This window comes from Saccopteryx leptura, chromosome 2 (genome assembly GCF_036850995.1).
Source record: "Saccopteryx leptura isolate mSacLep1 chromosome 2, mSacLep1_pri_phased_curated, whole genome shotgun sequence".
Lineage (NCBI taxonomy): Eukaryota > Metazoa > Chordata > Mammalia > Chiroptera > Emballonuridae > Saccopteryx > Saccopteryx leptura.
This window is the reverse complement of record NC_089504.1, coordinates 278002695-278141788: the sequence shown is the minus strand read 5'-3', so window position 1 is coordinate 278141788 and position 139094 is coordinate 278002695. Positions and strand designations below refer to the sequence as shown.

The 139094-nt window shown below is 48.5% G+C and overlaps 3 protein-coding genes, 1 long non-coding RNA gene, 1 other non-coding gene and 1 pseudogene across 8 annotated transcripts; 2 read left to right on the top strand and 4 right to left on the bottom strand.

Annotated features, from left to right (window-relative positions):
• Positions 1 to 21296: 21296 nt before the first annotated feature.
• Positions 21297 to 23643, bottom strand: LOC136390870 (uncharacterized). The gene is made up of 3 exons (XR_010748779.1): positions 23287 to 23643; positions 22853 to 23011; positions 21297 to 21492 (listed from the first exon to the last, which is right to left on the bottom strand). It is a non-coding gene; the product is annotated as an uncharacterized lncRNA (long non-coding RNA).
• On the top strand, positions 22713 to 54476 carry MFSD4A (major facilitator superfamily domain containing 4A). Its single transcript, XM_066361931.1, has 10 exons — positions 22713 to 23023; positions 34425 to 34623; positions 35245 to 35505; positions 38776 to 38944; positions 39584 to 39699; positions 40751 to 40924; positions 45549 to 45696; positions 50437 to 50507; positions 51674 to 51794; positions 53201 to 54476. Exons 1-10 carry the CDS (start codon positions 22794 to 22796, stop codon positions 53254 to 53256), a joined length of 1545 nt encoding a protein of 514 aa, XP_066218028.1. The 5' UTR covers positions 22713 to 22793; the 3' UTR covers positions 53257 to 54476.
• Positions 54477 to 60486: 6010 nt separating this feature from the next.
• On the bottom strand, positions 60487 to 83659 carry ELK4 (ETS transcription factor ELK4). 2 transcript variants are annotated; one of them, XR_010748778.1, is made up of 6 exons: positions 83341 to 83659; positions 75158 to 75373; positions 72429 to 73292; positions 70485 to 70601; positions 68591 to 68750; positions 60487 to 61575 (listed from the first exon to the last, which is right to left on the bottom strand). XR_010748778.1 is itself a non-coding variant. In XM_066361927.1 (5 exons), the coding sequence occupies exons 2-5, from the start codon at positions 75362 to 75364 to the stop codon at positions 68652 to 68654; spliced, it is 1287 nt and encodes a 428-aa protein (XP_066218024.1). In that variant the 5' UTR covers positions 75365 to 75373; positions 83341 to 83659; the 3' UTR covers positions 60487 to 68651. The 2 variants fall into 2 exon arrangements, 1 of the variants encoding a protein (XP_066218024.1); XM_066361927.1 differs by having other exon boundaries at positions 60487 to 68750.
• Positions 83660 to 97529: 13870 nt separating this feature from the next.
• Positions 97530 to 97656, top strand: LOC136396142 (small nucleolar RNA SNORA27). Its single transcript, XR_010749557.1, has one exon. It is a non-coding gene; the product is annotated as a small nucleolar RNA SNORA27 (small nucleolar RNA).
• Positions 97657 to 101318: 3662 nt separating this feature from the next.
• On the bottom strand, positions 101319 to 123396 carry SLC45A3 (solute carrier family 45 member 3). 3 transcript variants are annotated; one of them, XM_066361929.1, is made up of 5 exons: positions 123251 to 123396; positions 108687 to 109080; positions 106711 to 107496; positions 105729 to 105994; positions 101319 to 103658 (listed from the first exon to the last, which is right to left on the bottom strand). In XM_066361929.1, the coding sequence occupies exons 2-5, from the start codon at positions 108856 to 108858 to the stop codon at positions 103221 to 103223; spliced, it is 1662 nt and encodes a 553-aa protein (XP_066218026.1). In that variant the 5' UTR covers positions 108859 to 109080; positions 123251 to 123396; the 3' UTR covers positions 101319 to 103220. The 3 variants fall into 3 exon arrangements, with proteins under 3 accessions (XP_066218026.1, XP_066218025.1, XP_066218027.1); XM_066361928.1 differs by lacking the exon at positions 123251 to 123396 and adding an exon at positions 122799 to 123212; XM_066361930.1 differs by lacking the exon at positions 123251 to 123396 and adding an exon at positions 122320 to 122687.
• A 7994-nt stretch (positions 123397 to 131390) lies between these two features.
• LOC136396249 (U1 spliceosomal RNA) lies at positions 131391 to 131542 on the bottom strand (annotated as a pseudogene).
• Positions 131543 to 139094: the final 7552 nt, after the last annotated feature.

The following is a 139094-nucleotide window of genomic DNA, read 5'->3' as shown; positions in this document are numbered from 1 at the left end:
TTAAAAACTCCCAGAATCTACTGACCACAAAGAAAGCACCACATAAGCTCTGGCTGTTATGTCATCTGTCCCTTGGGGGTGAAGCAAGCATCACTCACGAGAGGGGGAAAGGCTGTACACGAGCACAGAGGTGAATAAACCCCTGCTATCTGTGGGGAGCCACCCCTCCTCCCAAAGTGCCACCAGAGTTTCAGAATTCTCCTGTCCCTTATCCTAACAGATATATGTGTGTAGACAAAAGACTGTGAACTTAACATATTTAAATTTAGGAAAACAATTTAATTTAACAGGTTTGTTTTTTTTTAATCTCCTTGGCCCAAACCACTCTGTGAAAGACTAAAGACTCAGAAATAAGTAAATAGTGTTTCTCCTCAAGGAACTAACAGTCTGCTCAAGGGTAGATAGTCAGTTGCAGAAATAATAGTAATGGCTTCAATATGGGCTCTGTTATGGGCATCTCCCAGATGCCCAGCGGTGATCACAGAGGGTGTGAGCCACCCCTGGGGTGTATTTCTTTTTTTTTCTTTTCTTTTTTTTTTTTTTCATTTTTCTGAAGCTGGAAACGGGGGGAGACAGTCAGACAGACTCCCGCATGCACCCGACCGGGATCCACCCGGCACGCCCACCAGGGGCTACGCTCTGCCCACCAGGGGGCGATGCTCTGCCCATCCTGGGCGTCGCCATGCTGCGACCAGAGCCACTCTAGCGCCTGAGGCAGAGGCCACAGAGCCATCCCCAGCGCCCAGGCCATCTTTGCTCCAATGGAGCCCTGGCTGAGGGAGGGGAAGAGAGAGACAGAGAGGAAAGTGCGGCGGAGGGGTGGAGAAGCAAATGGGCGCTTCTCCTGTGTGCCCTGGCCGGGAATCGAACCCGGGTCCTCCGCACGCTAGGCCGACGCTCTACCGCTGAGCCAACCGGCCAGGGCGGGGTATATTCCTTTATGCCTACCTCCCCTCCCCTTCCTCAGTCCTGCGGTACCATCAATTTTGCAAGCCTCAGAAAGTGAGTTTGACCTCCACCCTCTAGGCTCAGTTCATAGTTGTGAATGAAAGGAATTAGAAATATGAAACATCTGATACATTAAGAACCTGCTAGAAGCCTCCTTCCCCAGTCCCTCCCTCCTGTTCCCTTCCACCTTGCCCTCAGACCTCTTTACATATGAGTGCCCATTTATAGTCACATGGTCTTATTTCTAGGTGTTTCCAAACTCTACCCCTACCCCGTCCCTCTTTCCTTCACCAGAATGTTCAAAAGAATGTGGCCCCAAGCTGTAAGGGGCTTCAAGACATCTCATGAACTGTGCCACTGTCATCTCTAAGCGGCATGCCCTCCCTAGCAAGGTGCTCATGGACTTTGTGTCTAGCCCTGGCTCCCTCTCCCTCCAGCTGGGTGTCTGACCACCCACTGCACACTCTATGCTCTTCCAAGAGGACCAAGGACCCGCCTTTCTCTGAAGGCACCCCTCCCTCAAGCCTTTGCACCTCCCTCTGTTCATGCTCCCTCTGCCTGGACTTCAGTCTGTGGCTCCTGCGCAGTCAGACTCACTGGGCCTTGGGCAGGCCCCTCCCCCTTCCTGGGACTCAATGCTGCTGTCTTTACAGCCAGGGGGACCACAAATGACCTCAGTATCCTCCCTGCTCCCAGTATTACATCAACCTGGCTGCTCCCACTTTAGTGTTTTTTAATGAAATTATTGATCTCAGAGAGAGGGGAAGGGAGAGTGAGATAGAAAGACAGAAACATTGATCTGTGCCTGGAGATCAAACTTGCAACCTTTGCGTATCAGGACAATGCTCTAACCAACAGAGCTATCCCACTCGGATTCTGGATAGGGTCCCACTTTAATGCTTTGTAGGAGACATTTCCCTCTCTCCTTTCAAGAGTGCTTCAAACTCTCCTCCAAAAAGCCTTCCTTGATCAACTGCATGCACACTCTTTATGGGCCCAGTTCTAGTGGATGAGTTAGGCCTACACCAGTACTCTTTATGGGCCCAGTTCTAGTGGATGAGTTAGGCCTACACCAGTACTCTTTATGGGCCCAGTTCTAGTGGATGAGTTAGGCCTACACCAGTACTCTTTATGGGCCCAGTTCTAGTGGATGAGTTAGGCCTACACCAGTACTCTTTATGGGCCCAGTTCTAGTGGATGAGTTAGGCCTACACCAGTGCTGATAGAAGGGGTTCTGGGCATCTTAGACCCTCGCAACCTCCATCGCCAGAAAGGCCACCCAAATATATACAACGTAAGTGGAGACAGAGGGTTTAGTGTGGAAATCTGAGTTCTAAGCACGACCTCTAACATCCTTTCACCCCTAGCCCTACTCCTAAGCCCAACAGTCTGGAAATCCTAACAGTCTGAAGTCTGTTCTCAAGTTTTGCAATGTCTGTTAGGTCTCTGTCTTGGGTTTGGGTTGTAAGCTGCCTGGGTTGAAGAGTAGCAAGCCCTCTTGAGTGTGATCTCTCCCAGGTGGGCCAACCCCCATTTGTTTTGTTAGTAATGACACCAGTTGGAGACCAAGTGACTCCTTTATAGTTTCTAGAGGCACTTTCAAGCACAGTAGCCCATTGTGCTCTGAAAACCTCCCGTGAAATTGACTGGGCTTGGACACACACACTATTCATGGGTATGGAAACTGAGGGCCTAAGAGATTGAACACCTTGCACTTGGTCAGTTAAGTGACAAAGCCAGGCATCCCACCAGATCCGCCTACCTGCCTCACTGCCTTCTGAAAGACTTTGTTTGCCAGCTCACGTTTTAATTTGTTCCAGTGTCAGGGCTGTTGAGCAGTGGCCCGGGGCTGGCAGGGAAGCTACAATAGCAGATCTGACTTCTAATCTGACTCACCCAGCTGGTTCAGAATGCAGCCAAGCTGAGGAAATATGGTCGGCTCCCTCTCCTCCCCTTCCCCTCGTCCACAGCTGCTCCTCCCTCCCCCCTTCTCCAGCTCTGGGAGCCTCGAGGTGGGGTCCCAGGAGGATGTGAGCCTATGGATGGGTGTGATGTTTTTCCTCCTCAGCATTGTTCTGCCTGCTGCACATTGTGTGGGCTGAGAGCAGGACATCACCCAGTCGCCTGGCAGGCTTTCAGCAGAGCTGAGGAACATTTCCGGAGGGAACTGACCCGTTATGAATGGCTGAAGCTTTTCAAAAGCTTTGGCATTTCCTTGAATCGGCCAGACTGGGGGAACAGAATGGGGGGAGTAGCTTGGAGACTCCCCACTCCTGGCAGTAGCTACAAGGATGAGGGGGGTCCCAGGGACCTTGGCAGACCTGTGGCTTGCCAAGAGGGCCTTGCCCTTCAGCATGAGGGGTTCGGGAATGTAAAGTGGAGGGGAGGGGAAGTGAGGCGTGGAAGTGGGAAAGGGCTGGTGGATGAAGGGCTTGGCTAGGGGGCATTGAGCCAAAACTGAATGGTATTTTGTTTACAACATCGGACCCCAACTTGAAATGGCTCACACCTGAGGATGGGAACAGACCTAGTCATCTTGAAAAGCTTCATTGAGCTCTCCCCGGAGACAATGCAGAGTCAAAATTGCTTTAAAGTCACTCAGTGTTTGCCACTGGGATGAGTAATGTTCCCTGTTGGCAACCTGCAGCTCTCCCCTCCCGGGAAGGCGTTTATTCATGCACCCCTCTCTCTGCCCCCAGCTGGGTGTGCCTGTGGAGTGGCTCCCAGGTGCCTGTACATCACTTGTCTCCTGGTTTGATTTAATCTTCACCACAAGACTGACGGGCAGGCCCCATTTCTTATCGATGAGGAAAAGAGTCTCCGGACCATGTAGCTAATGTCGTGACAGATCTGGCATTTGAACCCAGGTCTGTGACACTCCAAAGTCCATGTTGTACGGCAGCATTTCTCAGATGTTCACATGTAGAATGTAGATTTCTGGGCCCTGTTCTCTCCCCCGTTCTAATTCAATAAATCAAGGTTGGGGGCAAATAACACAGGTGCTTCCGAAATGGTGGGCCACAGGTTGAGAAACGTTGCCTGGAGGCCGGGCTTTGTTCTATGACTTAAGCCAAAAAACAGCATCCTGGTCTGAAAACATAGGGGGCGCCCCAGGCCCTGTCCCCTCACTCATTCCCAGGCTGTGGAGTGGAACTCAGGAGAAGCAGCCTAAAGCCTCTGAAGGCAAAGAACTGATCCACAGTCTAGAAAAGTCTCCCACCACCCTGTTAACATTTAAAAATGGAATCAGGGCCTGACCAGGCGGTGGCGCAGTGGATAGAGTGTCGGACTGGGATGTGGAGGACCCAGGTTCGAGACCCCGAGGTCGCCAGCTTGAGCGCGGGCTCATCTGGCTTGAGCAAAGCTCACCAGCTTGAACCCAAGGTCACTGGCTCGAGCAAGGGGTAACTCGGTCTGCTGAAGGCCCATGGTCAAGGCACATATGAGAAAGCAATCAATGAACAACTAAGGTGTCACAACGAAAAACTGATGATTGATGCTTCTCATCTCTCTCCGTCCCTATCTGACTTTCTCTGTCCCTGTAAAAAAAAAAAAAAAATGGAATCAGGGATAAAGGAGCCCTCGTTTCATCCTGCAGGTATTTATGGACCCCGCGGTGGGGAAGGACTCAGGACAGATACCTCTGAGATCCCGAGACCCTGCATAGGGCAGGTTTCTCAGAGCTGGGTGTGTCAGGAGCCTCTCGCTTCGGACTTATTTTGGGGTTGCTAAGAAAGCAGAGTCCGGGCCCCGCCCCCATGGGTCAGAATCTCCAGGGGGAACTCTGGCCATCTGTATTAAAAACACTCCCTAGGCAGTTTTGAAGCAGGTAGAGGTTTCTGTGTCTGGAAGGTAAGGGTTGTCCCAGGCCACTCCATGAAGTCCCTAGCAGAGTGAAGTGGGTCTGTGGCCGCTGCTCAAGGGCCGAAGCTGCCAAGCTGGCAGGAGTCCCTGGGGCGCAGCTGCGGACCAGTGCAGGGTGTGCCCCTTTGGGGTGTGGAATTCTGGGTTTAAATCCTGGCTTGGCCACTCTGTGATCCTGGGCACATAACCACCTCCCTGAACTCAATTCCACACAGGCCCATTGAGGATGATCTGGTTCATGTCACCACCGGCTGGGAAGACCTGGTGAGCACACAGTAGGTGCTCAGTGGCCAGCACCAGGTGTGTGGCAAGAGAAGCTTATTCAGTGTTTTGAGGCAATGCCAACTTGAGACTCCCAGCAGCCTCCAGCGGCCACAGACCCACTTCACTCTGCTGGGGGACTTCATGGAGTGGCCTGGGACAACCCTCAGAGGTCAGGGATCAGTCTGAGGCCCGAAGGTCAGGTCTGGAGGGCTGGTCTGCCACTCCGCTCCCCTGCCCATCCACACCCAGTGGATGTGGTCACACCAAAAGCATGGGCTCTGAGGCATCGGCTCAAGGACGCTTCTCCATCCTACCCTCACAGTTGCCCAGAGTTGTCTCTACTGAGCTGGGGGCTGTAACTATTCCTCCTCTCCTCCCCCACCCCCGGTGGCTCTGAGGACCTCTATCCTTCCTTGATCCTCATGCTCTTTTTTTTCCCTCCACATCTTAAGAAGCCCAGGGGCCACCCTCAGGCCAGCCGCCATCTCTTCCCTGGGATAAACCCATTCATACCCGGTAGACCAGGCACATAGGACTCTCCCCAGCAGTGTGTGCACTTTACAAGAAGATGCCAGAAAGAGGTGCCATGGGAGAAGGCCTCGCCCCTGGCAGTGTAGCCTCAAGGTTAAAAGCACAGACTCTGGAGCCAGATGATTCAAATCTTGGCTAGGCCATTCCCTAGGTAAGCAACCTTGAGCCTCCTATGTCAGTTCTCTGTGCCATTTCCTTATGTGTAAAACAAAGATAATGAATATATCCACTTCCTTAATACAGGGAAAGCACTCAGAAATGTTTGGCACATAGTAAATACTCAGTAACTATTAGCCGTATTGCTCACTGATGGAAGGATTTTGAACATGGGGAGATTTTTTTAGAGTCTGGACCTTTTTGGCCTGCCTATGTCCGTCCAAGGCCGAGTGCCCACCACATCCAAAGTTAGCTCTGGCAGCCCTCACTCAGAGGTGATGCTGTAAATGGAGCTAAGTGTCTAGGTTCTCAGGCTGGGACTTATCCTCTTGATAAATCTCCTTAAGAATAAGGATAAGGGCGAGCGCCTCAGCGGCCGGATTAGGGGAGAGAATGAGAATCTGTAAGCCAGGACCTAGATGGAAAAGAAAGTGACATCTGCTTCTCTCTGCCATTTCCTCTAAGTGCAGCTTCCACATGAAGTGGGGGCAGGGTTTGGTGAGAGACGCGGGTGGGGCAGCTGGTGAACCACTGGGTCTCGGCACTCTGAGACACTAGGAAGACGTGGGATTCTCTGATAGCTCCGTTCTTCTGCAGGAATCCGCAGGAAGGGGAGGGGCAGACTCAGTCTTCCAGGAAAGGGGGATGCGTGATGGGGTTGCTTCAGTCACTCCTCCTGCCTCTATCTCCTCCCCTTCTGGCTGATTTCCCTCTGGATAAGGGTAGGCGGGAAGGCTGGACAGCTCTGGGAGAAGATTGTGGGGGATATGGAAGTCTTTGGGGCAAATGTCGCCTCATCTCCCAGCTCCACTTGTTCTGACATGAGGAAGGCCCTCCTTTCCCTCCCTTCTCCCTGGGGCAGACCAGCCATCCTGGGAGAGCCCCTTCCTCTCAGGCTGGACCACTGGGGCTGGTCCACGACCCGGGGCATAGAATTGGTTTGGAAGATGCAGTTGTCTGAAGATACTGCCAGGTACAGGGCCCTGCAAAGGGGGAACAGGCGACAGCCAGGTCAGGCATGACACCAAGATCACACCCCAGAAACTCTAACAAACAGAAAGGAGACACCTACGTGAAGTGAGGACTGCAGCCAGCAGTAACTCTGTTAGTGCCTCCAACTCCCTGAAGCGGAGGGAAGCCTCAGGGAACCGCTGGGCCCACACATCTCTGGCATTCATCTTAGGGCCTGGGCTACACCTGGAAACTCAGTGACTCATAAGACAAGGGCCACACACATGAGGAATCCAATCCAGAGGAGACGGTCGTCACCTGGGCACAGGAGGGAGCCACTGATTCTATCTGGGAGAGGACATTTGAGCTGGACAGTGAAGGCTGGGTCCCGTTTCTGCAGGTCAGGGAAGAACTGCCAAGAGGCCTTGTTCTGGGGTCACAGACCCTCCCCTGGGGGTAGTGGGGGCTGACAGAAGAGGATGGAACTGCAGACAGGGCCCTTGACAGGCACATTGGAGGGCTTTTACCTCGTGGACAGTGGGAGGAGGCAGCATACATGATTTTTTCCTGATTGTTAGATGTGATATATCCTTATCATAAAAATTTGGGGGAGAAGCAGAAAAATAAATAAAAAAGAAACTTAAAATCATTCATGTTAACATTTTAATGTTTTCTTTCATATCCTTTTTAATAAAGACTTTTAAAAAGAGAATATGTATGATAAATACATGTAATATATAGGCATATTAATATAGAAAAATGCATCTCTCATATTAAAGGATTATATATATTAGAACATATGAACTCAGAAAATATATAGATTAACATACAAGTTATTTACAAGGGTAGGCAAAAGTAGGTTTACAGTTATGAGTGCATAAGTTTATTCTTGTATTACTCTTTATTAATTATTGTATTATTTATTTGTATTACAACTGTAGACCTACTTTTGCCCACACCTGTATAATAACATTATATGTGTACTTTTCTTAAAAAGCTAAATTGAGGTGATACAAAGGAGAGTTTTAACTTTTATTCATTTATTTTTAATAGACAATATATTTGTGTATTCCATAATTCAAAGAATACAAGAGTGTATTTAGTAAAAATATCTTCCACCATCTAGTGTTCCTCCTTGAACTCAATGAAGAGTGCTGTTACCTTCCAGGAATTTCATGCATAGACAAGAAGATAAACATTTTTTCTCCCCCTTGGCACAAATGCTACACAAGTATTAGCGACTTATTATGCATCCTTCAGGTTGTACTTACTATGTCTCAAATACCATTTCCTATCAATATATAGAATTTTCTCATTTTTATGGCTACATAATATTTCATTATGTGGATGTATTATAACTTTTTAATATTCAAAAGTGTATTTATACAGTTGCAGAGGTGGAAGAAGTGAACCATAGAACAAATGGGCTCAGGAAACGAGTTATGAAGCAAAAGAATAGCCCTTGGAGCGCAGCAGAGGGTGGCAAGGAAAACGTGCCTGCTGCGGAAGGGGGGAGGGGCGGAAGCACTGTAATTTATTTAGCAAGTCTCTACTAGTAGTCAGTAGGGTTCTCTATACTCTTTTGCTTTTATAAAAGTGCTGCAATAAAAAACTTTGTACATATATAATTTTGGACAAGTACAACTTTATATACAGGATAACTTCCTGGAAGTGCAACTGCAGGGCAAAGGGCAGATGCAGTTACAATTTTAATGGATAGTGCCAAACAGCGCTATGTAGAGGCAATATTAATTGCTTTAAATTGTTCCTCTCTTGCCCTGGCCGGATGGCTTGGTTGGTTAGAGTATCATCCTGAAGTACAGAGGTTGCTGGTTTGGTCTCTGGTCAGGGCACATATAGGAACAGATCGGTGTTCCTGCCTCTCTCTCTCTCCTTTTCACTAAAATCAATAAAATAAACAATAATTTTTTTTAATTGTTCCTCTCTTGATGTAAATGAGTGATGCGTTCAGGTCTGAAGTTAGAGTGTAAGGAGACTGGATGAGAGTTGGGCAGGCCGGGAGTTAGGAGGCTGCTGCAAGCATACGGGAGAAACCCACTCAGAACTAAACAATGGATCGGAACCATGAGACAGAGGAAGTGCAGTGGTGGGATTCAAATAATTTAACAACTGGTTCTCTTCCCTAATGATCGTTTTAAGTAAAAAAAAAAAAAAAAAAAAAAAAAGATATACCAAAAGGTAGTTCATTATTTCATGTATTTAATATTTAAATAAGAACAATAAAAAAGGTAAACAAAACTAGATTATGTTATAACAAAGAGTTAAAAATATTAATGAAAAAATATTAATTCCTAGCTAAAAACAATAAAACAGTTAAGATATTTTCACATTGCTTCTTGATTGGTGTCCTCACTTGCAATTTTTTTCACCTATGAATGGAATGAACATTACTACGAATACTTAGAATACACTGTTGCACAGATGAACATTAATAAAGTGTAAGGGCCCTGGCGCCAGTTGGCTCAGTGGTAGAGTGTCAGCCCCAGGTTTGATTCCCAGCCGGGGCACACAGGAGAAGCAGCCATCTGCTTTTCCACTCCTCCCGTCTCACTTCTCTCTCTTTCTCTCTCTCTCTCTCTCTTCCCCTCCCCTCCTGCAGCCATGACTCGATTGGAGCAAGTTGGCCCCGGGTACTGAGGTTGTCTCCATGGCCTCTACCTCAAACACTAAATAATGGCTCCAGTTGCAAGGAGCAAGGGCCCCAGATGGGCAGAGCAACGCCCCAGGGTGGTCTTGCCAGGTGGATCCTGGTCTGTCACATGCGGGAATCTGTCACTGCCTCCCCCCCCCCCACCTAAAAAAAGAGTAAGGAATGTAAATTTGTGATTTCCACATTGGGCAGCTGCCCAGGTGCCCACTTTAGAGACAGCCCTGGTTACAAGTGCCATTTTAACATCCGGTTCACCGAACTCAACAAAGAATTAGGTATCGGTTCTGCCAAACCAGTACAAACTGGCTGAATCCCACCACTGAGAAAGTGGATGGAGCTGGAGCCATAAATTCAGCAAATTGCTGAACACAGAATCAACAGGACAGACACAAATTGACAAATTGGCATTTGAATGTGAGAGTCCAAAGGTCTTCGACAGGGTGCCTGGGTAGACGAGGGAGCTGTGTCTGAAGTGAAGAGGAAGCAGCCAGAGGAGGAAGGAGTCCCTGGGACTCCATTTCCCAAGTGCAGAGATTCATTATAAGGATGAAACTCTTAATTCAGCTCATTCTCCTACATAGAGGAGAATGGCCTTCTTTCTGAAAATGGTTCAACAGTCACGTGAAGAGGGAACTGAACATTTCCCTTTAGAAACAGACTATCCCACCTGTGTTTGTCATTTCTCCTCTGTGACCCCACTGAGATGATGATAAAGCAATAATGAAAAGTATATTCTCCTAGTGATAAGGAGAACAGGAAGGAGGCCACTGCGGATAAATAGTTTTTGTAAATACATAGGAACTGGGAAGTAGAGAAAAGAGTATCACCGTTGAAGGGGGTGGAGGGCAGTGGACTGGGGGGCGGGTGCAGCTGAGAAAGTGGCACATTATCCCAGCAGAACCACAGGGGCTCAGGCCTCCGAGAGCCCAGGGCTTGGACAGTATAGAGCAGGCAGGAGACATAGCCATGGCTGAAAAGAGGAATGGCCAACAGTACACAGAACAGTCCATTCCTAAGCCACACACAGGGCAGCCAGGGAGCCATCCCAACTGGAAGGTCCAATGGCCCCAAGGAAGGGGCTTCCATCTCTAGTATTGTATTTCCCCATATATAAGATGCACATTTCCCCCAAAAATGTGGGGTCTAAAAACTGGGTGTGTCTTATACAGTGGTTGTAAATTTTTTTACTTGTATTTCCCGCTTTTTCGTGCTTGTTTTGGCGCTCATTGTTGAAGACAGTGATTCGTCATCAGACACAGATGAGGACAAGCTAATGGATGGGAGTTTTGACAGTGATGAGGAGTGGTTTGAGTTTTATGATGAATAAAACTTGAGTTCAATAACTTTATGTAATATTTTTTTTTTTCAAATTTCGGGCCCCAAAATTAAGGTTCCTCTTATACATGGGAGCGTCTTATACACGGGAAAATGCGGTACTTAGAGTCCCTGCCCAAATGTTATGAAATGGAATGAAATCTGCCATCTGACCAGTCCAGCCTCACTCTTAAATATGAAAAGACAAAGACCATCAGACATTTGAAAAATACCTCTAGCATGAAAGAGACAATGATAAATAAACGGAGGGCGGTGTTTCAGAAGAAAAAGAAATAATTTAGGAAACAAGACAAAAGAAAATGTTAAATAACTAATAGATACCCACAGGGAGAGTTAAGGTTTCACACCCCTAAACAAGGACGGGACGCTAGGAAAAGGAGCAGCCAGAAAATACATGTGAGATACCGGAAATTAAAGGTAGAATTTGGAATTAAAAGGTCAATAAAAGGTGTTAGAAGGTAAGAGAATTAGAGAATTGATTTGATATGAATAATAGTGAATCTTGGGGGGGAAAGTACAAAGAAAATAGAAAAGAAGATATTCTCAAATAAAATAAAATAATTTTTCCAAAGCTAAAGGGCAGAATTTTCAGATGAAAAAGGGACATCAAGAATCCAATACAAGAAGTCCAAAAATAAATAAATAAATAAATGTTTTAAAAAAATCCAATACAAGAAGTAAGTAAGAGAGCCACATAAAAGCATCATCATGGTATCCTGGCCGGATGGTTAGAGTATCATTCTAATATACAAAGATAGTGGATTTGATCCCCGGTCAGGGCATATATGGGTGCAGATTGATGTTTCTCTCTCTCTCTCTCTCTCTAAAATTAATCAATAAATATTTAAAAAATTTAAAAGCACCATTATGCTGAAACTTTACAATAACGAAGATAAAGATTCCAGAAGGGAAGAAATGTTTACCTCTAAAAATATAATAATCCGAGGGTTTAGAGAAGGGACAGCAGGCACCATGTCCAGCTGCGGAAGTGACAGGCAAGAGCCCTGAAGCAGCCCAAAAAGCAGGCCAAGGAGATGGACAAGGAAGATAAGACTCTTAAACAAAAAAAGAGAAGCAAAAAGAGGAGCAGAAGAAACTTGAGGAGCTAAGAGCGAAGTCCATGGGAAATTAAGAAATCTGGCAAAAAAAAAATGGGCTGTTCCATGTGCCTGAGGCAATGGCGACCCTTAATCCCATTCCTGTTTTAATATTTTGATTTCCTGTCGTGACATCTCTTGCTACCTATAGGTGGACTGAAGTGTTGTCTAGAAGCCTGTCATACATTTAAGATGTCTTGAAGCCTGTCATACATTTTGTAAAAAGAATAACAATCAGGCAGTGACTTGCCTCTTTAGTTCTTACTTTGCCATTTCAGCATTAGCTGTGAGGTCAGCGTAAAACCAGCCCAGAATCTTGTTAAAGTGTGTTCTTTGGTGTTTGTTCCATCCTGAACTCTGTATCGCCTGGAATTAAACCAACTCATTTGAAGTAAGTAAATAAATAATCAGACTGGCCTCAGGATTCTCACAATGCCTTCAACATTTTGTGAAAAATGACATTTTCAACCAGGAAGTCTATATGCATCAGAATTACCATTCAACATTGAGGGTGGAGCTATGACACTTTCAGAAAGGAGAAACTCAGAAAATCTACACTCCTTCTTAAGAAATTACTTGAAGATATGATCAGCAAAATAATAATGTAAACAAGAAAGAAAAAGAGAGGGAGGGAGGAGAAAACAGTGGGACCAGCTCAGGGCATCAGGGACAGGAAGTCCCAGGCTGACAGCAGTATGACAGAAAAGCAAGGCCCAAATTTGAGCAAAAGGGAGAGTGCCCCGTGGGAGACACCCCTGGGAGAAAAGGGGGACCTCATACATAGAATACTCTATGCTGAAAAGTTGGAAACAAACTTGGGAAAATGATCATGGCAAGTAAAAAGAAGAGAAAAAGGAAGGAGGAGGAGGAGGAGGAGGAGAAAGCATTGTGAAACTCTATGAAAACTGAAACAAATAAAAGAGAGAAATGTCACTATAGGACATCGTTGACTCTGCAATAAACAACGTTTACACTGTCACAGTGTACACATTATTTATTGGATTTAAACTTTTAGAACCAACCTGTAGGTAAAACACAGGAGACTTAACTATGGTTAGGTATTCACACTGAGCATTTAAAGTCAGTGTTCAGAAGACAGACGCTGGGAAGGGAAGCCAGATGGAAAGGTGGGAGTGATGACATCCTTATCCTTCAAAATAGCGAGTCAAACTACCATCAATAGCCCGTGGGGTGAGAAACAAAGACACGAAGACACACATATGTTACTTAAGGCAACAAAGTCAGCAGATTTGTTTTATTTAGAGGAAACTAAATGAAAACAGTTATATAACCACGTTGGGAGTAGGGTGGGAGAGGGCTGTTTGGGTGATACATGTGAATTAAATCTTCATCTTTCACAGTTATAAGTCAACAGAGGATGTTTAAAATGGAGAAATCCAGAAACAGCAGCATAGTCATATTATTTAGAGATGAAAATCCCTCCCAGAATAAGATGCGAAGAGTTAGAGGCATTTGCACCCTAGGAGTAGGACTGGAGGGGGAAGGGTGAGGCAGGCAGCTCACTGAAGGTGCTTCTGTTCTGCTTTATTTTTAATCATGTGCACAAGTTACTTGGATATAAAAATTTAAGTACATCACCTGATAGAGGAGAAGGTAGATGGTGAGAGTTTACGTGACTGCCGATGAGTTCTGAGGGTCAGATTCAGATGAATTAGACACCAGAGTCATGAAATACCTTGCAGGTAGGATGAAAAACAAGCCAGATAAATGTTGAGGACACTGGAGATGAGAACATGTTCTGATTTTCACAAAGAAACAGAAGGTATTTCTGGAAACTATACACCAAGCAGCTCAATATAGAATCTTGGCAAAATTCAAGTGCAGATTATTAAACAGATGGCTTGGGAATGCTTTGTGATTTATACCTCGTCTCATTCCAAAAGAAGGATTTACAGTGGCTTACAGAGATATATGCAATACAGTGAGATATTTAAAAATTTTAGTGAGAAAAGAATATCAAAAAGTTAAATAGAGTTATTATATGACCCAGCAAATCCACCCATTTGGTACAATACTCAAGAGAACTGAACCATGTTTACATAAAAACTTGTACATGAATGTTCATAGCGGCATTATTCATGATTGCCAAAAAGTGGAAACCCAAAAATCCATAACTGATAAATGGATAAATAAAATGTAGTTCATCAATACAATGAAATATTATTCAGCCATAAAAAGGAAGGAAGTACTGATACATGCTACAACATAGATGAACCTTGAAAACATTATACTGTCCCTGGCCAGTTAGCTCTGCCCCTCTCCCTCTCACTTCTCTCTCTCTCTTTCTCTCTTTCTCTCTCCCTCTCTCTCCCTCTCCCCCCTCCCGCAGCCATGGCTTGATTGGAGGGAGTTGACCCAGGGTGCTGAGGATGGCTCCATGGCCTCCGCCTCAGGTGCTAAGAAAAGCTCTGTTGCTGAGCAACAGAGCAACACCCCAGATGGGCAGTGCATTGTTCTCTAGTCACCTTGCCAGGTGGACCCCAGTTGGAGTACATATGGGAGTCTGTTTCTCTGCCTCCTCTCCTCTCACTGAATAATAAAAGGAAGGAAGGGAGGGAGGGAAGGAGGAATGAGAAAGAAAGAAAAGAAAAGAAAAGAAAAGAAAAGAAAGGTAGGGAAAAATTATAGTAAGTGAATGAAGCCAGACAGACAAGGTCACACATTATATGAAATATCCAGAACAGATTCAGGAAATAGATCATTGGTTGCCAAAGGCTGAAGGGATAGGAGAATGGGGAGTGACTGCTAACGGATATAGAGTTTCTTGGGGGGATGAAGATGTTCTGGAATTAGGAAGTGGTGATGGTCACACAACCTTGTGACTCTGCTAAAATGCATTGAATCATACTCTTGAAGAGAGTGAACTTTATGGTACATCAATTATATCTCAATTAGAAAACATTATTAAGGGGGGGGAGGGACAAGGGAAGGAGAATGAGGAGAAAAGGACAGAAAATAAAGAGGAACCAAATCGGTACACAACACATATACCATAAAACACTACATAGGTAATAAAGGTGGACCGTGAGCTTTCCAGCAGCTACTATGAGCTTGGAAAATAGTGTTATTACATGATTCCCAGCACCCTTAAGATAAACATGGACTAGATGCTCAGGAAAATCACAGCTTTTCCTGACGCTGATGCCCAATAGAAATCTTTCTTGTGTGTATTGTGAAGGGACCCAGTGGCCACAACGTCTCCACCATAACTCCATTAACATATCCTAGGGTCATGCAGCTAGGCACAAAGCCCAAGCATAATTCAATAAAGGCACTTTAAACAGGGGCCTAAACCCTGCCAGATGTATAAGTAAGTCTCTGATGGTAAAATATAGGTTCTCAGCAACAGTGGTTTCCAAGCTTGGCTGCACATTAGACAGCCCTGGGGAGCTTTTGCAAAATACCCACACAGGACTCCATCAACCAGAGAGTCTGACTTTTTTTCAAACTTTAAGATGATTCTAATGTGTAGCCAAGTCTGAGAACCACTAATGAAGTAGATAAATTATATATTCCTCATGAAATCCTCCATGAATATAATTTCTGCCTCAGAGGTTTTTATAAATTCAAGGTTATAGTGATTAAACGCACGTTTGGGTGGCTAATATTTTCTGAACGCCTTATTATATGTGCTAGGCAGGTGCTGCACCGTGACCCTGGGATCCAAGGATTAATGTATGACCCAACCTCCATCCTCAAGGAGCTGACAGTTGATCTGTGTTACGGACACCCCAGCTGGTGGCACAGGAAGGGTGGTAAGTGAGGAGATAGATGGAACACAAGGCAGGCACCTGGGGCAGCCCTGGTGGGTAGGGAGCTCCCAGCAGAATAAATAGCTCGCCTGAGCCCGGAAGGAAAGGTTGAGCAGGAAACAGAAGGTAAAGAACACTGCACTGTGTTCAGTATTTTTCTCAATGGTTTGGGTGACTATTAGTAGCTGTACATTATAACTGTGAGGTGCCATCCTTATTCTGGACCAGCTGAAGGAATAGCCCTTTTGCTGCCTGGCTTATGTGAGACCCTCAGGAGGACTGGCAGGGAAGAGGAAGGTCAACCAAAATCAAATGAGACTCAGGAGCGGGGTAAGGTGGCTTAAATGATTCCCTCGTGATCCATGAGGGAAGGATCTAGACTCTGGAGTCAGGAGGCCTGGGCTCTAAATTCAGCTTCAATACGTACTAGCTGTGTGACTTTGGGCAAGTTACTCTCCCTTCCTGAGCCTCAGCTTCCTTATCCATAAAATGGAGCTAATGATGCTTATCTCAAAAGCTCATTGTAAAGATGAAAGATGATGTTGGTACAGACAATAGCAGGTATTTACAATAAGTGTAACTGGAAAAGGGCACATATCCAGAATATATCAAGAATTCCTAAATAAAATTTTAAAAGAGAGACAACTTAATTTTAAAAGTAGGTAGAAGACCTGAAGGGTATTTCACAAAAGAGTATATGCAAGTAGCCAATAAGAATATGATGAGATACTGAACAGTAATTGTTATGAGAGAAATGCAAATTAAAATCGCCAAGATACTAATGTGTGCCAACACAGTGATTAAAATTAATGTAAGTGACTGGCAATGTCAAATATTGACAAAGATATAGAGCAACTGGAACTCTAGTAGGAGTGTATGCTGCTACAATCACTTTGGATAACTATTTGGCAGCATCTACTAAAGCTGAACCGATCCTATGACCTAGCAATTTCACCTCTGGGAGTATACTCAATAGAATGAGAGGCTGTGTCCACCAAAAGACAAGTAGATGAATGTTCACAGCAGCTTTATTTATAACTCCAAGCTGGAAATGATCTGAATGTTCATCAATAATGGACGGGATAAATAAATTGTGGTGCATGCATGTCATGGAATACTACATAGCAATGAAAAATAACGAACTACTGCTCCCATAGGCATAATACTGAGCAAGCACACTACTGTGTCTGAGGTGGGTGCTGGAAATATCCCTCTTGATCTGGGTGTGTATACATGTAGAAATTCAATTTGTTTACTTAACACTTGTGCACTTTAATATATGTAAGTTGACCTCAATAAAACAAGTAAACAAGCCCTGGCCAGATAGCTCAGTTGGTGGGAGCATCGTCCCCATCTGCAGGCATTGTGGGTTCGATCCCTGGTGAGAGCACATTCAGAAACAGATGATGTTTCTGTCTCTCTCTCCCTTCTTCTCTCTCTAAAATTAATAAAGAAATTTTAAAAATTAAAAATGTCATTGTATATCATGTAGTTGACAGAGAGTGGACACTCCGTTAATAACTGTCGGTGTTTCTAGGACAGAGGAAGCAGCAAACCTGTGGCACTGTGTGCTGCTTAGACTGCTCGAGAGCCTCGGTGTAGCACCAGGAGCTCCCTTTTTAAGAGGGTCACTGACGATAAGAGCATGACATGATGGCAAAATAAGACTGGCAAAGGGTCAGGGAGACATAGTACATGAGGAGTGACTGAGAGAAGTGGAGAGGATGCTGGTGGGAACAATAAAACTTAGGAAGAATATGAAGAATATTTTCAGATAGTTAATGGCTGATTCTCCGTGGCATGGGAATTAGACATTTTCGTTTGTGGCTCTAGAGCACTGATTCTCAAACTATAACTGCCTCTGGGTCCCCTGGTGAGTTTATGAAAACAGGCTACTGAGCTGTACCCTCAGAATTTCTAATTCAGCAAGTCTGGGGCAAAACCGGGAACCTGCATTTCTTTTTTTCTTTTTTTTTTTGGTATTTTTGGTATTTTTGTATTTTTCTGAAGCTGGAAACGGGGAGAGACAGTCAGACTCCCGCATGCGCCTGACCGGGATCCACCCGGCACGCCCACCAGGAGGCGACGCTCTGCCCACCAGGGGGCGATGCTCTGCCCCTCCGGGGCGTCGCTCTGTTGTGACCAGAGCCACTCCAGCGCCTGAGGCAGAGGCCACAGAGCCATCCCCAGCGCCCAGGCCATCTTTGTTCCAATGGAGCCTCGGCTGCGGGAGGGGAAGAGAGAGACAGAGAGGAAGGAGAGGGGGAGGGGTGGAGAAGCAGATGGGCGCTTCTCCTGTGTGCCCTGGCCGGGAATCGAACCCGGGACTCCTGCACTCCAGGCCGACACTCTACCACTGAGCCAACCAGCCAGGGCCGAACCTGCATTTCTAACAAGTCCCCAGGACATGCTGATGTTGCTGGCCCGGGACCACACTTTGCTTGCCTCTGTTCTGGTGTACAAAACCATGAAGGCAGTTTGTGCTGTTGTAGAAGAGGAGGAAGAGGAAAAGAATCATTTATTGAGAACCTGGTGTATCAGCTCCTGCCTTACACTCTTGTCCTACATTTTCTCAATCACTCTCCCCATGTTAGAGAGGAGGAAACAAACACTGTTTTCCACAGACCTCACTGATCTGACTCCAAGCCTGGGCACACACAAGGTGAGAATGAGTGTCAACCTACAGGGATGCTGTAAATGGGATACCGTTTCTGAGTGGGAGATTGTACCAGATCGTTTCAGAGTGTCCTTCCAATTCTCAAAGTTAGACTAGCTTCAAATAGCACTTCTTAGAAATTTATTTATTGATTTAAGAGAGAGGGAAAGAGATTGATCAGTTCCTGTACGTGCCCTGACTGGGGATCAAACCCACAACCTTTGCTTGTCAGGATGATGCTCTAACCAACTGAGCCATCCAGCCAGAGCTCAACTAACACTTTTGAGCACTAACACATATTCAGCACCAACTAAATGCCGGGTATTATGCAACATTCCCTCCAGGATGTGTGTAAGCCACCGGTCTCACTCTAAAGGGGCCACCGGTCTAACTCTAACGAAGCTGCTGTGCCATCTCACCCGCTCCTGACCTTCCTATCTTTCTTGGCATCTGCAGTGACCACCCTCTGTACTCTGTGGGAAGGCCGAAACTTAATTCATTCAGGTATTTGGAAAGGAGGCTCTTCGTGCACACACCCAGCTCTGCTGTTTGCGTTCATACAGTATAGAGTGGCTATTGCATCCGGGTTCACTCCTTAGCACCAAGCTACCTGCCACCGCCCCTCTCCACACCCTGGCCAGCGAGGCAATGAAGTGAGGGCTGAAAAGACAAAATCCAGGAGTGGGGGAGGGGCTGCCTCATGCCTCAGAACGGCCAGGGGAACTGCAGAATGTGCTTAATGACCTTGAACTGGAGACGTCGCTCTACTGCTCCTGCCAGGCCTCCTGAGAGTCTGGCACACAGAGACTAGAGGGCCCTTGGGATCAAGGGCAGCCCCATGGTCACTTAGAGGATCCTGCAAAGCATGAAGTCAGGCCCAAGTTCCAGTGACTTCCCTCTAGTCTAGATTGTGATTATCAGTCTTTTTCTCTTTGTACATTGTTTTTTTACATTTAGGGTTTTGAACTCTAACAGAAAAATATAATGTACATGATGGGCTTATACACTAAGGAATTTGGGCAGCTGTGATGCATGTGAAAGGACCAGGGTGAGGGTACCCACCTCTTCTTTCACTCTGCTTTGTATTATCTTTTTTTCTTTCTCCTTGAGTATTTCCAGGATGTAGATCCCCTATCAATGGCCCAATAAGTACCACTGACTTACTATCCATTTCCAGATGTAGGTGGGAGTCAGTGTAGAGCAAACACCTCTCTCCAAGGAACTCCTGCACCCAATGAAGATGAATACCGAACCCTGTGGCTGTGGCAGCAAACAGATCATTGGCAATGATTAGGCTGGCCCTGAGCAGGGACCCTGGGAAGGTCGAAGAAAGTTTACCAGAGGAGGTGACCTTTGAGGCAAATGAATAGATTTCAGTTGGCAAGAGTTTAGAACACTTCTCTCTTATATTATAGCTCCTTTCTGCCGATGTAGTCACTTTTCCCATACTTGAGGGTCTCAAACTGCTTTCTAGAGCTTGAGCGAAAGGGATCATTCCCTCCCAATTGACAAGGAGGGAAGTCAGAGTGTGGCTAAGGGACCACCCAAGGTTTTGTCTTCAAATTTAATTATGACCACTGGGTGCCAAGCCAGGGCTAGAGATTTGAATACAAAGCAAAAAGAAAATATAGGACAGCCTCTGCCCTTGGGGAACTTGCTGTTATTGGCAGATAAGATAGGCAAATAAAAAACCAAAAGTAATTGTAAAAGTAATGTGCAACTAATTTATGCCCCCAGCTATTTATCCAGTACTCTACCTGTAGGCATTCTAAAAGTAAGACAGAGGGGGGAGGGGGGACAGAGTGAGAAATACAGACAAATATAGAACTCCCAGTGTAACTGGTTGCAGGGGAGGGCAGGAAGAGGCAGCTAACAGTCCCTGGAATGCTGGGTGTGTGTGTGTGGGGGGGGGCAAAAATAGGTTTACAGCTGTGAATCCACAAAACACAGTTTATTCTTGCATTATCATTTATTAATTATTGTATTATTTTCCATACGAACAACTGTAAGGCTACTCTGCCCCACCCTGCAAAACACCTGACACTGGGAAGACAGTGAGTGGGGCAACGAGTAGATCTGGGAATTGTTGAAATTCGGGGTTTGGATAGAATTTATCTGGGAAAGATTCTTGGAGGAGGTGAACAATGTTACAATGTCAGAAAATAGCGACATAGAGAAAAAGAAGGAAAGGGAATAAGCAAACCCTTTTCACACTTTTCCTTCCAGACCCCCAGTTATCACCTTTCCCACAAACCCTTCCCAGGCAAAATGAGATCCTCCTTCTCCAGGCTCTCAAAGTGCCCCAAGTCTAGAATGTATCTCATTGCCATACTTGTTTTGTTACTGTTTATCTCAAGACAAGAGCCCTGCACAAGAGAAAAAAAAGAAAGAAAAGGAGGAATGCCTTTGACTGCAGTGAGGCTGGTTATTGCATCCACTATAGTCTTTTTACTTCTTAATTGAAATAAAATTCACATACAGTAGAAGGCACAAGTTAAAAGCATATATCCCAATGCACACTAAATATGTTTAAATATGTGGAACCACCACCCAGATCAAGTTATAGAATGCTTGTAGCACCCCAGGCTCTACAGGCTGCCGCACTGTAACAGGGTCCCTGCCTCTGTGGCCAGAGGAGCTGAACCAGTACACTGATGCAGCTCTAGTACACCATCGAAGGAAATTGTCAAAGGATTTCAGGTGTGCGGGCTGGAGAAGCCAAGTGCTTGGATGAGGTCATTGTTTGTGAGTGCAAGAACAATTAGACCTGTGGGTGGCAGTGGGGAGCCACAGTGAGGAGCATTTCAGTTCAGCACAACACCCTTCCTACAACCCGAGCTGAACCACGTGAGAAGCAGCCCCCCAGGAAATGATAAATAAGGTTTCCATTAAAAAAAAATGTAGCCGTTAGGAATAGGACTAACAAACATTTGTCAGTAATGCTGGGTGGGGACAGGGGACTCAACTGGAGACGGTTCCTTCCAACTCTGAGCTTCTGATTCTGGAATGCTGTGACACTGGTACAGAGTACTCAATCAAATGCCTGTTGGTTATGAATTGTTTGTTTTTCCAGAGGAAGTTTTTAATCACAAGTACTGTGCAGGCTCACCATTATCACGGCTGAATAAGCAATTGTCATCAACTACAAACCCACTGAGCCAGAGAGACCTTGGGGCTCCCCTCCCCGCCCAGAGTCCAGAAGAGCGGAGTAGATGCTGGGGTGGTACTGTGACATGGGAACAGCACCTGCAAGAGAAGTTGGTTGTCCCCATCTTGTGCCAGTTGTCAAGGGGACACCCACCCACCTCCTCACTCCTTCTAGCTCTGATTCCCCTGGGAGACAAGTGAGCACGAATAATTGCTCCCACCACTGTAGAACAACTGGGCAGAGGTTATGCTGTATGGCCTTAGTGCTCAGCCTCTTAGGAACAATGCAGGACCAGTGTCCTGGCTCAGGAGCAGGACCACACAAGGACCCGCCAGCCCAGTGACCAACTGGAAAGAGGGTCAGTCTATGTCAGCTGCAGGCTGCTCCAAGGACTCCCAGACTGAAGGTTAGCATCCTCCAACTCTACCTCCTTCCTGCTCTTTCCAAGAAAAGAGGAATTTTCCCCAGAACTCTTTTCTCTCCTAGAAGGTTAGTTCCACATTTCTCCTGGGATTCCTCCAGGTCACTACCTTCCCAGTTCTACCCCCTCCCGCTCCCCCACACAGGAAGGAGAGGGACTCAGAGTCTGGACCAAGCATCCCCATCTTCCTCCTTCCAGGCGGAGGTGAGATATAGGAGGTGAAGATTGGCTCTAGGCCCTTCCACAGAGCTTACAGGGAGGATGATAGTTTCTAGGGTCTTCTGTCTAAAGGGCAACGAACATTTTGAGGTTCTAATGAAAACCATGACTACCCTCCCAAGGAAAAAAAAATGTATGTGGGAGATTTTGTCTTCTATTTCCGGAGGAGGGGGTGATGGAGGGCGCTGGCAGACCTTAGAAGTCTGTCTGTGAAGCCTCTAGGTTTGAGAGGGAAGGCTGAGGGTCTCCTTTACCACCAAAGCCCGGGCCAGGCTGCTGTCTGGGAAGGGCTAGGAGCTCTCCTGAGCCCAGGCGAAGCGCTGGAAGAGCCGCTCTCCAGCCTCTCCGCATACACAGGACAGCTGGGGGTCTCAGTTGGCCCGGCTCTAAAATGGGCACTCAAGCCCCTTCGACCCTAGGGGACTATGTAAGGAGGCTGGTGGGACCCAGAGCTGAGGGCAGGGGTGGAGAGCGGCTACTGGCTAGTCTCCCAATCCCAACGCCGGGGGAGGGAGAGCTGGTGTGTGCCCGAGAAGGAGTGGGAGGCACACGCGGGCTCTCTGCGGGCGGGCCGCAGGCCGCCCCCACCACCCCCGCGCCCGGGGGCGGGGCCCCTCGCGGGGCAGCCCCTCCCGGCCCCTCCCCCCCCACGCCCGGCGCCGGCCTCGGGGGCCGGGCTGGCCCTCCCACGGGCGGGCGGCACTCGGGCACCCGCACGCTGTGGGCTAGCAGCGGCCAGCCCGTCCGCCAGCCAGGGCCATGGGCTGCGACGGCCGCTTGTCCGGGCTGCTCCGCCGCAACCTGCAGCCCACGCTCACCTACTGGAGCGTCTTCTTCAGCTTCGGCCTGTGCATCGCCTTCCTGGGGCCCACACTGCTGGACCTGCGCTGCCAGACGCACAGCTCGCTGTCCCAGATCTCCTGGGTCTTCTTCTCGCAGCAGCTCTGCCTTCTGCTGGGCAGCGTCCTCGGGGGCATCTTTAAGAGGACGTGAGTGCCCGGCCCTTGCGGCGCGGCCCCTGCCCCCCCTGCCCTCCCCTCCCGCCGCCCTCTTCACTGTCCCCGCGGTGCCGGGGCTGCGACCACCCTTCCCAGCTCTGCCAGCTCGAAAGCCTGCCTCCCACCCTCACCCCAGCTCTCCCCGGAAAACTCTCCCCCGGGACTGAAAGTGGTTTCTGGATTGGTTCTTGGCTTTCACCCCCCGCTGTGGGGGGTAAACCCAGCTCCCACCCGTTTGCCGCACCCACACCCACCAGAGAGGGGTGATGGAGTTTGCAGAGGTGGGAGGGACCTCTCCTGCGCAGCGGGTCCAAGGTTTGTCCATTCGTAGTCCCTGCTGCCCGGGGCGAAATCGGAAGCGAGGTGGAAAGAGAATGGGAGTGTCACCTCAGGAGCCCTTCGAAGTGCCCGAGCCGGCTGAGGCTTGACAAAGCACCCTGGGCAGGCTCCACTCACACCATCAGTTCAGATCAGCTGACACTGGCTGTCTGTCCCCGTCCCTCCCCCCCCCCCCCAGGTGGCCACAGGCTTTTGGGTCCTGTGTCGTCCTGCTCCTGAGGTGCCAGGGTCCCTGGAGGCAGAGCCCTTTTCGCCTGTGAGACACACAGGACCTCCCCACTAGGGCCTTGTAGGGAAGGTGCGGGGTGTCTTACTTATAGCTCGGTAAGGTGACCCTCTGTCCCTGTAATAGGGTCCCCCTCCCCTCCCTCACCCCATGTTACTCCTTCCTGGCCTCTGCCCAGGGCCGGGCTCTGGAGTGCCTGGCATGGGTCCCAGAGATTTCATTGCAGAGCCTCATTCTCCCGCTCAAATTGGACAGGGCCACCTCCAAGCAGCCCTTTGGAAAGGTAGCAGAACCACTCTTCTTGAGCCGCTGGGAGAACAGACCCAAAGCAGCAGATAGATGACTTGCAAGCCAAAAGCTGCTGGGAGATCTTCCTAGTCCCAGCTCCGAGCTGGGTCCCTTCCTGGATTGCATGGGCTCAAGCAGGCAGACAGCCTGCGAACAAAACCACAGTTGGGGTATCCCAGAGAAACCTCTGTGGAGCCATTCTGGGCCAAAGTCTACCCTCTTTGGCTCACTCCTAGAGGTATCCATAGGGTGGATTTTCCTGCCTATCTTGCTCCCAGAGCTGATGGAAGAGGAGCGCAGGTGTCATACAGAAGGGCCCCACTTTAAGCCACCCAAATGACAAAACATTATCAATTAGGGAGCAATTATCTCCACTACCAAATCCTCTTGTAAACCGAAAAATTCTCGTCTTAAGAAGAATGTCTCTTTGTGTATACTAATGTTTCTGTGGGTTTTGTACAGGATTGGATGTATGTGAGATTAAGAAAATCTTTAAAAGTTCAAAATCTGTTCTGATCCTGCCTAGAGGTGTTTTTTTTTTAATTTATGTTTTCAATTATGTTTGACACACAATATTATATTAGTTTGAGATGTACAACATAATGATTAGGCATTAGTATACCTTGCAAAGTGATAACCCTAATAAGTCTAGTACTCACCTGGCACCATACACAGTTACTGCAATATTCTTGACTATATTCTGTATGCTGTATTTTACATCCTGGGACTATTTTTATAACTGGCAATTCATACATCTTAATCCTTTCACCCTTTTTACTCATCCTCCCCAGCCTCCCTCCCATCTGGCGACCATCAGTTTGTTCTCTGTACCTATGAATTTATTTCTGTTTTGTTTATTTGTTTTAGAGTCCACAAATAAGTGAACTCACATGGTATTTATCTTTCTCTGTCTGACTTATTTCACTTAGCATTGTACCCTCTAGGTCCATCCGTATTGTCACAAAAGGCAAGATTTTATTTTTTTATGGCCAAGTAATATTCCATTGTATATATGCACTACTACATTTTTATTTACATGTCTATTGATGGGCACTTGGGTTGCTTCCATATCTTGGTTATTGTAGATACTGTTGCATTTAACATAGAGATGCATATGTCTTTTCAGATTAGTGTTTTAGATTTCTTCAGATAAATATGCAGGAGTGGAATTGCTGGGTCATATGGTAGTTCTATTTTCAATTTTTCAAGAAACCTCCATACTGTCTTTCATAGTGGCTGTACCAATTTGCAAGCCAGCACGAGGGTTCCCTTTTCTCCACATCCTGGCCAACACTTGTTGTTTGTTGATTTATTGATGATAGCCATTCTGACAGGTGTGAGGTGATCCTCCTAGAGGTTTAATTAGAAATCTAGGAAGTTGTTTTCTATTTTTGTTCTTGTTTTTTATTTACAAAATCTCCCTTACGTGGAACATTTTAAGAACATGTATAGTGCAAAGAACAGGAAGGAGAATGAGTATCATTCTAAACGTCAGGTCGTTGTGCCAGGCTCAGTGAAGAGAGTGGAGATACACACATCAACTGGGCCATCTCTTCCTCACTGACTTTGTACCTGCCTCAGGGTTCCTTACTCAAGAGGGGGCACTGAACAGGCAGTGGGAAGGGTCTTACAGCAGGAAACCTACTCACAGAAAAGAAGAATGATAATGGTAACAATAATAACTAACTTTATTGAGCACTTACCCAATGCTAGGCACTGTTTTTAGCACCTCATTTGTACCAGCTCATTTAATCTTCACAACAATCCTGAAGACTAGTACTTTTATTTCCATTTTTTACAGAAGAAAGCTGAGGCTCAGAGAGATTAAGAGACTTGCCCCAGATCCCACAGCTATTAAGAGGCCTAGTCAAGATTTGAACCCAGGCATTTGTGTCTAGAACCAGATACTTTGAAATGTCTCTCGCTCTGTGAGTATTCAGTTTCAACTCTGCAGGCTATAAGTTATACCCTATACTGGGCACAGGCATGAGCTGACTCCCTGAGCTGACAACTCCTGGGAAGGAAACTATGGGCCTCTCGGGCTTCCTGATGGGATCATAGGGGTGGGGTAGGGCAGAGTGTGTGTGGTGGTGGTGGGGGGGGGGTAGGTCCTGTCAGTGTTTCAGGTTTAAATTTTGAGCCTCAGTCCTCCCACTCCCGAGATAAAATGTAGCAAAGAACCCTTTCCTTTGGTTAAGAGCAAAGCAGACTTCAGTGGAAATGGAGGGATATCACAAGGGTGGCTTGTATATAAATGGGCTGAATAGCTCATCAAGATTACCCCCCCCCTAAACAGAACCTCCATCAGCCCTGAAACTAGCTTGATTCCTTGGGGCCTCCCCACATCTCAGTTAAAATGCTAATACCCCTGCAAGTGCTTTTCAGCTTAAGTGATTACTGGCTTGTGCACCAGGCTGGTGCTTGTCAGTGGGGGATTGGCTGAGCATTGCCGAAGGCCAGCTGTTGCGGGGGCGTGGGGGAGAGATGAGAGCCTGGGTAGCTCTTCGTTCTCTGGGATTCCTGCTCAGTTCTGCCTACTGCTTGCCCCAGACCAAGAGCCAGGGCTGAATAGTTTCTGGGTGCCTCCAGAAAGACATGCATTGGAGGGACTGAGTGTGGAAAGCCTTGAATGTTAGTGTGGGTGCGGAGGAGGACAGAAGCCCTGTGCTCAGGGCAGGACCAGCATGTGCTCGTTGTCTCTCTCTGTCTCTCTCTCTCTCTCCCCACCAGCGTAGAAACATGTTAAAGGAGGCCACCACATGCAGGCCAAGAGGGAGAAGGGTGCAATTAGGGCCAGAAGATTCAGGACTAGACAGACCTTCCTTAGGAGAGCAGGAAATAGTTCAAATAAAACATAAAGCCATCTGGCTGGCAGGGTATATAGATATGTGCTTTGTCAGACAGGAAAAAAGAAGGGGTATTTAGACAAAAGTTCAGTTTCTTTGCTGGTTTCTTGAAGACCTGTCTAACCACCCGGGGCAGTTTGGGAGACCCCTTTATCTCAAAGGCATCAGGGTAGAGAAATGGCTTTTAGAGTTCCCCAGACTTCTCCCAGCCTCATTCAGCCTCTCCCCTGTGTATACCCTCATAGCCGAGGCCTTGTTGAGGTCTTCCCCTCTTTGCTCTATTCACTATCTCCTTCTCTTTCTTTTTTTCTCAAATTCCTGCAACTCCTGCCCTGACCTGCCCTAGACCCAGCTCCAACTCCCCCCTGCCCCTTGCTTGAAACCCAGTCTTCTGTACAGGGATCCACCGGCCACTCTCAGACCTGTTTCCCTGAGATGCTGGCCCTGCAGGAACACTGTACAAAAGCCAGTTCCCTCCTCTGATCTGGGCCCTTGGTTGGTTGGTCTCCCATCTAGAAAGCCTGTGCCTTCTTTTTTTTTTTTTTGTATTTTTTCTGAAGTTAGAAGTGGGAGGCAGACAGACTCCCACATGCGCCCAACTGGGATCCACCTGCATGCCCACTAGGGGGGTGATGCTCTGCCCATCTCGGGCATTGCTCCCTTGCAGCCAGAGCCATTCTAGCGCCTGAGGCAGAGGCCATGGAGCCATCCTCAGCACCCAGGCCAACCTTGCTCCAATGGAGCCTTGGCTGCGGGAGGGGAAGAAAGAGACAGAGAGGAAGGAGAAGGGGAGGGGTGGAGAAGCAGATGGGTGCTTCTCCTGTGTGCCCTGACTGGGAATCGAACCCGGGACTCCTGCACGCCAGGCCGATGCTCTACCACTGAGCCAACCAGCCAGGGCTAGAAAGCCTGTGCCTCTTTCGCCAGCACCTTGTTCACCTTTCAGCATGCAACAAACCTGGGCCAAAAACCTACCGGGGGTCTGCCACCAGTCATGCTTCTTGCTTTAAAAATCCGTCTTAACATGGAATGACCATATGACCCAGTAATTCCACTTTTAGGTATATGTGCCTTAAAGATCTGAAAATACGTGTCCACACAAAAACTTGTACATACATACCATAACAGGCGTCCCCAAACTACAGCCCGCGGGCTGCATGCGGCCCCCTGAGGCCATTATCCGCCCCCCCCCCCACTGCACTTCCGGAAGGGGCACCTCTTTCATTGGTGGTCAGTGAGAGGAGCACTGTATGTGGTGGCCCTCCAACGGTCTGAGGGACAGTGAACTGGCCCCCTGTGTAAAAAGTTTGGGGACCCCTGCCATAACAGCATATTCACAACAGCCAAAAAAGTGGAAACAAACCAAACGTCCATCAACAAAATGTGGCCCATCTATACAATGAACTATTATTAGGCTGTAAACAGGGGTGGAGCACTGACACGGCTATAGCGTGGAGGAACCTGGAAAACACTATGCCGAGTGACAGAAGCCAGACCCCAATGTGACATACTAGCTGATCTCATTTATGTGAAAGTCCAGTATAGGAAAATCTGTAGATACAGAAAGTGGATTAGTTACTGCCTAGGGCTGGGGGTGGGGTGTGGAGAGGAACACGAGTGACTGCAAATGGGTATGGGTTTCCTTTCGGAGTGACAGAAATGCTCTAAATTTAAATTGTCCTGGGTCTACAACTCTGGACATACCAAAAACCATTGAATTATACACTTTGAATAGACTAATTTTATGGTATGTAAATTATATAGCAATTCTTTTCATTTAAAAAAAATCTCAAAACTCACCCCCCCCACACACATTAATTTACTCATTCAACAAATAACTCTTGAGCCAGACCCTGTTTTGGGAGTGAACACGACAGACAAGGTTCCTGCTCTCCTGGAGGTTACATTCTGGAGCTCCGTTTTAGTGCAGTGAAGGAACAAAGTAGAGTAAGGGTAGAGAGTAGCAGAATTGGGGCAGGGTAACAGAGGTGGTCAGGGAAGGCCTCTCTGAGGAGGTGACATTTGAGCCGGTACCTGAATGACAGGAGAGAACCATGCATGCAAAAAGAACTGGGTGGGAGGCGTTATAGGCCGACAGAGCTAAAGTCCAGCCAGCGTGTAAGGAGCACCCCCTGCGAGTCCAGCACCCCACTGGGCCACGCACCTCATCAGGCTCATGGTGCCGCCCGGAACGGAGTTCACAGGCAGTCCTGCCAGCCTCGGGTTGGCATCTCCCCGAGACAGGCTTAGCTGTTCCTCCCTCTTGGTCACAGAGCCCTGAACAAGCTGGGGTGTCAGTGTTTGCTTGGCCAAGCTGGGGAGGGGCTCTTCTCCCCTGACCCCTTCCGAGGAAGGGTCTGAAGTCGCCCTTTCCCTATTGCTCTGGCTTGGGCTGCAGCCTCCAGCCTACCCTAGCTCCCAGGGGGCACCCTGTCTCTTGGTTTCTTGTCCCAGGCCCCCACTCCTCTCACGGAGCTGCCTGCCCTTTGGGGGTGGATAGGTGCTGAGGATGCCTGCCCCCTTCCCCTCTGTTCTGTGCTCTGCCCCTCTCCCCTGGTCCTTCAAAGCAGGAGCTCGTCCAGGTAGACAGTGTACTGTAGACAGTGAATCTCCTGAGGGGAAAATGGGAGGAGGACGCCAGCGCCCCTCCTGGGGTCACTCATTCCAACCTGGGGTCACTCAGGCCACAATGACAAGTGGCTGGGCCTCAGCAGCAACTTTCCCCACCCCTGGGGAGTAGAGGGCAGGACAGGCTGGCTGACACCTTACAGCTTGAGCCCTTCCTGTTTTGAAGCCAAGCAGCCCCTTGTCTCACGGACAAGAGCAGTTGCCCACAGCCAAGCTGGGTCAAGGTGATCATGTGTGTCCTCTGGGTAAGACAGGGTCAGCAGTGTGCTCAAGGTCACGCAGCAAACTGGTGGGGCTGGCACCTTTGGCAGGGCCAAAACCAGGCAGGGGGAGGACCTGGGTCCCTGCCTTCCCTCCCTGTTTGCACCTTCTGTGTGGAGCTGTTAATGAGTAACTGGGACATTTCTCAGGCTTCCTAAGGAAGGGGTCCCTGGACTGGCTAGGCTGTTCCTGGGAGGGGCGCTCTTCCTATAATCGGCCTGAATTAACCTCTGAACCTGGGACCAGGGGAGGGCAGATCAATGACAATACGCTAGCCTTTGCCTGGATTGGGAGTCAAGAAACTGGATCCCAGCTCAGCATTACTCTGCCTCCTTCCCTGTCTGGGCCCGGTTCCTGATCTGTAATATGAGGGGTAGGATTCTTAGGTCCTTGTCACTCTAGCTGTTCCTGGACCAGCCTCCTGAGTCGTCCCAGAGGGCACTGCAGCAGGAGCAGTGGCAAGGTCTGGGGGGAGAATCCCACAGCTGGCTCGAGCCTCTGCAGCCCCCCCCCTATAAGGCGTGCTTCTCCGGGCCTGGCAGCGCTCTCTGGGGGAGCCAGCAGGGAGGGTGAGCATCAGGGCATGGGGCTGCAGGTGGCCAGGGCAAGACCCCAGGGAGTGAGCAAAGGCAGACCGGCTGCAATATCACACTGACCCTTCACGGGGCAGAGCCTACTGTCCCCTTTTTACAGTGGAGGCACTGAGGCTCAGAGCTCTGTGTAAGTGGCCTGCCCCAGGCCACCTGCTGGGAAGTGGCAAAGGTGGGCCAGGCCAGTCTTCTAATTGCAAATTCCACTGCGTCCACACTGGCATAGCTGTTTTGACATTATTATTTCATAATTTTCAATTATCCACATTCCTGGAAGGGGCAGTTGACAAACCATTAAAGTGGCCAAGCCAGTTAGTATATCTCACTCTGGTTCTAGGATGTATCTGAGACTCCTTTTTTCCTGGCAACAGCACACCATTCTAAACAAAGGTGTTCAGGCAGTTTTGGAATACTCAGAAACAGTTTGCAGAAGCAACTGGTTTCCTGAGGTGCAGTTGTCCCCACTTACTGGGAACAAGCCTCAGTCTCCCTAATGCCCAGGAACCATCGGGGCAATATGGGCTTGACCTTCCTCAACCCAGCGGGTGGCAGGAGATGCGGGGAGGGCACTTCCTGGGCAGATTCTCCCAGCCTCTCCTTTCTGCCTGTTCTGTCGGTATGCCTTCTTCCTGCTTGTCACTGGGCCTGGGAACAAGAAAGCCCACATGAGAACGAAAGAAGATGAAGGGAGTAGTTTGGTGATAGAAAGAGGGACGGGGTGGCGGCTGGCGAGGTGGGCAAAGGCAGGAAAGAGACTTTGTCTGAGGTGATGGGCACACAATGCAGTGTGCAGATGATGTTTTGTTGAGTTGTACATTTAAAACCTGTATGGGCCCTGGCCGGTTGGCTCAGCGGTAGAGCGTTGGCCTAGCGTGCGGAGGACCCGGGTTCGATTCCCGGCCAGGGCACACAGGAGAAGCGCCCATTTGCTTCTCCACCCTCCGCCGCGCTTTCCTCTCTGTCTCTCTCTTCCCTCCCGCAGCCAAGGCTCATTGAGCAAAGATGGCCCGGGCGCTGGGGATGGCTCTGTGGCCTCTGCCCCAGGCGCTAGAGTGGCTCTGGTCGCAACTATGGCGAGCCCAGGATGGGCAGAGCATCGCCCCCTGGTGGGCAGAGCGCCGCCCCCTGGTGGGCGTGCCGGGTGGATCCCGGTCGGGCGCATGCGGGAGTCTGTCTGACTGTCTCTCCCTGTTTCCAGCTTCAGAAAAAGGAAAAAAAAAAAAAAAAAAAAAACCTGTATGGTTTTGCCTGACCAGGTGGTGGTGCAGTGGATAGAGTGTCGGACTGGGATGAGGAGGACCCAGGTTCGAGACCTCGAGGTCGCCAGCTTGAGCGCAGGCTCATCTGATTTGAGCAATGCGCACCAGCTTGGACCCAAGGTCGCTGGCTCGAGCAAGGGGTTCTTCAGTCTGCTGTAGCCCCACGGTCAAGGCACATATGAGAAAGCAATCAATGAACAACTAAGGTGTCACAACGAAAAACTAATGATTGATGTTTCTCATCTCTCTCCATTCCTGTTTATCTATCCCTATCTGTCCCTCTCTCTGACTCTCTGTCTCTGTAAAAAACAACAAACAAACCTGTATGGTTTTGTGAACCAGTGTCATCCCAATAAATTCCATTTTAAAAAGCCCCCTGTCAGTATCAGTGTCCTTCTCCAGAATGCCAAGGTGAGAGGGTACAGATGGGAGAGAGGAGAGGCCTGGACAGGCAGCCCACTGGCCACCAGCCCTTGCCCAACCCCTTTTCCACTTCCTGAACCTCCTGCCGTTCTACTCACACCTTCCAGGTATCTCTCTGTGTCTCCCGTACAGCCCTGCACCAGCCTCCTAACAGTCTCCCATCTGTTCCTCTAGGCCACTCTGTGTGCGTAAGACACACCTTTCCTCAAGCACTAGTCCCACTTCACTAGCAACATCCAGACCTTCTCAGGGCCGAGCACAGAGCCAGGCGTGCGGCCCTGCAGTGAGCAGGCTGCAGCAGGTGCCCCGGGAGGCCTGCGATGAAGCCAGCAGCTGTAATATAAAGCATTTGGATCTTCCGTAACACCGGCAGAGGGACCACTGAGGGCCCATGTTCTAGTGACCATAGCTGTTCACTATTGCTTCCTGAGATCAGGCTCTGCACAATCTGGCCTCATGCTCCCTGCTGGCCACCCACCACCAGCCTGGCTGGGACTGTGGCCCAGCACCAGCCTTTGCACACGTACACCACACACACACTCCTCCGTGGAAAAGCCGCATGGCCTAGAGGACCTGGGTCTAAGCCCAGGCTCTGTCAGATACTTTCTTGGCCTTACCCAGCCTCAGTTTACTTGTGTGTCAACATTGCAAAGTCTGCCTTACAGCACTGTCATGTTTGGACACTGAAAACAAATGTTAGTTGTTATGTAAACTAACTTGCTTTCCCCACACCTCCCCACAGCTCCTTCCCAACAGAGGGACTGATTCCCAGGTCCCGTTCCCTTAGGACTTGGCGACAAGACTGATCACTAACCACTTCATTCAGGTTTTAGGGCGTATGATAATGTGTTAATTCTTCAAGAGAGTATTTGTACATGGGGCATCTGTGCTTTACCACAAAGTGGTGAGTGAGGTGGTGTAAATGTCACCCTCTGTGTGGGTCAATGCAGTGAGCATCTGAGGGGGACAGAGGGGACTCCCTTGGTAGCCCTGAAGTCAGGCCACCCAGGAGGGTGCCTAGTCTTATCTGTGTGGGGAGAGGAAGAGCTATCATGAAAGGCCTGCCGTTTTCAGCGCCCCGTGGAGGCGTGGGCCTCACCTCTGTTGGCACCATGAAGGCACGTGAGGCGCAGCCAGCGGGGTGCCAGGCCTGGGGCCCCACAGAGCTGGCTGCCTGGGGTGAGCGGGCATCAGGGCCGCCCCATGACCTCCCTGTTGTCCTCGCAGTGGCTGGGGGAGTGAGCCCCCCTCTCCTCTCACACATCTCTGAGTTGGGAACAGGCCGGGGTCATGATCAGTAATCTCCCGGCAGATCGGCCTGGAGACAAGAAGAGAGAAAATAACGGGCTGCTGCTATCAGCAGAGCGCTTGGATAAAGGGTTTCGTCAGAGATGGGCAAGATGAGAAACCGAGGGCCAAGGGGCCAGAGGCAACAGACAGACAGAACAGACAGCTGGCAGGGTCTTTGGGGGCATTTCTTTTGCCTTCAATGTGCATAAATTCAGGCGCGTCTTCACGCCGCACACTCTGCTCCCCTCCGGGTTCAGCAGCCTCAGAGGCTGACTGGGGCTCCCCCACTTCTCGTAATTTGAGAAAGTTTCATCACAACTTCTACCTTCCAGAACCTTCTTGCTGCTCAATCTCCCCCCCCCCCACCTGACATTAGCCTTTTAGATTGGCCCCAGAAAATACAAGGCTTCCTTTCTCTGCGAGTAGGTGTAGGGCAGAGCGTACCAAAGCGACCCTGACGGAGCCTTAGACACTCCCTTCATTCACTCCTGGGACACAGGCCCTCAGCGTGTGCCTTCGGGGAGCTCCTCTGGGGACCTGTCAGTGAGGATGGCCACAGCGCGTCCCATCCAGACACTCGCCAGGGGCTGTGCCCGCGCTCCTCTGGGGACCTGTCAGTGGGGATGGCCACAGCGCGTCCCATCCAGACACTCGCCAGGGGCTCTGCCCGTAGAACATCCACCACATTACCCGGCCAGCTTGCTGAGGGCTTTGGTTTAGGAGCTGAGGAGCTTAGGCTGGTGCCTAAACGGGGCCTGGCGGTTTCCATTCCTGCACGGAGAGGGCGTGTTGCCGCCCAGCTCAGGGATCTGGGGTTCGGGTCTCATTTCCCATCGCACCTCCAGCTTCACGCATGTGGCAGTTCCCTTGAAATACTGACAGCAGATGCCCTCTGATCTTTTATAGGTAAAAGATTTGTACAAAAGGAGTACAAAACTCCTTATAAGTAAACTAATAGCAGTTACGCTTGTGAAGGCCCATGTCTCCCTGTCACATACACTCTAGGGTCATCACAACCAGCCCGAGAGGGGTACTGTTCTCTGAGACGTAGGCTCATTGAACATCTTCCCCGCAACCCCTAGTAAATAAGTAACAGAACTTGTTCCTCAGCTGCCTTTCCCCTTCCACCAAAGGGTGGGGAACTGTCCCCGGGGCCACCCAGCACATGGAGGACAAGGAGGGGGCACTGTGTTTGAAGGGTTCCGGGCCCCCTCCGCTGACCTCGCCCCTCCGTGACTGCAGCCTGGCCCAGTCGCTGTGGGCGCTCTTCACCTCTTCTCTGACCATCTCCCTGGTGTTCGCTGTCATCCCCTTCTGCTGTGACGTGAAGGTGCTGGCCGCTGTCATGGCACTGGCGGGCCTGGCCATGGGCTGCATCGACACCGTGGCCAACATGCAGCTGGTGAGGATCTACCAGAAGGACTCGGCCATCTTCCTCCAGGTGAGCCCACAGTGGTCATGGGCGAGGTGGTGGGGACAGCCCTGTCCCATCTATCCATCTCTCCCCAGGCCCCAGTGTCCTTGCCCCTAGGCCAGGGTGGTGATGCAGAAAGATGTAAGGTCTTATAGTCCAGTGTGACCAGCGAGGCCGGTACGTCTGGACTTGGCAATGGCCCCTGCCTGCAGGGTGGTCACAGGAATCGAAGTGCTAACCAGAAAGTTTTCTGTCAACTGGAAAGTTCTGTGACAGGAGAGTTTGCTGTGTTTCTCTCATCTTTCCTCTTCTTCCTTCCTCGTCCTCCCGTTACCCCAGACTTAGGTCCAGCCCTTCCCTCTGTTATGCCCCCTTCCCGTTGTTGGATGCTGACATGGTACCAATGCCGCCCACCCCATCCCCGTGGGGTGAAGATCTGGGAGGGAGGGAGCGTGAGGGAGGTGCTTGGTCACTGTCGTCAGGTTGTCCCAGGACAAGCGGATGGCTGGAGTTCCGTCCTGCCCTTTCCTGCCTCCCACTCCCTTGCTCCCACTTGAGCCAGGCCCGGGCTCCCCAGAAGGGACACAAAAGGGGGAGGGGTTATGGAGCTGAGCTGTCACCCCCATCCTACCTCTCTTCCCTTCCCAGGTTCTCCACTTCTTTGTGGGCTTTGGGGCTCTGCTGAGCCCCCTTATCGCTGACCCCTTCTTGTCGGAGGACAACTGCATGCCTGCCAATAGCACAGCCAACGCCACTTCCGGCCATCGCCTCTTCCATGCCTCCAGGGTCCTGGGCCAGCACCACTCCGAGGCCCGACCTTGGTCCAACCAGACGCTCCCTGGGCTGTCCCGGCCAGACGGAGCAGGAACCCGCGTGTCCTATGCCTTCTGGATCATGGCCCTGATCAACGTGAGTGCCCCTGGGGCAGGGCTGGGTGGGGACTGGTAGACAGCTGCACGCACCAGCCCATGCCAGCTCCTAGTGGAGATCCTTCTGATCCAGAGAAACGAGCTGGGGCCAAGTGTGCCCCAAGAAGGCAAGAGGATGGGAGAGCTGACCCCTCAGGATTTATCTGAATACAAAGGGGGTTGCAAGACATCGCCTCTAAGGTCCTTCAGTGTGACGTCCTGTGATTACGATTCTCAAGGGCAGTAAACAGGTTTAGCACTGTAAAATCAGGGTCAATTTTCAAGTCATCTGAGGCTCTGTGGGAAACCCGCCCCTTTCCTCCAAGGTCATGTGAAGCTGCCCCTGGTCAGGAGCACTGCAGGGCAGGGCAGGCTCTTCTCCAGGGTCCTAAGTGGCTGGTGGGATTCTCAGTGGCCTGCTGTGTGGGGGTGGGGTGGGTGAGGGGACTCCTGTGGATGCTGGGATAGACCAGATAAGCTCCCAGGGCCCCTGCCTGTCAAAGCTGCCTTCATAGGAGTGCAGCAAGGAGCCTACCTCACAGTGACCAGGTCAGACGCTGTGGCCTCTCTGGACCTCCCCGGTCAGCACTGACTCTGGTCCCTGGCTGGAGAGCTGTGGTGCTCTGCAACTCCCATGTTAGCCCAGGCTGGGGCCAGAGGGAGAGGTGGGGAGACTCTCCCACCCCAACCCTGACCCCCATTTGGGGAGAACTGTCAGAAACATCAGGAGCAGCCCTGGCCTCCTCTTGGGCCCAGCATGGGTGGGGTGGGGAGTGTTTCAGGTGGTCATTGGCCTGCTGGCTGTGGGATGGAGTCACTGTGTGGCTTGTCACTCTGACTTAGGGCTTCCCTGCACTAAGCAGGCTGGTCACCCCTCCAGAGGCAGGCCAGCTGGCTTCAGGCAAGTCAGCAGTCCCCCCAGCTGCTGCTGGGACTCAGAGTGATGCTGTGCGTGTGGCACTGAAAGGGGCTCTTGAGACCACCCAGTCCCACTGAGCAGCAGGGTGTCATGCCGTCCCTGGCTCAAAGCCCTGATGGGGCCAGCAAGAGGCCGGGTCAGGCTGGAACCCCGGCCCCTAGCACAAACCTCCTACCTGCCGCCCTGCAGCCCCTGCTCATTTTCCTTTCTTCTCCTTTGTAACTTCCCTTTCCCTCTCACAGACTGTTCCCTGGGGGCTCAGGAATACCCCCTCTCCCTCTGCTCCTTCCCTTCCCACCCTGCCCATCATTGTTTGGGAACAATGCAGCTTTGGGCCTGTGCTCTCCACGGGGGACCTGCAAAGGGGGAGCACTCACTGTCAGTACAGTGTCTACAGTGTCAGGGCTGGGACTCTGGGGCCAGGGAGCTAGAAGGTCCAGCATGACCCCGAGGTCGTTTTGCCCCACAAGGTGCAAACTAGAGGCACTTTGTTTGCTGCAGGATTTCTGTACTTTTTCCATTGGTTTGTGTCTGAAGATAAACAGCCCGCCACAGAAGAGAATGAGGCCATCCAAGCACGTGGGCACGTGCGCTTGCGCACACACAGGCACACACAGGCGCAGCCCCCCTGGCACTCTGGCTTAGAAGGTGGAGTCTGCCTTCCCTGAATGGGCTTCTTCTAAAGATGGATTGTGTTCCCGTGGCAATGCCAGGTGTGAGTTTTTCCCATCACCCACCTCCCTGGAAAGCCCCACCTGAGCCATCTGGCCCTTTTACAGCTGTTTCCCCTTGGCCTCCACTCAGGCATTCTGCCACCACAGGCCTCTGCGTGTGGCTTTCCTGTTTCCCCCACCAGACTAGAGGGTCAGCTTCATCTCCCCCTTCAGACCCAGGACTCTTGAAAGCAGGAACTGTGTCTCCTTCCATTCAGGCCCAATTTGTGGCTCGAATTCTGCTAGGCAGAATCTGACTTTGACTTATTTTTGAGTGCAGAGGGAGGCTCCCAAGGTACCCATAGGGAGGTGTCAGCACAAAGCTGGTGTTCAGGTGACTTGAAAAATGCTCATGTGAACCAGCCCCAGGCAGACTTCCACCTCTGCTCTCCTTTGAGCCTAGTGGAGCCCGTTGGACTGGCCCCTGGGAAACTTCCAAAGCCCCTCGAGTTCCATCTCTATCCTAAGCTGGAAGCACTGATGGCGTTGCAGCAGCAAAGGCAGAGGCTAGACTGGATGAGGGTCTTCCCGGCAGCGAGGGTGGTTAGACACAGACAGGGCAGCTGAGGGAGGGGGCAGAGGCTTCTCCAGACCTCAGAAGCAGGAGACTCTTCTCATTGCTCTGGGGCAGTGATTTCCAGCCGATGTGTGCTGCAAGAATTTTTAAAGCGCACCGTACCTGACTGTGTTTAGTCAGGGACACTGACCTCTTTTCCCTGCCAAATAAAAAAATAACAGCCAACACAACAGTAACCATCTGGTGTGAATGAATCAAAATTATGCCTTCTTTTTTTTTCAGATTGGCAAAAAATATATTTTTTTGGTGTGCTGCAGAATTTTAGTCATTGGTTTATGTGTGTCATGAGATGAAAAAGGTTGAAAATTGTTGCTCTGGGGAGTTTGCAAAACCTAAGCGGCTTAACATAAATAGCAGTGAATGTAAAGCGGGCTTGTGTGTTGCTTGTAGCATGCATTTTTTAATCAAAAGGAGTCCACGTCTGTTTTCCCGTTTAGACACGAAGCCCCTGAGGACAGCCTCCACCCTCCTAGGGTGTAACGTCACCCCGACAGCCCCTGAGGTGGAGGTGGCACTGGACAGAATCGGGATGCCCGGTGCCAGTCCTGCTCTCCCCAAGTCAACTGTGTGACCAGCACTAATGCTCGCTGGGTCTCTGGTCTAATGCGCTCTGGTCTCTTCCAGCATATCAGGTTCTAAGTGATAACTTTGAGCTTCATTTGCCCCATCTGGAAGATGGGGATAATAATTCCCCCAGCACGCTTTCTAGAGCTGTGATGAACGAAAGCAAAACTTCTTTGGAAACAAGTTTATCTCTGGTACCTCTCCTGTGCCAGCAGCATTCCGATATGATTCTAAGCTTTGCATGTGACAAGTACCTGTCTTCTCAGGAAAACAGATGTGGTTAAGGTCGGGCAGCAAGTACACCAGTCCTACACTGGGTCAAGGCTGCATTAGCTGGGGACACCTATTAGGTGGGCACCCTTGAAAAAAAGCTGTCCTCTCCCAGGACTGTGCAGACATGTGCCCTATGACAGTGGAGGTTGTATGCAGTGGGCCAGGCATGGGTAGGGGGCAGCCTGATGGGACCAGGGTGCTCCTGACCCTCTGCCCCACCCCCAGCTCCCAGTGCCCATGGCTGTGCTGTATCTGCTGTCCAAAGAGCGGCTGCTGACCTGCTGCCCGCAGAGGAGGCCACTGCTCCTGACTGCAGATGAGCTCGCCTTGGAGACACAGCCTTCTGAGAAGGACGACCCTTCCTCGCTGTCCCCAAAGACTCAGGCACACCCAGGTGGGGATGCTAATGAACTTTCACTCTCACAGCCCCACACGGAGGCTTCACTGGTAACCCCTCCCCCAGAGGGTAACCACAGATCACAGATGAGAATGATAAGAAAAGAACCCTGGTCTGACCTGTGGAGGCGCAGTGGATAAAGTGTCGACCTGGAAATGCTGAGGTCGCCGGTTCGAAACCCTGAGCTTGCCTGGTCAAGGCACATATGGGAGTTGATGCTTCCAGCTCCTCCCCCCTTCTCTCTCTCTGTCTCTGTCTCTCTCTCCTCTCTAAAATGAATAAATAAAATAAAATAAAATAATTAAAAAAAAAAAAAGAACCCTGGCACCAGTGGTCTCGTGATGCAGGAGCTGGAGCAACCTGGCCAAGGGAATGAGGAAGGCAGACTTCTGGCTCCAGCCTCTATTCTGCTTAACTCTCCTTGTGTGACCTTGGGCAAGTTACTTGACCTCTCTGAGCCTTGCTTGCACCAGGACTATAAGATGGACAGGGTCTGTTTCTAACAGGTGGTTGGTTGAAACTAGAAGGGGTGGGAGGCAGTAAGTGGTCCTCTCTGCCGCCAGCCACTCCCCTGGGCACGCAGAGGGCGGGAGCAGAAGCTGTGACTCAGCCCTGGTCTTCTGGTGTCTCGTCCAGCACACGACGACCTGTTCAGCTGCTGCCAGAGGAGGAGCTTCAGAGGAGCCCCTTATTCCTTCTTTGCTATCCACATCACAGCTGCCCTGGTCCTGTTCATGACCGACGGGATGACGGTGAGCCTGCCCTCAGGGTGCCCCTCCACCCCAAGACTCAAATCTGGGGATGGCAAGAGAAACAGAGGGGCATCAAGGTTTCCTAGAGACCTCACCTGAAGTTCAGGTGATCCAAACATTTAAACAAAAAGTCTAGGGGGAGACTGTTTCCAGAATCATCCATAGCCCCTTGGTACTATGGTCTTCTGTCCCGGCCAATTGTTTACGTTTTCATTACCTCCGTGGATAGGAGCCTATAGGTTTGTTACTGTGCAGGCTATCCACATGTTTTAAAGCAGCAGAGCCCTGTCCTGCCGAGTAGAGGTCATGCCAAATAAACTCTACAGTACCCTGCTTCCTGGAATACATTCCACACCTGGGCTTCTCAAGCCATGTAGTACAAACAAGCTACAGGCAGGCTCTGGGCCCAGGTATTCAGTCTGCTAGTGACCTCTGTTACGCTATTTAATGCCTTCCCAGAAATCTCTAAGGATTAGATTAGGACAGTTCTGAATGGCTAACTAATGGCCATAGGAGGGACTCTCTAAAGAGAGGACCCTGCAAACTTAGATGACCTAGTGGGAAGTACTCGTGACAATACTGGTTGACTTCCAACTCTCAGTGTGACCTTGGGCGAGTCACTTCTCTCTGCCCTCTCGCCTGTAAAATGAGATGCCTGTACACACTTTTTTTTTCTGCAGCAAAAAACTTTTTTTTTTCTTTAACAGAAAACTTTCAGTGGAATCCTGATAAATGAGGCATGTAGTGGACCCCTGCTCTGGTGAAGGGGACCACAGTGCTTTTTTGCCCAGGCCCCTTGGGCTTCCCATGGGGAGATGCCTCCTTGGCACCCAGAGGCCTCCACAGGTGCAGTCCAGGAGCTGTGGCCCCCCAAGTTCTGTTCTCAGCTCCGGCCTCTGTGTGCTCTATAGTCCTGGCTCCAAGCCCCCCTCTGTTGAGCCTCTAGGTGCAGGAGCCGTCCTCCTCACGCCTGCCCAGCCAGGGCTTCCTTTCCCCGGGGGATGATCTGGCTGCTCCTTGGATTTGCTCAGCGGGGCCTGTCTCTCCACAGGGGGCATATTCCACCTTTGTGTACAGCTACGCCGTGGAGAAGCCGCTGTCCGTGGGACACAAGGTGGCTGGCTACCTCCCCAGCCTCTTCTGGGGCTTCATCACCCTGGGTCAGCTCGTCTCCATTCCCATCTCCTCCAGAGTGAAGCCAGCCACCATGGTCCTCATCAACGTGGTGAGTGGCCTCCTTTCACTTCTCGGAGATTCAGGAGAACCATACGCTCCTGGCCGTACCACTGCCCAGGACTTCTGTGCAGGACTGAACTCAGCCAATGTGGTGGGACTGTTGAGGAGGGCGAGGGGAGGGAGGGGCGGGATGCTGTTGAAGAAGGGATGGAGCCCTGGCCGGTTGGCTCAGCGGTAGAGCGTCGGCCTAGCGTGCGGAGGACCCGGGTTCGATTCCGGCCAGGGCACACAGGAGAAGCGCCCATTTGCTTCTCCACCCCTCCGCCACGCTTTCCTCTCTGTCTCTCTCTTCCCCTCCCGCAGCCAAGGCTCCATTGGAGCAAAGATGGCCCGGGCGCTGGGGATGGCTCTGTGGCCTCTGCCTCAGGCGCTAGAGTGGCTCTGGTCGCAACATGGCGACGCCCAGGATGGGCAGAGCATCGCCCCCTGGTGGGCAGAGCGTTGCCCCATGGTGGGCGTGCCGGGTGGATCCCGGTCGGGCGCATGCGGGAGTCTGTCTGACTGTCTCTCCCCGTTTCCAGCTTCAGAAAAATGAAAAAAAAAAAAAAAAAAAAAAAAGAAGGGATGGAAATCCAGGGGGTGGAGCCTTCCCTTGTGGTCTTGGGACAGCCCCTTCTCCTCTCTGGGCCCCTGAGTCTGTACTCATAAAAGGGCTGCAGGAGGCAGTTCCTGCCTTGTAGGGTCAGATCCCTGTGGACAACCTGCCAGGAGTACAAGGGAAGCAGGCTCTGGCCTTGGCCCTCCCGTGTTTACCTCAGTGCCCAGAGCCGTGTGGCCAGTGGAGACCAGGGATGCTGGGGCCTTCAGAATCACCCTCTCTGGGCTGGAGCCTGAGGATTTACATTTTGAAACTCTCTCAGGTGATTCTCAAGGAGCCAGACTGGCATGTGGGCTGCCTTTAAGGAACTGGTCCGCCCAGGAAGCAGGAGGTCTGGGCCTGCGTGATGGGCCTTAATTTTCACCCTGATATGTATGATATCTCTGTCACCGTCTGTGACAAAGGGGTCCAGATTGCAGATTCCTGGAAGGTCATCTAGCCCAACCTCCCAGCAGGACTTGAATCACCTCTGTGACATTCCTTTATAGAGGAGAGTTACACGGCCTGTTTAAACACCTCCAGGGACTGGGAACTCGGGAGAAGCCAGGCTTGGCTGAGAATGAGAAGGAGATGGGAAGCGGAGAAATATTGCAGATATTTCCAACCTGAAGAGAGTTTTGTCCGACGGGGGTCAGGGTGGCGTGAGCCTGTTGTAGGCAGAGGACAAAGGGGGACGCCTGTGCGGAGGGGTGGTCTGTGAAGCTATCACTGTCGCAGAGGGACTGAGGGACAACAACCAGGGAGAGGCGGGGAATGAGAGCAGGGGGAAGGAAGTGGGAAGTTCAGGGAGGAGGGAGTCCTGGTCCCTGGAACTGGGGCGACCTTCCGGGTGAAGAGTGAGGGTACAGGCACTGCGGTGGCCAACCTCTGAGGACACGGGGCCGCTGCTTAGGCAGAGAGGGTGAGGCGGGACTCTGGGTTCAGGAGAAGAAAGAAAGTCAGAAGCATCCTGGGCACTAACCATCAAAACTCACCCGGGGTGAAGGTTTTTAAAAAAGGAAAATCATGGCCTGACCTGTGGTGGCGCAGTGGATAAAGCGTCGACCTGGAAATGCTGAGGTCGCCGGTTCGAAACCCTAGGCTTGCCTGGTCAGGGCACATATGGGAGTTGATGCTTCCAGCTCCTCCCCCCCTTCTCTCTCTCTGTCTCTCCTCTCTCTCTCTGTCTCTTCCTCTCCTCTCTAAAATGAATAAATAAATAAATAAAAGTTAAAAAAAAAAAAAAAAAAAGGAAAATCAGGTTCCGGGGCCCCACCCCAGCCAGACTTCCTGAGTCAAAGAGGCCAGCCACGCAGGGAGACTGAGATGCCACCATTGCGTCCAGGCATGAGGGGTGGCCGCTGGACCAGGGGATCAGGGTGGATTCGGAGAGATACAAAGGCTCTAAACTGTTTTTTGAGGTAGAGCCGACAGGACTTGCTGTTGGCCGGAATGTAGGAGGTGAGGACAGGAGGGATCAGGGAAGGCCTTAGATGCCAGGTGAGCCCTGGAGCGGGCGGGGTGCTGTTCACTGATGTGACCAAGAGGAGATTTGGGGAGGAAAGGACAAGTTCTGTTCGGGCCACATTGTTAGTCACCTAGTGACATATCAAAGGGACAGTTTTATATGAAAGTCTGACATCTGGACACACAGCTCATGGCTGGAGGGACAGAGTTAAGAGTCCAGGCATTGGGGCCTTGGCCGGTTGGCTCAGCGGTAGAGCGTCGGCCTGGCGTGCGGGGGACCTGGGTTCGATTCCCGGCCAGGGCACATAGGAGAAGCGCCCATTTGCTTCTCCACCCCCCCCCCTTCCTCTCTGTCTCTCTCTTCCCCTCCCACAGCCAAGGCTCCATTGGAGCAAAGATGGCCTGGGCGCTGGGGATGGCTCCTTGGCCTCTGCCCCAGGCGCTAGAGTAGCTCTGGTCACGGCAGAGCGACGCCCCAGAGGGGCAGGCAGAGCATCGCCCCCTGGTGGGCAGAGCGTCGCCCCCTGGTGGGCGTGCTGGGTGGATCCCGGTTGGGTGCACGCGGGAGTCTGTCTGACTGTCTCTCCCCGTTTCCAGCTTCAGAAAAATACCAAAAAAAAAAAAAGAGTCCAGGCATTGGGATATTTGAAACTGTGGAGCTGGCTAATGGGAAATGCAGACAAAGAATAGCCACAATGGAGTCCTGGCCACACCAACATTTAGAAACTAGCTGAGAAGAAAGAGCGGATGGATCTGGGGGACCTCTTTCTCCGCCAAAGAAATACATTTCTCTTGGAACTGTAGATGGGTTCGTTACTTTGGTGTTTTCACTGCGTGAATGAAGTCTTTCATGTTGTGAAGATAATGCGTTTTCTTACGCCACCATTGGTGGCGAATCTCTAGGCAGCAGGTCGTTCACAGTAAGGACCCTGGGCTTCCATCGGCAGTCTGGTGTCTCCGAGATCCCGCAGCAGACCACGGGCCAGAGGTCGGGGAAGGAGGCCCATGGGCTGCAGTCTCTGGCTTTGTTAATAGTTGGAGCACATCCCTCAGGGTCTGCCTGCGCGTGTGCAAGTCCTTTACCTCCTCACACTTCCTCTGTAAAGCAGGCGGCCCTGGGTTAGCTGTGATTTCTTCCATACCTTCTAGTTCTCCACTCTGACTTTATCTTATTTTTTCTAGAAACAGATATACTCACCCAGGAGATTTTTACCTCAGCGCTGTGGATTTTTGTAGAAGATCCTTATCTCTGGAGATAGAAAGAAAGCTCACGTGCAACTACTAGGACTGATGCTGATCTACAGCTTCACACTTGAGGAACCCCTTCATTGCTGTGGTCTCTCGGCTAACCCTCAGTGTAGCTTTTGGAGCCCATTTTGCAGAGTAGGGAGCTAGGAATCAGGGAGATCCACCACTCCCAGGACCCAGAACTGAGGCGACTCACACCTGGGTCTTCTGGCCCCAAATCAGTGCTGCCTGGGTTTCTCCCAGGTGCATTTTGCGTAGGAATTAGGCAATATTGACATAAACATATTTTTTTTGCAAGAGACAGACAGATAGGGACAGATAGGAAGGGAGAGAGATGAGAAGCATCAATTCTTTGTTATGTCACCCTAGGTGTTTATTGATTGCTTTCTCATACATGCCTTGACTGAGGGGCTACAGCAGAGCCAGTGACCCCTTGCTCAAGCTGGCAACCTTGGGCTCAAGCCAATGACCTTTGGGCTCAAGCCAGTGACAATGGAGTCATGTCTATGATCCCACGCTCAAGCCAGTGACCCTGTGCTCAAGCTGGTGAGCCTGTGCTGAAGCTGGCGACCTTGGGGTTTCGAACCTGGGTCCTCTGTGTCCTAGGCTGATGCTCTGACAGAAACACATTTTAAACAAAAATTTAAAGGGTTATTTTACCAAAAATATTTCCATGGGACAGAAACCCTGACTGAACTAGAAAGATTTCTGGACTCTTAGGCCATTACAGGGGTCTCTAAACGTGGGTTGCAATCTGCCCGTGGAATCTGAGCCGAATCTGTTGAGGGGATGGGGAGCCCAGCTGGCCCACCACAGCCGCTGAATTTCTCCGGGAGTTCTCTCTGGATGCCTAGACTCTGGGGACCCTGCAGCCACCACCCCACCTCCTGCTACCCCAGGGCGTCCTCCATGAACTCACTGCTTTTAAGGAAGAAGCAGCTCTTTAGGAGGATTGGAGGACTCTTGCCTCTCAGCCAGCAGGGCTGCAAGCTAATGACTTGGATGGAGTTCCCATGCTAACAGATAAGACCTCGGGGACAATCAGTATTCCCTTACCAAGCACTTCTTAAGCTTGTGATGTAGGCCATTTGTTGGGTGTCTGGGTAGGCTCACCTCTTCCCTCATATTCTCAGGGCTGAGTTGGCAGACACTAGACTGCGGAGGGTGCAGTCCCTGCATATTCCACAGGGTGGCACACTGGTCACAGCGCTGTTCCTCAGGCCTAACTGTCCAAGTTAGGAGAGGCACTCCTCCAGGTTTTTCCTTTCTCAATGGACCTGGCTTTCCCCAATTTCTAATCACTCCATCACTTCTGTGACAGGTTGGCGTGGTGGTGACATACCTGGTGCTTCTTGCGTTCTCCTACAACATCATCTTCCTGTTTGTGGGAACAGCCAGTCTGGGCCTGTTCCTCAGCAGCACCTTCCCCAGCATGCTAGCCTACACAGAGGACATTCTGCAGTACAAAGGTGAGTGCAGGGGTGTGGGGGGGTGAGTGCAGGGGTGTGTGGGGGAGTGAGTGCAGAAGTGTGGGGGTGAGTGCAGGGGTGTGGGGTGAGTGCAGGGGTGTGGGGGTGAGTGCAGGAGTGTGTGGGGGGTGAGTGCAGGGGTGTGGGGGGGTGAGTGCAGAAGTGTGGGGGGTGAGTGCAGGGGTGTGGGGGAGTGAGTGCAGAAGTGTGGGTGGGGGGTGAGTGCAGGGGTGTGGGGTGAGTGCAGGGGTGTGGGGGGTGAGTGCAGGAGTGTGTGGGGGGTGAGTGCAGGGGTGTGGGGGGGTGAGTGCAGGGGTGTGTGGGGGAGTGAGTGCAGAAGTGTGGGGGGTGAGTGCAGAAGTGTGGGGGGTGAGTGCAGGGGTGTGGGGGGGTGAGTGCAGGGGTGTGGGGGGGTGAGTGCAGGGGTGTGGGGGGTGAGTGCAGGGGTGTGGGGGTGAGTGCAGGGGTGTGGGGGTGAGTGCAGGGGTGTGGGGGTTGAGTGCAGGGGTGTGGGGGGGTGAGTGCAGGAGTGTGGGGGGTGAGTGCAGGGGTGTGTGGGGGAGTGAGTGCAGAAGTGTGGGGGGTGAGTGCAGGGGTGTGGGGGGTGAGTGCAGGGGTGTGGGGGGTGAGTGCAGGGGTGTGGGGGTGAGTGCAGGGGTGTGTGGGGGTGAGTGCAGGAGTGTGTGGGGGAGAGTGCAGAAGTGTGGGGGTGAGTGCAGGGGTGGGGGGTGAGTGCAGGGGTGTGTGGGGTGAGTGCAGGGTTGTGTGGGGGGGTGAGTGCAGGAGTGTGGGGGGTAAGTGCAGGGGTGTGGGGGGGTGAGTGCAGGGGTGTGGGGGGGTGAGTGCAGGAGTGTGGGGGTAAGTGCAGGAGTATGTGGGGGAGTAAGTGCAGGGGTGTGGGGGGTGAGTGCAGGGGTGTGGGGGGGTGAGTGCAGGAGTGTGGGGGGTGAGTGCAGGGGTGTGGGGGGTGAGTGCAGGAGTGTGGGGGGTGAGTGCAGGGGTGTGTGGGGGGTGAGTGCAGGGGTGGGGGGGGTGAGTGCAGGGGTGTGGGGGGTGAGTGCAGGGGTGTGGGGGGGTGAGTGCAGGAGTGTGGGGGGTGAGTGCAGGGGTGTGTGGGGGGTGAGTGCAGGGGTGTGGGGGGGTGAGTGCAGGAGTGTGTGGGGGGTGAGTGCAGGGGTGTGGGGGGGGTGAGTGCAGGGGTGTGGGGGTGAGTGCAGGGGTGTGTGGGGTGAGTGCAGGGGTGTGGGGGTGAGTGCAGGGGTGTGGGGGTGAGTGCAGGAGTGTGTGGGGGGCTGAGTGCAGGGGGGGTGAGTGCAGGTGCCATCTCCTCCCCTCTTCCCCACTTTCTGTGATGTTCCCGCTGGAAAATCAGTGTCCTACCTCCTCACTGGTGGGAACTGATTCATGAATAGGGTGGTTCCGCTCCTCCTCCAACATTATACCTATAGATGTGATTTCAGGCCACAGGGAAGCAGTAAGTTTCTTTCTCCCTTGTTCTTTTTCCCCATAGTAATCTCTACTGACCACAGCTGGCATTTGTGTAACATGCGTAGGAGTTCAAAGAAAAGCGAAGTTGCATGGGAGCATTGACAGCTTAGGAGAGGGACTTTGCAACTTATCAGTAATGACAGGTCCTTGCTCTGTTCTTGTGGATGCTGTTCAAAGCCTAGAGGCGTAGAACAAGGATTGCACACCTGAATTGGGTGGTTACACAGCTTCTTTGATGTCAGAAACCTCTAATTCACTCCTTCTCTTTCTGTAGCCTCCTAAATGCATATAGCAAAAATCTTTTGTAAAATGAGTTAAAAAGTAATTGTTTTGAACAGTTAACATTATCCTTAGAAGTAACCAGAGATAGCCCTGGCCGGTTGGCTCAGTGGTAGAGCGTCGGCCTGGCATGCAGAAGTCCCGGGTTCGATTCCCGGCTAGGGCACACAGGAGAAGCGCCCATCTGCTTCTCCACCCCTCCCCCTCTCCTTCCTCTCTGTCTCTCTCTTCCCCTCCCGTAGAGAGGCTCCATTGGAGCAAAGATGGCCCGGGCGCTGGGGATGGCTCTTTGGCCTCTGCCCCAGGCACTAGAGTGGCTCCGCTCGCAGCAGAGCGACGCCCCCTGGTGGGCGTGCCGGGTGGATCCCGGTCGGGTGCATGCGGGAGTCTGTCTGTCTTTCCCTGTTTCCAGCTTCAGAAAAATGCAAAAAAAAAAAAAAAAAAGAAGTAACCAGAGACGCCCTAGAGTTCTGGAAAACCAGCATTAGAGACAAGTAATTTCTTTAGAGGAGGAGAGGGGGAAATTGGTGTATGAGGCAGGGGGAGATCAGGGCAATTAGAGCTACACCCACCCAAGTTCTCTGTAGTAGAGACAGGAGATCAGGATCCTTGAAATCTAAGAGTAATCACCAAACATCAAGTGAGTAAACAAAGTCAAGAAATAATGTCGATATCTTATGTCATGTGCTATATCCCACAGAGTTTTAAGTGATCAAGACATGTTAGAATTTAATAGTAAGAATAGGAAGTTATATTGGTTGATTCTGCCTGCAAATGATCACTCAAATCCATCCTCTTTACATTTCTCCCATCCTTGCCTTAGTTCAAGCCTTTATCATCACTTACCTGCTTGGACTATTTAACAATACCCAGCTTTTCCCAATGTCTAATCACTTCCGTCGCTGCCTTGGTGGGTCTTAGCTCCTCCTCTCGCCGTCACATTTGCCTGCATCAGAGGTTCTCCGTGCTGAGTCCACATTAGTCACCTGGAGCACTTGTAACAAAACCCAGTGCCCGGGCTTCATCTCCGCAAAGTCTGATGTAACTGGTCGGGAGCTGCTGGGTGATGCTAACGTGGAGCCAGGGTAAGGACCACTTACTGTGCTGTTCTCGGAGCTGCTGCAGAGAGCAGCGGCTTGCTTCGACAAGGAGCTGACCCTGGCCTCCATGTCCTCCTGGGCAGCTCTTTTCCTTTCTCCAGCCTTCTCCTGTCCCGCTTTCCCTCAGAGTGGCAGTCTAGCCAGCTAGTCCCTGATGGCACAAAAACTGTCCTGACCCTCCACACTTTGGCATATGATGAACCCTCTGCACGGAATGCCCTCTGCTCTGTCCCTCCTCCTCTGTCCCTCCGGGAAGCTTCTCTGATCCCCATGGGAAAGGTACCCCCTCCTTCGTACTTGCTTCTCATCTTTGATCCCCTCAAAACCGTTGTACCTCTCTGTGATATCATACTCTCTGTGGGCACTGGCAAGGGACAAGGGCAGGAGGGCGTTGAGGCCATCAGCAGATATGCATGTCAGTCCTGCCTTCATACTCTGGCTGTGTGATTCAACTTCTTCCCGCTCTCTGAGCCTCAGTTTTCTCATCCGCAAAATGGGGAGACAAATACCTTTGAGGATTGTTTTGTGCGTTAGAGAAAATGTAAAGCTCTTGATTTAGCAGCTTAAGTGGCTCAGGTGCTGAATATATATGTTAACTCTAATTTTTCATCTGAGCGCCATCAGTGTTTAGCGTAGTACTTGATGCACAGAAGGAACGGGAAGTTGTGTGAATGAACGAGTGGAACAGTGGTGCCACTGTAATTCACGGAAGCGAGTGACCAGTGTTGAGTCCAGAGGTGGCTTCATGAAAGAGATGGGGTGTGAACTGGCGCAGAATTTGGAAAGGAGGAAGGAAAAAGGAAAGACATTCCGGGGAAGGATGAGGCAGTGGCCAGTGTGAGAACAAAGGTGTAGACAGCTATAAACAAACGTGAGACAATAAAGAGGAACTTGAAGCCAGAGTAGATAAGCTTTGTTATTCGACACACGCTCGGTGTCTACCATCCGCTGGCCGCTGTGCTGATAATAAGCAGTGATACATGCCACCGAACTGAGACCCAAGGCACCGGCCTCTCTGAGGCTCACAGCCTGGTGGGCAAGGCTGCCCAGTAAACAGACACTGGGGTGCATGAGAGGAGGGTCAGGGGGCGGAGGGAGGAGCCGCTGATCCAGGTTCAGGGGTGGGGTGAGGGGAGAGGGTGACAGAAGGAACTCTAAGCCAGGACTGAAAAACGAGCGGGAGTTTGCCGGACAAAGAGGAGGAGGAGCGAATGCTTGTGTCAGGCCTGGTGGAAAGAGGGAATGTGCAGTTGGGAGACTGCGCTTGGCTCTCCTGGCTGGAGGGGAGCTTGAGCAGGTAGTGTGGGACAAGGGTCCACTCTCAACGCGGACAGCGATAAAGTATAAAGGGCCCTGAGACCACAGAAGGCATTTGGACTTCGTCCTGAATGCGGCAGAGAGCTGGCCTGGTTTCGAGGGTTTGCCCCGTGCCAGGACTGTGCCAAGCACTTTGATGGGGAGCAGAGCACGAGAGCGATCCACGTGGCAGCGCGGTGCAAGGTGTGCCTTGCTGCCCACTGTACACAAGGAAACCAAGACCTACAGAAAGTCGAGAACTTGCCTGAGGTCACATAGCTAGTGGGTGACACAGCTGGGGCCTTGAATGCCAGACTAAACAACTTGGAATTTACCAGGAAATAGTCATGAGCAATTGGAGGTCTCAGAACAAGGAAGGGACTTAATGGCAGCAAGACCTAAGCATTCCCAGAGCAAAGATAAGAGCTACAGTCTGAGAATTCTTGGGAATCCCACGGAGTCCTCTTAGGCAGCCATGCTGCTTTCCAGAGACCTCCCAGAAATAACCTGGATTATGCCAGCTGACTTCTGTCTCCTATCTTGTTCTTAATAAACCAAATCCTTCTCTTTTGGGTAGGCTGTGCAACCACAGTGCTGGTGACAGGGGCAGGAGTTGGCGAGATGTCCCTCCAGATGCTGGTTGGATGGGTATGTGGGAGACTCTGGGGGGCGGGGAGAGCATGGGGGGAGCCCTCCTCCGAGCAGGTGGGAAGGTACGGCCAGCCATCTTCTGAGCCTGCGCAGGCGGGGCCCTCCTCTGTCTGTGTTTCCATTTCTGAGCCGGCCTTGAAAGCTGATCCTCCAAATGGGGGACCTGGAGCTGGGAAGGGATGCCGTTGTCCAAAGCAAACACAAGTCATGTCTGGGAGCAAGGCCAGAGGGCCCCGCGGGAATGTTGTTTAGCTCCCGGGCCTGGGATGGGACTGAGCTGCAGAGTTCTTTGTCCATTCCCTCTCAGCCTGCCAGCCCTCACCCCCCTCCTGTAGCCTTTGGCCACCCTGCGAAGGGCCCCGCTTTCCTGCCCACACCTGCCCAGATCCCCGGCCGACTCTCCCAGTTCTTGTCACACATACCCACGTACATGTGCCCACCGTGGGGAAAAATAAGTCTATATACTTCTTACTGAAGTCTATAATGTAGATAGCGTCATCCCCCCTTTTACAGAGGAGGGGACTGAAACTCTGATAAATTAAGCAGCTTGCCCTCAGTCATCACACCTCTAATAACTGTCAGGGATGATACCCGAACCCAGGCCTTTCAGCCTCTAAACCGCCCTCTGCACTGCTCTCCTTTCCTCTGCTCCTGCCCACAGGGGGAACAGCCAGCCTTCAGCGCCCTCCGCGGGAAACGCCCCGAGGCTGGGTGTGCTCAGTGTGATCTTGTGGAGAGCACAGAGGGAATGGGTGCGAACTGCTAAAGCCGGTGATGGGTCCACGGGCACTCCGTATACCACGTTGGCATATATTTAAACTTTTCTGTGATAGTTCTGGTCAGGCCTGTGGGTAGAGAAACACCTAGTGATCGGAATTTTAAGGAATAGGGAGATTTTTCAGAAGGTCCCACACACATCGCTGAAAGGGACCGCAGCGGTCACCAGATCCAGCCCCTGCCGTAGAGCTGGATTTCTGTCTCCTCCAGAAACATAACATTGAAATAAGGCCCACATGTTCCTGCTACCCATGTTTCTCTCTGTTGGTGTGACAGTCCTCAACTTGACTAGAAAATCTGCCAAGCGCCCGAGAAGGCCGCTTCCTCCGACACCTCTTCATGAGAGGTTTTGATGGCCTGCGTCTCTGTGTTTTCCCCTTTGGCAGATATTCCAGGCTCGGGGCAGCTACAGTTTCCTGGTCTGTGGCGTGATCTTTGGTTGCTTGGCTTTTACCTTCTACATCTTGCTCCTGTTTTTCCACAGGATGCACCCTGGACTCTCATCAGGTAAGGAAAGAATCTGTTTCTACACAAGAGGAGGAAAACAGAGCAGGGGGAGGATGTGGGGGATGCAGTGGACCTTAGCACGCCACCAGTGCTGTTCTGTTCCAAGTAAAATGCAAGGAAATGTTTATTTTTCTACAGCTTCCTTTCCCCTCTTCCTGCTTTGCTCTGTGATTGTCTGCACTGTGCTGTAGGGCGGGAGCGACCGGGATAGGCTGACCCCTGGTTTCTCCACTGGGACAGGGGCATGGATGTGAACTTGGCTTCCTGCATCCCACCGCCCCACAGGACCGCAGGCCAAGGCTCTCTGTCCAGCCTGGGCAGGGCCCTGGAAGGCATAGCCGCCTCCTTAGCTGGAACTCAGCCCAGGAGCCCAATTGGCCATCTCTTTGCAGTTTAGGATTTTGACTCTCCTCCAAATCTTTTTTCCAAAATGAAGTCCTTCAGGCCAAGTGGCAAAGAAAAGTTCCTTCAGCGTGGAGACACTACCTAAGAATAGTCCCACTCCTGGAGACCCCAGGCAGGGGGAGTCCCAAAGCAATTTTCATCACCCTGAGCCCTCCCCCGACCATTCTGCCCAGAGCTCTCCGGGTCCCCGCAGCTGTTTCTGCGGTGCACTTAGCCAGTTCCTAAGAGAAGGTGCCCAGGCAGAGGCCCCGTTCTCGCCATAGAAAGTGAAGACTGAAGGAGCAGGCAACCACAGTCCTCTCTCAGCAGGTGGACATATGCACCCTTTAAACAATCAGTTTAGGCCCTGGCCAGGTAGTTCAGTTGGTTAGAGCGCTGTCCTGAAATACCAAGGCTGCAGGTTCAATCCTCAGTCAGGGCACATACAAAAATCCACCAGTGAGTGCATAAATAAGTGGAACAACAAACTGATGTTACTCTCTTGCACTCTCAAACAATCAATTAATAATTTTTAAAGTATCAATCAGTTTATAAGCCCAGAAAAAAATTGGGCCCTCCCAATCAGCTCTAACCACAGCCTTGCTTCCGAGGTGGCAGGCACCGACTGCTGCCCAACCCAGCCCACGGCAGAGCCTTCACTTAGACCAGCGGTTCTCAACCTATAGGTCGTGACCCCCCGCTGGGGTCGCGACCCACAGGTTGAGAACCCCTGACTTAGACACATTCAAGAAGTCTTTATTGGATGTCGGAGGAGCAACACTTAACTCCCTAATCAAGGAAGACAAAAAGAAACACATATTCCCCTAACCCTAGACACTAGTCTCAACAAACTGCTTCCACCAACAACTTGCTGGCACCATGGAGGTCTGATTTGCACTTGGCTCCCTGAGGAGCCACCACAGGGCAGAGAAACAAAAGGCCTGGGTAGGCTCTCAGAATGAGTAATGGCCGCCACTTCATCAGAGCTGCCGAAACATGCTGCCCGTCTTTTTCTGTTGTAGTTCCTTCCCAGGACAAATCCCTCGGAGTGGAAAGCGCAGAGCGCTACCAGAGGTAGAAGTGCGTGGAGGAGGCAGGCGAAGACGTCCAGCATCTTGCACGGCAGCCGAGACCAGCGTGGGGAAGAAGGCTGGGGGGCCGTGGAGGCCGTCTCCCGATGCCTGGGTTCAGGTCTTCTCCACTGAATACTCGAGTAGAGGAAATTAAATTGGGTCCTCCCTGGGCAAATCATTAGACGTTTACCTGGCTATATTTCAGTTCCTTTCCTCTTCCCTGGTTCCAACTTTGGGTAAGAGCTGTCCAGGACACCCCCCTGGGGAAGGAGGAAGACAGTCATCTGCTTCACTCCACAGACCACCTCCTGCATGGACCAAACCCTGGGTTTGATGATCACTCTTAGCTGAATTTGAAAATATAGGTTGAAATTATAAAGCTTGATGATCATTGCTATATGTAGATATCTTTTAAGTTAATCAAAACAAACGCCAGGTGATTCCATGGCACGCTCATAGGATTCATGTGTTTTTTACTTATTCATACTCCAAAGTCCCCCTTAATTCCCACTGCTGATATCAGTTGTTCGTTCATAAGCTAAAACAGTAAAAGGAAAAGTTGAATCTTGCTATCTTTGGACCACTAATTCAGGTGGTATGCTGGGTTAGCTCCTCCCAGTTTATAAAAGCTGATGATTAAAATTTCATTTTGAGTGCTATTTGTTAAATGCCCAGACATTATTAAAAATTAAATTACAGAAAATTATAATTAAGTTACATTACAAACAAAGGTAATAGCTACTCAAAACTGATCACTTCCTAATTTTTCTATACATTAGGCTCTTGAAGTAATTTATGACTATTGTATCCATATGGTGGAAATATTATACAAAGGAGGGCTTCTCTTTCCCACTCCACTTACAGGTAAGGTGGAGTAAGGTGTTGGTGGCTTGAGATCAGCCGTGGTGATCAGTATTTACACCACAGAAACTGGCAAAAGCTACAAATCATGGCTTTCTCCCCTGGAGAGCCAGGTGTTAAACATTTGCCACCACACCACCTGCTAAAAGCTAATTGGTCCAGAAGTTGCCTGGGAGAATGAGATGGATGTTCTATTTTTTTTACTGACATTGACAAGCTTGTAAAAGGCATAGAAACAGCACTAAGAATTTCTCAAAAGTATCTAATTTAAACTATACATCTTCTATAGAGAAAACAACTCTTTACAGGCATACCTCAGGGATGTTGCAGGTTTGGTTCCAGACCATCGCAATAAAGCGAGTATTGCAATAAAGTGAGTTGTAATCTTTTTGCTGGTGGAGGCTCTTGCCTTCAATTTGTAAAAAAAAAAAAAAAAAAAAAAAAAGCAACATCTGTGAAACGCAATAAAGCGAGTCACAATGAAACGAGATATGCCTGTGTACCATGTCAAGTTCTTTAACAAAAATGAGACTTGATTCAAGTCCCATACTGAACAGTTCAAGCTGTGCAGTATACTGAAAGGAGTGCCTGTCAAGGGGTAATAGCTCTTGTCCAGAGCAAATCCTCTAGTAATACGAAGAAAGAAGGCAAACTCAGCCACTTGAAAAGGGCTAAGCATAGAGACTTTTGTCAGTCGTAAATGGCTATTACAGACGGTATATTAGTTCACTTGCACTTTCTCTGTGTGTACACAAGTGTACATGTATAAAAAGTAAGTGGATCACGATTCTCAGTAACCTGTCCAAGTAATGTGGCTCACATGCCCGATATTAAAAGGTTTATCCTGGAACTGTAGGCATTGATTGTCATGTAAGCCAGCGCCACCTGCCAGCAGCATGGTGGGAAGGGTAATCTGGCTGCTGAGAGACCTGGGTCAAGCACCAGCCTCAGCTTCCATCTCTGTGGCTCTGGGCAGATAGGTCCCTGAGGCTCTTCCAGCTTTGCCTTTTTCAATCTGTAAGATGACATTTCTAAAAGAATCCTACCCTACCTCAAAGGGATTCTGAAAGAATTAAGGGAATTTGTGTTAAGCAATTACTATATGCCTGCCGTAGAAATTACTTAATAAATTTAGCAATTTTTATTTTTAAAACCTCCTCACAAGCAGCTTAGAAATTGTTCATACGTTTATTACATATTTATTATAAGTCAGAAAGATCCAAATACGTGTGACTGGTGGTGGTGCAGTGGATAGAGAGTCATCCTGGGATGCTGAGGTCCCAGGTTTGAAACGCTGAGGTCATCGGCTTGAGTGTGGGATCATGGAGATGATCCCATGGTTGCTGGCTTGAGCCCAAAGGTGACAAGCTTGAAGCCCAAGGTCGCTGGCTTGAGCAAGGGGTCATTGGCTTGGCTGGGGCCCCCTGTCAATGCATGTATGAGAAGCAATCAATGAACAACTAAAGTGCCGCAACTATGAGTTGATGCTTCTCATCTCTCACTTAAAAAGAAAAAAAAAAATCTAAATTCCTTTGAAAGCTGGTGGTCTAGGGGATAGTTTAACTATGTCTATAAATACTTGAAAGTATTAGATGCCAGCCAAATTTAAATATGCAGCCGTTTAACTGTAGTGAGTGACCTGGGCAAAAAGAAAACAGCTGTATTTTTCTTGTGGTTTTTCAAGAAAACATCCTTTTTACACAGATTTAGAAAGAAGAGCCAGTGCCTGTTTCTAAGGTGATCAGGATAAATTTGTGAATATATAAAACAAGATTGAAACAAATTTGAGTGCCTTTCCTAAAATAAAATACTTTAAATTGAATAAGTGTGCTATCTATTATCAAGGACAATTGATCCTTTTACATGTAAGCCCAGAAACAACCAAATGTTCCCCGAAGACAGGTCTCTCTTATACTCTGGGTTCACGTGGCTATTTTATAAGAAACAGAACTCACAAGCAGGACTGAGAACCACCATTCCCTCTTGCATATAATCAGAAGAAGAAAAGGCAGAAAGGTTTTTACACCACACTGCCTACTCAGTTACAAAGCAAGTAGGCCTTGTCTTCTGGCTTTCCTTTGCCGAGCTCTGACACTGCAGAGTGCTACGGAGTTGCCCTGTGTCCAGGTTTCCCTCTGCTATTTAGACATGGGACTCTAACCCATCATCAGTACAGCAGCTTCACTAAAAGAAGGCATGGTGACAGAGGTGTTAGAATTCATATATTCATTTAAAATGATTTATTGAGCACTGGCTATGCTTAAGGCATTGATCTATGTGCAGAGATAAAGCAGAAAATGAGACGGAAGTCCCTGCCTCACAGAGATGACACTGCAGGTGAAGACATATAGACAGCATACAGAGGTAACATGCCACAGGATGAGGGATAACAGGTGCCATAAAGAAAAATAAAGGACCCTGGCTGGTTGGCTCAGTGGGAGAGCGTTGGCCTGGCGTGTGGAAGTCTTGGGTTCGATTCCTGGCCAGGGCACACAGGAGAAGCGCCCATCTGCTTCTCCACCCCTCCCCCCCTATCTCTGTCTTCCCCTCCTGCAGCCAAGGCTCCATTGGAGCAAAAAGTTGGCCTGGGCACTGAGGATGGCTCCATGGCCTCTGCCTCAGGCACTAGAATGGCTCTGGCCTCCGCCTCAGGCACTAGAATGGCTACAGCTGCAAGGGAGCAATGCCCCATATACATATGGGCAGAGCATCGCCTCCTAGTGGGCATCCTGGTGGGCATGCCGGGTGGATCCTGGTCGGGTGCATGCAGGAGTCTATCTGACTGCCTCCATTTATAACTTTGGAAAAATACAAATAAATAAATAAGGGCAGGAAAGAGGGTAGAAGGGGGAATGTCAAGAGATGCTGCTGTTGAAGCCTTTTCTAAGGAGGTGCCACTTATGCAGAAACCTAAATGATACACAGGAGCCAGCCATCCAAGTACCCAGGAAGAATTGTATAAGCAGGGGACACGGCAGGTGCAAGGGCTTTCAACAGAATACACTTGCAGTATTTGAGGACCAGCGAGCAGGCCAGTATGCGTAAGTGCAATGAAGGAGGGGAAGAGTGACAGGAAATAGGTTAGAGGAGAAGCTAGGGGCCAGATCATACAAGCCAAGTTAGGAATGTGTTTGTTGTTGGTGTCTTTTTGTTTTGTTCATTTTTGTTTTTTATGTGAGATTACTAGGAGAGCTGTGAGCAGGCAAGGGAGCAAGAATGAAATTGTGGGCACAGGCAAGGTAACAATTGCAATAAACTATGTAGGAGATGGTGGCTTGGACAATGTTGGCTTCAAGCTGTATTTTGAAAGTCAAACTGACAATTTGCTGATGAGTTGGGTGTGGGGTGTGAGAGAAAGATGGGAATCAGGCTGTACCTAAGGCATCTGACTTGAGTGAGTATATGATGAAGCCATTTAACATTAGAAGACAATGGAGGCACTCCCATTGTTTTGGAAATGTGTATTTCAGGATGCTATCTTGGGTATCAAAAGCTGCTGGCACTTAAAAGAAAAGTCAAGCCTGGAGACAAACACTGTTTAAGGCTGTGGGACTGAATGAGACCACAGTGAATGTAGAGATTGGAAGATTGAGACCTGGGGTTCTTCAACCCCTAGAGGCTTGAAAACAGAATAGGATCCAGCAGAGCAAATGGAAGAAGCCAGAGGAGTACAAGAAGTTCAGGAGAGAACGGGGTTTCCTGGAAGGCATGTGAAGAGCTTCTAAGAGGAGGTCATTGGTGCTGCCACAAGGCTCACTGAGGGCTGAACTTCAACCACTGGATTTGGCAACCTGGAAGGTGACCTTGACTAGAGAGCGGTTTTTGTCACCGATGATGTGTTCAAAATATGAGAATCAGCCTGACCAGATGATTCACAGTGGATAGAGCACTGTCCTGGGATACAGAGGAACCAGGTCGCTGGCTTGAGCGTGGGATCATAAACATGACCCCTCTTGAGCCCAAAGGTCGCTGGCTTGAGCAAGGGGTCACTGGCTCAGCTGGACCCCCCTGGTCAAGGCACATATAGAAAGCAATCAATGAACAACTAAGGTGTTGCAACAAAGAATTGATGCTTCTCATCTCTCTCTATTCCTGTCTGTCTGTATCTCTCTCGCGTATGCGTGCTAAAAACAAAAAACAAAACAAAATAAAATACAGGGGAATCATAAAATTAACTGATGTTACAGCAACCTCCTGACACCAGTGCTTCCTGCCTATGAGAAATTCTCTTACCTGTTCCACTATTCTTTTTTTTTTTTAAAGTCCATTTTTTAAAAATTTTCTTTATTCATTTTTAGAGAGAGGGGGGGGAGAGAGAGAGAGAAGGAAAGAGGGGGGAGAAACAGGAAGCGTCAACTTGTAGTAGTTGCTCCCTGTATGTGCCTTGATCGAGCAAACCCAGGGATTTGAACCAGTGACCTCGGTGTTCCAGGTCGACGCTGTATCCACTGCACCACTACAGGTCAGACTGCTCTACTTTTCATTATACACTAAAATTGGTTAATTTCCCAGGGTTGGCATTATCAGGTAGGAGATCTCATTAATAGTTATATGATTTCACATTGATTATCACTACAAAGCACTGCACTTACTAGAATATGCCTGTTAATGGAAAGAAGTCAGTATCGAGGTATTGTCACTAGATGCATCTATAAAACACAAAGTGATTGCAAAATAGACATTGTGCCTCTTAAAAAAGTATGTGTCAACAGTTAGAAAGGTTAGAAAACGGTACATAAACAGGTTTTTTAACTGAAGTACTTAGAGCTTTTAATATCCTAATATAGTATGCATTTTGAATCTCCAAACGGTGATGACTCCAATTCCTCATTTGACCTCACGCAACTACTGTTTTAGGTAATATATCTTGAGAACAGTGGTTTAGCAGAATCCAGCAGTCCTCAAAAGTGGTTATCACCCAACTGCATTGCTTAGTGACCTACCATCTGAAGTGATATTTCCTCAGGGAAAGTAAACTTGTCCCCAAAACACAATCTGTTACTCTAGCCTGTTATTTTTACCTAGAGATAGAAAACTGACCTCTCTGATGTGATTTTCCTACCTATTAACCCCACTTTCCTCCCTGAACCCAGTACTGAAAAGCTTTTATTTCGTTTGCTAAATGAACTAAAGTCTTCAGTTTATAATCTCAAAAACAATATAAAGAAAAACGGCCTAGAGTGGATATAAGCAAAAGTTGTTTTTTACAAGGGAAAAAACAAAGCATTTAATTAAAATTTTTTGAACTTTAAAAATGTAAATAAAGCCTGGCCAGGTGGTAACACGGTGGATAGTGTCCGCCTGGGACGCTGGGGACCCAGGTTCGAAAACCCGAGGTCCTCGGCTTAAATGCGGGCTCACCAGCTTGAGTGCGGGGTCACAGGCTTGAGTGTGGGATCATAGATCTGATCCCTAGTCACTGGCTTGAGCTCAAAGGTCACTGGCTTGAAGCCCAAGGTCACTGACTTGAGCAAGGGGTCACTGACTCAGCTGGAGCCCTCCCCCCCCAAGGCACATATGAGAAAGCAATCAATGAACAATTAAGGTGTTGCAACTATGAGTTGATGCTTCTTCTCTCTCTCCCTCCCTGTCTGTCCCTGTCTGTCCCCAACCACACTAAAAAATAATGTAAATAAAATTTCAAAATAAAATAAAGAGATTTCACATGGTGAATAACTTTTACAGCCAATCAATTCTCTTTTAATTCCTTCTATATCAATAATCATTTAAAAAAATTTTTTAAAAGATTTTATTTATTCATTTTAGAGAGGAGAGAAGAGGAGAGAGGGAGAGAGAGAGAAAGGGAGGAGGACCAGGAAGCATCAACTCCCATATGTGCCTTGACCAGGCAAGCCCAGGGTTTTGAACCGGCGACCTCAGTGTTCCAGATTGACGCTTTATCCCACTGCGCCACCACGGGCCAGGCCAATCATTTAAAATTTTTTAACTTTTATTTTGAAATTAAATTTAATGAGTTGACATTGATGGATAAGAGTAGGTTTCAGGTGAACATCTCTACAGCATTTGAACTGTTGACTGCGCTGTGTGCCCGTCACGCAAAGTCAAATCATTTTCCGTTAGCACATATTTGTCCCTCTTTACTCCCGTCCCCGGGTCCTTCACTTTTATCTATGTCCATGAGTCTCAGTTGAACATTCATTTTCCAGTCTCCTCTTTCACCACCTATCCCAGCTCTGGTTCTAAATATTTTAATGCAGATACACATCAAATAGATAAGGGCCAGGTTTTATAATGATAACCACTGGGGAACCGGAACTCTTTCCTTGCCCGCATTAGCAGGGATGAAACGCAATACCGGGGACTGCCTCGAGAGATGTTGGAGGAGGGAAATGAACAGTCGATTCTGAAAGTCATGTTGTTAAAAATATTTATTTAAAAAAATACAATTGTCCATATCTAGTTGCACATATATCTATCGACATATCTATATAATTTTGGACTTTAGTAAATTTGCTATAGTGCTTAAAACCAGCTTGCCATTTTACAAACCAAATTCCTGTCAGTTCTCATATAAAAGTTTTTTTTTAAATGTATCATCCTTCTAATAAGGATGGCATATCACCATTACAGAATAAAATTTTTGCATAAAACCTGAAGCGGTAGAAAAAATAATCACCTGATTAGTTATTCAGAGCAACCCTTACCATGTCTGAAGATGCACTGAGTTATCAACTACACCTTTTTTCTTTGAAAAGCAGCGTATATTATAAAGACCTCAAGATGCGCGCACATCCTCACTCTCACCTACCTAAACCTGGCATCAAGTTTCTTCGTTGCAAATAAATAGAACACAAGACTCTAGCTACAATCGTCCTAATCAACCTTGAAACAACATCCTTTTATATCCCAAAAGGTAGTTAAGTCAGACTGCTTAGCTAGAAGAGATGGCAGTTTCTCTCAATTACATCAAGATTAATGTAATTTTAATAAATGTTAGCAGTTACCATCATTTTAATTGCTTTTTTAAAGGAAAAACAAAGTGATTTTAATACTTGGAAAGTCTTCCTAATGTAAATTACACTGAAGTTAAGACAAGTTACTAATGACACTTTAACAGTTATTCTTTCCTTTGGGTAGGTATGCACTTGCATTTTATATTTTAAGTATCCTATTTATACAAAAGCGGTGGATGCTGGATATTATGAGAGACAGATTTCAATGAAGTAAACAAGAGGGCGGGAATAAAAAATGAAGTAACAGTCTTCCCAGATGAGTTGATCTAGGTCTAAGAAAAGTCCCCTGACAAGTTCCTATTACCAGTATCCTAAAACTCAGACACTGACATGAAAAAAAATCTGTGTCAACACCACAGCAGACTTTTCTTCTGAAAAATAGATTGAATGGATAAAAACAAAAGGTTGATTCTTTAACATCATTTAATTTTCAAATGATGTCCACACTTGAAGACCTGAGAGCGCTCATTAAAAAAAAAATCGTTTGTTCTGCAAAATACAAAGAGATACACACTTTTTATTTTTAACTTACTTGATTATTTGGTGAATAAAGAGCATAATTGTAAAAAACTACTTTTAGCCAAAAATTGTATTGCCTCAAACCAAAGCTAACCAGTAGCACAATGACTAGGCTGAGTTTCATATATAATTTTCCCTACCCACAAACATAAATGAAACTGCTAAATGGTGAACGTGAAGAAACAGATCTGGCACTCAGAGAAGACCGAGTGGCCAAGCTGAGTAAATAGTCCTCAAGTAATCAGAAGTTAATTGTATTGATTTCTACAGACACTCAGCAGGGATATTCATTAAATATGCTACTTTATCACATAGGCAATGAATAAAATGTACATACAAAGGCCATTGGTATGACTGCCCTCAAAAAAAAAAAAATGAAACATCTTAAAAGGAACTGTGTCCCCTTAACAGACAACAATGATTACACAGAAGAGAAACTTAAAATGGGATAGTTTACAACATTGAGTATAATCCATCAACTGCAAATCATTAAAAGTCACACATTTCTATGAAGCAGAATATTAAAAGCTTGTAAATTATTTTTTAAAAATTCTAGGCAAAAAAGCACACTGTACAGAGCCCGGAACGGCTCATTAGGTAATCCATTTACCCCTTCTCCAAATGGTCTTAAGTTCCAGAAAACATAAATGAGAAATAAACCTTACTTCCCTGACCCTCAATATCCATAAACTAAAATTAAACAAAATAATCATTAAGTGCTTCCAGTTATTAAAAACAAAACAGTGCTAATGATGGTGCCCCCAAAAAAGTGTCAAGTGATTTAATACCAATATGTGGCATTCCCATCCCTGAACTCCAGGGATACTTGAATGACTTCACCGGCTAGAACTCTGGCCCAGCCACAGGACACCCCCATCCCACACCCCCATCCAGGAGATCCCAGGCCTGTCATAGCATGGCTCAGAATCCTTAGAAGGGACAAGAACCAGAATGGGCCTTTATGAGATGGAAAACAAGGCAAAGTTGAGAACATTCAGCCCAAGATATCTGAGGTTTCTGCTAATACTTATTATGTACAGTCTCAGAGGACAAAGTAAGCTACAATGCCAGAATTCCTCCACTATTCTACCAGTCCATGGTCAGATCAGTACTTCAGAAATACTACTTCTAGTGTAACCCTCCCCACTGAGTAACTTAGAACCCAGAGCAATAAGGGGTTTACACAAAAGCAAAAGTAAATCTAGAAATTTTAAGGACGAACATCCTTATCTGTTCAGTAATACATGAACCTGAAAACAGTTGAAGACAACTTTGTTTAGCATGTGTCACATATAGCACTGTAGTTCTAACATGTTGGCAAGCAATTAGTCTTTAAAGCCTATGATTCTATGCATTTTAAAAAACTGAAATGTGCAAGGTATTAATTTTTTAAAAGTGGCAATTGCAAAGTGCACCCAATTTTTTAAGTTTTAGTATAAAATACCCTAGGAGCCATCCTAGAGGATGAATAATATATATTCCCTCTGAAAAAACATATTTATTTACACACACACACACACACACACACACGTTCGTATGCACACACTCAGCCAATAAATCAGGATACTTGGGAAAAATGCTCTAGTCTCTTAATTATTTAAAAATAGTATTTTAAACCTCATAAAATTTCCTGATGTATATTATAATGAAAAGACTAGAGCTCAAGAGATTTACTGTGTTTGATTGTACCCCTCATGAATTTTCTTAAGGGTTTCATTTTAAACGATGTTAACAACAGCTTGAACTTCCTGGTTTCTATAGAAAGTTTAAAACCAACATTTCCCCTCTTCCTTGAACTGCTCTGCACTCCCATCTTTCACAATGGCTAAGCATGAATGGCAGTGCCCTCGAAATTGCTATATTCTGGCAGGCTGTCAAACAATTGCTGGGTTTTTTTCTTCAGAAAAGAAGCTTGAAGGAACCGCCAGCTTCAAATGGAACATTTATACTACAGCAACAACTCACCTTTCAGATCTCTCTGTTTACAGGTCAAAACATGACTTTTATACTAACAGGTTCCACCAAGTATGAGAAATGAAATCAAACCGCCTCCTTTTCTTGCTCAACACACTACCACCCACAAGATTTCTAAATTCTAAGATTAAAACACTGACTTCAGTAAGCAGAATTCTGATGACCTAAGAGGAATAACAGAGCACCTTGTCTCAGGCTACGCCAGCGGCATTAAAAACAATAACAAAACATTTACTTGCTGGACCAAAACCAAGAAGGTAACTAACAAAATACTTTCCATAGAACCCATTCTCTGGTCAGAGTGTCTGCTAAAGAAATACAACTATGGTTTACCCCCACTTCACTGCCGTAGCTTAGACAATTAACTTCTCGATTCCTTTTTAGAAATAATATATTCAGTCACAGCCTCAGATAGCAGACTGCACACGTCATGAGTCTTCCTACCTTTCCTGTTGGTTTGGTCATTCTTCAGAGCCCCAGGTTTGCGCACAGAGACCTGCACTTGTCTCCATACTTGTTTACTAAACAGCCATGAACGGGCCCTCAGAACGGTTCTAAGTTTCTGGCATGGATAGATAAAATATCTATGGTAAATGAAGTGATACACAGAACAGACCCATCAAGAAAAGTATTTCTTCAGATGCTGAAATGTTACAAATAAAGAGAGAAAAAAAACCCACACGAATGCAGCAATAAAATGGAGGTTATGTATTTTAACATAAAACAACTTGAAATAATTCTGGATTTCTTGGTAAAATATAATACTAATAAGGCCAAAAAAAGTTGTAAGCAGACTAGTAAAATAAAAGTACACTATCGAGCATTATTGAGTCATACCTAATACAAAGCGGAGACAACAGGCTGTCCAAAATAGCATGCAGGAAGCTCTGGAAAACGTGGCAATGGGTTACTGGGTAACTTATGAAAAGAATATAAAATTTCAGAAAGCTGATGACAAGCTATCCTGAAATACAAAATCTCTACTAGAGATGTGACATGAAAATCAAACCAAATATGTAAAGGATGTTTCCATACATCACACAAAAGCATCCACATTGTTTTTTCAAGATCAGACTGAGAAGCAATATCCTGAGTCAGTGGTCTTTAGCGTGCATATACTGCCAGACAACCCACTGGGTGCAGGAAGGGATATTAGAACTTCTACTGAAGATTTACTGTTCAAACTGTCCTATTTCTAGTTTTGTGTATATCTTATAATGACATATTACTTTAGTATAGTGGTGTATAACAGCACATATACATATAAATTTGCAAAAGGAGATTTTTGTGTTCAAAAACTCTTACCAATCAAAGTGTGTATTGAAAAGGATTGGAAACTGTTTTTTTTTCATTGACAGAGAGAGAGTCAGAGAGAGGGATAGATAGAGACGGACAGATAGGAACGGAGAGAAATGAGAAGCATCAATCATCAGTTTTTTGTTGTGGCACTTTAGTTGTTCAATGATTGCTTTCTCATATGTGCCTTGACTGTGTGGCTACAGCAGACCGATTTACCCCTTGCTCAAGCCAGCGACCTTGGGTCCAAGCTGGTGAGCTTTGCTCAAAGCAGATGAGCCCGCGCTCAAGCTGGTGACCTCAAGGTCTCGAACCTGGGTCCTCCGCATCCCAGTCCGATGCTCTATCCACTGCGCCACCACCTGGTCAGGCTGGAGACTGCTTTTTGAAATGCCAATCAGTATCTCTAATGTGCTTAAATTCACCAGAAACATACAAAACTGCCTTTTAGAACTTAGCATCATAACACAAACTCTGAGATCTGGATGAAATGATGTCATTAGACTGCACATCACGCACCACCGGGTGTGAATGGAACTGAAGTGACACTGTCAAGAGCTCCAGACTCCACGCCTCTGATGGCTTTCCCCCTTTAAGCCTCATTGACACACAGTATGGAGAACACTAGAAGTCATGCTGGTTAATAGATTCAACAGTCAGTCCTGCCTTTTTGATCTCTAATATAGTATGTAAATCTTCAAGAAATTCTTCCAGTTAAAAAAAATATGCAGTACTCTTTTACTATAGGCTTATGGGCTTACTTTCTCCATCAAAATTTGAAGAAAAAAAATAACACCTATTTTTTAACCATAAAAAGTGGAAAATTTAAACCTATATTTTAACTCTAAGAAGCTATGGTTGACCTTTTAAGGGTTTCTGGATTATTCCATCATGTACACATTTTTAAAAATCAATGGACATTTTTCACCTTTGTTTGAACACACGAAATATCCCATGAGGAATCTAACATCACAAAAGCACTGTGACAAACTATGGAAAAAAAAGATTACTAAAGTCAGAAATATTGTCTTAATTTTGTATTTGTAAAAATCAACACATGAACAAAAATATGTTTTAGAAATTATGTGAAAACCCATTCCAGGATGGAAAAATGCAGGGGGTCGCTGGCTAAGGGTACGGCTGTGATGTGGCTTAAAGTCAGCCACACGGGGAGTAACTCACATCGTGGAAATCAGCAGAGGCTACCATATAAGAGCTCTTTTCCCCTTCAGAGAGCCTGCTAGTGAAACATTTTCCAGCATACAGTCGAATAGATACAGACCGGAGCAGATGGAAAGTTAAGATAATCACAGTAGATGTCTCAAAAACTCATTCAACCTGCTCCCCAATGTTAAGTTAGGCTACTTTTGCCCACCAGCATTCATCCTGGCAAAGTGACTAGTGATGGATACCAGCTACAGCTACCAAATACAAGTGTCTCCAGTGAAGACTGACCTGAAGTGGCATGCCACCTTTGGATGCTAAGAATTCTGTGAACGTTCAAAAGAAATATGAAGCTGAGACTTTTCCAGGAAGGAGGTAGTTTACAAATAGAACGGTCTGCCTCATACACTTGAGCAAAGGTTGTAAACTTTCATTTAAAAAAGGACACACACACACACACAAATGCACACACACACAGGCTTCCCCAGATTAATTGATCTCAAAGACAAAGCCAGATCATCATCAGCCTCCTAAGGCCCACACCTCTCAGAGGCTTTCCAGACAGGTTTATAGACAGAGGACCCACTAAAACTCATTCCTAGGAAGTTGCTTTGACTCTGTTTTAATGGTGTCCTTGCTTCCCAGGCTCCCCTGTACTGAGACAGTTAATTATTAATTATCTGGGAAAAAAAAACAATGGCTTTTCTCCTTTTATTCCAAAAGATAAAATAATTTTTGTGCTTTCAAAATTTTAAATATCTAGTTAAGTCAATCCATCAATATTTACTTATTTAATGTATAAAATGTTAACCTAATAAAACTATTCCAAAGTGCAGCTGAAAGGTCTAATTTCAAATAGGCATGCAAACTAAATGATTCAATATGGGGGAAAGTCCAGTAAGTCTGTTCCACGTGACTACTGAGCACGGTCACCTTTCAGCACTGCTATTGCACATCTTGGGAACAGATCTTTCCGCGGAGAGCCACCGATGAAGCAGTGACGAGTCTCCAATACTACACACTCAAAGGCAGCTCCCTGAATATTGCCCCTCCACTGCCACTGAACTAGCATAGAAGTCCTCCATGAGAGTTTCTCCACACTGTATATAAACCCATTTAAAGTATTATACATCTGGAAGATGCTGGGTTTTTGAATCAGTGTCATTTGAGCCCTGAAGTCTTTACTCCCTCATCCCATTTAGTTCTTGCAACCGAATTTACAGAAACTATTTCTACGGTTAAAAGACTAGTTAAGTGGACCCAGTGGTGGTGAGGGGAGTGGCCACCTAATATCTAATCATGGACTTTAAAGCCAAAATTTTCAAAAGATTCCACTGAGATGCTGCTATCAATGCATTTTGGGGGATCAACAAAGCTGCCTGCACCTGGCATTGATCACCATAAGGTAATACATACAAAGGCCAAAGCATTTCACTATGAATATGAACAGTCCAGTCCCTATGCACAAACATTTCCAAATAAACTCTGTGCCTAATTTAAAAAGAAAAATTCAAAGAAATGCGTACATCTTCACCTCACTACAGATTTGGTGGTTCCACTTTACTTTTTACCTTCCTAGTTACATCTTTAAAATTATCATGGCCTCTTACAGACAAATATAAAAGCAGATAAACATACAGTAGAAAACGAGGTAAAAATGAACAGAAACGAGAAAGGGTCTTTCATGCTGGGTATCCTCTAACTGGGAAAAGCCCCACCTGTTTCAAGTTATTCAACTGGAATCTCTTACTCTTGAAATGCCTCCAAATTTCAAAACCTCAGTTCATCTCCTGCAAGCCACCATGTACCATGCCGTCTTCCAAGGGTGTGTGACCGTAACACCCGGAGAGCAGCTGACATTTCTGTGCTAGACATGGGGTCCCATATTCTCACTGGCTGTTCCAAACACTGTCTTAAACCCCAGGCTTAAAAATATCCCCATGCTGAAACAGACTAGCTCCGTGCTCTGTGGACAGGTTCAGACAAGATGACACATGTGGCTGAGATCCACCCTGAATAAATGTAAATAAGATGCCTTTTTGCGGAGGTGCTTCAGATATGTTAGAGTACACAGCAAAACAGAACCAACAGCACTGCTCCAGTCTTTGTGTGAACAGACATGATTCCTTTTCCTCCACTGCATATGCGCAGCTCACTCTTAGTTACCAGTATTCAACAGAGTGTACTTAGTCTCAGAGATACGGCCAATTTCATTTAACTAATATTTCTTTAAATAATATACTCAAAGTGTGATTTTTCCTTTTGGTTCAAAGGGTCTCAATAAGGCAGAAGTAGTAACTTTGTTCCTATTTGCTCTTGCAAAGCACAGCTAGTCACTAAACCTCACCAAAAATTTCTTTAATAAAAGCTCAAAATATTTTTCAGAAAAAGAAAGAAAAAGAGGGAGGTGGAGTTTTGACTCCAATTAAGGCATTTTTAAACACAGTCTGATTGAGTATTATGGAAAGGGAATCCTAAAAGGGAATTTCAATGAGAATGGCAAAAATCACAACAGTCTATTATCAGCATGGTGGAACCAGCCATTGCTCACTTCAAATGTAATCATGTTGAGTCTGTTTCTCCTTGGTTCTCCCATTCTGCAGGTGCATAGGTTATGTTTTCTGTAGATCTGGGGAAAATGGGCCAGGGGTGGAAGGTCCATCCAGGCCAGACAGAGTGAACGGCCCATGACTGTTCAGAACAGAAGGAAACTGTGAAAGAAGATAAAATACATTATCATCCTTTTACTCAACCCCAACATTCACTTTCTCTCCCTTCTACGTTTCCTGAGGCAGAACATGACAGTGACCAGCAGTGGCTCAGAGGTGGTAACTTTTACCATGATGTCATAACAAAAACTTTAATGAAGAGAATGTTAGATATTAATACTCTCCAGCCTTCCTTGATGAATGTGAAGCACAAACCTACACCTTCCCTCAGACCCTAGATACAAATACTCAGGATTGTAGTGAACTTCAGATGAAGGTTTTAGAAAGTCCAGTAAATGACAACATGCACTACAGAGTATATTCAATATAAAGCAGATCACAGGCTGTCAAAGAGGTCTAGCAACAGACAGCCAATATTAACTCTATTTATAACTGGTACAAAGAGTTACAGGGCGCTCATCCTAGAAAAGGCTTCCCCATCACTTATTCTGAGACCAATGCCATAGGGAGAGTCCAGGCTGAAGCTCCCTGAGCACCACGACCTCGCTAAGGTCTCAGGTCACTCTACAGCTCAGGCTCTGGCTTGCGAGAGGCAAAGAAAAATGGAACAAGGAAAATTCTTAACACTTCCTATTCAGTAATTTAGAACTTTTTGTCAAAAAATGCATTTGTTCCAAAAGAACAAATGAAAATTACAAAACTCTAAGAAAACTTTTCAGGGAGTCACCCCTGAATAAGTGAATGAATCAACCATAAAAAAACCTACAAGTTAAAAAGATCTAGATGTTGGCCCTGGCCGGTTGGCTCAGCGGTAGAGCGTCGGCCTGGCATGCGGGGGACCTGGGTTCGATTCCTGGCCAGGGCACATAGGAGAAGCGCCCATTTGCTTCTCCACCCCCCCTCCTTCCTCTCTGTCTCTCTCTTCCCCTCCCGCAGCCAAGACTCCATTGGAGCAAAGATGGCCCGGGCGCTGGGGATGGCTCCTTGGCCTCTGCCCCAGGCGCTAGAGTGGCTCTGGTCACGGCAGAGCGACGCCCCGGAGGGGCAGAGCATCGCCCCCTGGTGGGCAGAGCGTCGCCCCTGGTGGGCGTGCCGGGTGGATCCGGTCGGGCGCATGCGGGAGTCTGTCTGACTGTCTCTTCCCGTTTCCAGCTTCAGAAAAATACAAAAAAAGAAAAGAAAAAAAAAAAAAAAAAAAAAGATCTAGATGTTTTTGGAAAAATAATAGTTAAAAGCTGTAAGACTTTGGTTGAAAGATAATACAAAATTCATTTTTCAAAATATATATTTAAATGTTGATAAATATAAATCCTGAAGGAGGAATGGGAATATCTGATATACTACTTTCAAGAGTTTCTCTATTTTTTTAATCCTCAGTTAAACCTATGTGCAGAAATCCCCCCAAAACATATATGTATATATGTGTTTTAATATATGTATGTATATTATACGTACATTTTTTCCTAATAAAAGAGGATCTTTACAGTTTAAAATGACAAAATAAATGGGTGGGTTTAAAATCTACTACAGTATTGAACAGTTCTTGGTCTAACTCAAATGTATGTAGTGGTCAACAATGAAAAGGAAACTTTGCTGTCACTATTTATCTGAGCTATTTGCTGGCTAGCAAATTAACACTTAGAAATTCAAAAACAAACTAAACAGTATTCTTAAAAGAAGTTTTATAATGCTTACACTGAAGAGTGGGATACGGCTTGCCTGACTTTCCTCATTTACCATGTCCCCGTGCAAGAGACAGGCCGCCACGTCATTTACCTGGAAAAGGGTGTTAGCACCTGGCAGTCTGGCTGGACTGAGGGGAGCGACAGGGCTGAGGGTGCTCCAGAAGTGGATGCTGGACAGCAAGGGGCTCGGAGTCAGCAGTATGGGCGTCTGCAATACACACAGCAAAAACAGTCACTGAGTGACACGTCAGCATTATGTTTTACCTTTGTATAAAATAATAATACAAAAGTAGCCCTGAACCCAAATACCGTCCCACTCTCCACTCAAACTCTCTCCAAGTCTGAAATTTTATCATGAGGAAAAAACTCAGAAACTAGTTACAACTTAAGAAAGATTAAGGGCAGTGCCTGACCAGCGGTGGCTCAGTGGATCAAGCCTCGACCTGGAACGCTGAGGTCACCAGTTCGAAACCCTGGGCTTGCCTGGTCAAGGCACATATGGGAGTTGATGCTTCCTGCTCCTCTCCCCTTCTGTCTCTCCTCTTTAAAATGAATAAAGTCTTAAAATAAAATATAAATAAATAAATAAATATATCAAGGTAAAAATATTTTCTAACCTGACCTTTGTAGGGTCATTCCCAAATAGAAAAACAAGTCTGAATTCAGTACTGGAAAAAGAATGGATAACTGAGTCACAAACATATTTTTTTCCTCAATAATGAGAAGGTCTATGAGTAATCCATCCATTTAAATGTTATATTTAAGCAAGTTAAGAGATATCTGAGGTAACTAGAAACTGCTATTCAACATCAACCATTTCTTTTTCTTAAAGTTCTCAGGATCAATTGTTTCTTTTTTTTTTTTTTTTGGACAGAGACAGAGAGAGGGACAGACAGGCAGGAAGGGAGATGAGAAGCATTAATTTTTTTCGTTGTGGCACTTTCGTTGTTCACTGATTGCTTTCTCGTATGTGCCTTGACCGTGGGGCTACAGCAGACAGAGTGACCCCTTGCTTAAGCCAAGGCAGCGACCTTGGGCCCAAGTTGGTGAGCTTTGCTCAAACCCAATGAACCTGCGCTCAAGCTGGCAACCTCGAGGTCTCGAACCTGGGTCCTCTGCATCCCAGTCCAACGCTCTATCCACTGTGCCACCGCCTGGTCAGGCAATTGTTTCCTTTTTTAAAAAAGTTTTCATTAAGGCCCTGGCTGGCTCAGTGGATAGTGTCAGCCCTGCGTGCAGACATCCCAGGTTTGATCTCTGGTCAGGGCACACATGAGGAGTGATCATCTGCTTCTCTTCCCCTCTCTCTCCCTCTTCTCTCTCTCTTTCCCTCTCACAGCCAGTGGCTCAACTGGTTCAAGCGTCGGGTCTGGGTGCTGAGGATAGCTCAGCTGATTCAAGCATCGGCCCCAGACTGGGGATGCTCCCAGACCAGGTGGATCCCTGTTGGCGTGCATGCAGGAGTCTCTCTATCTCCCTCCTCTCACTTTAAAAAAATATACATATACTTTTCATTATTTGACAGAGACGGAGAGGAAGGAGCGGGGAGGGAGAGAGAGAGAAGCATTGACTTGGTGTTTCACTTAGTTGTGCACTCAGTTGCTTCTCAGATGTGCCCTAAGGATCGAACCTGTGACTCTGGTGCACCGGGATAGTGCTCTATCCACTGAATCACCTGGCCAAGGCTGGATCAATTGTTTTTCTAACTTGAGATTACCCCTGTTTAATTTTTTAAGTAAGATAGCAACCAGTTTTATAAAACAGAGAGAAAAAAATACTTATTTTCTTTAGAATAAAGTGGAAAACCAAAATAATTATTTATAAAACAATGAATTTTTTTAACACAGTGCTCCAAACTTTCTATTTTTGCCATCCTAATTGAGGTGAGGAATTGGGTTACTTTCAGAGGGTCATACACAAATCTTTCTAAGACAACCCTAAACAGCAGAACAAAAACTTGAGGTTATAAATCTGGATTTGTTTAAAAAGGCGAGTGAAGGCAAACAACAGTGGCACTAAGGAGACAGCGAGGTACCTGCGAGAACAGAGCTGGCGTGAGAGAGGCCGTGGGGAGGGACGGGCTCAGCATCCCCAGCGGGCTCGGGTCGCTGCCCGTGATCACCAGGATGGGCGCCAGCTCCAAGCCTTTGGGTTTCTTGGATCTTGATGAATTGTTTGTTTTGTCCTTTTCTGGCAAAACCAAGTCCTGGTCTTTAGGCTCCAGCGACAAGTTCTCTGGCAGCTCCATGGGCTGAGAAGCCACAGAATCGATGTCTGTGTCGATGTCTGGGTTGGAACTCGGCGGTGGGGAGGGCGTCCCTGGAGGCTCCTGAAAGGAAGGGGACACGGACGGAGCAGGTGGGCTGGGAAAAGCGGGAGCCATGCCGGAGGCAGAGGTGGGGGCCTCCACAGAAGGCAGTCTGGGGGAGGCCAAAGTCTCCAGCGCTTGGATAGTTTCTTCCGAAGATGGAGAAATACTTGAGCTGGTTGAAATGGTGGCAGCAATGGGTTCAACTGGTGGCTTTTTGGAAGGTGTTGTTACAAATTTAATGACCGATGGTGTTGGCTCCTGAGATTTTTTCTCTGTCAATTTCTCAGCCGGATTCTCAATCTTTATTGATTTGAGAAGCTTCCTCTTGGAGTTCAGAGAGTTGAGAGTAAAGGAAGAATATAAGCCGGAGTGTATGTAGTCATTGCGGCTCGAGGTCTTGGTGCCCGGCTGAGGGGGCTTCTCCTTCCCTCCGCTCTCCGCCTCTCTGCTGCCGCCGGCCTCACTGAAGCTCCAGGCTTCCCAGTCTCCTTCGACCCTGCCCACCTTCATGGGATCCATGTTCAGTATCTCTGGGTAAGAGACAAACTTGTACACAAACTTCTGCCCATTCACTTTTTTAATGATATTCTGTAAATAAAATAAACATTTTTAAAAAAATAAACTTATATTTTCTTATAATAAAATTCTTATATTTTCTTATAATCTTACCTCCCATAGCTCATGAAGAAGCTGACCTAATGACATTCTCTACTTGACAAGCAGTGTACTTAAAAGCTTCAAAATCATCTAAAAGCATCTAAATTATTTAGCCATCCTCAACACAGATCCTGCTATTGTGGAACATAAGTTAAGAACACTTAAATGTCTTAACAACTAGAATATCTTACATAAAAGCTGAAAGATTTTAATTGCTTAACACTCTCAACCAAATATCTGTATTAAGTCAGAAATTGCTGACCTGAAAACTAAAATCATTCCAACGGTACAAGCCATACACACGCTAGGTAAGCAAAGAGGAATTTAACACATTACTTCTACTAAGGTTCCTACTTCCTTCAAAACTTCCAGCTGTTGCTTACCTCCCACCTCCATACATCAAAGCTGAGAAGATCAACCACTTACAGGCGAAAGAAATTAAGACCTCAGCTTCTCCCTCCAGTGCTAGCCATTCAAGCCATTTATTTTATGTCGGTGCCCAAAGTATATTCAAAATTATGAGAAATTTAAAAATTTTGTATTTTTCTGAAGTGAGAAGCAGGGAGGCAGAGAGACAACTCCCGCATGCGCCCGACCGGGATCCACCCAGCATGCCCACCAGGGGGCGATAATCTGTCCATCAAGGGCGTTGCTCTGTTGCAACCAGAGCCATTGTAGCACCTGAGGCAGAGGACATGGAGCCACCCTCAGTGCCCAGGCCAACTTTGCTCCAATAGAGCCTTGGCTGCGGAAAGGGAAGAGAAAGAGAGAGAGAGGAAGGAGAGGGGGAAGGGTGGAGAAACAAATGGATGCTTCTCTTGTGTGCCCTGGCTGAAAATAAAACCTGGGACTTCCATATGCTGGGCCAATGCTCTACCCCTGAGCCAACAGGCCAGTTTAAAAATTTTAAATTTTTAACTTAAGAAATCAATTCCATGTATTAACAGCTAAGCCTTAGGGTATTAATTTGTATTCTCTGGAATAAACAAAAAAGTAAAAATTAAGTAAAGCTAAAAAAACAAGTATATATGACAATTTTTCTTTTTGGTGACAGAGACAAAGTCAGAGAGAGAGAGAGATAGGGACAGACAGACAGGAACGGAGAGAGATGAGAAGCATCAATTCTTTGTTGCGGCACCTTAGTTGTTCATTGATTGCTTTCCCATACGTGCTTTGACTGGGGGGGGGGCGGCTACAGCAGACCAAGTAACCCCTTGCTCGAGCCAGCGACCTTGGGTCCAAGCTGGTGAGCTTTGCTCAAACCAGATAAGCCCGCGCTCAAGCTGGCGACCTCGGGGTCTCGAACTTGGGTCCTCTGCGTCCCAGTCCGACGCTCTATCCACTGCACCACCACCTGGTCAGGCTATATGACAATTTTTAAAGTAAATCATGAAATATACAAGAATATTTATTCTCAAGAATCTCAAATTTCCTTTTCCTTATTCCAACCCTATACTTACTTTTTCTTTAAAGACAACTGCAATTTGGAATAAAATACGTGTAATGGGAGTAGGGTACTGAATAAGAGTTTGCAGAAATACAACTGGAACAATTCCATCTTTCATTCTAATTCCAAACTGCTAAAGTTATAAAATATATTGGATTAAAATAAACCAAGACAGTGATCACAATGAAAACAAATACTGAATGATAATATCATACACCTGAAACTGTTATATTTCAATTATACCACAATTAAATAAATAAATAAATAAATAAATAAACCAGGATATTAGTACCTATAAACTCAACAGAAGAGAAGGAACACCTCTTGTTCTGAAGTGGATGTATATTACCTTTACATAATAGTATCGGAGGGCCCGGCTGAGTTTGTCGTAATTCATATTAGGCTTGTTCTTTCGAATCCCCCAGAGCCGAGCCACCTCTTCTGCCTGCAAAAGCTTGAACTCCCCATTGTCAGAGGTCCAGCAGATCATGTGCTTGTTCTGAGGCTCCTGTAGGAGCTGAAGGAGGAACTGCCACAGGGTGATAGCACTGTCCATAGCAATGAGCTGAAAGAGGCGCAGAGATAACAGACACAATATTAACAGCCGACAGTTCCAGAACACTCTATGTCAGGCACCGTGTGAAGTGCTCTAAATGTGCAACTTCTTTTCATCCCAACAGATACTATTGCAGCCTCATTTTATATATGAAAAAACTAATTCACAAAAGAGTTAAATAAGGCCACACAAGTAAATAGTGGAGCTGAGATTTAAACACAGGCAACCAAATCCAGAGTCCAAACTCTCAAGCATGCCATATTGCTAAAAGAAAAGTCTTGCTGGCATCCTGGCCAGGTAGCTCAGTTGGTTAGAGCATCCTCCCAACATTCCAAGGTTATGGGTTTGATCCTGAGTCTGGGTACATACAAGAATCAACCAATGAATGCAAAAATAGGTAAAACAACAAATCAATGTTTCTGTTTCTCTCTCTCTCCTTTCCTCATCTCTAAAATCAATGAATATAAAAAATTTAAAAATTTTTAGAAAGTGCCTGGCCCAAGGTGGCACAGTGTATAAAGCACTGACCTGGAATACTGAGGTTGCCAGTTCAAAACCCTAGGCTTGCCAGATCAAGGCACATACGACAGGCAATCAGTGAATGACTTAGGTGAAGCAACTATAAGTTGGTATTTCTGGCTCCCCCTCTCTGTAAAATCAATAAATAAAATCTTTAAAAATTTTTTTAAATATTTTTAATTTTTAATTAAAAATGTCTTGCTGGGAAATAAAGCTTGTTCCATAAACCTCAGGAGTAGTCTGATGATTGCTATATTCTCTGAGGAGACCATTTCAGCATCTATTTAATCAACCCAGTTGATTTATTTGCCAGATGTATATGTGTGTGTCTCAGTGTGGCCTGGGGTTATACAAAATAATCTACTTTTGCTCCACTGGTGTTTCTCCTTCAAATAGTTTCCATTATCATTTATATAATTTGCATATAAGTTGGCAGCACTGATTTTGGCAAAATGTTCCCTGATTTAATTTCAAGTTCTGTTACCATTCTGTCCACAGGGATTCCATCTGCATAGATCCACCTTTTATTTGATTAGCAATCTACATTTGATAATCAAGACATGAGCTGAAAAATCCTTCCATATCCCAAGTTTTAGGCTCTTCCTATTTACCAGAGTTTCCCAGTTATTGATAATTTGGGCCAGATAATCCTTTGTTCCTGGAAGCTGTCCTGTGCATTGTACAACAGCATCCCTGTCCTCTATCCACTAGATGCCTGTCGCACTTCCTGCCCAGTCAAAAATCTCTACCGACTCCACCAAATGTTCTCCCATGAGCAAACTCATCCCAGTTGATAACCATTGGTTTAGGCAATGGAGCAACAGGGAAATGGCCCCACAAACTTATTTTCCTCATAAAATTTCAAGACACTTGTTTTAACAGGAAGATTTCTTTAGGGCCGAAACTCTGGCCAAATATTATATATAAGCACGTATCCTATGAAGCCTATAACTGAACTATACTCACATAAAAACAAAAAACCTTCTCTTTTTAAAATCTAGATATGAGATCTCAATGGATCAGGATAGGACTTGAAAACAAATCAATCCATTAAAATACTATAAACACAGGTAAATTGGACTACCTCAAATTTAAAACTTCTGTGCTGCAAACATTACCATCAAGTAAGAAACAATCTGTAGACTGGGAAAACATATTTTCAAATCATAGGGACTTGTAGCCAAAAAATTATAAAGAACTCTTACAATTAATAAAACCAAACGAACAGAAAATAGGCAAATGATTTGAAAAGACATTTCTCCAAAGATATACAAATGACCAATCAGCACATGAAAAGATGCTCAACATCATTAGTTATTAGGGAAATGAAAATGAAAACCATCCCAAATACCACTTCACATCTGCTAGAATGGCTATAATTCAAAAAGCAGACAGGCCCTGGCCAGGTAGTTCAGTTGGTTGGAGCATCACCCTGACATGCTGAGGTACCGGGTTTGACCCCTGGTCAAGGAACATACAAAAAACCAATGACGGCCTGACCAGGCGGTGGCGCACTGGATAGAGCCTGGGACTGGGATGCACAGAGTATCCAGGTTCGAGACCCCGAGGTCGCCAGCTTGAGCGCGGGCTCATCTGGTTTGAGCAAAGCTCACCAGCTTGGACCCAAGGTCGCTGGCTCGAGCAAGGGGTTACTCAGTCTGCTGAAGGCCCACAGCCAAGGCACATATGAGAAAGCAATCAATGAACAACCAAGGTGTTGCAACAAAAAACTGATGATTGATGCTTCTCATCTCTCTCTATTCCTGTCTGTCTGTCCCTATCTATCCCTCTCTCTGACTCTCTCTCTGTCTCTGTTAAAAACAAACAAACAAAAAAACAATGACGGCATGAATGAGTGAAACAACAAAGTCAATATTTCTCTTTCTCTCTCTCCCTTCTTCTCTCTCTAAAAATCAATAAATAAAAAAATAAAATAAAAAGAGACACTAACAAGTGTTACCGAGGAAGTAAAGAGAAACCTTCACACATAGCAGGTACGAATGCAAAATGGTGCAGCCACTTGGAAAACAAGTCTGACGGTTTTTCAAAATGCTAAACACAGAGCTACCACATGACCCCATAATTCCACTCCTCGTTCCATACTGAAGAGAAATGAAAATATATGTCTACAGAGACACTTGTATAGGAATGTTCACAGCAGCATTACTCATAATAACCTAAAAGCAGAAACAACCCAAATGTTCACCAACTGATAATTGGACAAGCAAAATGTAGTACAATCAGGCCCTGGCCGGTTGGCTCAGTGGTAGAGCGTCAGCCTGGCGTGCAGGAGTCCGGAGTTCAATTCCTGGCCAGGGCACACAGGAGAAGCGCCCATCTGCTTCTCCACTCCCACCTCCTTCCTCTCTCTCTCTCTCTCTTCCCCTCCCACAGCCAAGGCTCCATTGGAGCAAAGTTGGCCCAGGCGCTGAGGATGGCTCCATGGCCTCTGCCTCAGGCGCTAGAATGGCCCTGGTGGCAACAGAGCAACGCCCAGATGGGCAGAGCATCGCCCCCTGGTGGGCATGCCGGGTGGATCCTGGTCGGGCGCATGCGGGAGTCTGTCTGCCTCCCCGTTTCCAATTTCAGAAAAATACAAAAAAAAAAAAGTAGTACAATCATACAGTAGAATATCATCCAGCCAAAAAAAGGAATGAATACTCACACATGCTACAACCTGGATGATCCCTGAGCACATCCTGAGTGAGAAAGGCCAGATACAAAAGAACAAATATTGTATAATTCCACTTATATAAAATGTCCAGAATAGGCAAATCTATTGACACAGAAAGTAGATCACTGGCTGCTGAGGGATGGAGGATGGGTGGGAAGAGTGGGGAGCCCCTCCAATATGGTGACTTAAACATTCTAAACTTTGATTCTGGTGGTGGTTACACAACTCTGTGACTATACTAAAACCATTTAATTTTATATTTTAAGTAGGTGAATTATACCTCAGTAAAGATGTTAAAAACGAACTAACACTACATACATGACAAAAGTTAGGCCTGAGGAGCTCAACTCTCACAAGACAGAACTCACAGAGAACAGGTTCCATAGGAGTCACCTACGTATGCTTCCAAAAGGGACAGAGATGAGGAACTGAGGTGGAAAATATTTGGTTTCTATAACTTTTCTGAGACACTCAAAATGTCCTCCAATAATTCTCAGAGTTGTCACTTTGAAGCTGCTTATACAGAGGTACTGTCGTCCAAAAGCAGAGATGGTAAAATAATAAAGAACAGAAGGGGGTAGATGCCTCCCACAGTTATAGAATTCATGGAGAAGTTGAGGCCATGAACCCAACTCTCTCATCACAGGTCACATACTCTGTTCATTAGGGAAACCACTTCCCTTGATGGACAGAAGCATTCACACTGCCATTCACGTCCCCAGATGGTCATTTGTAAAGAAGTATTGTATGTCAGATACTAAGAGATAATAACCTCAAACTATGAGGTGCTATTTTAATGCTAAATAATCAAGCCCACTATAGAAATCATTGTTTGCCAAAACCTCACTTAAACTGGGTTAAGCTTGACCTGTGGTGGTGCAGTGGATAAAGCGTTGACCTGAATGCTGAGGTCGCAGGTTTGAAGTGCTGGACTTGCTTAGTCAAATCACATGAGAAGCAACTGCTAATGAGTAGATGCTTCCCGCTCCTCCCCCCCTTTCTCTCTCTCTCTCTCTCTGTCTCCTCTAAAATAAATAAATAAACTGGGTTAAAACAGTGGTTTATATTATATCCATCAAGCATTGCAGGGCAGGGGGCTGCCTGTCATTTCTCTGAGTTTACCAGAGAGGCCTTTCTTCTTCTAATGCCTGTCATGGGAAGTTACTTTTTAACTACATGTGTTTCCCATTTAAACAATTGTTAGTCTAAAACTGTTAAAACTACTCCCTAGTAAATTCTAGCTTAGCCAAAGAACTCAGTATCCACAATTCCAGATACCACCTTCATATAAAAAATCCTTTATGCCTGACCAGGTGGTGGCGCGTGGAGGACCCAGGTTCGAGACCCCGAGGTCGCCATCTTGAGCACGGGCTCATCTGGGTTGAGCAAGGCTCACCAGCTTGAGCCCAAGGTTGCTGGCTTGAGCAAGGAGTCACTCAGTCTGCTGTAGCCCACGGTCAAGGTACATATGGGAAAGCAATCAATGAACAACTAAGGAGACTAAGGAGCCGCAACAAAGAATTGATACTTCCCATCTCTCTCCCTTCCTGTCTGTCCCTATCTGACTCTCTCTGTCTCTGCTGCAAAAAAAAAAAAAGAATCCTTAACAGAAGTTGGGGCATGAATGTATGAATTTGATGATGATGGTGATGATGATAATGACGATGGAAGGAGGAAAAGGAAGAAGGGAAGAGGAAGGAGGAAAGAAAAAAGTAAAGACTATTACAAATTTGGTGTTTATAATTCCGTTTGTTTTTGCAAAAATTCCCAAAACCAAATCCTAGTTTTTTTCTTTTGTGACAGAGACAGAGAGAGACAGAGAGGAGAGACAAAAAGGGAGAAAGATGAGAAGCGTCAATTCTTCGTTGCAGCACCTTAGTTATTCATTGATTGCTTTCTTATACATGCCTTGACTGGGGCAACTACCGCAGAGCGAGTGACTCGTTGCTCAAGCCAGTGACCTTGGGCTTCAAACCAGCAACCTTTGAGCTCAAGCCAGCAACCATGGGGTTATGTCTATGATCCTATGCTCAGGCCAGCAACCCCATGCTCAAGCTGGTGGGCCTGCACTCAAGCCGGTGACCTCAGGGTTTTGAACCCAGTCTGACGCTCTATCCACTGCGCCACAGCCTGGTCAGGCTCCTAGCATCACATAGAAAATGCATGAGCCCGCCTGACTAGGTAGTGGTGCAGTGGATAGAGCGTCAGACTGGGATGTGGAGGACCCAGGTTCAAGATCCCGAGGTCACCAGCTTGAGCACGGGCTCATCTGGTTTGAGCAAAGCCCACCAGCTTGGGTCCAAGGTCACTGGCTCGAGCAAGGGGTCACTTGGTCTGCTGTGCTCCCCCTCCCAAGGCACATATGAGAAATCAATCGAACAACTAAGGAGCCACAATGAAGAATTGATGTTTCTCATCTCTCCCTTCCTGTCTGCTGTCTGTCCCTATCTGTCCCTCTCTCTGACTCTGTCTTTGCCACACACACACAAAAAAAGAAAATGCTTGAGCCCTACAAGTTGATAACAGCTAAGCTATACATGCAAAAAAAACAATAACATCAACAGCTCCACAGAGCACACAAGTGTCATCCTAAACAAATGGGCAGTTTCCAAAAATATGGGTGTTTCCACGGTGCTTTGGGTTTATTATACAAAAAGGTGCACCGTTGGTATTAGGGGAGCCATGTATTGAGCTGTTTGATATCTTGAGGCAGAACCTAACTACTGTGGAAAACGATGCTTCCTTAGTGCCTTACAATGTGTCTGGGACAGAAGGTTGTTGAGTAAAGAGCATTGTGGTTTTGGACTGAAGCATTGGGAGAAATTTTTCTTTTGCAAAAAACTAACAGACATAAAATGGACATCTTCACAGGGTACTTTAAAGAAACATATTATTTATTCAATTTTGATATCAGGTTATTCTTTGGCTGAAAAGTTAGGGGACCTCTGAGTATAATGTTAAGTGGAACCTCTTCATTTTAGTTCCTAACAGTGTGCTATTAATGTGAAATTCAATTATTTCCTCAGCCATAAAAGAGAATTAAAGGGGAAATATTCCAGAAGACAGTTATTACAAAGGTGAAATGAAGAGTCAAAAAATATACTTTTTGCTCTGGCCCGATAGCTTGGTTGGTTACAGAATCATACAGCAACACAAAGGCTGCAGGTTCAATCCCCACTCAGGGCACATACAGGAACAGATAGATGTTTCTCTTTCTCTCTCTCTCCCCTCCTTTCCTCTCTCTAAAATGAATAAATTAAAAATTTTAAATATATACTTTTATCCTTGCTACTTATCATTAAAAAAGAACCTTTATTTTCCTTCTCATGAAAATCTTGTTTCCTGCAATTACATTTTTAAAAGGTTTTTTTCAGTAGAAGTATGAGGGAAATACCTGATCTAAATGAAGGAATCTGATTTTTGAGGGGTTAAATGGTGAAAACTTAATTGATTCTACCTACCACTTCAAAGATAGTCGACTAATTCCTGTGCTAAATTGAAAAAGGGAGCATGTTGAAATAACTTACTAAGGAAAGGAAGTCTCGATTAAATGAAAACTTTTCCGCCCTAAACATGTTTATAATACACATAGTCTAGTTGCTGTGGTGACCCATATTCCAACTGCTTTTCAAAAACAGTAACTAAGACCCAAAAAACTCTCAAAATTCAGCATGCTGCTTAAAAGAAACCAAATTATAAGAAGTATCAAGTCTAATCTTGAATTAAAATCATCCTTGTTGTCAAAAATAATCAGTAGCATATATTAAGAGAATATTAAAATATACTGCTACTTTACAATTGGAAGACAATCTTTCCCAAAGAATGTAATCAGTTCCACTTACTTATGCAATTTTAATGTTTAAATAAAATCAAAGAGGAGAGGGTTGGGGCGGGGTGGGGTGAATCATAATATATTTTTAAAAAATTATCACTGGCAGCCCTAAAGATCGAAGTACCAAGTTTTGCACGCAGTGGGGTGCTGGGTGGAAGACCACAAGGGAGTGGATAGATCTGACCCAGCCACCTAAGAGATGGGCGAACTGTTCTGATGAATAAAACTCAAGAGTTTTCATTTAAATGCACTAAACTTCAAATGGCAATAGGCTGGGAAATCGCCAACTGTTTGTCAATCTTTTGACTACTTTCCTCAACAATACCCCTTTTTTCCTACAAAGGCCACTTAATATTCCGCCCCCAAAAGATGATTCCAATTGATCTTCGTAGGAATAAAGCTACCGGTCCAGGTACACGTGAAGCAGAAAGCCAAGGGGGAGGAGATTTGCTGGCGAGAAGTAGAAAATGAAATGAAACTTGACACCGGATGAATAGCGAGCTTGGGGAGAGGAAGAAACACGGGTGACCGTGTGCCACAGAGAAAGATCAAAGTTCGGAGGAAGCGCCGCAGTCTCACGGGCCTTGGTAAGCACTGAATTACTGTACTTTCATTTTCCAACTTCCTGTCGCTACTGAGTCAAAATTGCTCCCTCTTCACCCCCCTTCCCCAGCAAAAACAAACAAAAATACCGCCACCTTTCGCCCGAGGGACACGCTGGACCAAATAAGGGGCGAAAGGAGCGGGGCGGCTGCTCCCGGGTCCACCTGCGCGCAGCCTGGGAACGCGGGCCAGGGCGGGACACGCGGGAGAGCCCAGGGGCGGGTCCCAAGGGAGCGTCCGCAGCCCCTCGCCCAGCCCCCGCCGCGTCCAGTCGGGCCGCTAGCCCCCCGGCCGGCTCCCCGCTCTGGGGGCGACGGCTGCGAGACCCCGACGGGGCGCGCCGCTCACCGACGCCGCGCGTGGGGCTCCCTCCAGGTCTCCGCCTCGAACACCACGCTGGTCTCCGCCCGCCGCCTCCTCACACCGGGACCTCGGGGACGGCGCGGCAGCCACGGCGACCACCGCGGCGGAGCCGGAGAAGGCGGCGGCGGCCGAGCCCAGCCCACTGGGTGTCCGCAGCCACCCGCATCTCCCGCCGCCGCCGCCGCCGCCGCTCCTCGGGCCCCGCCCTGCCGCCCCCGCACGCGGTAGTCTGGCCGCTACCCGTGGGCGCGCGCTCGGCGTTCTTAGCCGCGGCCGCTGCCCCTCTCGAACCTACCCCCCACCCCGCGCCTCGGGGCCCCTCCCGGACGCCGTAGCCGCCGCGTCACTTCTGGGGGCGGGAAAGGAGGAGCCGCTCCCTGCAGAACTGAGAGCCGCGGCTCCCCCCAGCCCCGGGTTCGCGGGTCCCGGGTTGCGGGCATGGGCGCGGGCGCCCCCTTGATACCCACCACTAGTCACTCTCCGCCCAGCTACTAATCAGTCACCGTCTGTGCGGCGCGCGACCCGACCCTCTGCACCTACGCTGCCGGGGATGCGGGACCTCGGCGGCCAGAGGTCGTTATCTCCGGCCCACGGAGGCGGTGGTGCGCTCCAGGGCCTCCCCGGGAACCACGTTCTGGCTGCTGAGCCGACGTGTGAGGGCTTCTCCCTTCTGTGCTGCGGTGCAGCGTTCTGCCCTGCGGCGTGGACGGAGAAGTTGAGGCCACCGCAGCTTTCTCATCGAAGTGCTAGATCCCAGGACACTACAGACACTTGATAAATATTAAATCAGCACTGTGGCTTTCTAGCTTGGGGACTGACAAATGGAAACAGTGGTGTCGCGGGGAAGCGCCTTCTGGCGTTGGAGTCCGACCTGGAATCCAGTCGCGGCTCTACCCCTCACTTAACTCCGTGATCTTTGTAACTTTATTAACCTCCCAAAACAGTTCATCTATGAAATGGAGAGAATTCAGTCTCTTAGAAGTGTATTGATGAAAGGAGATAGGGTCCATAAGTCACCTACCAGAGTTTCTAGTCCATAGTTTCTCACTAAATATAATTCTTAAGGAACCAGGTCACACTTGGTACAAGAGGCTACTTGAATAATTTAGCAGCAGAAGGGATGCACAGTCACTAATTAGCTGAACTGCTGAACAAAACCTCCAAGAAATAGATGGTGTGTTCTATTTAACAGGAAACCAAAGACAAACTAGTGTCTGAATTACTTCTTGTGCCTCCGCATATACTAGCTGTGGGACCTGAAGCCGTGAGTTGCTTAACCTCTCTAAACTCAGTCCCTCAGGTTGAATGAAGATGATAATGAGCGGAGAGTGATGCTGAGCAGATTAAATGAAATAAAGGTTATAATGTGCCTGGCACATAGACACCCAGTAAATGGTGATGTCATTCATCCCCCACCTCCACAATTTAATTTAAGGTAAAAGTAATTGATTTAATTGAGTGAAATATGATCCTATCATTCCTTTATAGGCTTTTGGGAGAGAATCATCACTTCCTTTGATTTCCAACCTTTTCCACCGTAACACAGAGTAATTATAATACATAGAGGTATTCCTGTAACAGCAAAGCTACCAGAAGATGTTAGCTTTTCTAATATGATTTTACCAAAAGATGTCAGAAATACATGTTTTTAAAGGAACATGAAATATATGAAATGCTCTAGCACTCTTGACACCTAATATAATTTTTTCCATTTTAGAAACCAAGAGGAAAAATAAGAATTATTCAGGTAGGCTGATTAAGGTAAATCCATTGGAAACATTTGTTTATAGCAAGGTTTCATTTTTAAAGCCCCATACCAAAAACAGTTAAAGGTTGTGGAGCTGCTCTACCCAGCTCTGCCCTAATGAGCAATAAACATCTGCTTCAGCCTTAGGGTCCATAGTTGTAACTGAGATGACAGTATTGTTAATTGCCATGTATTTTTGGAAGAGATCCTGCTTTGGGAGTTCTTAAATTACTCATAGCAAGTCTGTCTGCTTTTTGTTGTTGTTTTTTTAAGGAGGAGAGAGAGAGAAAGAGAGAAGCACCAACTCGTTCCATTTAGTTGTGCACCCATTGATTGCTTCTCATGTGTGCCCTGACCAGAGTTCAAACCAGTACCCTTGGGGTTGAACTGGTGACCTCAGGGTCTAGCTGGCACCCTTGTAATGGAACCTGTGATCTCAGCACTCCAGAAGGACTCCAGAAGGACACTATATCCATTGTGCCACCGGCCAGGGCTAGTCTGTCTGCATTTAAATTGACTTAAAAAAAAAACAAAAAACCCACAACCGCCTGACCAGGTGGTGGCGCAGTGGTTAGAGCGTCGGACTGGGATGCAGAGGATCCAGGTTTGAGACCCCGAGGTCGCCAGCTTGAGCGCGGGCTCATCTGTTTGAGCGAAGCTCACTAGCATGGACTCAAAGTCACTGGCTTAAGCAAGGGGTTACTCAGTCTGCTGTAGCCCCATGGTCAAGGCACATATGAGAAAGCAATCAATGAACAACTAAGGTGTTGCAATGAAAAACTGATGATTGATGCTTCTCATCTCTCTCTGTTCCTGTCTGTCCCTATCTATCCCTCTCTCTGACTCTCTCTCTGTCTCTGTAAAAACAAAACAAAAAACCACAATACATGTTGACAGAGAAACTGAAAGAAAAGTACATTTCAGATTAGTGAACTGGGGGGGGGGGGTATTCATGTGCCTGGTTTTCTTTTCTTTATTTTTTAAATTGATTTTTAGAGAGAGAGAGGGAGAGAGACAGAGAGAAACACTGACATGTTGCTCCACTCATATATGCCATCATTGGTTGATTCTTGCATGTGCCCTGACCAGGGATCGAACCTGCAACCTTAGCATATTAGGATGAGGCTCTAACCAACAAAGCTACCCAGCCAGGGCCCATGTGCCTGGTTTTTCCACTCAGGATTCTATAAAGATAGAATCTCTCTCCATGGTTCCTCACACAACAGATGGTTCTGTTTTTGCAAATTCCATAGTGGTTAGGTTGGTCAACCAAAATGATTGTGCTTTTTTTAAAATCTTTTTTGGTCATTTTTCCTCCAGATAGATGGATTCCTAATCTTAGCCTTAGCTACTGAGTACTATCTCAAATCAAATTTGCTTTGAGCTCTGGTTAAATGACCCTATAATTATTATTATTATATTATAGGAACCTATAATTATTATCATGTGGGGACTGTACGTGTATGTTGTATATGTGTATATTGTTTATGCAGAGGAGAAGCTATCTTGAAAATAAAATGCAAGTACCTGTACAGGGGGTCCTCAGGTTACGACAGTCTCAACATACGATATTTTGAGTTTACGATTCTTACTCCCATAAAAACTTTAAAACATTGAGACATGAGTGTTTTGGCTTACGCTGTTAGCATCGTACTTATGGACTATGTGGGTGAACTAGTTTGGTTGTGCATGGTGGAAAAATACGCAGTAGAGTTCACAGTACAGTATATTTATTTCCTTTTCCTTTTTCTGTGGCTTTGTTATGTTTTTATGTTCTAGATTGTGATTTTACAACTGTGTTAGGATAGGTAAGTGACTTAGGCTAGGGTGTGTTTCACTTACACCAAAATTTGGGTTATGTCACTGTGTAGGAACAGAACTCTGTCCTAACCCGAGGACCCCTTGTTTATTGAACTTGCAGTATTTACTAACCCCAGTATCTGTCGAGGCCCTAAAATTCACCAAAGATGACCAACGAATTGATGCTTAGAAATATTGCCTGACCAGGCGGTGGCTCAGTGGCTAGAGCATCAGACTGGGACACGGAGGACCCAGGTTTGACACCCCAAGGTCACCAGCTTGAGTGCAGGCTCATCTAGTTTGAGCAAGGCTCACCAGCTTGAGCCTGAGGTCACTGGCTAGAGCAAGGAGTCACTTGCTCTGCTGTAGCCTCCCGGCCAAGGCACATAGGAGAAAGCAATCAATGAACAACTAAGGTGCCGCAACAAAGAATTGATGCTTCTCATCTCTCTCCCTTCCTGTCTGTCTGTCTCTATCTGTCCCTCTCTCTGTCTCTGTCACAAAAGAAACAATCTTTACCAAGGCTATTTATTGTGGGCAAAGAAATTTCATGCCCAATAATAAAACTTATAATCAGAAGATATTTGAGGTCCAGAGAAAAATCCATGAGAAGATCCTTGAACAAGGTACTTAAAGCCTCTAGATTATGAAGAAAACTCATGGCAACATCTTTCAGCCCTAGCTGTGATCTTCATACAACACATTGTTTCCCCAGAGAGAACATGACGCTACATGAGTTACTGCAATTATGTGCCTGGGGCATAGCAACTGTGAAATCCATTTAATGATCTGTCGCAAACACACCTCAGGAATAACTTCATAAAATTTTAATATTTGGGGTCTATATTCAGTCTACTACTTTCCTCCTCCACTAATATTTTTAACCTGAAATTATTTTATTGATCTTTCATGAATGTACTTTTCCTAGGCTTATGAAATTGATATGGAGAATGTACTAGAGAAAAGAGGGAACTGATCACTTTATTTCTAACTGCCCTTGGAAAAGATGTAAACTGACAAAGACTCATGAAGCCCATTCATGTGTAGCTGTCTAGGACTGGGTGGTTTGACCAACTTCTTGTAGGATACATATTGTTTGAATTTTAAACCAGAAGTTTTGTTCCCTCTTGTATAGTTATGATAACCAGCTGGAAAAATTTTTTTCAATTATAATTCATTCAGGAACCACCAGTGTTTACACTATTCTGTTTACTACATACTATGTTGTATATACTATGCTGTTTACTATAGAATAAACTCCAGAAGGTTTTGTTCTTTTTTTCCAGGAATTTTCCATCTTGGACCAGGGAACTTCAGAAACCATTCTTACTACCCACAACTTCTGTCAATTTTAGAGTTCTCTCCGATTATTTCTTTTGATCCTATTGACAAAGACAAAGAGTTGAGCTAAGGATACAGAGATAAGAGGAGGGCAAAATCCAGCCGACAGATGAAGGGAGAGGTGCAGCTCTAAACAGGGTTTGTGCGGTGAGGAGGGATTGGAGAGGGAGCGGTAATCACCTCCCACTGCATAAGGAACATTTCCTGAAAGGGGTGGAGTTTGAGAGACTTGGTGCTAATTCAAAATTGTGTAATGCCAGCTTTTTCCTCCCTTACTTTATTTATCCAGCTGCAAAAGAAAATTAGTTTTGCTCTGCTCAAGAACTTAGCTTGTAAGCTGTAGACAATTCAGAAGTGTATCACAGCCAGCAGCCTCCCTCCCTCGACTGTCAGGAAGGGAAATGTGAATTCTGTCTTGGCTCGCCCTGTAAAGTGGGAAAAGTGTTAGGGCTTTTTCTCCCTCCATTCTCTCAGTTTCTCCCCCTTCTCAGAAAATGTAGTTGAGTGTGTCTAGAAATCAGATCGCAATAAGAGAGCCTGAAAGTCTAGGGAGGAGGGGAGTTCTCCTATGATGAAGAGGAAACCAAAGCCAAGGCTTCATGGAGCAGAGAGAGTTCTGGTGAGCTCTGAACCCATGTTTCCAATTTCCTATAGGATTTCTGCACATGTCCATCTTCATGACCCCTCCATCTCAGAACAGACCACTTGCACTCATTACCTAACCAAATCCTCCTAATTTCAGTTGAAAGCATTACCCAAACATCTCAAGTCATTCCTAGCAATTTGTCTTCCTCACCCTCTGCAGGCAATTGCTTAACATGGTCTGTTGTATCCAACCTCTATAATATCTCACATTTGTCCCCTCTTCATACCTGTTCCAATGCTATCATTTCTTACTAGGACTATTGCAGTAGCCTTCTAACTTCTCTTTCAGTATCCAGGCATTCCAGCCTATCTTCCACAGTACCACAAGGAAACTTTGAGAAACACACATTTGATTTTGTCACTCATCTGTTTTAGAGTGTCCAAAGGATTGATTTCTCTACTGCTTCCAGAATAAAGTCCAAACTCTAGCCTGACAGGCCTGTGAAGGGCAAGGTTGAAAGGCTGAATCACCTTTCAGGGGCCCCTGTTTTGATTAGTGACCTCTTACAGTCTACCCCTTTTCAGCCCAATCTCCAGCCTCACACACTGCAGCCCCTCAGACATCAAGCACATCCAGGACTCCTGCCTTTTGTTTGTTTAGCTCCATCAGCCTGAACTGTTTTCTCCCTTCCATGGAACTTAAAAGCACCAGGCACTGTGCTAAGAGAGAGGGCTGTAAGGAACATAGGGTACCCTGACCAGAGGCACAGTGGCAGCTTAAAGCCCCAGTCAAGGCACATACGAGAAGCAATCAATGAACAACTAAAGTGACACAACTATTAAGTTGATGCTTCTCATCTCTCTCCCTTCCTGTCTGTCTGTCTGTCTCTCTCAAAGAAAAGAAAAGGAACGTTAAGATAATAGACTGACAAGTAAATGATTAGAAGACAAAGATGAGTGCTGTGGGAGGAAGCCCCTGCCATACATCTTTCCTGTAGCGAAATGAACATGAAAAGCCAAATCATGACCATCAAGGTAATTGAACATGATATCTGGGCACAGGGAGTGTGTTGGATAAGTCAGTTATTCCATGATGTCATAATTTGTTTGATCAACCGTGATAAAGTACCACAGAAGTACCTTATAACCAACAGAAATTTATTTCTCACAGTTTTGAAGGCTAGGAAGCCTGTGCTCAAGACACCAGCACTGTCACATTCTGGTGAAAGCCTGCCTTCTGGTTCATAGCCAAGCCTTCTGTCTGTGTGTCCTCATGAAGTGGTAGGGAAAAGGGAGCTCTGTGGGATCTCTTATAAGAGCACTAATTGCCAAACCAGGCAGTGGTGCAGTGGATAGAGCATTGGACTGGGATGCAGAGGACCCAGGTTCAATACCCCGAGGTTGCTGGCTTGAGCACGGGCTCATCTGGCTTGAGGATTGGCTCACCAGCTTGAGTGCAGGATCGCTGGCTTGAGCATGGGATCATAGACATGATCCTATGGTTGCTGGCTTGAGCAAGGGGTCACTAACTCTGCTTTAGCCCCCTGGTTAAGGCGCATATGAGAAAACAATGAACAACTAAGGAGTCGTGACAAAGAATTGATGCTTCTCATCTCTCTCTCTTCCTGTCTGTCTGTCCCTCTCTGTCTGTCTCTCTCTCTCTGTCACACACCCAAAAAAAGAACATTAATCTCATCCACTTTCATGACCTAAACACCTCCCATCACTTAATACCAGTATCTTGGAGCATTAGGATTTCAACATACAAACTTTCGGAGAATACCAACATTCTTCCCCTAGCATGTGATAACTAGATGTGCCAGCTACACAACAGGACTACAGGCAAGAGAGCCCCCTCCCCCTGAACAACGTGGGGCCAATCTTCCCAGCCCCTTCCTCGCCTAATCTCTTTCTGTTTCCTGCTGACCATCTCTTTAATTGTCTTAACACAATCTCCTAGGTTCTAGCCAACCTCTACCACATTGTACTAAAAAAACAAGGTGTAGATAACAGAAAAAGAAGAAAAATGGCCCTGGCTGGTTGGTTCAGTGGTAGAGATTTGGCTGGCATGTGGATGTCCCGGGTTCAATTCCTGATCAGGGCACAAAGGAGAAGCAACCATCTGCTTCTCCACACCTTCCTCTCTCCCTTCTCTCATTCTATCTCTCTCTTTTCCTACCACAGCCATGGCTCCTTTGGAGCTAGTTGGCCCCAGGCACTGAGGTTGGCTCCATGGCCTCACTTTAGGTGCTAAAATAGCTCAGTTGCTGAGCAACAGAGCAATGGCCCCCAGTGGGCAGAGCATTACCCCATAGGGAGCTTGCTAGGTGGATCCTGGTGGGGGCACATGCAAGAGTCTCTCTGCCTACCTGCTTCTCACTTAAGAAAAATAAATAATAATTTTTAAAAAGAAGAAAACTACATATGTCTCTATAGCCTGTTTCCCCATGTATAAGGTGCACCATTTTTTGAAAAATGTGGGGTCTAAAAACTGGGTGCATCTTATACAGTGGTTGTAGTTTTTTTACTTGCATTTCCCACATTTTCATGCTTGTTTTTGCGCTCATTGTTGAAGACAGTGATTCATCATCAGACCCAGATGAGGACAAACTAATGGATGGGAGTTTTGACAGTGATGAGGAGTTGTATGAATTTTATGAATAAAACTTGAGTTCAATAACTTCATGTAATACTTTTTTTTTAAAATTCCGGGCCTCAAAATTAAGGTGCATCTTATACATGGGGAAACACAATATATAACCTTCTCTTTTGTATTATAGCCATTTCTGTCCTTGGGTTGGGGACTTTAGATTCTCTTGCCAAATAGTTCACCAGAGACCAACACATTTGGTTTGATGAATGGTCATATTTCAGCCTCTTCACATGTCTTTACTTGTGCCAACCGACTATTGTCTACAGCTTTATATCAGAGAATCTAAGGGTTAGAAAGTGCTTAAAAATAACATAGACCATCCATCTCTTAATGCTCGAATCTGCTCCAAGACCCTGCACCAAGCACTTGTTCAGCCCATGCTCCAAGAGAACTCCCTACTTCCTTTCCCTTTGATCATTAAGATCTGTATTCCGTGCCTTCCTCCAGCCCCCTGCTCTCTGGAGAACACAGAACAATGCATTCTTCCTTCACAGAACAGCCCTTTATATAGCTGAGGACTCTTCTCCAGGCTCCAGAAGATGCCACACTAACAAATATACCTCCATTCCCTTCACTTTTCCTCATGTGATGGGACTCCAAGTGTCTTCACCACTTTGCCCATTGCCCTTGCTCTAAACAGGATGGACAATTATGATCCTGACCAGACTGGGCAGAACGTGGCTTTCTCTTTCAAGCTATTGACCCAAAGAGAAAACTCAGTCATAAGCTTCATACAAGCAAAAAACAAAAAAAGTTACACATAGGTTTGAAAATAGGCTACTGGTTGCCTCACAGCTCCAAACACTGTGCCGCCCACACAACCCACAACACTTCCCAATGTAACCAGGAAAGCAGACAGCAGGCTCTAAAAATGTCATGTTTAAAAACACTCAAGCGGTGGCTAGAAGTCTGTATTTGCAGAAATTTTCTGGGAGCTACTGAAATTAAGGATTGGGCCAGCTTCAGCCATTCACCCCCTGCCCCAGATCTGTGTGGTCTCAGCTTCCCAGCATAGCACATATGACAGTAGTCAGGGCCAGCTCTCAACAGAGTCCTAAGAAAGTGAGGTCGCCAGTCCTGTACCCCCTCCCATTGTTCTCAATGCCTCCTTTCACTTTCTTTTTTTGTTTGTTTGTTTATTTATTTATTTTACAGAGAGAGAGAGTCAGAGAGAGGGATAGATAGGGACAGACAGGCAGGAACAGAGAGATGAGAAGCATCAATTATTAGTTTTTTCGTTGTGACACCTTAGTTGTTCATTGATTGCTTTCTCATATGTGCCTTGACCGTGGGCCTTCAGCAGACCGAGCAACCCACTGCTTGAGCCAGCGACCTTGGGTCCAAGCTGGTGAGCTTTGCTCAAACCAGATGAGCCCACGCTCAAGCTGGAGACCTCAGGGTCTTGAACCTGGTTCCTTCCACATTCCAGTCCGATGCTCTACCCACTGCGCCACCGCCTGGTCAGGCTCCTTTCACTTTCAAGAACGGTGTGGAGTTCACTTCTGTACATCTCGCAAATTCTCGTTGAGCAAGGACCCCCCGTAACCCTGCCTTCCCCAATCAAAAATTGCTTTTTAAAACAGCATTTTATCAAGTCTCATATGTGCTTATGAATTCCTGTCAGTCCAGTATTTTCCCAGAGATATTTGCATTTTATGTCTTATTATTATTTATGGTCTCCAGCTAAGCGAACATGGTCGGTGTGTGCTGTGGAAAGAACCTTCTTTCTTGGGCTTCAGTTTCATCATCTGTAAGCGGAGGGGGTGTCTGAGCTCCAGCTCTGGCATGTATGAGTCAATGATTTATCTGGTGTTAATAAAACCTCATTGTATTAGTCATGACTAATTAGGCATTAGTCAATAGGATGGTTTCCTATTGGTTTCTCTAGATGAAGAGAACTAATTGTTGTAAGGAATTTGCTCGCACAATTATGGATACAGCAAGTCCCCAGACTGTAGGGTGAGTTGTCAAGATGGAGAACCAGGTGAACCAGCAGACTTGAACTTAGTTCCAGTCCCAGTCAGAAAGCCTGGAAACCAGTGTAGCTTCAGTCTAACGGCCAGCCGGCTTACGGCCCAGGAAGAGCTGACGTTTCAGTTCGAGTCTGAAAGCGGGAAGAAGCTGATGTCCCAATTCAAAGGCAATCCGGAAGGAGGAATTCTATCTTACTCAGAAGACCAGCTTTTTCGTTCTACTCATGACTGAACAAGGCCCACTTACCTTTGCTTTACTCAGTCTACCATTAAATGTTAATCTCATCCAAAACACCCTCACAGAATAATGTTTGACCAAATACCTGTTCACTTGTGGCCCAGTCAAGCCGACACATAAAATTAACCATCACACTGATAGCAGTAGATGGCGGTCACTCCAAAGGCCTGACCCTGGCTGTGAGTAAAAGAGTCATCATCTGGGAAAGCTCTCTGCGTGCCTGGACGTAAAGGCGGGACCATCTGCCTCTCCCTCTTCTCCCTGCCTCCTGTCTGTCGCCCCCACAACTTCTTTCCACTCCCACTTCACAGCTTTAGACTTTTTTCTTTTTCTACATTGAGAAGAATTTAAAAGCATTCTAAGGAAAATATTACCCATAAAATTCATAGTCATTAATAAATTTAATGAGCCTGACCAGGCGGTGGCGCAGTGGATAGAGTATCGAACTGGGATGCGGAGGACCCAGGCTCGAGACCCGAGGTTGCCAGCTTGAGGGCGGGCTCATCTGGTTTGAGGACAGCTCACCAGCTTGAGCCCAAGGTCGCTGGCTCGAGCAAGGGGTCACTCGGTCTGCTGTAGCCTCCTGGTCAAGGCACATATGAGAAATCAATCAATGAACAACTAAGGAGCCTCAATGAAGAATTGATGTTTCTCATCTCTCTCCCTTCCTGTCTGTCTGTCCCTCTCTGTCTCTCTCTCTGACTCTCTCTGTCTCTGCCACAAAAATTAAATAAATAAGTAAATAAAAATTTTCTTTTTATAGCATACTGAAACAAAAACCACAAACATTCAAAAAATGTGAGGCCCTGGCCGGTTGGCTCAGCGGTAGAGCGTCGGCCTGGCGTGTGGGGGACCCGGGTTCGATTCCCGGCCAGGGCACACAGGAGAAGCGCCCATTTGCTTCTCCACCCCTCCCCCTCTCCTTCCTCTCTGTCTCTCTTCCCCTCCTGCAGCCAAGGCTCCATTGGAGCAAAGATGGCCCGGGTGCTGGGGATGGCTCCTTGGCCTCTGCCCCAGGCGCTAGAGTGGCTCTGGTCGTGGCAGAGCGACGCCCTGGAGGGGCAGAGCATCGCCCCCTGGTGGGCAGAGCGTAGCCCCTGGTGGGCGTGCCGGGTGGATCCCGGTCGGGCGCATGCGGGAGTCTGTCTGACTGTCTCTCCCAGTTTCCAGCTTCAGAAAAAAAAAAAAAAACACTCATCACTCACAGAATTACTAACCTGAACGCAAAGGTCCAAAACAAGGACTACAATAAAGCACGTGTCCCGAAAGGCAGAGCCCAGGGCAGCCACCTGCCCTCACAAGCAGGAGTGCTAAGCTAAGGTCCATTTGTTCAAAAGCAAGATGGTTTTCATTTGCCCATTTCCTTTGTTTGGTCAATAATTCATTTAATCAAGCGAGCAAGCAAGCAAATTTATCAAGGCCTACCATGTGTAATAATACATACAGATCTAGATTTGGAGCAACACACAATAAAAGCTTTTGCTCTTGAAGAACGTGGTGGAGGAACAGACTGTGGATTCCTGTTGGGTCTTCAGATCTCACTTTAGTTTCACCTCTCCGAGGAAGCCCTCCCTGGTTTCCCACTGTCAGGCCTGCCCCTGGACTGTGCTAGGTAGGGCCCCTCCGTGCACCTCCCAGGCCCCGGAGCCCTCACTGTAGCGCCATCACATGTTCTAAGTGCTGCTGTGTATCTCGGAACCCCTCGGTGGTCAAGGACGCCCAAGAGGGTAGAGACTGCTCTGATCTTCTCACCCTGTCACAACCCTGGCACGTGGTGATTGCGTATTAAATATTTGTGGAAAGAGTAGATGAATAAGCCAACTGAATTTTTGCCCCATGTACACAGGTACCATACAGCAGTGTTAGGGGAAGACTGAAGAGGACATCCTTAACATTGGGGAACCAGAGAAGGAGATGTGTAAGCTTGAGAATTGAAGAAGTATGATTTCAGTAGACAGAGGAGAGGCAGAGGGAAATACATCAATTGAGACTCAACAGACGTGAGTTTGAACAGTAAGAAGAAACTCGCGTAGCTGAAGCAGGGTTAGGGGGGCTGAGTGGCAGGCAAAGAGGGTGAAGAGCAGGATGGAGTGTGGCTGCCACATGCAGGGGACTCTCCCAAGATTCCTCGGCAGCCTGAGTGAGAAGCAGTCAGCTCAGTGCCTTGGGAAGAGAACTCAGGCTGCAGTGTAGGCAGAGACATACAGTCGCGGTGAGCTGAGACCAAAGAGAGAAGATGGATGAGATTAATGTAGATGACATGACAATGGCAGTGAGTGTGAGCAATGAGGTGATCAGTGTGAGGGATCTTTAGGATGCAGAATCAATAGGTCTTGGTGGTTTTCTTTATGACTAATGCATGAAGACTGAGAAAATGTATGTCCAATCGATGAAAGTGCTCATATATTTGGAAAGTGTTCATTAAGTCGAAAACACTGTAAACTTGTTTTGCAGAAAGAAATAGTCTTTGTCCGTATTTAAAAAGCATGCTCTTAGTCGTGGTTTCTGTCGTCACCCCGCTTTGTATTTTCATGCATTGTTGGCATTTATCACACTGCCTATACTGTTAGAAATAACTTTTCCCTTGAACATGTCTCCTTTTCCCGCAGGGAAATCAGGGCCCAGAGAGCAAGGACTGCCCATATATCTCCATAGCCCTGGTGCCTTATCCTCTCAGGTATGTAGTCAACAGGAATGGCTGATAATTGATTGGTTGCTTATCAGAAGGGGATCACACAGGTTAAAGGTCCTCCACATTAAAAAATGAATAATAAGGCCCTGGCCGGTTGGCTCAGTGGTAGAGCGTCGGCCTGGCGTGTAGGAGTCCCAGGTTTGATTCCCAGCCAGGGCACACAGGAGAAGCACCCATCTGCTTCTCCACCCCTCCCTCTCTCCTTCTTTTCTGTCTCTCTCTTCCCCTCCTGCAGCCAAGGCTCCATTGGAGCAAAGATGGCCCGGGTGCTGAGGATGGCTCTGTGGCCTCTGCCTCAGGTGCTAGAATGGCTCTGGATGCAACAGAGCGATGCCCCAGATGGGCAGAGCATTGCCCCCTGGTGGGCATGCCGGGTGGATCCCGGTCGGGCGCATGTGGGAGTCTGTCTGACTGCCTCCCTGTTTCCAGCTTTAGAAAAATGAAAAATAATAATAATAATAATAAATAATAAGCCTGTGCCTGATCAGTGGTGGCACAGTGGTAGAGCATCAACTTAGGACACTGAGGTCCCAGGTTTGAAATCCCGAGGTCACCCGCTTCAGTGTGGACTCGTCCACTTGAGCGTGGGATCATAGACATGATGCCATGGTCACTGGCTTGAAGTCTGAGGTCACTGGTTTAAGCAAGGGGTCACTGGCTTGGCTGGAGCCCCCCTCCCCCGGTCAAAACATGTATGAGAAGCATTCAATGAACAACTATAAGTGCTGCAACTATGAGTTGATGTTTCTCATCTCTCTCCCTGTCTCTCTCTCTCTCTCTCCGAAAAAGATAATAATCCTTTTATTTTGGAATAATATTAGATTTACAGAAAAGCTGTGAAGATGATGCAGAGGCTTCCTGGATGGCCCTCACCTCTACCTTTTAAAATTGTTGGTGGTGCCTGGCCTGTGGTGGCACAGTGGATAGAGAGTCGACCTGGAACACTGAGGTTGTTGGTTTGAAACCCGGGGCTTGTTTGGTCAAGGCACATATAACAAGCAATCATTGAATAACTAAAGTGAAGTAGCTATGAGTTGATACTTCTCATTTCCCCTCTCCCCCAACTTCTTTCTCTCTTCTCTGTAAAATCAATAAATTAAAAAAAAAAATCTAAAAATAAATAAATAAATAAAAGTGGTGGTGGTTACCCCCTTTCCACTTTGCCAGTTGGACTTATGTCTTTATTGGTCACCCAAGTGGGGCAAAGGAAATATTCTTTTAAAAATCAAGCAAACTGGGTATTTGTGTTGTATCTTGTCAGAGGAAACAAATAGAAATAAAAGAAGTAAAGCCCTGGTTGATTAGCTCAGTCGGTTAGAGCATCATCCCAAAACACCGAGGTTGTGGGTTTGATTCCCAGTCAAGGCACATACAGGAAGCAACGAATTAATGCACAAAAAAGGACAACAAATAAATGCTTCTCTCTCTCCCTATCTCTGTCTCTCTCTAAAATCAATAAAAAAATAAAATAAAATTGGTGATGGTAGAACAAAAATAACCCTGAGTCAGTGTGCTCTTGGACAAGTCACATCACCTTAGCAGGCCTCAATTTTGTCATTGATGGAAGAAGGGTAAGTGCCTACATGCTATTCTCACATCTCTGTAATAGTATCACCGAGTAAAGTCCAGCCTGTGGGGTGCTCTGCGTCAGGGTGACGCCCCCCCCCCCCCCAGCCTGCTGCTCACTGGCTGACCCACACCATGTTCTCTCCAGAGCCCACTTCCCCTCCAGGACTTGGGTCCTTGTGTGGGCACAGATGGCTCCCAACTGGCCCCTCACAGTGCCACAGAGCTGCAGTGATGGTGCCTCTCATTGCCACAGCCCCAGGGCTAGCACAGGTCCAGCATACAGAAAGGTAGACAGTTACTAGCCGATGAGAAGGAGAAAGGAGAGAGCACTAAGGGGGACTCTAAACTGTTTGCTTACTGGGCGGGGGCCCGGCACAGAACTGGGGAGTCATGGAATTCTAGAGTTGTGTCTATGTCAGTGCTCTACTAACCTCCTCACTACACACATCGTAGCATAACTTGTAGTACAATAGAAGGTCAAATGCTAAAAAGGAACTGACTGGGGTCAAGTGACAAACTGCCTCCTACTGTATGTGGAGATCTAGTGACAGTGTTGTGTGTCAGAAAGGCCCAGCTCTGAACAGCCCTCAGGCCAACGGTGACAAAATTGCCAGGCTGCTGTAATCAGATCTGACCCTGGAAACCAAGGGCTTTTTCCCCAATGGCACAAGTAACCCGAGATCCAAGTTGCCTAGGGCATGTTCCCCACCCTACTCTGTCCCCATCCCGCTGTAACTGGTTCTGCAGGGAGGGGCACTCCCGGCCAGAAAGGAAGATCCAGGAATGTACAAGGATGAGGCACCGCCCACTGGACCCCCGGCAACCCCCCTTTTTCCAGTTCCTGGGCTCAAACCACAGGCCAGCACTCAGGGCTCCATTCCCCTCCGAGATGGGCAGGATCTAGCATGATGGGGGTGGAGAGGGCTGTGGAATAGCCTGACCCTTTCTTTCTCCATCACAAACAAAATAAACATTTTCCCATCCCTTAAACTCTATTAGTATCTTTGGTTCGTGTTCTGCATTTTCCACTTACATCCTGCCTGATACATCTATGTACATTTGATTCATACATGCTTGTTCCTTATGGCCAGGAGCCAGATTGCACTCATCTGGGACCCCATGTGGAGAGGACTCAGTACACTTCCTTGAGATGTCTTTGAGGCTACTCACAGTGTCCTCCCCCTTCCAGAGTACCCATTCTTCCTGCTTCACGCCTCCCTTTCTGTACTTAGCAAGTTGGTGTTTCTGTGAGAAATATATTTTAAAACTTGAAGAACTACCAACGCAAGGTCCCAACAGCCTGTGAGCTGGTTTATCTGGTCCCAAATATTGAAAACTTATGCTAGAAAAACTCTCTGAGCCCAAGCTGCTTGTGCCCTCAGGATTTGTCGTCTCTTTTGTGTACTTGGAAACAGCTGGCACCGTGAAGAGGAGGTTGCTGGGCCAAGGGAGAAGGATGAACACATTGGTGGGCCAGGTTCTGCGTTCTGGTAGCACAGACAGGCTGACATTGATGGGTTCTTTTAGCTCCTTCTCACACATCACACACACCCTCACACAAAGCCTCTGAGCCAGGCCTGTTTCAGTGTGAAAGAAATTAGAGAAGTAAAATACGTGTGTCTGTGTGTCTGTGTGGCCCTGAGCTTGAATTGGAAGTGTCAATACAAACTTACAATGTATTTGCATTAAAAATGTTTTCCAACTTTTTCCGCTTATAAGGCCAACCAATAACCAATCAAGTAACGAGCACTCCTGATGCAGATATTATGGCCTCTAAATACCCTTTCCAAAACAAAGCCATCAGAGACATTTAAAGCAGTGGTCCCCAACCCCCGGGCTGTGGACTGGTACCGGTCCGTGGGCCATTTGTTATCGGTCCGCAAAGAAAGAATAAATAACTTACATTATTTCTGTTTTATTTATATTTAAGTCTGAACGATGTTTTATTTTTAAAAAAATGACCAGATTCCCTCTGATACATTCGTCTAAGACTCACTCTTGACGCTTGTCTCGGTCATGTGATACATTTATCTGTCCCACCCTAAAGGCCGGTCCATAAAAATATTTTCTGACAACTGGTCCGTGGCCCAAAAAAGGTTGGGGACCACTGATTTAAAGGAAATAGCTCATTCCAGATCAGTGGCAGGAAATATACAAGATGAGCCTGGACATCCAGTCAGGCCAGAAAGCAACGAAACTTTCAAAGACCATTTAGGATTATTTCAAAAGGACTCAGAAATAAACTTGAAGAGGCTCCCACTGGCCAAAAATGGGAATAATTTGAGCTCTCTGTCATAATTAAGAAATGGTAGGGAATTGATTCATTATTTTAAAAAAGAAATAAAGAATATCATAATTTTCCAATGTATCTAAAATAATGGATCTAAGTAATGACATCAGTGACTGCTATCAAAAAAACAAAGACAACGCCCGACCAGCAGTGACGCAGTGGAGAGTGTCTGGGGTGCTTCGGTCACTGGCTTGAGTGCAGGCTCATCTGGCTTGAGCATGGGATATCAACACGATCCCAAGGTTGCTGGCTTGATCCTGAGGTCGCTGGCTTTAGCAAGGGGTCATTGGCTTGGCTTGAGCCCCCAGTCAAGGCATGTATGAGACCAATCAATGAACAACTAAAGTGATGCAACTATGAGTTGTTGCTTCTCACCTCTCTCCCTTCCTGTCTCTGTCTCTCGTTAAAAAAATAAAAGAAAATATTTAGGGATGAAATATGATGCTGAAATTTGCTTTGAAATTATTATGTATGGCCTGACCTGTGGTGGCGCAGTGGATAAAGTGTGGACCTGGAAATTATTATGTATCAGTATACATATGTATTACTAAATAAGTTATGTATTTAAAGACCTGTGTCCCTATGATGGGACAATCAAATCTGAATCTAATCCAGTCTCTAGATCTTATTCCATCGTATCAGGAGAAAGGGGAGAAGAACATCTTAACATTGAGAATACAGTCAGCCAAGTATAGAAACTGGGCAACTCTGTAGAAAAAAAAGAGTGCTTCTTCACAAATAAATGGCATTAAAAAGAGGAACTTTCAAGACATACCACTAAATGCAATTTATCATAGTTGTTTATTTTAGTTTGAACAAGCCAACTGTAAAAGACATTTTCAAGGCAATTGGGTAAAGTTGTACATGGACTAGATGATTAACAATAATTAGGAATTACTGTTGGTTGGATATGTTTGTAGTATTGTGACTGAGTTGTTAAAAAGCCCTATTTCTTAAAGATATGCACTGAAGTATTTATAAGTGAATTGTGTCTGCCATGTGCTTTAAAAATGCCCCAGGAAAAAAAAAGGTAGACAGGAGGGGTGGGATATGAAACAAAATGGCAGAACATTAATAATTGTTGGAGTTGGGTTTATTATACAAGGTTCATTACTCATGGTATGTTTGAAATTTTCGATAATAAAAAGTTAAATAAAATATAGAACATTTAAAAAATAAATATAATTCTTGCTATTAACTACTTGAATTTAAGGGACGACAGGAAGACTCGTCACATTGGGGGGGAGGGGTGAGAGAGGTGACAAGGCAGAGAAGCCTCTGAACTTGACCTGAGCCTGGCAGGCGGGGTGAAGGAGATGAGAAAAGGCAGGAACCACAGCAAAATCCCCACCTGCACTTCAGGGGAGTTTATGTTGCTCCAGTTGATAATGGGCGCTTGCTCCATCTCCTTGGACTTACTATGAGCCCTTTGAGAAGGAAAATGCACCCACTGTCTTACACTCCATCCCATCCCTCTCCCTCACATTCCCAAAGGAATCCTCCCCCTACAGCCACCCAATCACTAAAAGTCAGCCAAGTATTGGTCTATGGCTCCACCTGCTGTTGATGCTGGGAACTGAAGCTGCCAAACCAGCTCAGATGAGAAGGGAACAGAGGGTAATTTTTGAGAAATCTGGTCCTTCCCCAGCAGAAAAGATAAATATAGGCCAATTAAACATATAAGAAGCCTTTAATTTCATCACCATAAACATTATACTCTGATTACTCACATACAGTATAAAATATTTACTTCGCTAAATAAATAAGACATGAAATTATTGCAAACGGCACTTAAATCCCCCCGAGATATGACCTCCTTAGCTTAGGCAGGGGGTGCTCCTGAGATTCTGTGCAAGAGTCCCCAAGCACAGATATGCCCTGAAGGCTGAGACAGACAGAGGCTCGAGGAGCCACACTGGCTGCTGCTGGTCCGGAAACAGCCCCAAAGAGAGGCTGTCAAGCCAATAGAGAAAGGTGGGGGTGGGCAGCTCCTTCATCAGCCAAGTCCCAGAGGGAGCAGGGAGGAGTGGGGTGGGGGCAGGCTGGGCCAGGAGAGGAGGGGAGGCTAGGGAGGCTGTGGACACCTGAAGCCCAGCCCTCCACCTTTACCCAGCCTTGGGTAAGAGGTGTTGGGATGTCCATTGGGGTGAATGGAGCTTCCAAGCTCCTAGATTAGGCAGTTTGGGGGCCAGACTGATTACCCCAGGGAAAGGAGATTCTGGCAACCCTTAGCCTAATAACCAGCCATCTCAGGAGACCCAGTTTTGGGGGATGTTACCTCCTAGACACCAACATGGCAGAGTTGGGAAGTGATTCCCCTCTATTTAGTTAAATAAATAAGTTAAATATTTAAAGGCCTGTATTCCTATGATGGCGACACAGGGGCCAACAAGCCATATCCTGATAAACAGGGCGGAGGGAATCCATGGAAAGACAGTGCTGTGGGGCCAGGCCACGTCCCCTCGACCCTCAGGAATCTGCCTCCCCGGTACTTTCATACTTTCCGATCCTGAGGAGGAGAGTTTCACACTAGAACAATTTTGGGGGAACCTACAGGTTATGGGGGCTTGGAGAAGGGCGACCTGGTGGTCGAGTTTACTCAACTTCCCAAATACCTTCTCTTGGTAGGTCTTGGTCAGGACATTAGCTGTTAACCCTGAGCCTGGGTAATCCCTCTAGAGTCCTAAATTCCAGTGCATGGTGCTAATCAAATGCCCTGCCCTTGTCTCCCTGCGTAAGTCCAGACTTAAGCCCATCGGGAGTCAGCCACAGCCCCTAAAGACGGAAACAGGGGAGGGAAGCCCCAGTGCCCGATCCGTGCAGCTATGCACCTTACCACCACGGGGTGGCAGCAGAGAGCCACACCACTTTGGCAGCGATTGAAACTTGGAGGCCAGCCCCACAGTCCTACGTAGCCTGGAATAGAGGGAGCAGGGACCCAGTGAGGCAGACCCACCCTCAGAAGGCAGGATGTATTCTACACTGAGTATTTGGCCAAGTCACTCTTGTCAAATACTACCTGTGTAGCAAAGTAAATGGCAACCAGACCCAGGCCTGCGGCTGACACCATGTAGGCAGTGACAGACTGACTGAGCTGGACAATAGAGCCCATGAACAGGGATGGGGCCACCTGGGACAGCAGGAAGGCACTGTCCAGGATGGCAAGGTCCAGGCAGATGCCCCTGCCTGCAACAACCCTGGCCTCTGGTGGCTCGCCTACCACCACACGCATGGAGACATCACAGGCTGAGGCCCCGCAGAGCGTGGGTGCAGAAGGGAGCAGGCCGCTGCCTCCAGCGCCCACGTGTCCGTTGGGGAAGGGGGACCCGGCCTTGGGGGCCAGCGGGAAGCTGGTCAGCAGGCTGTCCTCACTGGTGCCACCTCCAGCATCTCCTCGGTACTTGGGCAGGAACACCTGGGGGGACAGAGGAAGGAAGAGGGGACGAGGACAGGTGTGTACGCAGGCATGAGTCCCCCAGCCGCAAGAACAAACCAGATAACAGTCCTTAGTGCAGATCAGGCAGCAGGTCGGAAAAAGGGGCGGGAGGAGAGGAGGGGCAGGTACGGGACAAGGTCTCCTCTAGCCTCTCCCGGAGCAGATGCACGGCAGACAGACGCAGCACTGCAGGTCGGGAAGGAAACAGAACCCCAAGGGAAAGGGGAAATACAGGGAGAATGAAGACAGGGGAGAAGAGACACGTAAGAACAGAGGAGCGGAACCCACGGCTGTGGACCCTGATGGCCCAGACCCCACATCGGCTCTCCTGGCCCTTCCTTCCTCCCCCCGCCCCACCACCACCTGGACATGGGGAGCTCCCCACCACCAACCTCAGAGTGAGCTCTGCTCCCACGGGCATCCCAGGCCCTGGCTGGAATGGATGTCCTACTATGGAGTCTGTGGCCCCAGCCTTGAGGCAGGGAGGGTCCACAGAGCCAGCCTCAGGGAAGAGAGGAGCAGGAGGAATTGCCCTCCTCGGTTTCCACTGCTGCCCCCCCTCCCCCACCCGAAGCTGGGCTAATCCCTGACTTCTTTCTCAGATCAGAGTGACCTGGTCCTGCCCCCAGCGATCTGAGCCTCCTATTTAAGGATGAAGTTACAACTGATCAGACTGTCCCCATGCCCACTAGTGCCTAACATGAAAGAGTCCTAGAGTTGGTTGTGTCAGGTCTGGGAACCATGGCAGAGCTCAAACCGGACCTCAGGGGAACCCATGACTCGTGGAAGTGAGTCAAGGCGGGGGCAGGTGACGCACAGGGGCAGGTGTGCCATCAGCGGCTGCAGCAGCAGCGAGCCTCCAGGACCTCTCCTCCCTGCCTGCCACCTCAGGAAAGAGCAGTGAGGTCGGAGCCTGGAGAGGCCACTGGAGGTGGACGTGCTCCTGGGTCCAAGGGGAGGACCAGCCCAGCATGCTCTCTGGCATGAGTGCACATACCCAAGCCCGGCCTCAGGACGTCAGCCCCCAAGCCCCAACCGGGGCAGCAGAAGAGTGGAGGCTGGTAAATGTTATCAGCGTGCTGACAGAGGTCTCAGGAAGCAGGTCCCCCCAACCAGAACCCTAGCCCCTCCCCCCGCTCCTGCCACCCCTGCAGCTACTGATTTGGTTAGCCAGCCTCCCGGCTCGGTGCCCCTCTGCTGCCCCACCCATGCCCTCCAAGGGCAGAAACCCATCTTCTCTACAGTCTGGAGGCTCTGAGGGTACGTACACCTGCAGCCCCTCCCTGGGGACACACCAACATCGCCTCTCTGGGCAGAGCTCTGCACCCAGGGCTGTCCAGCTCAGTGAAACCAGTGGAGGGGACAAAAGTGCCCATACAGCCTGAGTCAGGAGGCCTCCCATAAAAGGGGGCCCCGAAGGGGCTGGTGAGCGTGAGCCCCTCCCAGTGACTTGTGAAGTACCCAGGCAGGGTGTTGCCAGGCGCGTCAGGCTCAGAGAGCTGCCGTGGGGGCAAAGGAGTGAGGCAGGAAGAGAGAGAATGGGAGAGAAAGAGGAAGATAAATCCTGAGAGGGACAGCAAGGAGGCTTCCCCATTCTGGAGACCAAGGCACCGGCCAGTCACAGTGCCTCTCCTGGCCTCTCCTGAATGAGGACAGGTGCTGCCAACACCAGGCCATTGCCACTCACCGGCTGCTGAAGCTAGGCCCCAGCGGCCACCCGATCCAGCCCCCTGCCTCTGCGGGGGACAACCCAGCCCAGTCTGAGGGCTTCTGGGAACCTGATTCTTCAAGATTCCCAGACAAGGGTTTCACATTTCCTGCAATCAACCACTCAAGTGCTTTATAATCCTGACACCAGGAAGTCATTCCCAGAGTCTGCTTTCTACCCTCCTTCTGCAGTCTGGCCCTGGGGCTACATGAGCTTCCTCTCTGATCAAAGATGGTCTTTTCCAGCTTCTCTTGCCTGACCCTGGTTCTGGGCTAGCCAGCCCCGCTCCACCCCCCTGCCCCACCCACCCCCAGCGTCCAGTGCAGCACCCGAGAGAGTACCTGCTTCTCCCGGTGGTAGAGGGAGGCCAGCGTGTAGGGCAGGATCTGCAGGGCGGAGAAGGTGAACCCGGTGAGGGCGGCTGAGATGGTCACGACAGCCACGCTGCGGGACAGGCACGTGGCACCAGCAGCCACCGGGAAGGCCACCACACTGGCCAGGTAGATTGCCCGGGTGCCAAATCGCTGCACCAGTCGGTCCATGCCCAGAGAGAAGAGCAGGGAGATGGCACACTGCAGGAACAGCCCCAGGCTGCCCATCCGAACTCCTGGTCAGGGAGGCGGGAGAGAGGCGATCAGATGGGGCGCGCGGGGGGAGGGGATAGAATCTGGGAGGTGCTCAGAATGAGGGGACACGGACGCCTGCTGCCCCAGACCTGCTGTAGAGAGCCCTGCTCCCCAGCACCCCCCCCTACCCTGCCTGTAATACCAGCAGTCTATGTTGTTCTAGTGACCTCGAGAAATGGGGCCAAGCTGCCGGCTAAGGGCAGAGGAAGACGTTCTGAGGGCTGATTGGGAGCCTCAGCCAGTGAGCAGGGGGCTGGGGGGGTGGGAGGGACATAAAGACAGTTCTGCCACCGGCTCTAAGACAGGGTCTAGAACACCCGAGAGGCAAAGTGTTGGCAAGGGGTTTCGGAAAGCCCACAGGGGCAGCAGTGGACACACTGAAGTTCGGGTGCGCAGACCCGAGACCCCACCAACTCCCAACCTGGATTCCTCTACTCCTTTTGGGCATTAAGTCAGCTCAGCCTTTTCTGTTAAGCTGGGGCAAGGACCCTGGTCAAACCCGCAGAGCAGCGTCAGGCTCTACTGAGATGCAGGCTACGCTGCTCTGTGCTCTTGACGACTGTGCCATTTTCCCGACAGGAAGTCAGGGTGCAGAGATGCACAGCCGCTCGTCCAGGCCGAGGTGGTGGGCACCCCCTTTCGCCTGAGCCCACCCTGGGGGGCAGCTCCCCGCCAGCCCCCAGCCACTGAGCCTTACCTTCATCATAGTGTCTCCGGGCCTCGGTGCCTGGCTCAGCCCTGGGCACACCCTGGTACAGCCCCTCACCCACGAAGTCTGTGTAAAACAGCGTGAAGGTCATGAGTGCCATCCAGCTGCACAGCTCGGCCACAAAGAGGCGACGCAGGGTGCGTGGCACCCGGCAGCAGAGCCGGTGCAGCCGGGGAAACAGGGCGCCCAGGTTCCGGAAAGCCAGGCGGCCGTGACACGGGCAGCAGTGGGGTGGCCTGGAGGGCACGGACAACCCTTCTGCCGGCTCGGCTGGGCCCAGCGCTGCCTCCTCGGTCACCAACAGCGTGGCTGCCACGCAAGTGAGGAAGATGAGAGTGAGCAGGCCAAAGAGGCACTCTTCCTGGGTGCCCAGGTAGGGGGCCAGGGCGCTGGCGTCCCAGTCAATGGCAGGCAGGAGGTAGCCCAGGCAGCCCCCGAGGCTGATCATGAAGGCATAGACGGAGAAGGCCTGGCGACAGTGGTCCGGGTCCCGGAAGAGGTCAGAGAGCAGGGCCTCCAGCGGAGTGAAGCACACCTGGCCGCAGAAGTCCAGCAGCCCCACTCCCAGGATCAGCAGTGCCAACTCCAGGGGCCGGGTGTCTGGGCACAGCAGTCCCGCCAGCCAGCTCGCCCTCGGGATGAGGAAGAGGCTCAGCAGGACCCCCAGGGACAGAGCCCAGATGAAGGGCCTCCGGCGGCCGTAGCGCCCACGCCAGTGGTCACTGGCTGAGCCCAGGAGTGGGACCGAGACCAGGCCCAGCACCGGACCGATGCCTGCAAGAAGGGCAAGTAGTATGAGCTGTGAGCCAGAGGCTGGGGCCCTGAAGGTGCAGGGGGAAAGGAGGCCAACTTCCTTGAGAAAGATGGAAATGACCATGATACTATCACAGGGAGGACCAATCCTATACTGAGCAACGTGCTGAATATTTCACAGGGACTACAATTTACTCCTCATGGGTAAAATCACTAACGCCCATTTTTAGATGGGGAAACTGAGGCATGGAGCAACTGATATGTGATACTCGTATCTAGGCAAAGAGCTAGGGAGGGCGAGAGGCAGGGCTTAAACAGTGGGTCTGACTCCAGAACCTGTAATCTTTTTTTTTTATTCTTCTTTTTTTGTGGCAGAGACAGGGAGGCAGAGAGAGGGACAAACAGGAAGGGAGAGAGATGAAAAATATCAATTCTTCATTGTGGCTCCTTAGTTGTTCATTGATTGATTTCTCATATGTGCCTTGACTGGGGGGCTACAGCAGACCGAGTCACCCCTTGCTCAAGCCAGCGACCTTGGGCTCAAGCTGGTGAGCTTTGCTCAAACCAGATGAGCTCGCGCTCAAGCTGGTGACCTTGGGGTCTAGAACCTGGGTCCTCCGCATCCCAGTCTGATGCTCTATCCACTGCGCCACCGCCTGGTCAGGCTCAGAGCCTATAATCTTGACAGAGCCCTTTCTTCCTAGAAGTCACACGATGGTGACCACTTCCCTTTTGTGGCTTTTGTAGAATTCATCTACAGTTGAGGGCCCAGCCCCTGAACGATGGGTAAGAAAAGGCCTGGCTGGGAGACCCTGATCCCACTAATCAGTAGCTAGCTGTACAGCCTGGCAAGGTCAGCTAACTTCTTATAAACCTCCAATATCTTTTCAGTGGACTATATAACTCAAAGGCTCGCTGCAAGCATTTAATCAGAAAAGAGATATAAATTATAAAGGGCTAGCCAAAGGGGAAGGGCCATTTCTAAAATGCCTCCTATAAGCCAGTCATTATGCAGGTGACCAGGGCATGTCCTTATACTCTTTTCTTGCTCTTGGGACCCCCTCAGCCCAGGGTCACCCCTGTCCCTGGCCACACCAACCCAACAGGCAGCCATCTCTCCCTCCATGTGGCTCTTTGGGCAGAAGTCCTGTTGCCCTATTTCCAGGTGGCATGTATCTGGAACAGGAGGACGGGAGGAGGCGGTGACTCACCCAGCACCATGGTCATGAACTTCTCTTCTACCCCCACTTCCAGCAGCAGGGGTGGCACGTAGGTGATGCCTGCGGCCAGACACACCTCCAGGCCGAAGGTCAGCAGGTTGACCAGCAGGAGCTGGGCTTTCCGATGCCGCAGCAGGCGGCTCACCCATAGCCTCTGGACCATGGCGGGCCAGGCGGGTAGTGCTCCGACCCAGTCACTCACTCCAGAACTGCTTCATCGCAGCCCTGCTCAAGACGCCCAGGCCTCTCCTCCTCACTGCCACAGACCGCCTGGGTCTCAGCCAGGAGCCCATTTCTGCCAGCCTTCCGTGCAGGTTCAGCTTCTCAGCCCATGCTAAATGCCCGCTGCCGTGGGGTTCCTCAGTGGGGACAGAGCACTCAGAACCTAAAAGGGCAGAGACAATCAAACACACTGAGTGATAAGTCCTGGGAACCAGTCTCCAGGATTTGCTCTGAATCCTGTTCACTCCCAGGCGGATGCTGTGGCCTTGACCCTAGGTGCCACCCCTTACTGCCCAATCAGGAAATGCATGTTAATATTAGCCTAAGGCTGACATAATTAATAAGGTAAATATGATTTTTAAACCTCAGCGCACTCCAAAGCCAAACAGATGTCGGCTATTCTGTGTCTTGGAATACCTTTGCCATTGTCCTCACCTGCTAGTATGAAAAAATAAATAAAAGTCAAACCAACTGGATTTCCAGATCCCTAGGCCCTGTTATATCAAGGTGCCCTGGAGACTCTCCACTGGGCGGGGTGTATTTGCTTCTCTCTCCGTTTCCCTAAGCCGGGCCGTTCAATTCCCCTTTTGTTAGGAATTCTGCACTGCCTGGCTATGAGCCACATTGCACCATAACTCCCACCCCCAAGGACGCGGACCAGGGGGAAGGGAGGAGAGGCTGTGGTTTGTTGGGTTGGGTTGGAACCTGTCATTGACCCACTGAAACAATGTTCCCTGATAAAACCTGGGCCTGAAAACCTCTCCCTTAGTTTCTTCCCGCACTCACCGTTCGTGGGGAAGAAACATTCCCACATGTGCTGTCAGGGACAGTAAGGCCACGGTCAGGCCAGGCTGTTCCCAGGTCCCAGGCTCACAGGCGTGCGAAACCACTCCAACTGTCAGCAACTGCCATGTCCCTGTGACCCCCTGTGCTGGCAGAGTGCCCCACCACTTCCCCAGGCAGCCTCTCTCTGCTCCCCAAACAACTCCGTCCTCAGCAGAGAAGTCCCCACAGCTCTTCCTTCTAGGCCTGCCTCCCACTGGGGAGGCACCCACCCTGTGCCCCCCAACCCCGGGGCAGCCAGCCTCCAGGTGGTGCTTCATAACAACAGCAGTCTGCCCTGTTTAGGAGTGACCATAGCCTGAGCAGTGGTGGTACAGTGGATAGAGCGTCAACTCTGAGGGTGCAGGTTTGAAACCTTGAGGTCGCCGGCTTGAGTGTGGGCTCACCGGCTTAAGTGTGGGCTCACCAGCTTGAGCGCAGGGTTGCTGGCTTGAGTGTGGGATCATTAGCATGATCCTATGGTCACAGGCTTGAGCCCAAGTTTGCTGGCTTGAGCACAGGGTCACTGGCTTGGCTGGAGCACCCCCCTCCCCCAGTCAAGACACATATAAGAAGTAATCAATGAGCCCTGGCCGGTTGGCTCAGCGGTAGAGCGTCGGCCTAGCGCGCGGAGGACCTGGGTTCGATTCCCGACCAGGGCACACAGGAGGAGCGCCCATCTGCTTCTCCACCCCTCCGCCACGCTTTCCTCTCTGTCTCTCTCTTCCCCTCCCGCAGCCAAGCTCCATTGGAGCAAAGATGGCCCGGGCGCTGGGGATGGCTCTGTGGCCTCTGCCTCAGGCGCTAGAGTGGCTCTGGTCGCAACATGGCGACGCCCAGGATGGGCAGAGCATCGCCCCCTGGTGGGCAGAGCATCGCCCCTGGTGGGCGTGCCGGGTGGATCCCGGTCCGGCGCATGCGGGAGTCTGTCTGACTGTCTCTCCCTGTTTCCAGCTTCAGAAAAATGAAAAAAAAAAAAAAAAAAGAAGTAATCAATGAACAACTAAGGTGCCACAACTATGAGTTGATGCTTCTCATCTCTCTCCCTTCCTGTCTCTCTCACTAAAATACATACATACATATAGTGACCACAAAAGAAGGATGATTAAGTCAGCTATGAAAAGGAGGTAATAGAAGGGACATCGTGGTGGGAAAAGGCAAGAGTCCCCTAACTTGTCATCCATTTCAAAGGTGGTGGGTGCACAGAGTTCAGGCCCCTGGGGGCTGGGTCAGGAGTGCCCCCTGTCTCTCCGGCTCAGCCCTACAAGTGCTGTACACAGCACTACTCCTGTGTGAAGTCACGCCCCAGTCTCCCCCATCTGAAGCACCCTCAGCCTCCACTCATTTCCTTTTCCAACTTCAGCATCTCATAATTTGGTGCTTCTATTTCTTTTATCTTTTCAAATGACAGCCCCATAGGGCTTTATGTGTTACAAAACGTGTTGTAGCCTGACCAGGCGGTGACACAGTGGATAGAGCATCGGACTGGGATGTGGAGGACCCAGGTTCGAGACCCCGAGGTCACCAGCTTGAGCGCGGGCTCATCTGGTTTGAGCAAAAGCCCACCAGCTTGAACCCAAGGTCGCTGGCTCCAGCAAGGGGTTACTCGGTCTGCTGAAGGCCCGCAGTCAAGGCACATTTGAGAAGGCAATCAATGAATAACTAAGGTGTTGCAACGCGCAATGAAAAACTAATGATTGATGTTTCTTGCCTCTCTCTGTTCCTGTCTGTCCCTGTCTATCCCTCTCTCTGACTCACTTTCTGTCTTTATAAAAAAAATAAAAATAAATAAAAAATAATTTTAAAAAAACGTGTTGTAGGTGCTCTTTGGGCTGTGCCACAGAGAAATCAGATGGCCATTAATCCTGGATAAGAGGTCTCCACATCATAACTGGGGCTTTGCTGCTGGTAGGTCAGGAAGGAAGGGGATACAGATAAGGCTGAGCAACCAGTGCTCGACCAGGTGGTGGCACAATGAATAGAGCAACAGACCGGGATGCAGAGGACCCAGGTTTGAAACCCCGAGGTCATTGGCTTGAGCACAGGCTCACCTGGTTTGAGCAAAGCTCATCAGCTTGGACCCAAGGTCGCTGGCTTGAGCAAGGGGTCACTTGGTCTGCTGTAGCCCCCTGGTCAAGGCACATATGAGAAAGCAATCAATGAACAACTAAGGAGCTGCAACGAAGAATGGATGCTTCTCATCTCTCTCCCTTCCTGTCTGTCTCTGTCTCAGTCACAAACAAACAAACAAAAAAGGCTGAGCAACCAGTAGCCTCCTCCCAAAGCCTTAACAGGGGGTAGGGGTACCAGACACAAGTTTTAGCAGGGCAGTTGTGAGGTGGGCTTGAATCAAGCCCCTCCCAGTGGGCCGCGTTGCCACAGCACCCCCAGAAGGAAAGCTGTAGAGGTACAGCAACCAGGTGTGTTCTCCAGCTTGGAGGGAGGGGTTGTGGGTCAGAGGCTTCCAGCCTATTCCACTCCCTGCCCTGAGCCTGGGTGGACCCTGGTCACTCACTTGCTCTGGGTTTTTAAGGGCCAGGTCCTCCCTGAGCAAACAGAAGCGGTCAGGCCCAACCTCACCCACAACCTGCCCCCATATCCAAGCCCTGGGTGCTCCCATTGTTTAAAATAAATTGCAGCTCTTCAGCATCTATTAATCACCCCACCTGCCTACCTGCCTCCCTTAATCCAGCTCCTTAGCCCACAAGGGAGAAAGATAAAAAGGGGTGAAGAGAGGAATTTCCCCTCATCCACCTACAACCCAGAGAGCCCATTGGCTGCCTCCCCTCCTCAGCACCTCTCCCCACCCCCTAGAGGCTTTCTACCTGGAAACTGGGGCTGGGCCAGGTGAGGAATTCATTGAAAGGAGTTGGTTAGGAAGTGGGCTGGCTCCAAGCCCTGCTCTGCACACTCTGGTCTTAGGTTGCTAGGCCCGCCCTCCCCTTTATGATTTCTACTGTGCCCCGGATCCAGGGCACTCTCCCCTCCCTCAGGCTCTACTCTTTCCAGCCTGGAAGTACTTGAGGAATTCCAGCTGTAATTGAAAAATAAAAAATGATTTAAAAAGAAAAAAAAAAAAGAATACTCTCCCTTTCTTCTTCATACATCTTTCCCAGTACCCCAGCCTCCCCTTCTTCATCCCCACTCCAGGCCCTCGGGGTGGAGGACATGACAGAGGACACCCACAGCATGAACTCCAGTCACCAGCAGTCCCTGCAGGACTTCTTCCCTGGGCCACAGAGAAGCCCGGGCCTCTGGCTCCCAGGCCCAGAGAGACAGGAGGACAAGAAGGGGTTCAGCACCATCTCCCCAGCCACACTCCTACAAGCAGGCCCCGGGAACACTTCTAACTACAACTTGAAAGTGTCGGCTCTGCTGCCAAGTCCCCTGTTTGGGGAGCTCCCTGTCGTCCTCAGGGACACAAGCAGGGAGACAGAACCCAGTTCTCTTCTCTACCCTACATCCTCGCAGATGCTTCTGGCTCAGGCCCTCCCGTACACTGCTCCTGGAGCTCTCTGCCTGTCTGACAAACAGAAGATCAGCCCAAAGAACCAGCCTTCTAACACACCTGGTGGGGAGGGGCAGGAAAAGGAGGGGGTGGAGGTACAGAAAGGGAGGGTCTGACCTGACCTCGGGGAAAGGAACGGGGGCCTTCTAAGACAAGACTCTCTCAAGTTCCAAGTATCTTCTCTCCTCTCTGGGCCCCCTGATGACAGTACAGCAAGAAAGCCAGAGGAAACCCAAGACCTCTGAGAACCTTCCCGGAGCTCCGCCCCTGGCCATCTTTCCTCACCCCAAGGGGAGTAGAACCCCAGCCCAGAAGGCCAAGGGCCTGACAGGATGGGTGAACTGGCCTTCTGTCTGTCAGCCCCAGATACCAGGAGACCTACACACCGCATGTGCTCCACCACATGGCACCCCCAGAGCAGGTGGCGGGCTGGTCACAACCCACTGCAGGTTAGACCCTGCAGGAAGTACGGGGAAATGAATCTGAGCAACAGCAACAAACTTGGCCTGAACTTTCTCCAAAACTCTGATGACAGAGTGAAGGAGGCGGGAGGAAAGGCCACAGGCCACTCCTGTAGCTCCCTATGGGAAGGGTGGGTCAGAGGGACTTATAAAGGGGCCTTTGAGGGCTTTCAAAGGGGCTGCTGCCACCCGGCATGGCTGAAGTGGAGCTGGGGGGTGGGGGCACGTCCCTCAGCTGACAGACAGAGGCCAGAGGGAGCCCAGGCTGGGGCAGCCCCACCGTGGGCCAGTGTCAGGCAGCAACTCTATGGCCTCTTTATTCGGGCCAGCGTCCCCACACCCCGCCCCGGGCACATCAAATAGCAGCAGCCCCCACCCTGACCCGGCAGAGTAGGGCAGGCAGGCGACTTGCCCTCCTCCCTCCACACCCACAAAGACAGCTTGGCTTTCTCACAGCTCCTGGGGAAGCACACTCCTATGCCCCTCACCCTCCCTGCAGGAGGAAACTGGGGACAGGGTAGGCTAGCCCGAGGGGTGAGGGCTCATGGAGGAGAGGGTGGGGTTAGTCCAGGCCGTCTCCCAACATAAAACCCTCCATGAGGCTGTCCCACCTCAGGCCGGGACTGAGGGTGGGGAGCGACCTTCAGGTGGACGCTGCAAGACTTCGAGGTAGGAAACCCCCCGTTCTTCCACACAGGACTGGACCCCAGAATCTGACCCCAAGTTGAGCTCTTTCAGGCCCTCTAAGTTAGGGGCCGGGAAGAGGTCGGGGATCCACCAGCCCAGCCTCCCTGCCAGCCACCCCCTCGCATCAATCCCTGGGGACCAACATCCCTGGCCTTACCTAGTAAAACCCAGCAGACTGCATTCCCAGAATGAGCCCTGCCCTCATGGAGGCTCCAACAAGGAGCCTTGGGACAGCCCAGAAACAGGTTATGCTGGCCAACCGGGAAACCTGAAAGTGAGCATCCTCGTGAGACAGTGAGCCCACAATTGTTAGATCCCCGTGTCAGGGATGCCACGCTGTGGGAACTCCTACCTGGGCAGCTGGGGTGAAGGAACACGGGATCAGACTGTGCGTGGCCTCAGCGCCCGCCAACCCATGTTAGGTCTTTGATTCTCTGGGCTCAAATACTTCCAAAGACATGAGGGTCTGCTTTTCCTGATCCTGCCCCCTACAAAGGCAGTGATCTGCGCAAAGAGCCAAGGCCCACGCCTTCACAGGGCTCCTGCGGACACCTGGAAACACCACTCAGAATGCAACCCTGCACCTTAAGGGACTCCTAAGAAAGAAAAGGGGCCAGGCAGAGGCAGGACCCACCCCCTCCCAGACTTGCTCCCTCGCTCCCGCTCCCGCCCCCCACCAGGGCCCAGAGGCCAGGGATTTAGAGTTCGCCCGCTGCGCTGCCTTTTCTTCACTGGGACTGGAAGCCTTCTGCTTAGCAGCTTGTCAGAGAGAGTGAGGGGCTGCAGGCCGGGACACAAAGGGGGATTAGGGAGAAACCTCTAGGCCCGCGGAGTAATCCATCAAACTCTCTCCCGGCTGCCAGCACCGGCCCCTTCCCACTCAATTCCCCTTCCAGCTGCTGCTGGGCCCCCACCCCCTCCAGCTCTTGAGCCCTGTCACGTTAGGCAGTAAAGAGAATCCCAGACCCTGGGGGGCCACAGGGGGCACACCACAGACACTGGGAAAAGGGCAACGGTTCCCTCCTGGCACTCACCCCCAATGTGTGAAAACCCAACAGGTGGCAGAGGCTTGGAGGAAAGTGGCTTTTGTTGCCCTGTCTGAGAGCCCCAGCCCAGCTTCTGAAAGGAAACAAATGCCGGAGGCGGTTGGGGGAGGGGAGGGGGAAGGACAGTCCCCGCAGCTCTCTGCGATCTCCCCTCCCTTCCAATCCAGCCAGTCCTGGCCAGCCTATGCAAAGGTGAAGCACCTCTCCTAGGGGTCACCTGTCAGTCCCACGGTGACAGCACGGGCACACATCTGACTCCAGGTAGTGGGTCTCCCAATCAGACTTCTTTTGGAGAATAGCAGTGACCCAAGGTCACACTGAGTCACCTTGACCAAGTACTCTTCAGCCTGGAGCTCTCTCCCGCCCAGGGGCCACGGACCCTTGAACCTGGCAAATTCTTCAGAATGACCTAAGTTTTGCAATCAGCCTGACCTGGGTTTGTATGCCAACCCCATCACTTATTATGACCGTGTGACCTTGTTAATTGACCTTCCTAAGCCTCAGCTTTCTCAAATGCAATTAATAATAGCAGCTAACACGGAGGCACCCCATGCCAGGCACTCTTCTAAGCGTTTTAATCTTCCAACTGCCCAATGAGATGGGTACAATGAGTAGACTCATTTGACAGGCAAGAAAACTTGGATCGATACTACTAACTTCACAGCCATGTGGTACGTTTGACAGAAATTACGTATATGTAGTAAGTTCCTGGCAGTCTCATCTTCAGTCATCCGGGCATCCTCAGTGGAGAAACCTAGGAGCCGGACTTCTTTGTCCCAAACTGGAGCAGCAGAGTTCAGAGGGCGACCAGCTACCCCTTTATTCTTCCTTCCATTCTCCTCTCAACCTGGAGCCTCCCCCACCCACACTAACACCTATTTCAGCCCCCAGAGGCAAGAGGAATGCCAAGAATGTAAATGCCTCCCCAGGTGTTGGCCCCAACAGGTGAGCAGAGGTCACTGCAGTAGCCCGACCTGCTGTGGGAGGCTACGAAGGCAGGTGAAGGAAGCATACACATCCTGATGTTGTAAGACAGGCCGGCTCCCAACAACAGGGGAAATCAGGACAGTGGCTGAAACTACTAACTGTCCAGGAAGTGTCTGGCATGTGCTGGTTACCTGACTTACTTTCTCTCTCTAATTCATACCATTTATACAACCCTGAAAAATAGGGACTATTTAATATTGCTATTTCACAGGAATGAAAATTGAGAACTCCACTAACATGCTCAAGGTTGCACAGATAAAAAAAAGAGTTGAATGAAAAATTCAAACCATTTGAAATTTCTGGAAAGTGCACTGAACTGGGAGCCAGGACAGTGTAGGTCAATTTCAGCAACTTTCACAGCTGTGTCATTAGCCTAGACAAGCCGTTTCATCTCTCTGGGACTCAGTTTCCATACCTGTAAAATGAGAACTAGTCGATATGCTGTCTATAGTTCTTTCCAGTTGCTCAGCTATTCACACCCACACCCACCCCACCTTGCCCAGGGAGGGGGCTCTCCATGGACAGGTGCCCACTGAGTGTTCGCTGACAAGGCCACGTGCTATAGTAGGGGGTGGTTTACAGCCTTCTACCAATAAGCAATAAGGGGAACTGGGGGGAGAAGAGCCACCTGTCCCCAGAAAACCTCTCCTTCATCTGCCTTCACACTACACAAGTACAACAGAATACCAAGAGTCAGCGGTCACCTGAAACTGAGCTAAGTAACCAAGACATCTTGACGGCAGAATTGACCTCTACCCTATGTCCTCCCAGAGATGTACTCTGTTCCTTGCTGAAATTAGTAACCAAATTCTTTCTCTACTTGGACCACAATAAATGCTTCCCTACACGGTGGGGCAGTGGTCCCAAAAGTTCCTTAAGTCGAGGGTGGGGAAAGAGGACATGGGAGAATGGGGAGTTGGGCACATTCTACAAGCCACTAAGAAGTTCCCTCGCCCTGTTCCCTTCTCTTTCTACAGGTTCTGAAGAGTGAAACCTGAACTGGCCTCCCTCCTAGTGAACCTGAACTTTCCCAGTCAGCCAGCTCTCCCCATCTGTGCACAGATGACCCTTGTCCTCCACCTGCAGCCTGGCCTCCCTTCGAGGTGAGGTATACAGGAAAGAGGCTGGGGGTGGAGGATCCAGACAGACCCACAGATGAGCAGAGCAGAGCTGAGAACCAAACCAGGGTGCTGGTCCTGCCTCTGCCATGTCCCGCCTCTAGGATTTCAAATTGGATGATTTCTAAGGACCTTCTAGCCCTGGCATCCTGGGGTCTGTGACCAGCTCCATTTACCGTCAGAGGGCTCTGGGTCAGACTCAGTCCTATGGAAATGTGTTCTCAAAAATAGTCACTCAGTGGTGAGCAAGATGCAAGTAGGCTCCAAATAAGATTCTAACTATTATTATTATTATTATTATTAATATTATTAAAGAGCCCTAGTTTGCCCACCTCTGAAGGAAGTATGCCTCAGTGCATGCAACCTAACCTCCCCCAGAGAAACATCAAAGGGCACTAAAATTCAACCACCATCCATCCAACACTTACTGAGCCCCAATTATGTGACAGCCCGCTGTGAAGGTACTGAGAACAAGGGACTGCAGTCCATTAGCAGAAGAGACTGATTTTCATTGCATGAAATCAGTGCAATGAGGTGGTTCAGGTGTAGACATAAGTCCCTAGAGTGGGGCACGTTCAGTTCTTCTAGGCTATGAAAGATGAGCAGGTGGGAACTATGCAGAAAAGGGAGGTATCTGCAAAACATCGTCACTGAGGCCTGGGACTTCCATACCCACTTGCCTCTCCTTTGGCCCCTCCCCAGTGAGGTGTGGTAGAAAGGATACCAGACCCAAAATCGTGGGACGAGTTTTCATTGCAGATCTGGGTCCAAGATAAGGATATTTGACAGCACAGGGCCTGTACTGTATCTGCTCCCAAAGTATCATATTCTCCACCGCCTCTCATCAAAGCCCTGTCCAGCTCAAGCCCCACACCTCCTCCATGGCTGCCTGGAACCCAGCCTGTCCAGGATCCTCCTTTTCTTCCCGAGCTCACCTGCACGCACGCAGCAGCGCTCAGGGTTGGCTATTGATCGCTCCTGGTCCTCCCGGTCAGGCTTGTGGTCCTTCTTTGCCCCCCACCCCACTAGCCGTTCAGCTCCTAGAAAGCAGGAAGCACAGCCCCTTCCCAGGCCCTGAGAAGAGGGGTGCTCAACAGAAGGCCTCACAGGTGAGGCTGAATCAGGATTCCTGCCTGTCGTGATTTGATTGGCATGCCCGGACTCATCGCCGGGCCACATGAAAGGTTTTCAGGTGCTCCACTCTCTCTGCTAATGGGATCCAGGACTAAGAAGCTATCCTGTCACATCCCTAGGAATGGGCTGGGTGCTGCTAGCTTGAACATTTTTTGTCAGCTCCGAGAACACTTTAGATTAGAGAGGCAGTAGGGTGTGACATAGAGCACAAGGGAATAGGGACTGCTGTCTCGAGCTGGCTGCTTCTGAGGGCATCCTATCTGGCTAAGCATTTGGTCAGGCCTAAATTTGGTGACGGAAGGACTATGAGACTCTGGACTCGTCTTGCTGTCTCATCTCAGCTTCCCAGAGAGTCTGGTCTCCAAAATTAACAAGAAAAGGGAAGGAAATAAACATGTATTAAGCATCTGGTCTGTGTAAGCACTTTACTAAATATGCCTATCTCATTCTATCCTTACCATAACCTTGCAGGGTGAATATTATTTCTATTTGACAGACACAGAAACCAAGGCCAACAGGAGGGACAGGCTCATCTCCAACATCAGAGGCAAGAGGCCCCATAAGTCATTCAAGGTCAGTGGCACATCTTCCCATGGAGGAGGAAATAGACCTTGCAGTAGAAAAAGGAATTAAACAGGAAGTTTTGGCCAAATATCAGGACCATCCCGTGATGGCTCTGTCACCAACCCCCGCCCCCAAAGACGGACACTTAATACACTGGACAAAGCTCCACACTCCAGCTCTGCTGCTGGGAGTCAAGTGGCATCAGCGTTCGAGACACTGGGCCTGGTACCAACCGGTCCAGCCTTTATCCTCGCTGTCCAGCAAACAGGGCCGCTGACTGTTCAAAGAGAAGCTAGTCTGAGTTTTTTTTCTTGACACCAGAAAGCAATGCAAAGGATCCCACTGGGAAGGGAGAACAGAGCTGAACCCACATTCCGAGCACTCTCTTCCTACCATACAGTCTCCCTAAAAGTCACAATAAATAAGCTCTCAGGACTGTTCACAAAAATTAGGGGATCAGGGACCGTGCAGATACTCCAGTAGTTTCAGCCTTTTGTATAGTGCATTTTCACCAATGAAATAAATGTTGGTTTTGCATCTCATTTGCATAAATGAACAACTTTCTTTGACTTGTCATTTGCTTTTCTGATGTTCTTGTTTAATAAAAAAAAACAAATGCTTTTTTTTATTGCTTCATATTCATTTTGAAATATCCTCTAATTTTTGTGAGCAGTATATATTCATCTCTATCACTGCATGATTCACCTCCATCACCACTATCTTGAGGAGGTAAGGGGGGCAGGGGTTACTGGACAGATGAAAAAATAAGTCACACACAATACTGACAGAGATAGATCAGGACATCCAGTCCTGGTGTGGTCTTTGCACCAAACTACAAGTTCAACTGCGTATGTGTTGTTCATACCTTACATATAGTTATACATGATCTAATTCCCTTGCTAAGAAATTCTGGTTTCTAAGCATAAACCACAATGATTGTCTGTCTCCACTGTCACCAAATAACAGCAGCTAGCATTTATCAAGCTGGCATTTACCTATAGCTACTGTGCTCAGAGCTTTACCTATAATAGTTCATTTAGTCCTCACAATACTGTGACATGGTTATTGTTATTCTCACGTTAAGAGTAGGAAGTGGAAGCCCAGAGAGGTGAAGTAACTTTCAAAAGAGGAAATTGGATTCAAACCCAGGCAACTGGGTGCTAGAGATCACCCTCTCACCTACTCATACTGATTCCTCAAAGTCCAGGAGACCTTGCTCCCAAAGAAACACAGTCTACAGCAGAACCCAAGAATGGAGTCCCAGGCTGGTGCTGCTGCCCAGTCAGTCATGGGTGATAGACACACAGGTGTGGTTAATACTGGCTAACATTATTGAGTGCTTATTTCCTATCAGGCACACAGTCAGTCCAGTGTTCTAGATGCATGATTTAATAAAGCTATAATTATTTATATTTTATATATTATATAGAATACTTATATTTGTTTGTTATATTTATTATTTAAGAAATAATAAAGCTATACAGTATGTGTTATCATCATTATTATTATTACCATGCTCATTTTGTAGCCAGGGATAGTGAAGCTTAGAAGAGGTTAAGTAACTTGCCCAACATTCCACAGCTAGTAGAGCAGCCAAGATATAAACCCTGTCTTTCTGACAGTCTGGATTTTTAGCCATAATGTTGTGCTATTAGATGATAATGGTCCAGATAATAGTGCTTAATTTCACTTTTGGAGTCCTCAGCCATCCCCGCCTTTTTTTTCTCTCCAGAGGCCTGGACAGGCTGAGAAGGGGAATCCACACCATCCCTCCACCACCCAGGGGCCTAGAAGGACCTCCGTGGGCCACCAAGGATCACTGTCCTGCTCCTCCTCCTCCTCCGTTTCCCACTCTTTCAGAATAACTCAGAGACCCAGGAGAAGCAGGGGAGACGGCAGTTCACCACACACTCCATGAGCAGACAGGCAAACTCTCCCCCACCGCTCCTAAACTAGGGCCTGAATGTCCACAGCTGCACATTCATCCACAGCTGTATTTTTATCTTCCGACTCATCCTGCTGACTCAAGCTCCATTTTTCTGGGCACTTTTAGAACAACAGAGTCCTGGCTCCATGACAGGCTTTGGGGGAGGAGATAAGGGAGGAATGAGGGAATGAGACCCATCCAAGGAAAGGGCCTCTGACCTCACATTTTGTCCTACTCACTCCATAGGGGAAACTGCCCTATGGGTCTCCTCAGGCTTTCCATTCAGCCTGCACTTCGTGGCCCCTGCCTTCCCCACCCCCATAAGCCAGCCTGTTCCCCAGGCTGGACGGAAAGCCTGGGGCAGGTGAGCCCACACCAAGGCTGTCTGGCTCTGAAGGGAGATCTGCTAAGTGCATCAGGAGAAGCAGCCACAGGCCCCCAGAGCCTCACCCCCACCCCTGAGCAATGCTTCTAGGAGCCTAGAAAGGTCACTCTGGGCCCTGGTCCATGGGCCATGTCCAGCTGCAGACTCCAGGGGAGCAAGGCAGCAGCTGGGCTATTCTTAGTTTCTGCTCCACTGGGATCAAGTCTGTGTAACAGCTGAAGGGCAAGTCCTCACCAGGTACCCACCATGCCAGACCTCTCCCTACCCCCAACTCTCGCCTCTTGAGAAATGAGGAAGCACCGGGGCGTGGCCCTGGGGAGAAGGAAAAGCTGAGCAGGTCAAAAGTGTGGGGAAGATGGAAGCTGATTCAGAGGTCACGGGCAAGTGCAACTCGCGGGGCTCCAGACTATGGGAAAGGATGGCCTTCATTCTGGAAAAAACCTGCAGGTCCCTGGGGGAGCTCCTCTAGTAGGGGAACCCCTGACTAAGCCTAGAGCCCTGAGGGGCTGAAGCTGGGGCCCTGGTCCCATCTCATCACACCTGTTTGCTGATCTCAGAATCCTCGCCATTTCTACCTGGGCCCTGGCAGGCAACAGGGGGCAGCCTCCTCCCCTGAGGGGTAACCGAGGCTGAGATCTGGGCAGAGGAACTCGCGCGCGCGCGCGCGCACATACACACGCACACACTCACACGCAAGAACTCCAGTCTCAAGTCCCTGCCCAGAGCCTGGCCCCAAGACTAATGTCCCAAAGGGATCAGTCACCTTTCCCGCAGCGTCCCGGCAGCCGGTCCCTTTCCCGGCTCCCAAGTCCGGGACTGTGCGCGCCGCGGTGACTCATCCTGCCCCTTTCCGGTGAAGCCGAGACAAGGGAAGAAAATACATGCAACTTTCCAAAGAAAACTCTGACGCAGGAGGTGCAACAGGAGCGAGCGTCGGTCTGCCCGCTGCTGCCTACCCGCCGCTCGGCCGGGACAGCGGGACCCGAGTGCTCCCAACCCAGCTCGCCTTCCGCCAAGAAAGAACAGCCCCGCGGAGACCCGAGCGGGCGCCTCGCACTCCGCAGCCTGGCCCCCAGGCCACCTCCACTGGGACTCGAGGGGACACGGCGCCCAGACGTCCACAGCGCGGTCCTAGCCTGCGGGGCGCGAAGCACGCGACATCGCGGGGCCGGGCCACGCAGCGCCCCTCCCCTTCCCGCTCCGTGACCCTGTCCCCTGGGAGAAGATGGGGCGCGCTCCTACCTGGCTGAGGCGAGCGGCTGTCACCGAGGCCGGCGCGGTCGAGCTTGGCCTCCTCCTGCCCCCATGCGCGCGCCAGCCGGCGGCTTTTAAATCTCCAGGTTACTCAGCGGGGGGAGAGAGCATGCGCGCTGGGGCTGCCAGAGGGGGCGGGGCAAGGCGGGCTGGAGGGGGTCCGGAGAAGTGGGGGTGGTCCCCAGGCGAAGAAAGCATGAGGTCTCCAAGCTGTCTTTGTATCCTCGACCGCGACGGGCAGCCCCCGCATAGCTCCCTGGCTGCCCTGTCATTACCTAGGGCAGTGCACCGCCCCGTCGCCGTGCGCCACCCAAACATTTAGGTAAAAGCGACCCGGCTCCGCGGGGCACCTCCCCTCTGGGTAGCCAGTCTGTGACCATGACCTGCACGTGCTCTTTTGGCCACCCCCCTATCCCCAAGCAGAGTAGCATTCCACCTACCCAGGACCAGCCCTTGAGAAGAGATGTCACCTTCTCCCGAGTTCCTCTTCCTACCGTTCGCTATTCTCAGGCAGAGCTTCCTTTATAGCACTCTGTCCCTCTTCCTGGGTTAAAAGCCAAATTCCTTTTTTTTTTTTTTCTCCTTAGGGTGTGTATGGGGAGGAGGGGTTGATACTTGCCAGTAAAATGTTTCTTTTGTCAGCTGTTGAGCAAGGTCCCAACAGATACCTGTTTCCAGAATGCCTTTGACACGGTGGAACAATGCAGGTGGGAGGCAGAGAACTGGAGGCCCAGACTGGCCTTGTGTCTTTTTTCCTCCATGGAATTTTATCAGGATGGATAAGTCCAGTTGCTGTGGATTGTTGAGTTGAACGCTACAAAATCACAGGAAGATGCCTTTGAAGGGAGGACCTAGTTGGTTGTGGCCCTGTACTGAGCATTGGAGGCACTGGGTTCCAATGCTGGCCCTGCTACCCTCCAGGTGTGATGACTTCCACAGTCTGGGCCTCTGTAAAAAGAAGAATCGGTCAGGTAATCTCTATGGGCTCCTCTGGCTGGAAAGGAAAGAAGAATGGGAAATAGAGAAGAGACGGGAACAATGAACCCACTGGCCTGGGGAAAAGAGTAGACGCAGCATAGAGCAGAGAAAACTCAAGAATCTACCTTTTGAGTCACTAAACTAGTTTAACTTGAAAACTAAGAAGCACTTACCCCTCCAGCAGGTGACCCTCCAGGTTCCCAGTGGCTTTCCAAAGCCTTTGGTGTACCCATTTGGGCAAACAGAGAGACTAGGGTTGGAGTTCTGGGTTCATGAGCTTGTGTCTCCACTGCCCTAGAAAAGAGGGCAGGAGTCAGGGGGAATTCCAGGTCAGCTGGAAAATTACAGGGCCAAGAGAGGGTAGACATGGTATTTTCCAGGCTTGGGGAAAAGGCCTGAGAGCAGAGGGAGTTGTTCTGCCTCGGAGCAGTAGGAGTCCCCCTCTCCCCTTCCTGATTTTTTGCCAGAGGCCTGCATGCCTTATGCCTTGTGAGCAAACAGCATGGTGTGAGATCCTGAACCCCACCCACAGGCCTGGCCACCTGGAGAAGTGCCAGGTCACGCCTCCCCAATGCAGGTGACCCTTCTCTACCAAGCCAAGTGGATGCACTTTCCAGGCCCCACCCTCTACAGAGTGCTGTGAAAATGCCCCCTTCCCCTTTTTCTGCTGGCTGAGTCTCCTCATGTAATAATAATAATAGTTTATTATTACTGATTGTGCCAGACACTGTTCTAAATGCCTTTCATGTATATACTCATTTAATCCTTATGATATTCAAGAGATGGGTACCATTTTCAGATAAACCGAGGCAACCCCCCAGTCCAATTAGTACCCCCCCCCACACACACACACACAGACACACAGTCTCTGGGCTCCAGAAACAAGGCATAGGCAGCAATCCCTCATTTAGCCTGGCCAGTGACTTCAGAGCTTTAGAGAAACTCCCAACACCCATACTACTTTTTACAAGGCTGGATCATTCTGTGCAAGTAACTGCTTCTGTTGGTCTCAGTTCCCCATTAAGTCAGTGATAGGAAAACCACTATGTCCCTTTTCCTTCCTCCCTTCTCCTTCCTTCACCACACACACACACACACACACACACACACACACACACACACTCACACCCTACTCCCTAGCCACTTCCCATTTATAGGAAATGGGGGATGACGTGAGAAGCAAGGCCATCCTTGGGGAACTGCTAATAGTCTGGCTGAATATTGGAGAAACCGAAGATGCTGGCAAAAATACATTAGCAGCTTCTACTTCGCCCTCCCCCCACAGACCCTTCCCATTATCCTTGGGCTCAGAGCAAGTATTGTTCTCTTCCTACAGAAAAGATACTAACCTGGGGAATGGTTAGCCTGGAAGAAGACTGAAAAGCCGTGAAGGACCTGGAGTTCCCTCAGTGTTCCCGTCTCCTCTCACCATCTCACCATCCAAAGTCTGTGGTCCCCTTTGAGGTCTCTGCTTCTCTGCTGCCTGCCTTGGGGTCAGGAGTGAGCAGTCTTTGAAGCATAAAGGCCACCGGCAGGGCCAGATCCTTCCTGGCTATGGGCTTGGGAGTGGGAGGGATGGGTGCCCTGGACCGACAATTCCATTTCTAGGATTCGGTTGTGGCAAAATAATAAGATATGTACATGTTCACCCTGACCAGATAATTCGGTTGGTTAGAGCATCATCCTGATAGCAGAGGTTGTGGATTCGATCCCCAGTCAGGACACAGACAGGGACAGATTGATGTTTCTCTCTCTCTTTCTCTCCCCACCCTTCCTCTTTCTAAAATAACTGAATAAAAAGAATTTTTAAAAATTTATTTCTCTAAAAAAAAAAGTATGTATAGGTTAATCTCATCGCTCTTCATAATAGTGAAAATGTTGCCATTTAAAGTGGCGACGACAGCCTGACCAGTGGTGGTACAGTAGATGGAGCAGGGGTCGGGAACCTATGGCTTGCGAGCCAGATGTGGCTTTTTTGATGGCTGCATCTGGCTCGCAGACAAATCTTTAATAAAAAATAATAATGTTAAAAATATAAAACATTCTCATGTATTACAATCCATTCATTTCCTACCACTCATGTTCATGGTTGCGGGTGGCTGGAGCCAATCACAGCTGTCCTCTGGGACAGCACCAAATTTTTATTGGATAATACGTAAGGTACACGGGTCATTGTATGGCTCTGATGGTATTACATTTTAAAATATGTGGCGTTCATGGCTCTCTCAGTCAAAAAGATTCCCAACCCCTGGGATAGAGCATCGATCTGGGACGCAGAAGTTTGAAACCTGGAGGTCGCTGGAGCACGGGGGTTGCTAACTTGAGTGGGGGCTCATTGATTTGATCCCATGGTCTCTGGCTTGTAACCAAAGGTCACTGGCTTGTAACCAAAGGTCACTGGCTTGAGCAAGGAGTCACTGGCTCCTCTGGAGCCCTGGGGTCAAGGCATGTGTGAGAAGCAACCAATGAACAATTAAAGTGCTGCAACTGCCAGTTGAGGCTTCTCATATCTTTCTCTCTCTCTCTCTTAAAAAAAAGTGGTGATGACAAGAATTTTAATTGACTGGGGAAATGTTGATAATATATTACCAATGAAAACAGCTGGCTACAAAACAGTAATCACAGTGGGATATACATCTTTTTAAAGCAGGTATATACTAATGCAATGTGATCTCCTGGACTAGATCTTGGAATAGAAAAGGGACATTAGTGAAAAACTGATGAAAATTGAATGAGGTCTGCAGTTTAATAAATAGTACTCCACCAGTATTAATTTCTCAGTTTTTTTAAGAAAAGATTTTATTTATTGAATTTTAGAGAGAGAGAGAAAGGGGTGGGGGTGGAGAAGCAGAAAATATTTACTCATAGTAGTTGCTTCTTGTATGTGTCTTAACTGGGCAAGCCCAGGGTTTCGAACCAGAAACCTCAGCGTTCCAGGTTGATGCTTTATCCACTGTGCCACCACAGGTCAGGACACTTTAATAATTGTAGTATGGTTATGTTAACGTCAGGGGAAACTGGTTGGAGAGTATATGGAAACTCTTTAAATGTTTCTGTAAATCTAACATTCTAAAATTTAAAAAAATTCTTAAATTTTATATATAATATATAATTTATAAAAATCCACCTGCAGAACCAAAGAGAGAGAAGAGATGATTTAAAAAAAAATGGCTCTGGCCAGTTGGCTCAGTGGTAGAGTGTCGGCCTGGCGTGCGAGAGTCCCGGGTTCGATTCCCGGCCAGGGCACACAGGAGAAGCACCCATCTGCTTCTCCACCCCTCCCCCTCTCCTTCCTCTCTGTCTCTCTCTTCCCCTTTCACAGCCGAGGCTTCATTGGAGCAAAGTTGGCCCGGGCGCTGAGGATGGCTCTGTGGCTTCTGCCTCAGGTACTAGAATGGCTCTGATTGCGGCAGAGCAACACCCCAGATGGGCAGAGCATAGCCCCCTGGTGGGCATGCAGGGTGGATCCCGGTTGGGCGCATGAGGAAGTCTGTCTGACTGCCTCCCTGTTTCCATCTTCAGAAAAATACCAAATAAAAATTTTTTTAATTAAAAAAAAAAAAAGATGACATAACCAAAAGTGAATACTGATTTTCTATGAATAGGAAGGATGATCTTGATTTGGGCAGGGGGAGGGAAGGTTATGGGGGGGGGGTAGGGGGGAACTCTAACTTTTCTGTATCTCAAAATTTTCTATGTGGATCATAAATTGCTTTTGTAAATGAAAGAAAAAAGTCAAATATTATTTTTAAAGGGAAAGAATAAAACAAAGGAAGAAAAAGGAATGAGAAACCACCACTGGCTGCCCCAGCCCCCAGTGTAGACTCCGATACCCCATTTCTGTTCAGAGGGCTGGGCTGAGGGAGATCAGGGCCCTAAGCAGGAGAACCCCACTCCCCTCAGGGCTTCCTTAGCCAAGAAGTTTAGAATAGTTTGGGTGAAAACTAAATAAGATAAAACAGGGTTTGAGAAGGTGAAGGAGGAACTGGAGGGTTAAACACACATACCTGGCCATATTCCTTCCATCACCCAACAGTACGGGGGCACAGAAGAGAAATTGAAACCACTGAAAGAAAGAAGCTCTGAGCATCATCCCATTATATACCACAGTTATGGGTTCCATCTGCCCAGTCAGGGCACATACAAGGATCAACCAATGCTATGTAATAAGTGGAAGAACAACACTAACAAAGAAGTGGAACAACAAATCAATGTTTCTCTCTCTCTCTTCTCCTTCCTCTTTCTAAAAGCAATCAATAAATAAAACTTTTAAAAATCAGAAAGAGGCCCTGGCCGGTTGGCTCAGCGGTAGAGCGTCGGCCTGGCGTGCGGGGGACCCAGGTTCGATTCCTGGCCAGGGCACATAGGAGAAGCGCCCATTTGCTTCTCCACCCCCCCCCTTCCGCTCTGTCTCTCTCTTCCCCTCCCGCAGCCAAGGCTCCATTGGAGCAAAGATGGCCCGGGTGCTGGGGATGGCTCCTTGGCCTCTGCCCCAGGCGCTAGAGTGGCTCTGGTCACGACAGAGTGATGCCCCAGAGGGGCAGAGCATCGCCCCCTGGTGGGCAGAGCGTCGCCCCTGGTGGGCGTGCCGGGTGGATCCCGGTCGGGCGCATGCGGGAGTCTGTCTGTCTCTCCCTATTTCCAGCTTCAGAAAAATACAAAAAAAAAAAAAAAAAAATCAGAAAGAGAAAAAAAAAGAAACCACTGAAAGAAGAACTAAACAATTGCGTCTTCCCTCTCAAACCCCAAGCTTGGGAAAGACCAAGGACTGTGGCCCTTAGTTCCTGAGGTCACCAGTGACTCCCTGACTGTCACTGCTAGAAGGTGGAACCTTAGAATTGCTGGTGAATGCAGCCTCCTCCCAGGACACAGCTGGGGACAGTCCAATCTGAATGGTGCACCACACAGAGAAGTTTTTAAAACAACAACAAATACCTTCAAGGGGACATCCTTCAGGAAATTTCTGTCTACAAAGGGAAATTTCCTTTGGATTTAAATTTCCTTCTGAGCCTGACCAGGCATTGGCACAGTGGATAGAGCATCGGACTGGGATGCAGAGGACATAGGTTCGAGACTCCGAGGTCACCAGCTTGAACATGGGCTCATCTAGTTTGAGCAAAGCTCACCAGCTTGGACCCAAGGTCGCTGGCTTGAGAATGGGGTTACTTGATCTGCTGAAGGCCCACAGTCAAGGTATATATGAGAAAGCAATCAATGATCAACTAAAGTGTCACAACAAAAAGACTGATGATTGATGCTTCTCATCTCTCTCCGTTCCTGTCTGTCTGTCCCTGTCTATCCCTCTCTTTGACTCTCTCTCTGTCTCTGTAAAATAAATAAATAAATAAATAAAAATTAAAAAAAATTCCTTCTGAGTCTTCCCCTGGCCCCACCTGGGTCCATGGGAATCAGGGGAGAGATCAAAACTGCCCCCAAAACAGGGGGCATCCAGCTGAGCAGAGAGCTGGGATCCCTGCTCATAGAAGATACTGGCTTTTCTACAGGCAACATCAAAGTCAATGGAGAAAGGGAATGGCTTTAGAGGGCCAGCCTAGACCAAAGGAGAGAGACACAGCAAGCCAGATCATAGGTGAGTTCTCTAAGGGGCAGGTCCGAAGCAGCTTTAAACAGATTAAGCATCAGGGGTGGGGGCCTCTGCAGGACTCACAGGCACCAGGTAAGGGATGAGCCTGGATGAGCACAATAGTCCTTTCTAGCTCTGAGAGCCACTGAAACCTACCCCACTTCCCTCTCAAGGGCTGGAACTGAATCTCTTATCTCTCATATTTGGGGGGACATCAGCAGAACGCTCCAAGTCAAGGAAGCCTCCTTCAAAGCCTAGAACTGGAGCTGATCAATTTTGGAAACCTAAGTAACAGGATGGATTGGGACTGGGGTTAGATGCTTGATGATGAGACTTGTTCAGGGCACTGAGGCAGAGGCAAAAATGGTAATACTATCTCCTTCCCTTTAAGGATTCAGGAGTGAACCAGACAATCTTTCTCCAAGTCTCTAAATGGTAAAGACACTTAGTTAACTGGGGCTGGGCTATGAAGTGCCTGGAGCAAGGAGGTGATTAAGTCGCTGTGAATACCAGGAATTCTACTCTGGAGCTCAGATGCCTGAGGGGCTAACTCCGGGTAGGTTGGAGAATGGAGAGGGACAGCCAGAGGCGACAGAGCTCGCTAGCTCCACACCCCCATGGGAATCTTTCACCGGCTAGTCAATGAGAGGCTGTGTGCTATAGTAGAAAAACTGTGGGGTCTGGGACCAGACCGACCCAATGCCAACCAGTCATTCAGTTCTCATTCAACAAACATTTATTAAGTGACAATAATGAATCAGGCTCAGTGCTAGGTTATAGTAACTTTATGCCTGCAAGTAAGTCGTTTAATTTTCGAGTCTCGATTTTTATGCAGAAAGCTTGTTGGGAAGAATGCAGGCTACTATGTAAGTAATGTACTCAGAGGAGAATCTCAATGCATGTTTTTTCATTCTGTCTTATGTACAGAATCCTAAATGAGATGTAGAATTTACAAGGTACATCCTCTGCCCTCATGGAGGTTACAGTTTTCTCTGGGAAATAGAAAGTGGTACAAAAATTAGCAGCAACATGTCAGCAAGCTCAAAATCTCAAGGCTAGAAGCAACTCAAGGTCATAAATGATCAGAGTTCAGTGGGATAAACCCAGGGATACTGGACAGAGCAGGAAAGTTCTGAACTAAGTTGTTTTTTTTTTGTTTGTTTTTTTACAGAGACAGAGTGATAGTCAGGGAGAGGGACAGATAGGGACAGACAGGCAGAAACACAGAGATGAGAAGCATCAATCATCAGTTTTTCCTTGCGACACCTTAGTTGTTCATTGACTGCAGACTGAGTAACCCCTTGCTCAAGTCAGAGACCTTAGGTCCAAGCTGGTGAGCTTTTTGCTCAAGCCAGATGAGCCCACGCTCAAACTGGCGACCTCGGGGTCTCGAACCTGGGTCTTCCCAACCCCAGCTAGGCAGCTTTTCCCATTCTGGAAGGGGTGGCCTGAATGTGCCAGGAGTTGTGGGGGGATAGGCTGGGGTTAGAGTGACTTTTGGCAGGATTCACTACTCTAGCTGGACCTTTTGTGTGTGTGTGTGTGTAGGGAGTGAGGGGAGCTGATACTAATTTAAGTGGCTATAAAGCCATTCTCACGGTGCTGATGCAATGCTCAAGATAATAAGCAAGTGAGTAATTAGTAATTAGATTGTGAACTAACCTCTTGCCTCAGGGTAAGGTACCACTTTTGCACAATTGTGCTGATGCAATGCTCAAGATAATAAGCAAGTGAGCAATTAGTAATTAGATTGTGGACTAACCTCTTGCCTCAGGGTAAGGTACCACTTTTGCACAATTCATCCCCAGGCCTGCAGGAAAGAGAGGTCAGGGCTGAGTCCAGGTATCTGGGCAGGGCCGTCAGCCCCCAGACTCTGCAGCTCCAGAAGATCAGAAGGATTTGGTGGGGACCCCCCTCCATCTCCTGCCGGGCTGCAAGACCAGGAAAATAAAGGGAAACAAGCCACAAAATCTATAGCCTAGATTTATTTTTTTTTAATTATTTTTTTATTTTTTTTACAGGGAAGAGTGTGAATTCAGTCCCCCACTACCAACAAATCCTGCAATAGAGTTTCCCACATTTGGGGAAATCTCAGGCGTCAGCAATGGATAAGCCTTGCCCTGAGAAAACCACTTTCATGATCATGGTATATCCCCTGCTAGGTAAATTTTTTTTTCTTAACTTATTAATTTCAGAGTTCCTCTCAGGGCTGCCGTGTGCAGTTGCACATGTTAGTGACTGAGGATCACTTAGCCATGTTGGCCAAAAGATGCCTCCTTCATGAAAAAAGAAATAAAGAGATAGAATGTTAAAACGTCTATTCCGCCTGACCAGGTGGTGGCGCAGTGGATAGAGCGTCGGACTGGGATGCGGAAGGACCCAGGTTCGAGACCCCGAGGTCGCCAGCTTGAGCGCGGGCTCATCTGGCTTGAGCAAAGAGCTCACCAGCTTGGACCCAAGGTCGCTGACTCCAGCAGGGGGTTACTCGGTCTGCTGAAGGCCCGCGGTCAAGGCACATGTGAGAGAGCAATCAATGAACAACTAAGAAGTCGCAATGCGCAATGAGAAACTAATGATTGATGCTTCTCATCTCTCTCCGTTCCTGTCTGTCTGTCCCTGTCTATCTCTGCCTCTGTAAAAAACAACAACAACAACAACAAAAACAAAAAACGTCTATTCCCCCTACCTGTGCAAAGGTGAGCAGGCCATCTCTCCACATGTGCTTAACAGGTGCATGAAGAAGACACAGAGAGGCGTGTGGTCTGGATTTGGAGCAGTCAGGTAAAGTTCTCCCTCCACCTCCCTCTTGACAGTGACAGCCCCCTTTGACACACCTTCCATTTGCATATTTCCCACACACACAGTTTTTCTTCTTCTACATCCCCAGTTACTCTTTATTGTTCAGCTCCATTGTTTCTTTATTTGTTTTTTTCTTTTCTTAGTTAATTTCAGAGTGTCTCCCCAGGCTGCCGTGTACAGTTTGTACATGTTATTTACAAGCACAGCTAGACACGGCTCATGGCTACACCTACCTTTTTCTTTCTTTCTTTTTTAAAGTTATTTATTTATTTTAGAGAGAGGAGAAAGGAGAGAGAGAGAGAAACATCGATCTGTTTCTGTGCATTCCTTGACCAGGGAATCTTTGCACATCTGGACAACACTCCAACCAACCCAGCTATCTGGCCAGGGCTGTACCTACTTTTTTCTTATTTGAATAGAAGTGCCGTACAGGCAGGCAGTAACTCTGGCACCTTTGGTGGACCAGGCACTGTGTCCCGCTCTGAAAAATACTTCCTGTTTCTCCCTTCCTCCACTTGGTTTGCTCTTCTCCTCATACCCCCATTTTTTTATTTTTTATTTTTCATTTTTCTGAAGCTGGAAACGGGGAGAGACAGTCAGACAGACTCCCGCATGCGCCCGACCAGGATCCACCCGGCACGCCCACCATGGGGCGACGCTCTGCCCACCAGGGGGCGATGCTCTGCCCATCCTGGGCGTCGTCATATTGCGACCAGAGCCACTCTAGCGCCTGGGGCAGAGGCCACAGAGCCATCCCCAGCGCCTGGGCCATCTTTGCTCCAATGGAGCCTTGGCTGCGGGAGGGGAAGAGAGAGACAGAGAGGAAGGAGGGGGGGGGGGGTGGAGAAGCAAATGGGCGCTTCTCCTGTGTGCCCTGGCTGGGAATCGAACCCGGGTCCTCCGCACGCTAGGCCGACGCTCTACCGCTGAGCCAACCGGCCAGGGCCTCATACCCCCATTTTAATCCTGTGCCCTCACTCAGAACAGGCTCTCTCGAGACTCGATAGTGTGCAAAGATCATGGACTCTGGAGTTAGACAGACTGGGCTTTGCCAACCTACTCTGCCCTTACGAGCGGTAACCTTAGGGCAAATGACTGAACTCTGCCGAGCCTAGATGGCCCTCTGTAAAACGGGTATCATATGTAGTTCCCATCCACAGGACCGTGTGAGTATCAGAGTGTGCTTAGTTTAGTGCCTGACACAGAACAGTAAGTCATTACTGTTCTGGTTCCTTTCTTTCCATCTCCTGCTTCTCATCCCCCACTCAGGGCCATTACCTGGTTCTGTCCCATCACCCTGTCAGTCTATGTCTGCGTACCCATTCCATAAAATACTGTAGTAGTCCTGGCTGCAGCCGATAGCTCCATTGGTTAGAGCATTGTCTGAACATTCCGAGTGTGCAGGTTTGTTCCCAGGTTGGGGCACATACAAGAATCAAGCACTGATGGCACGAGTAAGTGGAACAACAAGTCGATGTTTTGCTTTCTCTCTCTCTCTCTGTTTCTCTCTTTAACCATCAATTTTAAAAAAATAGTAGTCCCTTGTAGGTAAATAGCATCATTTGCAAAGCACTTGCTCAGACAGCTCTCATTTGTCCTTTGCCACTCTGAATGGTGATGAGGAAAGTGTCAGACTTACCAAGGGTTATGTGGCTTACAAAGTGAGAGAGTCAGATTAGAACCCAAGCCCACTCCCTCTGTGCTGAGTTCCCCAAGTGTCATACGGAGGTTTCTAGAACTTCACTGACACTTTCTGAAAATAAAAAGGAGAGAGGCAGGTGACACCTGAAATCCACACATCCAAAACTTGTCCTTCAACCTCCCCGCCCTGAGCTGATGTACAGCAGGGGAAAGCCAAGGACCAGGAGGGGCTGTCACAGTGGCCTTGGCGGAAAGCAGACCACTGTCTCCTTCAACTGCCAGGCTGACACAGGAAGTCTTTGCCCTATCAGAGAGCTGCTGAGATCAGGCCATAGCAGGGTGTGATGGGAGCCTGTGATGCGAGCCTGGGATAACATCTCCAAAGCCTTCCTCTTCTCACAGCTCCTCGATTTTATATAACATCCTAGTGATAGAGGCCTCCAGCTTCACTCTGCTTGGGTCATGCTATACTTAGGTTATCTCAGACTCACTCAGTCACTTTGGGACTGTCTCACTGTGAGTATAATGGGACAGTGTGGGCACGAGGATCATAGCTCATTCTCATGAACATTCCTTCCTGGGCTTTATGGTTTCAAAGGAGTTTCATGTACAGTGTGTCTTTTGGTCCTCCCAATGACCTTAGGAGACAGGTATTATTAAAGGAAGGAGATGTAAACTTAGAGAAGCAGGCAGTGACTAGCAAGGGCCACACGGCCTCTAAATGTTGGAGCCTTGGCTTTGACCTCCAGTCCTCTGACCACATCTACTTCTAAGGGAGGTGACCCAAGGGGATAGAAGCTGCTGGGTGTCAAGACCTGAGCACATGAAAGTCAGGACAGTGTCTGCTCTCTGAGAAGTCTTTGGTAAACAGGTCTTTTCTTCATTAGAGGGAGCAGGACAGTGGTGAGTCGTGGCCCCAGCCCTCTGGACTTCCCAGAGTGGTGGAGAAAAGACTAGGAGATGGAGGGAGGCATTGGGATGGCACACCCCTGCACTGTGCCCAGGCCCTGAGCTTGGGGCGGCAGCCAGGGCCCCTCCTGCTCCTGGCTTCCTGTTCATCCCCAGCACTCTGATTTTGTATTTGCATTTTGATTCTTGTCCCTTCCTTCAGAGACTGCGCACACATATCCCCACCCCTCAAGCGACACAGCAGCCTCCTGGGATCTCCTGGGCTCCACTGGCCAGCATCACTGCCACACAAAGGAGGAGCCTGACAAGGTGATTATAAGCTCCCCAGAGAGACAGGTCTGTCATTATGAGCAGACTTTCCGCTTCCTTCAGGCAGCTAGCTCTCCTATTTTTTTTTCCTAAGAACTCTCTGCCAGGGCTCTCAGAGGCGTCCTTCTATTCGGGCCACAGCGTGGACACGCGGCAGCCCCTGAGGGGAGAGAGAGTGCCCAGGGTTCCTACATTGGGTAGGTTGAATTTGTCTTTGAGAGCAGATGTCCTGGGGAGGTTATGTCACTTGAACCACCCCACCTTCCAACTTCTAGAAAAAAACTAAGGAAAAAGGGAAGTTAGGTGAACCGCAACAGGGCGTAGGGCTCCAGCACGCCACCACTTTGGGAGCTGTTTCCCCAAAAGACCTTGTGGGAGTGCGGCTCTCCCCACTATCTCTCTGGATTCCAGCAGGCTGGTGCTGTGTCTATGGCCAAGGGTAAGACAGGCCTCCCCAAAGCAGCACACAGCAGAAAGCCTAAGGCTACACTGTCCTCCTGGCTACCAAACAGCCTCTTAGACAACACCTTCCACTTTCTGGAATCATCCAGGAATCTGCACACTTTTTCTTTAAAGGGCCAAATAGTAAATATTTTAGGGGTCACGTGGTCTCGGTCACAGCTACTCAACCGTGCCCTGATAGCACAAAAGCAGGCATGGACACAGCATGCAAATGAATGGGCATGGCTGTGTTCCAATAAAACTTTATTGATGGACCCCGAAATTTGAATTCCATACAATTTTTGCAGGTCATGAAATAGTCTTCTTTTGATTTTTTTTCAACCACTTAAAAGTGTTGAAAGCCCTCGTTAGTGTGGTGACCTGGATTTGGCCTGCGGGTGGTGGTTTCCTGCCTATCCCTCCATCAGAGGTGCCTTGTGTGTCGGCTTCCTTAAATAAAAAGAACGGTAAAGTTGATTAAAGGAGCAGAGGTGAGACTGGTGCGTAGCAACCTCAGGCAGCATTGTACCACCTTTGGATAACCCTGTGGATTTGTTGTTTAAACCAGTGTTTGTTCCATATCTATTTTGTGCTTTCGCATAACTCTCTCATTGTCCCCACAATCTCATAAAGCCACTGGAAGTGTTCCTACTTGACATCTGAGGTAAAGCTGCTTCTCTGGGGCCACACAATTAACATCTGGCTAAGCAGAAATCCACGCCCATACTTGGTTTTCTGGTCTTTGGCCAGCATTCTGCCCTCATTATGGGCCTTTCCTGCCCCACTGTAACCTCGGGGGAATTTATTAGCATCCAAAAAAATATTGGGTAAGCCCCTTCCAGATGCTGAAGATACACCAGTAAATGGCACTGACAAGGTCCCTACATCCTGACCTATATCTACATTTTTAGTAGGGAAACCACACTTATCACTAAATAACTTCAGGTGGCTCTGAAGGAGGAAAAACAAGATGAGTTAAGTGGCCTGTGGGAGGAACTGGGGAGGGAGTCAAGAAAGAAAGGACCCTCTGAGGAGGTGGCATTTGGACTGGATCATGAAAATTAAGGAGAAGCCCACCCCAGAAAGATCTGAGAGGAAAACACTAGGAAAATGAAACAGCAGGTACAAAGGGCCTGAGGCAGGCCCAGCCAGTAAGAAAGGTGAATGCCAGAAATGGAAAGGAAGCCAGAGCAAGATGAAGAGGCAGAAATGGGGTTGGATAAATATGCAGAAACCAGATTGTGTGAATTTTATTTATTTATTTTTTTTTTCAGAGAGAGAGAGGGATAGACAGGGACAGACAGGAATGGAGAGATGAGAAGCATCAATCATTAGTTTTTCATTGCGCATTGCAACACCTTAGCTGTTCATTGATTGCTTTCTCATATGTGCCTTGACTGTGGGCCTTCAGCAGACCGAGTAACCCCTTCACTCGAAGCCAGCAACCTTGGGTTCAAGCTGGTGGGCTTTTTGCTCAAACCAGATGAGCCCGCGCTCAATCTGGCGACCTCGGGGTCTTGAACCTGGGTCCTCTGCATCCCAGTCCAATGCTCTATCCACTGCGCCACCGCCTGGTCAGGCGTGTGAATTTTATTACTGTGCAACAGGAAGCCACTAGAAGGAGTGCAGCAGAGCAGAGAGACAATGTACTTGATTGTTTTTAATTTTTATTTATTTATTTATTTATTTAGTGACAGAGACAGAGAGAGACAGAGGGAGGAACAGACAGGGACAGACAGACAGGAAGGAGAGAGATGAGAAGAATCAGTTCTTCATTGAAGCATCTTAGTTGTTCATTGATTGCTTTCTCATATGTGCCTTGACCGGGGGCTACAGCAGAGCCAGTGACCCCTTGCTCAAACCAGATGAGCCTATGCTCAAACTGGCGACCTCGGGGTTTCGAACCTGGGTCTTCCATGTCCCAGTCCGTCACCCTATCCACTGCGCCACCGCCTGGTCAGGCTATACTTGATTTTTAAGATCACTTTGGGAAGTAGAAGTTTGGCAGAAAGGAGTATCAATAAGTCCAGTGAAAAAAGTGATGATGGGCCCTGGCCGGTTGGCTCAGTGGTAGAGCGTCGGCCTGGTGTGCAGAGGTCCCGGGTTCGATTCCTGGCCAGGGCACACAGGAGAAGCGCCCATTTGCTTCTCCACCCCTCCCCCTCTCCTTCCTCTCTGTCTCTCTCTTCCCTTCCCACAGCCGAGGCTCCACTGGAGCAAAGATGGCCCGGGCACTGGGGATGGCTCCTTGGCCTCTGCCCCAGGCGCTAGAGTGGCTCTGGTCACGGCAGAGTGATGCCCCGGAGGGGCAGAGCATCGCCCCCTGGTGGGCGTGCCGGGTGGATCCCAGTCGGGCGCATGCGGGAGTCTGTCTGACTGTCTCTCCCGGTTTCTAGCTTCAGAAAAATACAAAAAAAAAGAAAAGAAAAGAAAAGTGATAATGGGCTCGGAGACATTTGGAACAGAACAGGGCATTTTCTGTGACCACTATTGTGACATAGAGGCCCTGAATGAGATGGGGAAATCTCTTTCCGATTCGTTGCACCCAAGGGGAACCCTGTCTCCATCTTCCTTCTCTTATCTCCCTTACAACCACCCCCACACTAGAGGAAGCAAAGGGCCCAAAGGTCGATGGGAGAGAGAACTGGCAGTAAGAAGACCAAGGCATTTGGGAGGGCAGTGGCCTGTTGCCCCCGTCCTCCCAACTACTGGCACTGAAGGCCGGGGCCTCCTTCCAGTCACATCTCCAGCCCCAGCCTGGACCTGGGAGGCACCAGAGGCAGGCCGAGTAGATGAAAACAGGGAACAGGGTGTCAAGAGCCTGTGATCTCCTTCTCTTCCAGAGGAAAGTCTCAAAAGGGAGATAACCCTTGTTAAAAAAAACAGGAGTGGGAACAAGGAAAGGAGAGTTCTATTTCTCCTTTTCTAGTGGCCTATGGCTGTACAAAGTTCTACGATGGGATCAAAAAAAGTTAAGCATCTTTGTCAGATCAAAAGTGAGGCTAGGAGGCAGGTGGAGCTGGGACCAGGCAGTTTTTGGAAGGTGTGGGACTTGGGCTTAAGAATTTGAAGGAAGGTTTATGGACAGTCTGCATGTTCTTGGAGGGGAGGCATCCTACCCAATAACAATTTCAAAGAGAAACACCCACTGTCCATCTCAGGCTTTTAGTAAAGCCGGGAAAAGCTCACTTTGAATGTAGAAAAGCCAAGTGGTAGCAGAACTGGTGGCCTCTAGGGGTTGACCCACATTTTCTTGGTTCTCCTGTGCTTTGAAGTGACCCCTATATTGCAAACAGGTGGCCTGCATCTCATCCAGCCCACTGCCGAGTCCAGTCTCCCTACATTTGCTCAAATCCTCCCTGTTACTCTTAGGTCAGTTTAGGGCTTCATTTAAACCAGACTCGGAGGTCTCGTCCAATTAGCCCCACTCCAATAGAGAGGGAACGGAGCAAGGAAACAGACATTTACTTAGGGCAGGGGTCCCCAAACTACGGCCCGCGGGCCACATGCGGCCCCCTGAGGCCATTTATCCGGCCCCCGCCGCGCTTCTGGAAGGGTACCTCTTTCATTGGTGGTCAGTGAGAGGAGCATAGTTCCCATTGAAATATTGGTCAGTTTGTTGA

Bases quoted from the DNA above. Each gene is read 5' to 3' on its own strand.
- MFSD4A (XM_066361931.1), top strand. From the start codon at position 22,794: ATGGGCTGCGACGGCCGCTTGTCCGGGCTGCTCCGCCGCAACCTGCAG. The intron at 39,700-40,750 runs GTGAGCCTGCCC...GTCTCTCCACAG, and splicing joins TCATGACCGACGGGATGACG to GGGGCATATTCCACCTTTGT. The intron at 51,795-53,200 runs GTAAGGAAAGAA...TTTCTGTTGTAG, and splicing joins GCACCCTGGACTCTCATCAG to TTCCTTCCCAGGACAAATCC.
- ELK4 (XM_066361927.1), bottom strand. From the start codon at position 75,364: ATGGACAGTGCTATCACCCTGTGGCAGTTCCTCCTTCAGCTCCTACAG. The intron at 73,293-75,157 runs GTAATATACATC...TTTTATTTACAG, and splicing joins TCCGATACTATTATGTAAAG to AATATCATTAAAAAAGTGAA. The intron at 68,751-70,484 runs GTAAATGACGTG...CTTCTTTCACAG, and splicing joins GTGCTAACACCCTTTTCCAG to TTTCCTTCTGTTCTGAACAG.
- SLC45A3 (XM_066361929.1), bottom strand. From the start codon at position 108,858: ATGGTCCAGAGGCTATGGGTGAGCCGCCTGCTGCGGCATCGGAAAGCC. The intron at 107,497-108,686 runs GTGAGTCACCGC...CCCTTCTTGCAG, and splicing joins GTTCATGACCATGGTGCTGG to GCATCGGTCCGGTGCTGGGC. The intron at 103,659-105,728 runs GTACTCTCTCGG...CTGTCCCCCCAG, and splicing joins TCTACCACCGGGAGAAGCAG to GTGTTCCTGCCCAAGTACCG.